Raw genomic sequence first — 144,179 nt, forward strand, 5'->3', positions numbered from 1 at the left:
TTCTAATTAGAATTCTATGAGAACTTTAAGCTAGAGATTAAAACTGATATATATATTTTTGATTATATTGAATCTTTCCAAGAATATGGTATATGGATCTATTTATTTAGGTATTTAAAAATACCTTTCAATAATATTTTATAATTTATCTACAAAGTGTACATTTTATGATTCTTCAGTTGCTACTATAAATAGTAAAACTGCATTTTCTGTTGCTGTTATAAAGAAATGAAATTGATTTACTTACATTGGTTTTGTTTCAAACAACTCTGTTAATCTCTTATTAATCCTAATGAAGGTTTTATAGATTATTTGGGTTTTCTCTCTAGATCGTCTATATCATCTATGTCATCTAAGCAATTATGGTATTAATTCTTAATTTTCAATACTCTATCCTCTTATTTATTTTTTTCTTGACTTATTTCCCTAACTATGATCTCCAAAAAAATGTTAAATAGATATTGTGGTAGTGGAGTCATTGTGTTTTTTCGAGATTCTAAAGAGAATGTTTATAGCATTTGACATCAAGAAAAGTGATAGGTAGAAGTCATTGAAGATTTTCCTTATCAGGTTATAGAATCCCCTTCTGCTCCTAGTTTTGTAAGAATTTTAATCATAAGTGGATACTAAATTCTGTCAAATGTTTTTCCTGAGTCTATAAAGATCATATGGTTTTTCACCTGTTAAATATTATTGGTGGGAAATGTGTTGATTAATCTGGTTCAACTAACCTTGAAATCTTGGAATAAACACAACTTGGCAATCACATAGTATCTTTTTTAATACCTCACTAAATTAATATTCTGCTCAGGATTTTGCACTTATGCAAATATATTCAATTCTTTCTTCAAACTATTCTCAGATGGTTTAACCACCACATAAGTCAGTATCCAAGCAGGAAAAAAACAAGACCATTCTAGATATCACAAGAAGAGGACACTTAATATAGACAATGAAATTCGTTGCAAGGTTATTGGATGAGTTAGAGGGGCACTAAAGGAACAGTTACCCAGTGAAGGTAATGAGGGCTAGAGAAACAAAAAGCTACCTGTACCTGAGACTGCCATGACTCTGAGCTGCTTGCCGATGGAAGGGAGCGGACTAAGCTGTTAACCTGATAGGGAGCTGCGGCAGCCCAGCTAGAGCTGCCATCCCTGGAGGAGCTGCCAGAAATGAGAAACAAATCACTTCACCATTAGTCTCATTTTCCAGACTCTTGTCAGGGCCTCACATTAGCAAAACTAACAGGAAGCCAGATAGCAAGAAGGCTACAAGATACAGTTTGTGAGCTTCTACCCTCAGAGATACAGAAAAATACAAAAGACAAATGTGGAGTCGAGGGAAAATGTATCCATCCCAGGTATCCAGATTTATGCTAACCTCGTGAAGTGAGCCAGCGAATGTTCTTTCTTTTTCTATTCTCTGGGAGAGTTCACAAACGTGAAACTGCTCAACTGAGTATTTGGTAGACACAGCTGATAAACCATCTGGGCCTGGTGTTTTCTAGTAAAGATTCTGAGTTACCGATTAAAGTTTTCACTGTTGGTTCACTGCAGAGCTTCTATTTCTATAGTGTGACGAAGGATGTGGATGATCGAGCTATGATTCTGACTTACTATTTAATTCCATCTACTAAATTTTTTGAATTATTTTAATCCTTTTTTCCCTTATATTTTTTCCCTTATATTTCTGCATTTCTGAACATACTTGCATGGATCCAAATAAAATATTCTGTCATATTTATTAATTCAGAAAGCTCAGCCTTTACATACAGTGGAAACCTGTGCATACCGTGGGGAAGGAAGTATTCACTCAATGCAAAAGACCTTATAGAAGCTGGATGTAGAAGCTGGATGTAGCTGTGAGCAGGGCTGCCTTTATGCACGTGAGACCATGCAGTTAGCTAGCTGCTCAGGGCTTCCACACCAAGGACTTGGTCTGGTTTTATTGCTTTGCTGTCACTGCCTAGAAATTCATCATGGTTTTTAAAAAGGGGACCCCACATTTTCTTTTTGCATCGGGCCTTGCAAATTATGTAGTTAGCTGGCTCTGCTGTGAGTATTGGATTGGCTTGGAGTTAAGCTTTCTTTTTCTTTTCTTCCTTTTTTTTTCTTTTTTTTTTGGTTAATTGCTAAAAGTATTCATTAACTGTGAAAATAAGTATTTTTCTAAAGCCTTATTAAAACAATAATTCAAATATTCTTTACGAAAGGAATTACAGCATTGATTTAAGAAACCCAGGTTTACAATGTAACGAAGGAGAAATGGGTTTAATATTGAGTTGGATTGTTCCACAAACTGTGGGAGAAACAAAGAATTTGATGTTGAAAATTGAATAACTGTGATCCACACTGCTCTTCTATAGGATTTTACTACAGAATTAACTTAGGTCAATTGGCTGTTAGTGATCATGTCCACAAGTCAGAGTAAGTTTCTAAATAGCTTTGCTTACAAAGAATAGCATGCCAATCACCGCTTTATTGAATTTGATCATTCTGATCATTTCTTTATATGACTTGATAGATGCTGGCCTGAGAAAGCTTAGCATCTGTCAAATATGAGATAGTTGTTTTAAAACTACATATTTATGCAGCGTCAGTTTCTACATTGCAGTTGAGACCTGTACTTTTATGTCTTTTGACATTGATTTAAGTGGCTGAGCGTGAAGCAGAAGAAGAGTTCCATCTCAGATGGAGCTCGAGGGCATCCCATCCAATATCTAAATTTAAGTCCTTAGAGAACATATACAATTTGATGGGATTATATATGATACATTCTTGGGAGTCTTTTCCTATAGTCTGTTCTCTATTTGGCCTCTCTGATCAAACAGGGTTTTGTTTTGTTTTTACTTTCTTTGTTTGGTTATGCTTGGTTTAGCTCGATGCTAATCTTGATCAAACCTGGAACTGGAGTCCACGACCAAAAAATTCCTGAAGGACTCTCTCAGAATGTTAAAGTCCCAGGAGATTTTTAGATGTTTACAAATCCTGGAGAGGTCAAAAGGCCCTCATTCCATCTCAGTCTCCTTAATTTGGCAAGTTCAAATATCCATGCTGCTTTGTACTATTTGTTTGTAGGAATGGTTCGGGAAAAAAACCTCAAACCAACCCCAGGGGCTTTGACCAACCTGGAGAGAGCCCCAAATCCTAATTTTTTAAAAAAGATTTTATTTATTTATCTGACAGACAAGCAGGAAGAGTGGGAGAAGGAGAAGCAGGCTCCTTGCTGAGCAGGGAGCCCATTGTGGGGCTCGACCAGGACCCTGGGATCATGACCTGAGCCGAAGGCAGACCTTAATGACTGAGGCACCCAGGCACCTCATCCTCCAAATCCTAGTCTTGATGGTGTTTCATCAGACCTTATGAAAGATATCAGTGGAATAAATTCTGGGGCTGGAGGGTAGGTCCTAGATTACAAGATTAAGCCTCTGGAACAAGGGAATGATCAAATCTACCTCAAATGAAGGCAAAAATTCCTTTTCTGAGAAATGAAGTTACTATGATATAGAAGCAAATCAAGGTGCTAAAAATGCATCCTAGATGCTGATTCACAATGGCCTTTTGACCTAGCTCCAAGTAAAGGTGTCCCGATACTCAGGAGATTTATGAGGTCACCCTTCAGGTGGAAAATAACCAATATTAATATTAGGATAGCTAACATTTACTGAAAGAATAATATGAGTACACACTGTTCTTTATGTAATTCTTAATTCTCTCAATAAGTCACGAAACACACAATTATTATCTTTATTTTAGTGGTAAAGAATACTAGAGTCAGAATGTTCAAACAACCTTATAAAGTTAGTGAGTAGCAAAATCAAGACTCATACTCTAATCTCTGGCATTAACACTTGGCTTCCTCAGCAGTCTTATCATGTAATTTTGACCTCTGTAGGAAGAGACCCTTCTCCAAAGTCACTGAAGGAAAGCCAGGGTATTTCAAGCATTGTGTTCCAAATGGGAAAATGCATGTCACATACTTGATTTCATGTTGTAAAGTGTCAGAAAATATTATTTCTCATGATGCTGGAAACTAGACACTAAGGGACAGGAGCCTAGGTGTTAGATTCTAAGTTCCATTTGATGACCCAGCTGTAGCTGCTTATGCGATTATCAGAAAGTTTCCTTTTCCCTGCTTGAAAAATCGGATACTATTCTTTCCCACTTTGTAGAGGAGTTGCGGTAATCAGGTAAGTTGATACTGTACTTATCACTATGCTGGGCACTCAGAAAGTGCTCAAGAAATGCTAGCGATTGTTTGCGAACATATTCCTGTCATAGTCTTCGTCACTTGTCCTGTGGAGCCACGGATTAGATGTTGGTGTTTTGAAAATCCTTGATGTCAGAAGCCACAAAGGAAGTGAGTCAGATGGAGAGGCACAAGGGTGGTCTTCTGACCAAGCAGAGCCCGAGTTCGCACAGCCACCAAGCAGGGGAAATGAAAAAGAACAGCAAGAAGCAGAAAAGTCACCAAGAAGTGTGAGCCTCCTGGCCTCCTGCCGGCAGAAGGAAGGCGACCTGAGGGACTCCGGGCACCATTATTGTGCTGAGTGTGGGGGTCTGAATCCAGATCACTTCACTGCCATCAGCTGCGTTAACTGAACTCCTTGACTGTCCTCCTGTAAGCTCCTGTGCCTCTGGGAAGTCAAAGCTTACTCCTTTTAATTATAAGTCATCCTTGACTCCCCTTAATTGTATTTCTCAGCTTTCCCAGTGTTTTCCTTTCAGCTCAGAAAGCAATCACTTAATAATATCATACGAAGGGAAAAAAATCTTTCTCCAATGTACTAAATGGCAGGTAATTCTGTTATTCAATTAAGATAATACCCTTTCCTGAGCATAACCTCCTGTCCTAAATTGAAACCCTAAACGAGCTGTAGGCACTTAAAAAAATGACTGAAGGCTAAGGTACCCATGGTTTCTCTATTAAGAATATTAGAGAACGATATTCTCCCAGAATTTTCTGGCATGCCTACCCATGTGAGTCCCAGAATCCATTGCGGTGTATTTCAATTGCTTCAAAGAATGTAAAACATCATTACCAGAATTGCCTCCATATCTTTATAAATATTGCAATATTGGTAGGGCAAATGTAATCTTAGTAAAACCTAGATTATCTTTTTTTTTTTTTTGTAGTAGTCAGGAGCAAATTGTATTTTTAGTGTTTACAAATGTTGAACTATTTTAATTTTATTTTTTATAAACATATATTTTTTTCCCCAGGGGTACAGGTCTGTGAATCGCCAGGTTTACACACTTCACAGCACTCACCATAGCACATACCCTCCCCAATGTCCATAATAACCCCACCCCCCCTCCCAAACCCCTCCCCCCAGCAACCCTCAGTTTGTTTTGTGAGATTAAGAGTCACTTATGGTTTATCTCCCTCCCAATCCCATCTTGCTTCATTTACTCTTCTCCTTCCCCTTAACCCCCATGTTGCATCTCCTCTCCCTCATATCAGGGAGATCATATGATAGTTGGCTTTCTCCGATTGACTTATTTCGCTAAGCATGATACCCTCTAGTTCCATCCACGTCGTCGCAAATGGCAAGATTTCATTTCTTTTGATGGCTGCATAGTATTCCATTGTGTCTATATACCACATCTTCTTTATCCATTCGTCTGTTGATGGACATCTAGGTTCTTTCCATAGTTTGGCTATTGTAGACATTGCTGCTATAAACATTCAGGTGCACGTGCCCCTTCGGATCACTACGTTTGTATCTTTAGGGTAAATACCCAGCAGTGCAATTGCTGGGTCATAGGGTAGTTCTATTTTCAACATTTTGAGGAACCTCCATGCTGTTTTCCAGAGTGGTTGCACCAGCTTGCATTCCCACCAACAGTGTAGGAGGGTTGCCCTTTCTCCGCATCCTCGCCAGCATCTGTCATTTCCTGACTTGTTAATTTTAGCCATTCTGACTGGTGTGAGGTGGTATCCCTAGATTATCTTTTGAGAAGATTTCATTTAATATCTAGAGCTTTAGAACCCTTTGTGGGTAGAATTTGTATTAATAGAAATAACTTCATATATTTTATTTCTTCACTGACCAAAGAAATGAGTTGTTTTCCAAAGTTAATTATCTCTGTCTTCTAAAAATACTTTTTATGTGGGGCGCCTGGATGGCTCAGTCCATTAAGTGTCTGACTCTTAATTTTGCCTCAGGTTAGGTCTCAGGGTTCTGGGATCAAGTCCCACAACAGGCTGGGGAGTCTGCTTGTCTCTCTCTCTCCCCCTTCTGCCCCTCCCCATGTGCTCTCTCTCAGATAAATGAATAAATAAATCTTTTAAGGAAATAGAAATAAAAATAAAATACTTTTTGGTTAATAAAAATATTTAAATTCTTTTTCTTTAAAAAGCAAGGCAAACATACCATGTTCTAACAAAATTTCAATACACTATGCATATAAATAGTTCTGGTTATGAGCTAGGGAGCACAGTTTCCTTGAATGTTATAGTTTTCCTATCTCTTTTAGTGCTATAATTTTTCCTGGCAATAAATAATGTACTTCTATTGAATCCAAAATTAGAGTAAATGTGCTCCGTGCAGATAATTTAACACCTGTCAATTCCCAAACCCTACAGTTATAGATCTTAAGGATCTGAATTATATTGCAAAAATAATGAGTTGAAGACTGATTGCCAATGTGTATCTATTAACATAGCTGTGAATTTTTTCTACTGCACTGAATAGATAGATCAGAGCATGAGGCATTCAGTAACCCATAGTAATATGCTGGATTTAACAGGTTTAGATCTTTAAAAAATTAACTACAATCATAGCTAATAATCTTCCCCTGGGGATTAAGAAAGGCAAGACCTTTGGTGGTATACCCAATGCTCTGTATTAACCAAGTGTACCTTGGAAAGATGACCCCAGGCTGGGCAGCTCTGGAAGAGTGAATATGACTGAAATCAATTGAGGGGACCCTGAGAAAGAGCCACAGTGCTGCTCACCATCTCACTCTCCCCACCAAATCATGGAGCTACAGAGAGGAGGAACTATCTTTAAAAAGGAAAACTGTTGAAGTGCACAAACAGCATCGACCTCCTATCCACTCTCGTATTTTCCATGCTTTCAGAAATGATGTTAGAATTATTTGAATTGAACCTTATATTCTTATTTTTTTCTGCTGTGAATATCAATTTTATTCATCCAGCTACCAAGATAGTGTTTTATTTATGTGGCCAGAATTACAACATGGTAGAGCTGGAAGGTTATTTAGAAATCACTGAAATTCTATTAAAGATGCAGTTTATGTGAGGTGAGGGCACTGGGGCCTACTGAAGCTATGTGCCCATCCAAAGACCAAGGCAAGAGCAGACCCCTCGGCCCCCTCTCCTGCCCTGGATATTGCTGTAGACACTAGCCTGGGATTACGTGCCCACAGAGAAGTATCTGAGCCTTCCTTAAAAAACCCCCCAAAAAAAACTGAAGAGGAGAGTTTTCCAGGGACTGCTTATGCTACACTTTTTAAAATTGGCTGAGATTTGGAGCAAGGGGGCAGCTCAAGTATTGAAAATAAAATTTGTAAGGATGTCCATGGGTCTACTGCTTTCTCTTAGTCTCTTTTTTTCTGATTCATCTCTTAGGTTCTGACCTGGAAACATCCCATCAAAAGAGATCAAATCTTCATCAAAGGAAATGCTTTGCTGAAGACAACTTTCTTATCCTAAATTCTGGGTTTGGTCACAGATTGGCTGGGCTAACTCAGTTTTATGGGGCATCCAACCTTAGGTCCCCCCCCCACCCCGCCAAATCATGACTGAGTTTTTATAAGAGGAAACCACTCAGTCTTTAGTCAAGGAAAATGGAATGAGTTGGAGGTGGGATTATTTCATTTATTTGGGGAGGGCCTAGCTTACCATATAGAACATTGCTTGAGCTTCCCACTTTCCTCTGTATGTATCATGGTTCAAGAAGGATTTATCCCACACTCATTTTCAACTGAGGCATCAAACAATTGATGTCAGACCTCAGAATGACTGAGGCAAATCCTTACGTGTAGAACTAGCCAAGGTAGTTCTGATTCCACATTTTTAAACTTCCTTGCCAACTTCAAAGGTAAAGGGTTGAGAGCAAGAAGAAAGGGGGGCATCTATGAGAAGTTTTTAAAGAGAGAGAGCTGTTATACTGTGAGTTCCCCATCCCTACCCAAATACACAGGGATGAGGGGGAGCTGACCTCCAATCCTATGGTTAGTGAGCCAGGAGACTGCTCAAAGAGCTTGCTTTGAGTCCAAGTCAACCTGGGAGAGTTTAAGAGGTCTGTGAGCAGAATGGAGCTGAATGCTTTGGGATAGTCCAGCACACTTGAGTTCATCAGGACAAAGGATGCGTTAGGGTTTTCTGTGGCCAGATGACAGCCATGTTGGAGAGGGACAGGGAAGAAGAGCCAAAGTGAGCTGGAGAAGTTTGAAGTCCTGTTTCAGAAGAACTTCCAAAGGATAAGACCTCTCTTTGGACAACAGGAAAACTAGGAACCAAGAGTAGTGTGGTAACTGCAAAAACAGATTCCAAGCCCATCAGGAGAGTGGCCTTTGATGGACACGGGAGAGTACCCAAGGAGGAAGGAGCCCACTTAAAACCTCCATTGAGCCCAGGGAGTGTTCCTTCCCCTCATTTCTCCTTAATTCCTACACCTAAAGGGCTAAAACCACAGTTAGCAAGGGTGGCAGAAGCAGAGCCAGAAAGAGAGAAGCTAAAGCTAGCCAACACCTCCTCCTAATGAGTGACTAGGGCTGACCCATTGTCTTCTGTAGAAGGTAGTACAAAGCAAGTTTACTTTGTATGCTCTGGGTTTCAGTGGCAAGTTATTCTTAATGTAATTTGGGTCCTAATTTTGGGTGATTTGTTTGGATCCTGTGCCTTGTTTTTAAAGCTCACTTTATTTTGTCAGATATATTAATGATAGTACTTCAGTATGTTCATAGGACCTCATATATATCATTTGTTTGTTTTGATCCCTAATTTTTTTAATAGTCTGGTGATTTATCTGGCTGTTGGGTTTTTTTTTTTTCTTTTTAAGATTTATTTGTTTATTTTTGAGAGAGAGAGAGAGAGAGAAAGTGCATGCAAGAGCAAGCAAGTGGGGGAGGGGCAGAGAGCGGGAGAGGGCGTGTCAGGCAGACTCCGTGCTGAGCACAGAGCCCAACGGGGGACTCGATCCCATTACCCTGAGATCACGACCTAAGTGAAAACAAAGAGTCAAATGCCCAACCTACTGTGCCACCTTGGGGGCCCGGTTGGTTCTTTTTTAAGAGTAAGACACTAACAAGCTGATGGTCATCCCACGGGGCAGGAGCTGGGTCTGCACGGGATGAGAACACCGAGGCTGTGGCAAACTTTTCGCCTTGGAGGATCACCAGCCCTCAGCGTCTCTAGGACTTCTCCCTCTGGTCGCAGTTTTCTTAGAATGGTTCAGCAGTAGTTCTCACATTACAGCTGCATCAGAATCATCTGTAAGGCCTGTTCCAATGGAGGATTGAGTCTTGTGCCTCCAGCCCCCAAGTCTGTGATTCAGTAGGTCTGGAGAGAGACTCAGGAGAATGCACGTTTTTATCAAGTTCTGAGGTGATGGAGATGTTGTTGGTCTGGGGACCACACCAAAAATCATCTCCTGAAGCACAGAGTTTCTCAGCCCCCGTACTCTTGACATTTTGTGCTGGAGAATTCTCCGTGGTGCAGGGCTGCTCTGTGTATTTGTAGGATCCCTGGCTTCTCCCCACAAGATGCAAGCATCAGACATGTCTCAAAGCATTGCCAAACCACTAATGACCCTAAGGAGTCCTCGTGTCTCCCGCCTGGAAAATCAAAAGCTCGCTGTAAGCAAGCTGGGAGGCAGTGGGGCCCTCGAGAGTCTGACCCTTCCTTTGGCAGTCTATTTCACGACCTTTTTTTGGCATTCCCTCTCACCAGTCTGATCTCACGCTACATTTGCACCTGTACATCTGTCTCAAGATAAGTCTCTTCAACAGGGGAGGATCGGGCCAGGGTCCAGGGGAGGGAACCCGGGGGTCTGACCGACCTTCGCATGAACTTTCGGCCAACGCTCCATGACACAGCTCTGCTCTGAAGTTCTGCTTTCAGAACTGTCCCCTCTCTCTAGGGTTGGAGCCTTTCTGAGGGTTGGCAGAGCTAAGCAGCTCCCTCTCCTGCAAGCCCACAGGTCTGTTTTCCCGGGTCTGTGGAATCGGGTGCCGTTCACCCAACTGCTTTCCCGAGTCCAAGGTTCTGTTGTTATCTTTCATCTGCTCTTATCTCTTCTCCCACTCTCTTTGTTCTTGTGGCTCTGTGCTCTTTTACACATTTATTTTCAATCTGGAGTATTGCAAAGGAGCAACGAACAGCATGTGTGTTTAATCTGCCATTTCTTTCCTTTATTTTTTTATTAACATATAATGTATTATTTGCCCCTGGGATACCAGTCTGTGAATCATCAGTCTTACACAATTCACAGCACTCACCACAGCACATGCCCTCCCCAATGCTGTTGCTAACCAGAATTCCCAGCTGCTTTTTGGACATAAGGTCTCCGTACAAGGGAGAGGAGAAAGGGCATACAAAGTATGTGAGTTGGGGAGGTGTTATTAATGATTTTGGCTAAACATGAAGAAAAGAAATTTGAAGGTATGAGATGCATTCTATTCCTATTTCAATTATTTTTTTTGCCTAAAGGCCTAATTGTTACACTTTGTTATCGCCTGTTCAATAAAAACATTTTTGGTAGAAGATGGAGCCCTTAAGAGACTCTGAAATATTGAGCAAGACAATATTTCTTAAAACCTTTTGTAAATGTCAGATATACACCCATGTTAGGTTATGATTCCTCACTTAAAAATATAAAGATTATAGGCCTTCATTTTACCCTTAAAATCAAAGCAGTATATTCTTACAGTAGACTTGCTTTCCACTTTGAAAATAACACTGGCACTAAGCCAAATAGCTTAGAAGTGAGAATTAAACCCCTTGAAGCATTTGGAGGTGGGTTGTTTGGTTTGTTTGTTTACTGTTGTTATTAATATTCTAGTCAGTGGAACCACTGGGCTGCTTCTCCGAATACGAACAATCTGAAATCCGAACGCAATCCGAAAGTGAGATTTAGGTTTTAGTCAGACTTGCTCATGTGTAACTTTTCTTATTGTTGAAAGAGAACCCAGCTCATGACTTTTGGGGATCAGGTGGGATTTAGCTGTACGTAACCAAAGAGGATATTGAATTCAAATTCAGTAATTAGCAAAATGACAAGTGAAAATTCTTCACAAATAAATATCTAGCTCTGGGAAAATTATCAGATCCCTCAGGAGTCAATCTCTCCTGGTAGAGGAATTGTAAAAATATCACAGCTGAAAGGGACTACATGTCCTACAAATCCAACTTTGACTTGACATGTGACTTCCTTCTGAGCTTTCTACAGGTTCAGCCATATGTGACAAAATGCCCTCCGGCTGCTTTAAGAGCTTTTTGGATGTTTGAATGTTTGTTTGTTTGTTTTGTTCAGTGTTTTTTGAATATAAGCACTTTGAAAAATTTGGGTTAGCACATGTTTATTAAATATAAATTCGTATGTCCATTGCATTATGACTTACTTGAATCCCAGGATATAGACAGACCACAGGATTTCTGCTAGAATTGTGTAGTATCTGGTGCTTTCAAGCTAACAGGCTCTAAGAAATAATGCGGTGTTCTTGCCCTTGATTTTCAAAACACCTGTTGACTTACCATCGTATATGGTGCAACTGGAATGTGCTAAGATGGAAAGTCCATGGAAAATGTGGGAGGAGGAAGAGGTCAAAGACATACTATAGTATGTCAAAAATATACATCCACATCTAGATCTAGATAGACTATATAGAATCTATATTTCCTATAAATATATTATACAATACATATAAGAATAACACACATATATAAAAAGCAAGCCAAATGCAAATATGGTTTAGAGTGTCAGTGAAAACTTGGAAATGAAGAAAGTATCCATGAGAAGAATTTGTCATAAGAGCCAGCGGAGTATGGTGGCAGAATCACTAGATTAGGCATTTGGAGATCCCGCTTTGTGACCTCCAATATAAATCATCTGGCTCCTCTAAAATTACATGTTTTTTCACTTGTAAAATGAAGGTAATATCTGTCTTAGCTCTCAGGAGTCTCTGAGGATTTATTGAGATATGTATGTGACATCACTTTTTAAGTTATATATATTACATGAATGTAATTTGTTAAAAAAGCAGAATCATAGGAAAATAGAACTGGTGATGCCCATAGGAGGTTGTTTGGTTCATTTACGTGCCTAAGCCACTCAGGAGAGTGACTTACCTGTATATGCCTTTGACGTATTTTATGGTATTTCAATTTTCTCCAAACGTTTAAAATTATATTTATTAACATAAGGCATAGCACTTTTTTAGTATGAAATAGTTCTGAAAATAGTTTTAAATTATTTCCAAGTAACCATCTATCACATAAATGGGATTCTTCTTACACAGATGATATTACTAAATTCCGTAGAGATGAACTTCCCAGAGTAGGGTTCCTTGATAGACTTTGGGGGAACTTGGTGGCTTCGCTGAAAGTACACGTGAAAGTGTGTATATGTGCTAGGGGAGATTTTCTGGGAAGAATATACATGCGTGGGAAGAATGTGTTCCAGGTAGTCTGTGCCCCTCCAGAAGCACAGAGAAAATGCCTTTTTCTGGGAGGGGGAAATGAAATTAAAATTTAAATTATAACTTACGTTCACTGAGGGCTCGGTATACCCAGGCACTGTGATAACTAACAGCTTTTGTTCTTTGACTACATTTACGACAAAATCCTGAGAGAGGAAAAGATCCATAGCACCTTTTAGGAAATACCTGAGTCCAAGTGTGTGTCATTTTAAGATGCATACACTGGGCCAGAATTTTTACGTTTTTAGGAAGGTAAGTTGATGCCTTTACCATACATTAAACAATAAATATATCCAAGTGGTTCTGAGAGATTGCCTCATAATTGTAGATGCATAAATAAAAGTTTTTAAAAGATTCCCATTAGTTTATTCCATACAAGTCAGATTATGATGCCAAAAAAGCTATGAAAAAGCATTTTCTTTTCCTAGCTTTTAGGATTTTGGAATTGCAGGCAAGGGATTGTAAACTTGTAGTCTTACCATCTTCATTTAGTAAATGAGAAAATGGCTTCAGGAAGTTAGGAATAGCCCTAGTTTGCACAGCCAACAGGTAACCAAGCAGACTTACATTCCAGTCTTCTGAGTCCTGGTCTATGATATTTTAAGAATTCGATGCAGATGGATGATGAGAAATCCTAAGAGACACAATTCGGTCTTAATTCACAGCTACTACCAGCCATCCACCTTATTGTTCTTACTGTCTCTATGGATTTTCATTTTCCCTAGCAACCATAACCAACTAGGGGACAAGAGTGTGGGAGAAGGAAGACAGAGGCAGAGTCCAACCCATTCCTAGAATCCTGAAATGCTAATGGGAAAGCTTACCATCCAGATTTAGGTGAGTTGGTGGCCAGTCCATGAGATCTTCCCAAGAAGAATTCAAGAGTTCACGAAACATTCATAAAAGTATTTCTTGAAGACCTACTATGTGTTACATACTCTTCCAGGCACTGGTCACACAATGAAGTGTATGAAATTCTCTACTGTGGTAATATACAAGTAACCACGTACCCAGAGTACACTTGACACCTTAACATAGAATTTGGAAAAAAGTCCAGACCACAAGATGGGCTCTCCTTAGCTAATAATAGTCTCATAGACATATGTGAGTCTCAATTCCAGGAGAGGGGGCTTTCACAGGAAACCAGAAGAAAAAGAGAAATCCCTTGAGCTGCTGCGTTCCATCTTTCCTATTATCAGGCAACAGTATTAATTCGCCATGCTCTCAAAATATTTGGAAAGTAGAAATAAGTCAGGGAATCCATGAAGACAAGATGAGTTTCACTGACAGGAAATGATCAGCTAGGATGCCACTGAGTCATCAGCGAGGGAGAGCCAGAGAGGGGTCCACGTGGGCCAGGTAAGGGTAGAAGTGGAGGAGATATACAGCTGGGAGCACAGGACAGAGGCCCGGCCCTTCAGAAACTCGAGTCACGGCATCAGCAATCAAGAGTGGACTGAGAGAAAGAGACGGACCCCCCAGTGGGGTTCTTTTTCTGCCCAAGGCCATACTACAGGTTGAGACAGCATGGCTGAAGTGGAAGGCTGGGAACCAGGCATTTGCTCATGGACCATCAGAACAGTAAAAGCAGAAAGAACATATATCATGATCCAAGAAGATTCCATGAAACCATGGGGACGGACGGGTCAGCTGAACTGGAAAGTGTTCAGAATACATGATGGGATGAATGATTGTGTGAACAAGCTGGAAACGTACCAGCTACTCATAATATCATTTCTATATTAACATGAGCTGTGTATTCTAAGCCACCAATGTCAAAACAGAAATTTGAAGGGATTCTGGGCTGGAGATACTTGAATTATAATTTGTCAGTTGCGGAGGCTGCCTCCCAGACCCACTAGGTGGCAGTGTAGTCGTGATTTGCGGGTAAACACAGACCAGACTAGAGCTGAATCTCAAGCTATTAGTTTTTTCTGACATTTAGAAGTTCACAATAGAAAATGTTCCTGGAATAATGGATGGAAAGTCAAACAATGACTACCATGTGAGCATCCATTGACATATAAAATAGAACTGTTTTACAAGTATTTAACAATGGAGCATTTATAAAAAGTCAAAACAGCTGTGTCGTCTGCTAGGTTTTTAAATGATTCTTCTGATAGGTGAACATTAGATATATCTAAAATAGAGATAGGTGATGGAAGACGACAATGGATACCTCTCTCCCAGCCCTTACAAAAGCCAGGTGCCCTAGCTGCACCTAGCAAGCTTCAAGGGTTTTCTGGACCAGGTTTCACTTCCTTCATACCAATCCAAGTTCCCTGTTGCTTTTGGAGATGCCCTTGGAGACCAGTCCCTGACAAGTGACCTCCTATGACCATCTTACTTCATTTTTTGCATTCGTATTTCCCCCCAATTATGTACAAAGCCCACTAACATTTTGCATTGTAAAATTTCCCTGTTCTTTCTTGTTTTTTTGGATTGCCGCTTATTAGCTGTGTGATATATGACCCATTACTTAACCTCTTTGTGCTTCTTTTTCTTTATCTGTAAAAGGGAATGATGATAGTATTAACTTCTTCCGGTTATTGCAGGACTGGCATGAGTTAATATAAGAAGAGATTAGATTAATTGGTCACATGGTAAACATCATGTAATAGTTTGCTCTCAACCAGAAAGTAAGGAGAGAAGGAAGAAACTGCATTCTGGTTCCCTTTTATTAGTGCCTTTTAAGTGCTGGATGTATAGCATATATGCTCAATAAATATTTAAATCAATGAATAAGTAAATGAATGACTAAAATGTGATGGTGCTCTGAGATGCACAGGGATGACCTGGTAAATACAATCCAGCCCTGTACATTTGAAACATATTTTTTTTCTTAAAGATTTTATTTTTAAGTAATCTCTACATCTAATCTGGGGCTCAAACTCACAACCAGGAGCTCAAGAGTCGTCACATGCCCCACCAACTGAGCCGGCCGGGTGCCCCAGGAGCATTTAAAGAACATATTAATGCATGATTAAAGTTAGAACACTTCACAAATAAGCCTTTAAAATATTTCTTTACATTTTAGATTGATTAAATGTTATTAAATATCAGGATAAGAGTTTAAAAAGATTAGCTGAATCCCCAAATATTGATTTTTTAAAAAGATTTTATTTGAGAGAGAGAGAGAGAGAGCACAAGCAGGGGGAAAGACAGGGGGGTGAGAGAAGCAGACTCCCCACTGAGCAGCGAGCCTATGTGGGGCTTGATTCTAGGAGCCCGGGATCATGACCTGAGTTGAAGGAAGATGCTTAACTGACTAAGCAATCCAGGCGTCCCCTCCCAAAATAGTGATTTTAAAATAGTAGACATTTTTGGTTAGAAGTTACCTTGAGATAAATAGGTTAACCTTTTTATTTTTGGACTAGAAACCACGTTTTTAAATTCAGTATGGTTTTTTGTTTGTTTGTTCGTTTGTTTGTTTTTCAGTATTTTGCTTCCCCAGTTTGGCAAAAGCCATTACTATGAGTATATTAAGTGTGGTTGATTTTGCTGTTAAAAACATATGTGAGGAATACTTTTGATATTTATATTTTGGTATGGTTGCATCCATTTATATAATATTGAAGCATAATTTTTGGAACTGCCTTCTTTACCATCAAAATATAAAAATGTATTTTTAGATCTGTACTTAGCTTTTTTCAAATTGTGAAGCACTTACTTCTCTGTTTGCACCAATTTATTGTGTGCTTCCTTCCCCTTTGACACTATTTCTCTTGCCTTGAAGAAACAAAGTTAAAACTCTATGTATCAGAAAAAATTAGTCATGGGGTAGAACAAGTGATCTTTTAAAAATATCAAGTCAAATTTTAAATTCAAAAGATCTGAACATTATTCTTGAAAATAGCTGCAACTAAAATAACATGTATTACATTTTGGAGAAAATTTTTTGGAACTGGAAAATGTTAATCCATGCAAAAACTCGCCCAGATGCAGTGACCTAGTGTGATTTAGGTACAGCATGTACACAAGAACTAATCCATTCTTTTTGCCACCTTGGGACCTTCCCATGCAAGCTTGACAAGGAGTCAGGGCGTTTGTCCTTGTTTTAAATTATAATCTTGTCATTTTTAAATTAAATATATTTTTATTGCCCTATGTGTCAGTGTAACCTTAAGTGAAATCGCAGGTACCATTCGGCCACAGAGAACTGTATGCATTCACAAACAAGAGTTGTGCAAGGCTTTTATTTGGCAGAAATCTCATTGCAGTTCAAGCTAGGATCTATGTATTTCTTTGCACTTCTGGTGCAGTCCAGTACTGAGATTTTTCTTTAAATACCATGGCTTGAGTGGGTTTGACAACATGAGGGACATTTGTGATCTTGGCATGAGTAAACTGAGTGGAGATTTGGAGCCAAGTGTGCTGCAAAGAAACTGGGGGATAAGAAAATGTAGGCTGGGAGGATGGACTGGTTTTTATAAAGATGTGGTGCTAGGAAAGGGGAGAACTAGCTGAGGGGCATCTGAGGTCATGGCAGGCTGTCCAGTGGTTGTTGTAGGTGGAGAGAGGTTCTACAGCAAGGTTGCAAACTGATGCAAGGGAAATATCTTAGTGTGCCGGAGGAGACTGGCTTCAGACACAGAGGGGCTGCTACAATTTTCCCATTGTAGCAAAAGAGAGGGAAGAAAGTCAAGGTCAGATACAAACAGCTGGTGGATTAAGTGATTGGAATATAATCCTCGTATGTATTTCCTCAATAAAGTCCAAGACAGCCACAGTTGATGTATTAGGTTTATAACCTCAAACTTGCTACAGGTTTTCAGCACTTAAACATATTTTAATGCATCTTTGATGCATGCAAAAGCATGTTTGCCATGCATGTGTAAGTTATGAAGTATACATAGTACAGGAAAGTCCTGGGCTCCTTCCACTCACTTAAAAGCTGCACTTTAGAACTTGACCACAACCACTCACACGCCTGGGTGCTCCTTCCTGATCCTGTTGCTCCTACTTCTCTCCAGAAGTAGCCAAGATTTTGAAATGTGGGTCAGAACATTAGTATAAACTGGTGGCCCATTGCATCCTGATGCTTTCCTGCATGATTGTCTCATGAGGGACAACAAGCAGTTATAGTGTTAAATAGACTTGGATCAATTAACAATTCTAATAGATGCGGCATAGGATTTAATACAGAATTTTGAATAGCTCGTATTCAATTCCTTTAAAATTATACCATGAAAAAGGGGCCTTACGAGAGTTGATAAACAAAAGGAAGATGGGTTTGAATAAAACTTCCACATGCACTTGACTCATGTTTGAGTCACATCCAAAGCCGTAGCACAGGTGTGACTCAGTCTATAAACCCTGCTGGTAGGAAATATCACATTTATTTATTATTTTAAATCCATATAAAATCTTCTCCAAGCTCCTGTGCTGCCAGACAGGTGAGAAATTCAGTCTTAGTCATTAAGGTTACAGAAGAATTGAGAGAGTGTATGTGGTGCTGACAAAATGGGGGAAGACTGTTTCCTCTGTAGTCCATCATGGTCTTCTCCCCATGCTTTACACCCATGCCCTCCGCCGCCATGCCACATGGAAGCCAGCCAGCCCATGCTTGAGACCCAGCCTCGGTGGAGCTAGCGGACGGGCAGACCCCGGTGCAGAACAGCCATGTCTCTGGGGCTCTGGCCTGAAGCTCTGCTCAGAATCCTGCACATGGAACTCCACTCTTTTCCTTCTCTGTTGAAATCTTTCCACCTGCCTCTGTTGACCTCAAAGGCACTACTTCCTCTCGCCTCTACCCCTGCTGCACTTACCCGAATAACACCAAGGAGGTGAGGCTTTCACAAAAACCAGGAAAATTCTCCGTTTTGGTTTTTTTTTCCCCAAGTGGCTTATGCTTTTCATTCTAAGTTGAAGGAGCACAGTCCTGAGCCCCATTTGAAATTGTCAGTGGGAAGAGAGGGGAGGAGGGAAACACATTTAAACAAATTACTAACCTCAGCAAATAATCCTGCAACATTTCTATATAAGGCACGGGCTTCTTATTAAAGAAAATGTTTTTGGTTTTGTTTTCAAGAAGGAAAAAAGAGGAAAGCTGTGTTCTATGGATACTGGATTTTGACCTTGTGTGACTATTGAGAAAATGGAGATGCCCCCACCTAGCTCATCTCCCTCATTTTAGGGCTAAGACAACTGAGTTCCAGAGACAACATGGTGTAGTAGAGACAACAAAGGTTTTGCAGTTAGCAGAATGAAGTTAGCTCCCCAATTTGGTGCCTTATTATTAGTTCAGTGATCTTGGGCAAGTTATACAGTCTCTCCGAAATTCAGCATCCTCATCTGTAAAGGGGGATCATGACACCTATCTTACAGGGCTGTCAGGAGGTTTAAGCCCTGACATGCATATGTGGCCTCTTACACAGAACTGGTCCATAGAAGGCATTTGGGAATGCTAGTCTTGTTGCCCTGGTTCACAGCCAAATACGCAGGCTGTGGCAGATCCAGAGGACGTCTCCGATTCTCCTACTTCCTGCACACTTCCTTTCATGTTGCATCATCAGCGCAGTCCTCTGAGAAAGGCCGTGAAATACGGAGGACTAGGCCCAATCAACAGGAAACAAACCTGTTACTGGCAGAAAGGTGGTATGCACGCTCGGTGCAAAAAGGACATGGCATTTATCAATCAATCCTTTTCATTGAAAAGATTCATAATCTTTGCAAAAACACTTGGCTGTAGCAATCGCCTTTGTCTCTGAGCTCCAGGGGAGGGGCCAAGGCCTGACAGTGGCATAGGGTCAGGCTCCCAGCTGCTATTTTTCTCAAGCTCACTTTCCCATCCCCAAAGATAAGCCAAGTGGTCAGCAGGCAGTTGACCAGAAACATTTGTCATGCTCCAGGGTGAATGGAAATGAGACCAAGCTTGTGAATTCTCTCCCCTAGTGAGTGGGTATGCTCCAGAAAGGGAAAACAATGTGCCAAGACTGATGAGCCCAACCCTGATGCTGGCCAAGCAACTGTCCAACATGTATGACCTGTCCCCAGGACAGGCACAGCCCTGCCCAGTCACCACCGAGGAGATAATCCCATTAGTGAATCTTCCTGCCAGTACCACCAGTATCCTGCTGAGTGAAGAACAATGTACTTATTCTTACTATGTGTTTTAGACTTAAGCAAATCAGATCCATAATTATTAATTCATTTATTCACTCAACCAAAATTGTCAAGCAGGAGATTTTCTTTTTTTTCCCTAAGATTTTACTTATTTATTTATTTTTTAAAATTTAAATCTCTTTTTTTTTTTTTAAGATTTTATTTTTTATTTGACATGCAGAGATCACAAGTAGGCAGAGAGGCAGACAGAGAGAGAGGAAAGGAAGCAGGCTCCCTGCCAAGCAGAGAGCCAGATGCGGGGCTCGATACCAGAACCCTGGGATCATGACCTGAGCCGAAGGCAGAGGCTTTAACCCACTGAGCCACCCAGGTGCCCTGAAATTTTACTTATTTATTTGAGAAAGAGAGAGTGTGAGTGGGGGGAAGGGTAGAGGGAAGAATCTCAAGCAGACTTCACCCTGAGCACAGACTCTGATGCAGGACTTGATCCCACGAGCCTGAGATCAAAACCAAGATTTGGACTCAAATAACTGAACCACTCAGGTGCCCCAAACCTAAGGTTTTCCAAGTCAACCTTATCAAACACATACTCTGTGTCAGGGGATTTCTATGCACTACCTATTAAAATGAAAGCTAACATTTATTAAAACAATGCATTAAGCACTTTACATGAGTTACCACTTTAATTATCAGAAAACACTTATGAGCTATTTTCTCATATTCTGCTTTACAGATGAGGAAAATGAGGTTCGGATTGCTAGGCACATACCATGATAGGCCTGGGGTTTGAATCCTGATTTGCCTGTGTTCAATCGATGTATGATACCACATTCTATGGTACAACCCAGTGCATGCCACTGTCTCTGGGAGATTTTCATTCTAAAAAAGGAAGAAGGAATCGTAATGACAACTATAGAAGACAGACCTGGTAATGACAGTTATAGAGGTTAGACCTGGAAAGTGGAAGTAACATCTCTGATAATTGATCCTGTTTGTATATTTGCCACAGGTAAAATCGGCATGTCATAGTGATTTCTCTTCAGAAATATCCAGAGGAAAAATTCACCATATTTTCACATGCTACAGACTAGTAGTCTTAAGCGAGCACTTAGTAGAATATAGTCATTTCCTGCCTGAAAATGAAGTAATCAATCTTGCTATAGTAGGTAGTGTTCTATACTTGCTCTAAAATGCAAGTGTATTGATTCCTAAGCTGGAAAAGTCATTATCTAAAATGCTGGTCATAGCTCCTAAAAATTCAGCTATTCACATTAATATTGGGGGAGGGCCTGCTCACTCTTCTTCACATCAGTATATGCTGCCCAAACATCTGACAACGTCTTTGGTGATTCTTTGGTTCTCTGTGCCAAAAGGGCAAATTAACTGCTATACATTGTGACCCTTTGAGGGGGAGGTAGTGGTTCCTTGTGGTTGTTAGAATCTGGATATGTAACATACCCTTTTCCAAATTTCCACTCCTCAATTCATGATGTGGAATTTGCACCTTGCTACCCCATCCTGAGATGAACTGGGTACAGGCCTGGTTTCCAGGCACTCTGTAAGTGCCCCTCAGGCAGTGTTTGTACTCCCAAGGGTTTATATAAAATTTTATGACTCAGCTATAAAGCACTGAATGTAAGTTATAGTCAAACCTTCACTAGACCATCAGACACTTACCACTACCAGCAAAGAGGGTAAGAGCAGCTGGGAGCAAAACACAAGTTGGAGAGCGTTAGTTTTCAATGCTACCAGCATTCACCATCTGCCGCTTGCACTGAGTGGGCTCCTACATCCACAATCACACTGTCTTCTTTCCAAACTCCTCTTTCAGAAAATAGGATTTCTAAGGGCTAATTTCCACTGTTACCTTCTGTAATAGGTGCTTGGGTGTAGAAGAAAGAACATCAATAGCCCAGACATGAGTTCCGATTCAACGTAAGATATTGGTCTTTCTGATTCAAATATTCTATATAAATTTCTAAGTCAGTTTCTCTCAGTTTATATGATCAAGTTTATCCTCCTAATGTAGCTCCTCAAAAATGAGAGGATTCTTAAGATTGTGAAGATTTTCCCATATCACTACATGATACGCTGTGGAGATATTTGGTACACATAATCTTATCCTCCACTAAACTTGTTAGGGATCGAGACTTCTCCTTCAATATGTACCCAGTCTATAATGCAGAGGTGGCCACATGATATGTGTTTGGTAATACTGTATTTGTTTTCTATTACTGTCTGACTCTTGATTTCCACTCAAGTCTTGACCTCATGGTTGTGAGTTTGAGCCCTGCATTGGGCTTCATGCTGAGCTGCGTGTGGAGGTCACTTGAAAAAAAAAAAAGGAGGTCAGAAGTCCAAAGTGAGTCTCCCTGGGCGGAAGTCAAGTTGTTGTCAGGGCTGGTTCCTTCTGGAGGCTCTAGAGGAAAAACTTTCCTTGCTTTTTCCAACATATCTTGGCTTTCCTCCATCTTCAAAGTCCGCAGCATAGCAACTTTAAATTTCTCCCAGACTCTGACTCTCTTGCTTTTCTCTTTCACTTAAAAGGACTCTGGTAATCAGATTATGCCCACCTGGATTATCCAGGATAATCTCCCCAAGTCAAGGTCAGCTGATGAACAACCTTAATTCCATCTACAGCCTAATTCTTCATTGTTAAGTAATATAATATATTCACCTTTTCTGGATGTTTGTGGCATGGACATCTTTGGGGAGCTGCTACTCTGCCTTCCACAAACATTAATCAATTAAGTAAACACAAAAATAATTAAAGTAAAATCAGAAGGGATTCTCAAAAATCTTATTTTTTAATTCCACAAAATTTTCTGGAAATTCTAAAGGAAGAAAATACTAGATCTGATGCAATTTGATATTTTGATCATATTTATATATATTTACCATTTTGAGACTTTTTTTTTCTTCAGCTATTGTAGTCAGCCATCTGGCATCCTTTATGATGAAGTTCTAGGTTACACTGCTCCAAATTGTGTCTCTTCTTGAACCTTTTTTTCCCCCTAAGGATGTCTAATTTCCCTGATGCTGACAGACCCCCAGACCAGGTGTGTCATCTTTGAGTGAAATCTGTCTGGAAGCAAAATAAGATGTCGGGAGCATTAAACTGTTTCCAATACATTTGGGCCATATGAGGTTTTTGGTTTCCTGTAATAATTGAGCCTTATTGACATTAGATTCCACAAACTCTCCACATTAATGTTTGTTTATTACTTAACAATTTGCTGTCAAGCAACCAAGCAAGAAAGGAAGCTACACAGTAATAATCAATATGGTTGATCACTTTATCTTGCTTTAACACAACACATGACATCAGAATTGTTCAGCTAACTGATAAGCTAGACTATTTGATGGACAATGCAAAATGGTCAAACATTAATGACTTTTAAGTAAGTAAAGACACAGTAGGAAGACCTAGTTTTCCTTTTTTTTTTTTTTTTACAAGAGACTGGGAGAGGGACAGAGGGAGAGAGAGAGAATCTCAAGCAGACACCCCACTAAGGGTGGAGTCTGACACAGGGCTCGATGGCCCAGCCCTGAGATCATCACCTGAGCCAAAACCCAGAGTCCGACGCTCAACTGACTGAGCCACCCAGGTGCCCCTACTTTTTGTTTTTAATTCAGGTTTTAGTAGTTAGTTGGTTTGTTGTTTCCTGTCACTTGAAAACTTACAGAGATTTGTTGGATGAGAAATGGAAGCTTAAGTTGCCTCCAAATTAAATGAAGCCCACTCTGGTGGTTGAAGCCCACTCTGACTGAACATTCCAGTAACATTTCCGTTATACACAGTGGGGTAAGGATATTCCAGGAGACCACATTCCATGGCACACGGGTAGAGGTGTATCTGTAGTGAGAACCCGGTGTCTGTGCAGACTAACTTCCATTTGTTTGTGAGCAAAGCCCTGGAAGGTGTTTGGTGCACTACAAGTGGTGTCTGCAGTAGCCCTTGTGAGTGGGATGTTTGTTACCATAGCAGGTTGTTAGACGCATGGAAACATGCTCTTTGAAAGCCTTCCAGAAAATAAATGGCCAAAGGATGACATTTCACTCTACCTTCTCTACTTTCTTTAACCCTGGTAACTGGATAACATATTAAAATGTATAGTTGTGTGCTTTCCACACCCAAACACATTTTCAAATTCAGTTCAGTAAATTCCAGATATTCACAAACTATTCCTGTTATCCTATCAATAGAGTAAACTTGACAGGGAAATAGAGTTCCTACAAACCCAAACCACAGACATGTCTCTTGACTTCATATGAAACACTGACCTGGTATTTGGACAGGGATTCTTAACCTCAGGCTTATGATAATTGGATGATCCAAAACGATATTGGGGATATTGGGCCAACAGTGAATTCTCTACAGACGTAGGGAAATTTTGTGGCTTTGATGGCATTAAGCTTTTTCCAGGATGAGGAGTCATAACTTTCACCAGATTCTCGTATGACCTTATATGTAAAATATAATAACAAATAAAATAGCTCAGAACCAGAAGTTTAGAATCTTTTTTCCTCCACCAAGATGTTGCTTACAAACCTCAGAAAAAAATGTTTCAGGTTCATGATGAGATGTTTTTTGGCTCCCATGAATAAACTGAGCTTCAGCTTTGGAAAATTAATGTAAAATCATAAAAATGTAATTGCTAAGCAACCTGTGCATTAAGCATCATTTTCAATTAATTTTAGCTAAGAATTGGGCTATTAATTTTAATATCTTATAATCACATTTATAATTAAAGATAATCACTTTAAAACTCACTTTAGAGGCTCTCCAAACCATGGCATGTTTTTGTTTATTCAAGGATTTCTCTCTTTTTAAAACTTTGAAACACCGTATTGTCTTGATAGACTTCCAGAGTACTGGAAATGTACAGTCTTTTCTTTAATGATAGCTTAAAAAGTGAGACTCTATTGTTAAATAAAAAAAGGGAAATTATTTACCCAATATTCAATATATAGTAAGTTTCATATGAAACATGATATTTTAATTTACTTTAACTCTTTTGGAGTTAAAGTAAATTAAAATATCATGTCTTACCATAGGGTAAGAAGCTAAATTGCTTCTTTGAAAGGCACCAGTAACAAATATTCTTAAAATTTTATAAAATTATCAAAGGCTTTATCTATAGTGTATAAAAGAAAATGTTGACCATGTTTTGGTAAGTAAGCACATAGTCTGTGAACCTAGAAAATTCAGACCACACCGTGGGGCCTTGATTCAAAACTATTAGGAACAAAACTTTGACTTTTCTAGAATGGAGTTAAGTCAGTAATTTTAGGAAACTTCTGGGAAATAAAAGTTAACTTTTTGGAGTTGATGATGGAATTTGATTACTTTTGTGATTATCGTTATTGATTTTTTAATGTACTTTTGGTTTTTTGGGGTAATGTTATATTGAATCTGGTATAGAATGCAATTTCAGGGATGCTTTATCAATAGCTCTCAGAATCTTTTTTCAAATAACCTTTTTAACTTAGAAAAGATTTCATTTCACTGAAAGTTCAGGGCTTGTCCCTGAGGTCCCTTAGGTCAGCCTGAAATCTCCACAATTCAGTATCTGAAGTGAACTATCCGTACCGTAAGTCATCACCAAGAGAATGGAAAGGATGTTTTCTCGTCACACAGGACTTTGTCTGAAACTTCTGGTCAGCACAAAAATAAGAAACCAATGGATGGGTAAAGAAATGATTAAGTAATAAAAAGCATATCTCTGTGGTACTGTGGCGAAGCTTAATGTATCCTACGGCCCCAGTTCTTACACCGATCACATTTTCCTCTCCTGGGGTCAGAAAATAAGCACTTAGTCCCGAGGGCAAAGGAGAGGGGTGCGGTGCTAGCTGGGCAGGTTAGAGTCTAGGAGTCCTGCGAAGTGGTTGTGAACTGAAATGACAGTACAGAAAGAGCTAGTGGAGGACAAATCACCAACACAGAGAAAAGGGCATCTTTTCTACCCTGAGAGAGGAGTCTGCTGGACCCCCCAAGGCAGCAGATCACCCTCAGGGAGGAAAATATTTCTGGGTTTGTTTTCTTCCTCTTATTAACAATTTATTTTTCTTATTGTAGAGTACCAAATATTTATTGTAGAAAATGTGTTAATACCTAAAAAAGAAAATTCACCCCTAACCACCCCAACCAGTAAGGATAATAGCTAACATGTGGTTATTTTCTCCCTAGTATTTTCCTGACATGGACATCTCTAGCCACCTGTTTGTTGGCACACCACCAAATTCCTGAAATCATACTGTAATCAAATTCCTGATACATACTGTAATCCAACTTCATTCTCTTAATGTTTTATACGCTAACATTTTTTCCAGAGACACTGACTGGCTTCTCACTTTCCTGGGCCTTGATGGGTAACCCCTCCATTGATGCCACCCCCCCTTCCCATTATACATAGTCTCCAAAGACAGAAAGAGGAAAGGAAAGAAGGAAGGAAAAAAGGAAAAAAGGAAGAAGGAAGGAAAGAAAGATTTGCTTTGGCTTAGAACATTTTCCTCTGCTATTTCAGGACACTGACCCCCCCTACACCTAACTTACACCCTCCATCTTCCCTATCAAAATTCCTGCACAATTTGTTTATACCCAGAACACAGAATAGTATACAAATGGAGGAAGAAAACATGCTTCATTGATCTAAACCTGGGCTGTGAATAATTTTCCACCAAATTAATCAGTCAGTTTGCTTTAAAATTCCTTGGTTGGGGGGAGGCTGATGATCAAGTGGCCTGATAGTTAATAAGCACTTAATAAATAAATTCCTAATTGAGTTGAATTTTATGAGTTTTTTTGTTGGGGGGCGGAGGGAGGAGAAAGAAGCCTGAAGAGAACAGGAAGGCATCAGATGCCTGTATTGAGGTGGAGGCCATGGGCCATGGGGTCCCACTCAAGGGAGAGAAATGTTAAGACAAGGGGCCTAGGCATGAAAAAAGCTATCAAAAAACTTGCCAATCTCTTTTTTCTTCAGTCAGACAGAACCAAGCAGACACCCCCCATCCAGTGAGACATTTCCTGTGAGACAGCCATGGTAACAACTTGTCACCTTGTCCTGCCCGGGAGGGTGTTCCTCATGATGAAAGGGATGGGTTGGATGAAAAGGGATGGGTTAGACTAGACAGAACCGTATTTGGGTGGGTGAATAAGAATTCTCAAGGCAGGACAGCCGACTACAAAACTATGAATGAGATTGGTTTGGGAGAGTCGGGGATAGGGAGAGTATCCATGTGTCCTGAAACTGCCCCCCCCCACAGAGATAGGGGCATAGGGATGCTGTGAGTCCTCTGTGCCTGGCCCATGGCAGGCACTTGACATGTGTTCACTGAATGAGTAAACAGAAACAGACCTTCTAAGCCCCTCCTTACAGGGAGGAAGTAAGAATTTGCCAGCTGTCTTCGAGTGGTATCAAGGACGTCAGGCTGCCTGATTTCACAAATGTACATAGGGAGCACAAGAAGGAAAGACCGAGAACAGATTCTCCTAACTGGAACTCAAAAATTCTCAGTATCTGTCATGAGTCATGGATTTTGTCTTATCCCAAGTTGAATGTTAGGACACTCAGATAAAACCGTTCTATTAGTGCCATGAGAGGGGCTATAGATAAGTCTAGAGGGGTCAAAAACAAACTAGGTTGTTAAGAGAAGCTAAATATTTTCCATTTATCTTATTGTGATAGGCAGCCATTGAAGTTTTTAGGCAAGAAAATGACTTCATTAAAAATTAATATGGTGATTTTATGAAAGAAAGGAGGGGTCAGTTCCTGTCAAGGAGCAATTTTTTTAAGAAGCTATATTAATGAATAAAGATATTAAGGCTTTATGAGTAAAAGCCTATTAAAATTACTTCAGCAGATGGTTTTACTTATCGCATCTTAAAACTCAAGTGTGACTCACAGCTTAAGGGGTTTTGAATTGAAACCTCTTCACTTTGTGACTTTTCTTACTATAAATAAAACTTCACCTCTGCCATTAGTAACCACCAATTCTCAAATTTAGAATTGCAAATACACTCCAATCAAAAGGGTCCTAAATACTCATCCTATCAACACGAATGCTAATGCCAAGTGAATAGGACAATGTAGCTACAGTTGAGTGAAGGTCCTTGAAGACTATGAAATTTTCTCTTTCTCAAAACTTATCATTCCAGTGGGATCCTCATGCGCACTGAGCTAGAAATTAAACATTTTGAAGAGTTCATTCTTATTTTGAATGAAATTCACGGTTTCTGTAAGCAACAAAGAAAGCTTATGCTACTGGAGGGAGATTTACCTGTAACAGACATGTCTTCGTTCTGAGAGTTTTAGGGCTTTTTTCATCAAGGAGCCTCAGCAAAAAGGATTAGCATGATATATAGCTTACCTATTTTTGATTTATAATCCTTTAAAAATTATAAAGTGGGAGGAAGTTGAAACATTTTCATTTTCTTGTGTTTCTTTTTTGTTTGCTTTTATCAAGGTGTATTGACATAGGATATTACATCAGTTTCAGGTGGACAATGTAAAGATTTGGTATTTGTATATATCACAGAATGATCACCAGAGTGTCTGGTTAATACCTACCATCACACATCCTTACAAGTTTTTCTTGTGATGAGAACTTTTAAGATCTACTCTTTCAGTAACTTTCAAGTATGTGATACAAGAATGCAAACTACTGTCGCCATGCTGTACATCATATCCCATGACTTATTTACTCTACAATTGGAAGTTTTTACATTTTGACCCATTGTACCCATTTCTTCCAAACACCATACCCCACCTCTGCTACCACCAGTCTGTTCTCTGTATCCATTCACTTGTTACTTTGTTTTTCCTAGCTTCAACCTATAAGTGAGATGATGTGTATTCTCACTTCCTATTGTTTCTGTGGGCAAAGAGCAAATAGGGAATTGTTGGAGTACATACTTCTTGCTCCTCTATTGACTCCCTTGGAGACCTCTGTATTAAAGGATCCTCTGGTCTACATCCCTTTACCTTTGAAATTTTCAACTTTTCAGTTAAAAAGGCTGATGCTGTGCTCTAGCTTAACAGCTAATACAGAGGGCCCAGGGATGCAGACAGCAAGAGTAGACTGATTTGAACCATAACAATATTTCCAATTCAGCTTTAATTTGATAGCTCTTCATTTTGGAGTTTGTTTAATGTATTTGCATAGCCATTGTAAAGCTGATATGCTGCTCCCTTCTTGGCTCTCAGGTTTTTCTGTGTAGGTACAATTGCTCAAAGTCAGAGTGGAGGGCAAGAGCCTTTTAAAATCTAAGCACCTACATATATACGTTTTTGTTTTATTTATTCAGGTTATGAATTTTGGCATTTTAATAGTTTGAAGTGAGCATCCAGAAATAAAATCTCATTTTTAAAATTTTTCTTTTCTTTTCTTTTTCTTTTTACGTATTTTTCAGTAGGCTCCATACCCAGTGTGAGGCTTGAACTCACAACCCAGAGATCAAGAATCACATGCTCCACCGACTGATCCAGCCAAGTGTCCCTAAAAACCTCAAATTTTGTCATTGTTCTTGTTATAGGAAATAAGGGTATAATTTTAAATGATGTGATTTTAAACTGAAGCTTGAGTCCTACAAGGCCCTGGATGCTTGGCCCCAGTCTCCTCCCTCTCTCATCTCTCACCATTCACCCTCTCCCTGAGCTGTCTGGCCATCCTGGCATTCTGATTGGTCCCAAACATGCCCAGAACATTCCACCTCAGAGGTTTTGTTTTGTTTTGTTTTGCTTTGCATTTTCTGTTCCCTCAACCTGGTCTGTCCCTGCTGCAGAATTTTTTTTTTTTTTTTTTTTTTTTGACAGAGAGAGATCACAAGTAGACAGAGAGGCAGGCAGGGAGAGAGAGAAGAGAAGCAGGCTTCCCACTGAGCAGACAGCCTGATGCAGGGCTCAATCCCAGGACACTGAGATCATGACCTGAGCCAAAGGCAGAGGCTTTAACCCACTTAGCCACTCAGGCGCCCCGGTAGATTTTTTTTTTTTTTTTAATTGTGTTATGTTAGTCACCATACAGTACATCATTAGTTTTTGCTATAGTGTTCCATGATTCATTGTTTGTGAATAACAACTAGCGAGGCTATGGCTTATTCCACTTAGATATTCTCCTCAAGCATCTGCCCCTAGAGAAGACTTTGCTGATGCCTCTACATAAAACTACAGTCCTGCTCCAAGATCACTCTCTAGACTCTTCCCCTGTTTACGTCTTCATAGCACTTATCACTTCCTTTTGCTATACTTTGTATGTAATGATTTGCTGCCCCTCTGAGATCTGAATCATTAATGGTAGAGATGGCTGGGCCAGAACAAGGCCTGGTACACAGTAGTAGGAGCTCATGAGGAATGTGTTGAATAAAAGAACAGTTTTTATCATAAGATTATACTTATTGACCTTCCCATAGATGGTACCAGAGGCCCTAATAGCCTATTGGTTTTCCTTTTTTTCCCCCCCGTAACGGTGAAGTTCATCAAAATGAACTTCAGTCCAAAATATCAGTCCTTTGCCTGGTATGTTCCCTTGCCTGTGGAACTGTAGGGAAGAAATAAGAGGGTAATCAAATACTTACTGGTTTGCAGTAATTAATTCATATTTCAGATACTTTCAAACCCGAGTGACTCATCTCTATGTTGCTTAGCTTCTAATTTTGAAGGGATTCACAAATAATTTCATCAAAAATTCCTTTTGCTGAGGAAAGTGGATTTTTACCTTTACATCTACTGTGTGCCATGAACTAGAGCATATGTCAAAACATTAGATGGGAATTCAGAACTTCTTTGCTATTTTGTGTTTTGTCTTTAAAAGTCCATGTAATTTTATAATTTTTCTCATAGGTCATCTTTACATTTCAATAAAAAAATCTTTCCTCCATTGTCCAGGAAAATTGTGGATCCAGTAAGCAGGCCCTCATTAATCTCTTGATTTGCAAAAGCCTCTGGCAAGCCACCTGTGTTCTCACTACAACCATTCACCGGAAAGACAGTATTTTTGCATTGAAGGGTATTGAACAACAAGACAGGAGACCTAAAATTAGTTGTCAGACTCTTGGCCAGGTAAACTCTTTGAGCTCCAACATTTCAATGTGTACCTTCTCTTTCAAGGTTAAAAAAGTAATTTCAAATCCTCTGTTGGGTAACTGACCAGTCTGTGAGGGAAAATCTACTGGTACACTATACTTTATAAGACACTGTAAGAGAGCATCGTTCTTGAGTATATTTGGGTAAACATTGTAAAAGCATAGTTCTTGGATTTTTTGGTTGGCACACATTAACTTTTGTTTAAATAATCAATGAGGAAGCAGACAGGAAAATAAAAGAGCTGCTTTGACATGCATTTGAGGAATGAGGTTTTATTTTGTCAGTAGGAAAAGGAATGCTATGTGAGGCATCAGGCCGGTTAATAGGGTTAATTTCTCTCATAGCAATAACATGTCACTTTCTGTTTTTTAAGTCATTTAAAAGTTACTAATCAAATAGTCTATGGCAAAAATTTGCGTTCTCTCATGGAGGCAGAAGAGTATAATTAGATAATGCTCATGCTAGCAAGATGTCAAATAATCAAGCAACCATTACCTTGTCTTTTGAAGTAAATTATTCTTTCATACATTGAGAAGATGGAAATATAATGAAGCTGCAGATTGATTGCATTTGCCAGAAAGTCCTGAAGAACTTTCTTTCAGGAAGCTTTTAATTCAGATTGCACATCTCCAGTAAGGATTCCAAAAGTTCTCTATTTTAGTTGATGAATTATAAGGTGAAATCTGGTATTTAAATTTGTTATTGTGTGTGTGTATGCCAGGTTTGAAGAAAAGTCTGAAAATATGAACACAAACTTCCTACATATGTCATTTATCAGTTAGATCCATCTGTTGCTAGGTCCACAGTTACAGAGAAAAGTCTTAATGATTGTTATTGTTATTTTAAGAATATTATTATAAAATTGATGCAAGTCATTATAAAAAAATTAAAGGAGCAAAATTGTATAAAATAAAAATTAGAATGAGTTTAGTTTCATTCCCCACTGATAGTCTCTGTTAATATTCTGGTATGTATCCTTCCACGCCTAACACCTTTAGACAGACAGACAGACAGACACACACACACACACACACACACACACACACACATTTTAACAAAGATGGGATCCCACTATCCAAGGTATTCCACAACTTCTTTTCTCGCTTAGCACTATCTCTTTGACATTCACCCCTATAAGTGGATATGGATCTTTTCTGTTTAGGGCTACATGGTATTCCAACGTGTCAACATATCATAACTTGACAATCTCCTACTGATGAGCTTTCCCATTTTCACTGAAAGACAACTAAAAGTCCTTGAGAACTCCAAATCTGGCATCAACCTGCATGGCTCATAAACCCAGTTCCTCTACTTACTAACTTGTGTAAGTCACTTAACCTCTGTAGTTCTCATTATTTCAGCTGTAAAATGGGGAGAAAATTCATACTTAATCTAGAAGATTTTTGTGAAGAGTTAATAGATATAAAATGATTAAGAATTGTGCCTACCTCAAAGTAAGTACTATATGAAGGTTTGCTATGATATTTTTGTTACTATGGACAATACTGCAATCTACTGCTTTAATATATATCTGAATTTTTAACTCTTGGATAAATCAGATGTTTTTGAGGACACAGAATTTAAACTATGGTGAAAATAGCAAATGAACTCTTAGTCTTCATTTCTTATTTAGCAGAAGAATGAATAGAAAAGGCAGCACAGAGCTCTGCTCATTGAATACCGGTCCTAAACAGTGTAAATAAAAATACGTACTTTCTGAAGCTCTCCAACTCATCATTATTCCCAATGTCCTGGTTAATTCCATCATCTTCCCTTACCTAGGCTATTACAAAAATCTCTAACATTTTTGTCTGCCTGCTTCTGAGTTTCTCACCCCTTCCACAAAACCTCTACCACTTCTGTCAAAAAGACATTCTAATGTTCCCTAATGTCTCCAGGTTAAAACCTAAATTTCTTAACCTGGAGTTCAAAGCCCTTTGTGAGCTGGTCCCAGTTAAACTCTCCAGATTTCCTTTTGATAACTCTGGCTTCCTTCCACACTCCTGCCATACTGGGTTTACCTACGCTCTTCTGAATGTCCCACAATGTTTTCTTCTCTGGAAATTGCACACACAGTTCTGCTTCTTTGAATTCTGCTCACCCTCACCCCCCTAGTCCATCCTTTGAAGACTCTTGGTCTTTGAAGACAAATATCCTGTATCCCCATGTCTTTGAAACCTCCTTTGAACTCTAGCTTCCCAAAGGATTTCTTAGAACCCCTATTTTATATCATCATTTTTTACCCCTATTAGGGCACTTTTCACATTGTGATTGTATGCTTATAAAAGTGCCAAAACACACCAGACCACAATACATATAAGGAAAAGGACTCCTCTCACTCTTTTTTATATGGCCCTAATTGAATATAATGTCCAGTACATTATGTGAATGCTTTTTAAATTAATGAATGAACAATCCAAAAGAGAATTTCTATTCATAAATTATTATAAGCCTGTTCCTTTAGGTGGGGAGGTGTGGTAAGGCTGGAGAAATTCATCTACTTCCAGGGATAGGCTAAAAGCTCTCCAATAACCACCTGAGGACATTAAAGCAGCCTAACATGAGTCATGTGAGTGAATGCTGAATAAACCTTCGACTAGGAATAAAAAGACCCAGGTTCTAGTCATGCCCTTACCACTCTCTAGTTACATTATCCTGAGATAGACAATTAACTTTGTGTTCATTAACTAAAACAATGAGGGAGCTGAAAGAAATGATATCTAAAGTATTTCAAAGATTATTTTTTCCAATAATTAAAAAAAAATGGATATAGTGCCTAAAAGAAGACTTGGCCTGCTCAAGTTCATTACAGCTTATTCCCTTGTGGAAACAGGTGTTTCCAGATCAACAGTGGCACAGTGAGCAATGATCCCAAGTGTCAAAACTCATTAAATGACTATTGTAATAGAACAGCTGATCAGGTTTGACATTTCTTTTGAAAAATGAATTTGTCAACATTTCCTCATGTTTCAAAATAAGTGTGTGAAAGGGTATTCCCAGGGATCCTAAATAGCACAATTTTAAACTGCATTCTATTTTACCAACATCGTGGTTTCATTAGAGACTATACATAAGTGTAAACGGTTACTGTTTACAAAGTCATCTGTACATGTGTACAGATTTTTGTTGGTAATAGAATTAAGGCATCTAGATATTTATAAACATTTTAGAATTCAAAATACCAAGTCATCTTGCTCCAATTTAATAAAAACAGATCTCATATAATTGTCAAGAAAGAACATACCCTTCTTTGCTCTAGATCATAATTATGGGTGGAGACAGAGAATATGGTGGATATTAAAATCTCATTTTATTAATTAATTCAATCTGTATGTACTATGATTTGATTGAGCAGAAATTATTAGTATGTATGCATGTGTGTATGTATGTATTTATTTATTTACTTATTAGAAAGAAATAGGGGGAAGGGACAAAAGGAGAGGAAGAGAGGGAATCTTAAGCAGACTCCATGCCCAGTGAGAAGCCCAACGTGGGGCTCAATCTCATGACCCTGAGATCGTGACCTGAGCTGATATCAAAAGTTGGTTGCTTAAATGACTGAGCCATGCAGGCACCCTCATTGAGCAGAAATTAAATACTAACTTGTTATACAATAAATTTTTACCATGCTCAAGAGTGTGATGCCAAGATGGCAGCCCTCAGGGTGACTGAGACACTTGTTGAACATCTGCTATATGCCAGGCTAAGTGCTTTACAAATACTATTTTATTATCATTTAATCCTTAAAATGACATTATAAGAACATATTATAATTATTGACACTTTACAGATGAGGACAACAGAGCTCAGAGTGGTCAGTACAAGTTGAGATTTTAGCCCTGTTCTTTGATTCAAAAGCTATGCTCTTTGCATAACACCACACTACCATCACCAAATAAAACATAGCTAAAAATTCAGGATTTCAGCTGTGCCTCAGGAAGGGATTGAAATGAAGAGTAATATAAACAAAGCCCCAGGATCGTTACAAGGTAATGTAAATGGCGTCCTAGTGCAGCACTGCTCAAATTTTAACAAGCTGAGGAATCATTTGAGGTTGTTGTTAATTGTGGAGTATGATCTCCAGTAGGTTTGGGTTGAAGCCAGTAATCTGCTATTCTAACAATTTTCCGTGATGCCAATGTTTCTTATCCTCAGACCACACTTTGAGTAGCCCAGCACTGATGCATGATTGGTTCAGTACCATGGACAGTGGAACAGGTGGGTTACTAGTTCAGTCAAATCTCTAACATCTTCTGTGAGTAGATTCTTGCGATAAAATATACAATCAGAAACTTCCTGAGAAAATACTTCCTGGATTGCCAGCCATAAGATGATCTTTCCTCACATATAGGTACAAATCTGTTCACAGAAAGAATTGGGGTTTTCGGAGAAAGAAAGGCTGTCTCCCAGTTTTATTTTTGAAAGGTATACTGCTAGTGCTCCTCAGGTAAACATAAGCTAAAGAGGTTTATCATCAAATAAGGGGGTTAATACAGAATTTATAAAATATTTAAGTATTAGTATCAGCTGCAAAGTTATAAAACCTCTATTTGACAGGGGTTAGTACTCTCACTTGCATGTTTAATGAAGAGAAATTAACAACATCTTTCTGCAGCTAAATATACTGAACTATTAATCAATTATACAAAATGAGAAAGAACGATTAAAAATATGGCAGAGTGCTATTCAAAATCACAGGGAAATAAAATGACTTTAAAAATTTCTTTGTAAATGTATTTCTATTACCTTTTTCTTTTCCCTGTATTTCTTCTACCTCGTTCCAAATTTTAAAGATAAAATCAGATAGATCATTTTCTTTAATTGACTTTGTCCTTTTTTACCCCTTATTTTGAAGCTGCAACTATGGCTTCCAGCCAGATACCTTGGGGGCCTTAAGACTATCAATTTATTTCACAGCTGGAGCAAAACAATTCAGATAAGAATCTAGGAAACAATTGCATTTATTTTCCATTGAAGATATTTTTTATTTTTTGTTTAGGACCTCTTCTCATGTCTGGAGATGCTATGGGCTACATTTATGACAAAAGAAGATGGTATAATTGCACATAAACTTTCTGACAAGCCTTCCCTTGGCTTGTTATGTGTTCTACTTAATGATATTCTTGTTATTCCAATGTGCATTTTCGAAATGAATTTATGAAAAATGTGTTGCTATCCATTGAGCTTACATTTCTAGTATACCAAGAGTGAAGATTGAAATCTCCGTATTTCAAAATTTTTCTCAAGTTAATTTTTGATTCCACAGGAAGAGTCTCTATGTTTGTGTATGTGTGTGTGTGTTTCAATATGTATTGACAATCTAAGTCACAGGTGAGAAAAGTCTTATATATGTTGTTTCATTCAATTTGCACAGAAACAGTTTGAAATAGGTACTTTGTTCCTACTTAAGGAATGGGAGAAATGAGGTTTGAAGTCCCTCTGTCACTTGTGTTTGTAGGTAGTTGAGCTTCAATTACAGAGATGAGTGCTCTCTTCCCACATGCACGCTTATAAGATGGGCTTGTTCTAGTGGAAATTTACAAACCTCATAAGGACGGAGCAAAAATTTTAAGTGTGAAGTGCAGTGCAGCCTGATGGTGAGAGGTCCCCATCCATTACTTCAAAAGCAGATAGAGAGCTAAATTCAAAATCCATTACCAGTGGTGTTATCCTCACCGGGCTTTTTTCAGATGGACAGACACTGGCCATTAGCAAAGATTAAATAATTTACCTGGGCTTGCCTTGAGCACTCAACGCCAGAAAAGAATTTGTAACTAATATCTAGGGAGTTGCTTGGTCTACTGAATTGTAGATAATCCCCTATTTATAAAACATCTTATCTCTCTCTTTTCTGAGACAAGTAGTAATTATTTTTAAAAGAAATATAAATAATTCCCTTTTGGTGGTCTCATGCAGTCCGTCTCTGCTGCCGCTTCTTCTTTGGTTGAATCACTGAAATCTAACTTCAGAAATGAGAGATCATCAGCATCCGTGGCCATAAGAATGGAATTATTTTTTTTTCTTTCATAAACCTTATCACTTCCTCTTTGAGGAAGGCTCAGCTATTCAAGGTGTAGGATGGTTAGATGGGCATTTGAAATGTTTTACCACTTGTATTAGATGCAATGTCATGTTTGATGATCTCTATGGACACTGTGAACTTGTTATTCATTCCCTGGGAACCCAGTGAACACAACCAGGTGATGTCTACTCTCAGAAGCTTTATAGAAAAATGTGGCTTTATAAATACACAGAGCTACAACTAGAAGAAAGGGCCAGTGGAATCACATTCCTTTGGTGAGGTGCCTTGACAAATGTGTAAGAAAACGAAGAGAATTAAGCAAGTGGCTGTGGGCTAAAGAGTTCTTGCTTCAGGTGGGGTAAAAATAAAACTACAGATGGTTTACTGGAGTGACTTATTTGTTCAGCTCCCTCCCTACTCCTTTAGTTTTTTTCTTTTAACATTTTTCGAAATTTTTAGTAAAAATGCCAAGTCTTCAAATTCTTCTAGTCAAGACAGGAAGACGGGACCACAAGAAACCCATTTCCACAGTCTCTTCTCATTGCCACACCTGAACTGCAAAATGTGGGGTTTTGCATGGAATCCCTCCCCTGTCTTAAATACACAAACACACTTCACCGGAATGCCATACTTGCTCTCTGGTCCATTACCTAAAATACATTCAGGAGACGCACAGGTGTACCCCACTGCAAGTGCTGGCACTGATGTGCTCCGCACATGCCGGTGTCATGGCTGGAAGAGTAATCCAGAGTTTTACATGAAACCTTATTTACTGAATTGACCTGCATAGAATAAAATCACCACTCTGTCTCTGCTAAATTGGAGGTAATTATCATATCATTTTACTCTATGACTAGGGCAGTCTCCACTCACTGGATGTTAGGGAGCAAGGAGGAGTAACCTGTACCCCTCATTAACTTTGATGTTTGAAGTTCAACATCAGCACCGTTCATCGAAGCACTCAGCGGTCCGGTTCGCCCTCATCCCTCCTGCCCATAACTCTCACCCCCAAGCCATCTCTCATAGCTCCTTCCAGGGCCGACCCGCGGCTAATCCGTTGGGCGCTCTAGGGCGGTGTACACAGAGGGGGCGTTTGCAGAGTCGGCTGGGAGCCAAGTGTGGCTCCGCTCGCGCAGCGCCGGCGCAGCCCGCCAGGGGGACCCCGACCCGCCCAGGCGGCGTCTGATAAAGAGTCTGAGGGGCGTGGGGCCGCGGCGCCTGCTCCAGGAAACCCGGGTATCCGCAGGGGCTCCCCTATTGCTCCAGTGGACTGGCGGGGCTGGGACCTCGGCTCTGGGACCTGCGGTTGCACCGCAGACAGAGGCGTGCCCCACGGGTGGGTGTGTCCGTTTCCACCCGCTGGCCTTCCAGCCCGGAGAAGAGCTCCTGAAAGCGGGTTTTTGTCCCCCAAGACAGGTTTTGTCTTCGGTAAACCCGGATCCAGAAGTGCAACTTTGCGGCCGAGTCACGCGTAGGGCCTTTGGGGGCCTGGGAAGGGGAGGAGCGGATCTTGTCGGCATCCTCCAGGAGGAGGCGGGCTGCGAGAGCGAGGGCAGCGGGGCTGGGGGAGTTCCCACGGGCGGTGGGAGGCGGCGAGATTGGCTCCGACCCGGGTCCCGACCATGCGGTGACGCTCTTGGAAGCCCGCCCCGCCCCCCACCCCAGCCCCTAGCCCCCAGTCCCCAGTCCCCAGCCCGCCTCTTCCGTGCTTAGGGCGTGAGGGGTGGTTGGGATCTGTCTGGACCAGAGCAGAAAACTTTTACCCTCCAGGCCCCCGGGTCCCTTTTGTCTTTCTTGGAGGCGGCGACGACTCCTGAGCGGCGAGTCCCTGCCTCCCGGCCGGCGCGCTGCGCCCGCTGACCTCCGAGGGCAGGAGCGCTCCGGCTCCTTGCGCTCGATGGCTGTGGCCGGCGGCCCCGCGACCCGCGGTGGACACAGGCATCAGCGCAGCCCCCGCCCCGAGACCGCCGCCGCCCCCACGGCGCGTGGGTAAGGGGCGCCCCCCACCCTCCGCCGCCGGTCCCCCGCCCTCGCCGCCCGCCCCCCCGCCTGACTCATCCGCCCGCCGTGGCCGCGCCGCGTCCGCCGCCCGAGCCCAGTCGGGATGGGGAGGGAGCCCGCGGCTGCCGGCGGCTACCGAGACTCCCGCTGACGCCCCCGAGCCCGCAGCCTCCTCCGCTCGTCTGAAGAGGCGCCCGACGTCCCAACTGCTCCAGCAGTGAGAGTCCGGAGAGACCCCTGGACCCCTGAGGCCGCGAGCTCAGGACAGGTGAGGGGGGGGAAGGGAAGGTGCTGTCGGGGGGCGGGGAGGTGGGTGGGCAGCCACGGCAGCCGCAGAGGGGCGCTTCTTCACCCCCACTCCCCCCGGCTTCAGCCGCCGGAGTTCGGGTAAACGCTGTTTCCCGAAGTTTGGGAAATAAACCAAGTCCGCCATCAGTTTCGGGCTCCCCAGCCCTCGGAGCGCAGGGGAAGCTTTGCGGGGCAGCCTCCGGGAGCCCAGAGCCTCGGAGCGCCGGGCTAGGCTTCCCGAGCTACACCCTCCTTTGTCTCGGTTCCAGAGAGTCAGCATTCTCGGCGAAGACGTCCGCGGCGTCAGTTTATAGTAGTTCCTGGCAGGAGCGAAGTGTAGTCAGGGTTTCCCTAAAGCAATACCTGGGAGTATCTACATGGGTAAAATGGAGAGGCAGAGCGATTAATTGCCGATTTCAGCACTACTTTTCTCCCTATATAGTCACATAGTCCGTCCTGCAGAAAAAGAACTGAGGCTTTGCAAGATTTGCTTCATTAATCATTCTTCTGCTATAATTAATTATCCACGCCAGCATTTCACACTGTGGAGGTGTAAGCTCTCTTTGTCTACTTACTACCTTTCGATTTAGGTGGAGAAGTGTATGTGTGTGACACATGTAATAAAAAATAATTCATTATTCAGTACCAGGCACCGGTGATGACAGAAAATCAGATGCTTCACATATATGTAATTTACTAATTGGAGTCTATCCCAGTACACCTGGGTCTGGTGTATTTCAGAACTACATATGTTGCATTAAAGTGTCTCTTAACCTTGTGTGGTTTTTTTTTGTTTGTTTGTTTTTTGTTTTTTGTTTTTTGTTTTTCTTCTGAAGACCCTCAGAAGTAGTCGTAGACAACTGTATGCATAGAAAATATTTAAGGAATCAACATCTGTTCTTATTTGTCAGTAAGAATATTGAACTCTTTTGGTTTTGCCGTCAAACCAAGTTCCGAGCTACACTTTCTGGAGTGCTTTATGCATAGGTATTACCAGTTCTCTGTAAAAGCTATTTACTTTGATGGTTTATCACGTCTTGCATTGTAGAAATACTTATTATCAATTGACCTTCAGTTTGTTATTTGGTTGCTGATATGGGAATATATTACCAATTTGTGAAAAATAGGCTAGATTTTGAAACTTTTTAAACCCTTGTTTTTCCACTATTGTTTATCTGGGCAGAAGCATCTGCTTGTAGTTTCATGGTTTTCAAACAGCTTAAGTGAAGGAAAGGAGTCCCTCTAAACAGAAAATAATGTTTTCATTAAGTGGAAACTATAGTTAAAGGTCTCAGCAATTTAATGATACAGGATTTTTTTTTTTTAACTCTTAAAAATATATACTGAGGGTTAGAAATGATTTAGGCTAACCAAGTCCTACTAGTGAGCTCATAATTATGGGATAATTTAGCTATAATTTGTAACCCTGGTTATAATTACCTTTGTATCCTAGGCTGGGAAAGCCTTCAGTGAAAGAGGGAGTTGTTGCGTGGGAAGTCTCTGTGTGTGATTTCCAGGCGGTCAGCACAGAAAGGCTTTACCTGTTGCTTCTGAGTCGGGTCCAGGTAAAAGCCATGTGGTATCCCAAAGGCACCCATAATCAAAAGGGATTCTTCAAGAAGGCTCATTGTAAGGAGGGATGGCTGCACTTGTTATTTTAAGTTGGAAGAATTGTCAGTGAAGCTTTTGAATGCCCCCAGAGCTAGATTGCTATAGTTGGACTTGTGTGGTTTCAGAATTTTGACAACAGCTCACTGGGAGAAGATAACCCACCACTGACACGTAGTGGGGGGGAGTGAATCTGAACCGATTGTGTAAATTCATTCATTGCCCTGAAGATTATCAGCATGAAGGGAAAGAAATTCATATTGACCTCAGGAAAATAGATAAAAACAAGGATAGAAGCAGATGTCACCTTTTGCATTTCTTAAGCAAAATTAGTAGAAGATAAATTCGTAAGTCCTCATAATAATGCACTTATTAAATAGAATAAAATCTAAAGGGAAGGCACTTTCAAAATAAATTTCATTTATTAATACTCTCCATAAATAGGAGACGGCATGGGAAGTCTTCCTCAAACAAAATGCTTTTGGAAAACAAAAACGAAACTTGTATAAGGACCAAAAAACACATCTGCAGTGAGATGGACCCTTCATTTTATTAAGGGATAGATGATGTGCAGTTTTGGTAAGTGTGTCTGGTTCAGAACTTAAGATAGGATTTGTCTGCTCGTGTCTGATTTGTACCCAAGCACTCGGAGAACACAGGTGAACACATGTCGGATGTATTCCTATGGACTGGCTGATGGACTGTAAAGTAACCTCTCCCATGGGAACTTAAAATCTGGTGTGGACAGGGCTGGAAAGTGTGCACAGATCGCTGAGCATCTGGGCTGGTTCTTGAGCATCAGGGCACTGGTGCACACAGGGGAATAGTGTGGTGGGTTGCAAAGGACTCTGGATGGGGGCTTGGAAAAACCCAAGTTCTCCTGACTAAGCCGCTGAATGAGTGGCCCTGGATATGTTACTTGGCCTTCACGGGCTTCTGCACCCTCATCCCCTTATCGACAGATTGAGGGTTTTGGACCTGTGATCTTCCTGTCTTTTTTAAAGTGCTGTGTGATGAGTTTTGGTGGAATTGAGAGGGAGAAGCCAAAGTGTAATTTGGGAAGGGTGCAGTTAATAGAGTTGCATCAAAGGAAGACGGGCAAGACATGTCCATGCTGGACACAGGGAAAAGGTAATAATGATGCTAATACGAGGTAAAGGAGATCTGACCGATCATTGATTATCTGAGCTTATAATACATAATAAAATAATAAATGCCAACTTTTGCTGATTATTGGACAGATTTTGATGAATTTTCACAAATAATGGCAATTGATTTTTCACAACATCCCCAAGAGGTAATGAGAGCAGAAAGGTGAGGAAGCGGGAAAATACTACAAAGCGCATGTGTTCCCGTATGCCCCGTTGCCTTTCTGCAGACTTAGAGAGATAGGAGAAGCTGGAAAGTGCTTTGGAAACCTTTGTTCATGGGATAGAGAGATAAGGTGGGTGTCTGATTTTAGTGGAGGTTCAAGTTTCTGAGTAAAAATTTAGTTTACATTCTGGAAGTTAAGTCTCTAAGAGAGCGAAACCTCCTGAAAATGTCTTGATTTCTGTTGTTGATGTTTATTTAGTCTGATTATTTCTGTGTGCTTCCTCCCCACTTCGCCTCCCTCCCTTTCCCCAGCAAGAATTCTGGGGATTTGACTATTTACAGAGTCATTGGTAAGACTCTTCGAAAGAAAAGAGTTTTGAGTGCAGCTGGGAAAAGGAAACTATCCTGTAAAGGCGGGGATTGGCGAGGCCTTGGGGGTGGGGTGGGGGGGGACGACTATTGTATTGCGAATGGGATATATGCTAGGAGCAAGTTGTGATTTTTTTTGTCCCTGGGGGTGAAATTACACAGGAGTCAAAAGATTATGAACAAGGCATGAAGATATGGATTTCTCCATTCCCTCCTGTGGTGCCCTCATCTCTGCCTGAAAAGATAGAACATCAAGGATAGGCAGGTGCCCCCACCCCGTGTCCCTGGCCAAGGGAGTTGGTCAGGATTCGTTATATGTGTGAGGAACCTCTATTTAACTATGTTATACAAAAAAGGATTTACTGGCTCATGTGACTGGAAAATCCAGCAAGATGGGCCTTGTTTCAGTCGTGGCTAGAGCCCACAGGCTCACGTGGGCTTTGTAAGGGCTCTTTCTCTTTCTCCCGATTTCTCGGCTCCTTTCTCTCTGGGTCAGCTTCATTCTGAGGCCCCTTCCTATGTGCTGGGAAAGCTGACTATCAAGTAGTTCCCATTTTGCCTTCTTGGGCTTTTGAGCCATAGAAAAGAGAGGTTTTGTCTCCTCCAGGTCCTGTTCATAGACATTTCCTTCAAGGGCTCTGACTGGCCCTATATCAGTCCACATCCATCAGAGTTGCAGTCTTGAGCTAGATCATGTGCCCCATGCTGTGTACATGGTGGTGGTGGTAGGGTGAGGATGCAGAGGCTGGCGGGGACGCCACGATGGACAATCGTGTCACGATCCCATAGAGGTGTGGTTCTCTGAATCTACCGATGTGGTCAATCAGAAACAACATGTCTGTCATCGAGGAGCATTGTCCCCTCCTTTTTCAGGACAGACCCCCTAAACAGTGGTGTGGAGTTTGCACGTGGAGGCAGCTCAGGTGCCCAAGACCATACACATTACAAAAGTGGGACCCTCCTCCCAACCAAGGCAAAGCCCAGTGATGAAGTAATGCCCTTCGTGTCTAGACTTTGCTGAAAGAGGTGTGGTTGCAGGATATTTCTGACTGAGGAGGCCACCATTTGTCTGTATCCATGTACTTTTAGTAAATATCCCTGTGCTTTATTTCCAGCCTAGCCATTTCATGATCAGAAGCCCTGGTCATCTAAAGATCATGAAATTGGAGACCCCTCCTTTAGGGACTACCCATCTAGCAAATGTTTGAACAGGAAAGTGAAGTGATGGCATAGTACCGTTATTCATGGAGGTTCCCTGAGTTCATGGGAGTTGGGCAAGGGGGAGGCAGCAGGCATAAGTTAGAGTTACCACTTAGGACCTAAGTCCTAAGATGATAGGTACCAAATTAGAATATTGGGAGGTGTGCATGACATTATGAGTCTGGTAAGGGCATATGACTTGATAAAGGAGATTCTGTGTTGACATGCGAGGAATGAATGGATCTGGAAGATCAGTGGGAGGTAGTAGGTGACATGGCTGTGTGCTGTGAGTAGGTACGTGGTAACTGGCTATGTAGAAAGGAGGCCAATGGTGACGGTGAGTCCAATGGGCACGATGTTTATGCATGTAGCACTGACATTTATTGGGGACCTACCTAGTATGCCAGGTCCTGTGTTACATGTTTTGAATTCACCATATTCTTTAAATCTCATAAAAACCGTCTCTGGTGAGAACACTGGAAGTTAGGGAGGTAATAACTTGCTCAAGGTTACATGGTCATGAAGCACTGGGATTCAAACCCTGACCGTCCAAAAACAAATACCCCTACTTTAATAAACTGCCGTACTACCCCTCAAGGCCACCGTCAGAATCCTCTAGGTGAGGTGAAACTGAAGATCGGGGCTTCAACTAAGCAACTAAAGTGAAAGAAGTTCCAGAGGGGATGGAATAGAGGTCATCAGGGCACAGGTGCAGAGCACCCATGCTCCAGGGAAAAATGAACAGGATTGCCAAACCGAGAAGAGGACAGACCTAGATTCTTGGTTTGGGGTTTGGAGTGTAGCAAGGGAAGTGGGAGTGGTATCAGGAAGTTGAACAGGTGAGCCGATCAGTACAACAACTGGGGCTTGATTGTTGGTCTGAGAACAGGAACTCTGCCATCTGCCCCGCTTTAAATGCCTTCCTGGTGTAAGGCAGGAAGAACACACATTGGGCACCTCCTCAGAGGGAAACAGGATACTATTAGTTGTCAGGCACCGCTAGGAAAAAAGGAGCTAACATTTGTGGAGCACCTGCCACGTGCCTTAGATACATAATCTCCACCAAATCTTTATTACAGTCCTGGGAGGGTAAATATTAGCTTTCTTTTCCTTTTCTTTGTCTTTCTTTATTTCTTTTTTTTTTTCCCCCTTTGTGCCAGGAACTAGAGGCTTAGAAAGGTTAGATGATCTTCCTGAGCTCCTGGAGCCAGACTGGAGAGGAAGGCGCTGTCATGGAAACCCAGTTCTGTCTGAATCTAGACCTCACTCTGGATCTTCAGGGAGTCATCCCGGCCTTGGCAGGCAAGGTCAATGTTAAGTCTGGGGACTAGAAATGGGAAAGTCAGCAGGGCATATGGTTGTGAAGGGAGAGTGAGAGCTGACTTGGAGTCATCAGCACTGAGAGGGAAGCAGGTCATCCGGAGGGGGCTGTCCAGCAGGATTATATCTGGCTTTGGCCAAGAACTTCATAATCCGCTAGGTTTTTCCCCTCCGAGCAGGATCTCTGTCATTCTGCAGGACAGATACGTCAGCAAGTCAGATGTTCAGAAGACTTAATTTTAGTCACTGATTTCTGTTGAAGAGAAGGGACCTCTGCCAGCTGCCTTGCCCTGAATTTACCTTGATATGGACAGGTACTTTGTCCTGAAATATGATAAGTAGATACATAGAGAGAGAGGGAGGGGGAGGGGGTCAGGAAGGGAGAGCACGAGCGGACACGGAATGTAGTAGGTATATGAAACACATTCCAACTACAAAGGTCTATCCTTGAAGATACTCTGAATGAAACTGTTTACTGACAGAACAGCAGTGACATTATGTTATTCCCCAGTAAATGCAAGATCAAACTTTTATCTGCTCAGACGTGTGACTGTGGATTTCATTATGTGCAGTGGGCTGTGTGTATACACACACACACACACACACACACACACACGATAAGTAGAAAGGAATGTGAAGGTATATAAAAATATGTATTTTAGGCATATTTGTGAGAACTCAGACCTGTTTGAGGAGGTAAATATAGTCATCCATAAAATTTTTAAAGCAACACAATAAGACAAGGTGATTTTAGAGTTAGAAAGATTTTTCAGAGTGAAATCAAGATCACAGTGCTGGCTAGTATTATGAAATACAAACTTAATCGTAACAGTTGAACTAAATGTTATGAAGACTAAAAAGAATGGAACCATCTAAAACCTGAAAGGCCAATCCAGGGAGGCTTCCAGGAGGAAGTGAGTTCTGATGATGATATATGAGCAGAGAGTGAGAGGAGAACAGTGCAGGTAGGATTAAGAACTTACTAATGCTCTCTGACCAAAGCACCAGAAATAACCCATGGCCGAACAGGTTGGGGCTGCTACTTGTTTAAGCAAGGGAGAAGGCACACGCCATAGGGAAACACAGGGGGTCTCAGTAAGAGGGTGTTATAAATTACTTATAAGATTTTAAGATTTGAGTTTATGTTATATGATTTGGGGAAGGTTTAAAGAAGCAGGGCTTCTGCTCTGGATTGAAGCAGGAATAATCCTATGATGTTCTATCTCAGTAAGTCTTATCTGACGTAGCCAAAACTAGAGAGGCTAATGCAATCACTGGCAAAGAAGCAGCAGTCCCTGATGAGCCCGATTAGGGGGACATCGGTCACACTAGGGGTTAGACAGTGTCCATATTTCTGTTTGTCAGAACAGAAATATGTTCAGGTGTGATTACAGAGTGGCCTTGTTTCTGTCCTGAGGCATTGGGACCACAGAGGGGCCTTGTCTGGTGTTGATGTTCCATGAAATCGTTTCCCTCTGACAGGAGAACCTCAAGGCCTGGTTGGGAGGGCCAGGCTGTGCTCCTTCGTAAGCTGGAAATGATATCTCAAATTATTTCTAATTCCAGATACCAAGATTTCCAGCACAAGAGGGTCCTATTCGTGAATGTTTCTCTTGGGGGTTATGGAGGTGGCTTTCTTCCTAGACCAAAAATGTATTTAACAGAATTTATCAAATGCCACTGCTTACTAGTTACTCAGCTAGATCCTGCGGATGTCAGGATGCCAAGAATCTCAAGAATTTCATAAGCTGAAGGGAGAGCCAGAGGTAAACCGATGATTGCAGTACCCTGAAATTAAGCTGGTAGAGATACTGGAATAGGTAAAGTATATTGGAGGCTCCTCGGGTAAAAGGAACGAGGACAAGGAGCCAGCTTTTTGGCAAACAGCGAGCGAGTCACAGAGGTGCAGATAGGTTGGCAGCCACTGAGGAATATTTTCGTTTTTGAGAATCAGCATCTTGGCGCTGACACGCAGGGCGAAGCCAGGGAATTTCAGTATTCTCTGAGCTGATGTAGGGGTAGGAGATGCACAGATCTGGGCTCACTTGGCAAACCACGGATCAGATCAGCTCCGTGAACCTTTGTGTGCACGTTTTAGTAATAAAGTAGAGTTAGCGTTTCTGAAGAGATGTTCTTCTCATCATCAAAGCAATGCATGCTCCCAATAGAAACTTTGGAAAATACATTAAGTTTAACAAATCAGACTGTAATCCCCTGGCCCCAAAGTACCCATCAGATTTTGACATTTTCTTCCTCATTTTTAATGAATTTTTTTTCCATAGTTAATAACATGTTGCAGCCTGCTCTGTTGGCTTAACCTTATGTCCTAAATATTTTCCGATGCCTCGGCAAGCTTTATTAATGTCTGTATAATATTTGATTATGTGGATATAGCACAATTTATTAAGGGTTCTCTTAAAATTGGACCTTTAGATGGTTTCCAAATATCTGGCATTTTAAGTGGCATTTTGATGAAATCTTTGTTCAAATTTCAGATTATTTCTCTAAGCAAGATCCATGGAAGAGGCTAATTCCTGGGTCAAAGGGTATGGCTGTCTTAAGTCTCTTGATACTTAATGCAAAACTGATTTTCAGAATAGGTAAATTTGTGATTGTGCATGGAAATACCCGCTTCATCAACTAGGGTTCTGTGTATTTTTTTAAAATAAGAAAAGCTGCCGTTTCAAAATGAGTAGCAATTTTTGTTAACCACGTACTTTGTTTCCTTGTTATAAAAAAACCTCTCTTTTAGAATCTAGACCGTTAAAATATTGTGATAAACCATTCAAGTTTTAAATATGTATTTACACGCATTCCTGATTATATATCTAGATAGAGGCACGAGGCAGAGAGCAGATTAGCATGTGAGTAATTTTTTTTTTAAATCATAAAATGCACATCTTGTAAGGGTGCTCTTCAGACCATGTTGTGGAGAACTTCCCGAGACAGAGCCCCACTTTGCTTAGTACGCCCTGGCCTCCTCTGTGTCTGTAGCTCGGTGGGATGTTGTAACTCTTGTGCTCATGGTCCCTACACCTTTCAGAGGGGCCCTAAGCTAAGGGGGGCAAACCTGTGCCTGTTCTGTTGATGGCTGTGTTCCCAGCAGGGGACTATGGACCAGGTTGACCAGTAGGCAGAATGTGAGGTCCCAGATAAAATGTGAAAACGCTTGAGGTTTTCCAGAACATCTGCTCTCTAAAACTGCTGATTCCCCTCCAATAAGCTGAAGATTCTGAATTTTGAACCTTCTGATTTTGCTCCCTTTTCCAGAAAAAAAAGCCAGTCACATCCTAGTATCTAGCTTTCATAGTGAGAAACTTTGACTCATTCCATAAGAAGGCAGAATTTGCATCTTAGTTAAACCTCTGCAGGGTTTTTTTCTTGTCCAGAAATATTTCCTGCAACTGTATAAGAACTATTAAACCCTTCCTATAGCAGTCCATTTGACGTGGGTTTTGAGTGCCATTTCCAATATTTTCACAGCTGCCATTTTTCTACAAAAATAATACACAACTAAAATCAAAAGACTTCTGATTTTCTTCTGAAAGTTGAGGAAGAACATTACAGCATTATAACTCCGTTTTCTTTTACGGATCTCTGTCAGTAACTTTGAACATAATTATTTTCTTTCATTTAGTCAACAAATTGTGACTTAGTGAGCTTCATTCAGAAGTTGCCGCCAAGTTACACTGACGACCCATTTGGTCAAATGCGAGGCATATCATGTACGATGATGTAGAAAACCATGTGGGAAAGCAGGACCCCTAAGTTATGATCACTTACGGATGGGACATGCATGGGATAGTCAATTCAAGCTCTGTAGGAAGTTCATTAATTAATAACTGATGCAATACCTAGGTGTTGGCAGCCGGGAATAGAGTAGGGCTCAAAGCCAAGGTTGTGGTGAAGGTACATTCTAGATGGGGGAGACAAACAAGGTGGGTTTGGACGTGGACGGGGCTATGAGGAGGTGAAGCGGTCTTTTGGAGATCAGATGGTCAGGGCATACCTCTCTGTGTTTAAGGAATCTTGGCTCATACATGCAAGATAATAAGACCCAGCTTTGCATATTGGGGGTCCGGGGAGAGGAGGGAAGCCTTCATTCTCAATGTGCTTGGAAGTTACGAGAAGGTTTTTCTTTTGGAGCATGATGTTTGAGACCATTATTAAAAGTAGGGGGTTGGGAGCAAAAGCACCCATCACTTTAGAAACCCAAGGTGTGCCATACATCGTTCCATGGCTGAAGACATTCCATATTTAGTATGTCCCTCTTCAAAGACTATTTCATATAAATAAAACATTAAATACTAATATAAATATAGTCCTCTCTGTAGAATATAAACAGCTCAGTCTACTGCGCTTTTTTTTGTTTTTGTTGTTGTTATGTGAAAACTAAATTTTTAACTGTGGCTCGTATAGTATGCATTTAGTAAATGTTCACTGAATTAATTATATTTGATCTTCTATGATGTCAGGGGAAGAAAGTCACTGTAAGATATAAAACACAGACTCTTTAGTAAGAGACTAAATCATTTCTCTGAAAATATTTAGATAAAGTGTTAACTTTATTCTGAATATTAATAATATATATTTTTAAGGATTTATTTGTTTGGGGAAGATAGAAGCAGAGGGAGAGGAAGAGAGAATCTCAAGCTGACTCAGAGCTCGATCCCACCACCCTCAGATCATGACCCAAGCCGAAATCAAGAATTGGATGCTTAACTGACTGAACCACACAGGAGTTTCTGAATAGTAATAACATTTAAAAATGATATTCAGGGTGTTAAAAAATGAAATATTGGAAATAAAAATAAAGTTCACAAATATAATTATCTTCTGTACATCGTCCCCCACCCCCGCACCTGTGCCATATAGGTAGAAATCTCTGGGAAGTCCTCATGGTGGTCTTATCACAACTTCTTTGACACATATGGAAATCCCTTATGTATTTTGTGAGTCTTCCAATCCTTGAACTAATCTCTATCCAGAACTAACTCTATCCAACACCTGCGTAATTGAGCAGAAGAAAATAACAGCATGTAATTAGTGATGTTTGCTAGTGAATGTTTAGCTCTGTGTCTTCGGGGAGATCTCGTTCAAAATATACTCACTGAGTCCTCTGATGTTTATCAAGTGTGTGCTCAGTGCTGGCCACTGCGGTCAGTGCTGGGAGCATACCAGCTTCTCCTCTGGAGGAACTCACAGTCTAGAAGGCTCTAGTAGGGCTCAGGACTTTGAGGATAACAGCTTTGAAGGATGATATACTGGTCTCCCTGTGTCCGAGCTCAGGGAAAGGGAGTGGCGGTGGGTCAAACTGTGGCCTAATTCACAGAAGCCTTAAATTCAGAATTTGGTTAAGTGATTTTTAAAAGTCAAATTACAAAGAGAAGACAAAGATGAAAAGACGGCACGCGCCGTCCGTTTCCAGGAAACAAGGCCACCTGCATCCTTTCGCTCATTCTACTGGTACTACTGCGGGAGTTTCTCCTCTCCCACCCCAACTATCAGAAGCTCATTGCTCATTTGGCAGGAGACCTGCTGACTGGCAGGCCCCTGGGACTCAAGCCCACATCCCACCCCATGAACTGAGCTCTCTCTTCTTCAGCTTGCAGCGTGGTGCAGTAGGGGGAGGGTAGGGAAGGTGGGTGTTCAAATAGGGGGTGTCTCTTGGCTCTCCTGCCTTGGTGCCCGGCAACCTAAGCTCCTCCTCCTAACCCTCATCAGCACCACTCCTCTCTGAACTTCAACGACTCCTGAAGCTTTAGATTGGAAGATCCTTGGCCCTGCTGCCTTCTTGGTTTCTAGTAGAGCATCACTCATTCATTCCTCTGTTCATTCATGTGAAGCATGTTTTCTGAGTGCCTGCGATGTACTGTTTCGGGCCCTGGATATTGAGCAGGAAACAAAGCTCCTCTCTTTATGACTCCTACATTCCGGTTGGAGGAGACAGATGATAGCCTATAATTTATTGTGACAGATCATAAGCAAAATAAAGCAGTTCCCACGGACAGAGAGTAGTTGGGATGGGGAGTGGTGTAGCATAGTCACGAAATAGCCCTCTGACATTTGAGCAGGCACCTGAAGGAAGGGAGGGAAGGAATCATTAGAATATCCAGGAGAGGGGAGTGCCTGGCCTGGGAACAGGAAGCACAAGGGCTATGGAGAGGCAGCCTCTGAGAAGTGGGGGCTTGGCGTAGAGGTTTTGCACAGCAGAGAGGCCAATGTGAGTAGAACAAAGCACAGGCCCCTGCAGGATCTTACAGCCATGAAGGAATCGTCTGAGTAACATGGGAAGAAGCTGCCCATCCAGACCTGCAGTGGGGGCTTTGCTGGGCCTGGGCCTTACCATCATTACTAGTCTCAGAAGGAAATAGCCAGGAAGCAGAGACCTAGATTCTGCACTCCCCATCTGTAGGCTCTGACTGATGGGTCTGAACTGTAATTCAGGGTTCTCTGACATCACGGGATCAAAAGAAAGTGACATTGAGAAAGACGTTGGAGCAAGAAGAACCCAGAGAATTCTAGCCAATAGGAGATTGGGGGGCGGGATATACACAATTTTGTTCTGGATTGAAAACCTTGTGTATTCACAGATTCAGAGTAGGAGAGCCATGAGGAGTCTTTTCCATACAACAGTGAGAAAGATGAGGTCTGAAAAAGCAGTTCACTGTTTTTTTGTTTGTTTGTTTGTTTGTTTTTGGGTTTTTTTGTTTTTGTTTTTGTTTTTTTTTTTTTTTTTTTTTTAAATTTTATTTTTTATAAACATATATATTTTTTTTCCCCCAGGGGTACAAGTCTGTGAATCTCCAGGTTTACACACTTCAGTTCACTGTTTTTAAAGCCTTCTTACTAAGTACAAGTACAGATACGGGATTAAAATCTGGTCCCTTTTCCTCCTAATCTTGGCCCCCCGGGTGATACACACATGTTAAGGAAAAGAAAAGCTATGAAATTTATACTTAAATTAGCCACCTAATATGAACTAAGGCTGTCATGGTCAAAGACTTGGGGCATACCCCAAAAAACCTTCTCTTGTATATTAGCATTGTTTGGTTGACAGATACTTGTGTTCTAGGCACTGATTGTGTCTCGTGCTAGAGAAAATCTGAGTGGGGTGGACAAGGAGCTTATCATCTGGTAATGGGGTACAAAAAATTACATCGTCAGTAATGATGTGATGATAAGTGTCGTCAGTGCCACGAAAACATAGATGTTGCTAGGAGAGAGGGTCGTGAGTCAGAAGGTTAATGGAATGTTTCCCAGAACTGTCTTGTAAGTTGGGGGCAGAAACAAGAGAAACTTGTCTGGAGAAGCTGTGCTAAAGAGAAAAACCATACAGGCAGGTTGAGAAAGAAGCTCTTCGGTGTTTTCGAGAACAGAGAGAAAGCCCTGTCACTGGATCATAGCAGGGGAGAGAAGGTAGAAGGAAAGGTTATACTCTGGGCAAAAGCCATTGTGAAATGCCCTGTAGGAGGTGATAAGGGTTGGATACTTGTTCCAAAGAGCAAGCTTTGAAAGAGAAAATACATGAGCTGATTTACCACCACTGGGCAGTTTTGCGATAAAGGGGTCAGAGGAGGCAAGAATGCATGAAGGGAGAAACAACAGAGCTTAGACGGGATGGCGGAAGTGATGTTGGAGATTTGTGGACAGAGCGAACACAGGTTTTGAAGGCAGCATCAGCCAACACCGTTAACAGCACATAGGAAATTGTGGTCCAGGATATGCCCAGATTTTAGCATGACCGAATAGATGGAAGGTGGTATCGTCTGATTAGATAAGGAAGACTTTATTCCTAAGTTTGGTTCCTGAGTTCAGTTTTGGACTCATTACAGTTGAGATGACCATGAAGCATCCCAGGTGGACATTTGGACAGATGGGTCTGGAGTTCAGATGTGAAATTTGGAGTGGAGACATAAATTTGAAGAGTTATGAGCATGTAGTTGGTACTAAGTCATGGGGGGTGGGCAGAGACTGGGGAAGACTTAGGACCATGCTTTGGGGATTTCCATGTTTAGGGCTGGTTAGAGAACATACCAAGAAGTAGCAGCCTTGAAGGTAGAAGAAAAGCTAGAGGTGTGTTGTCAGTGACAAAAGGTACATGATATTAGTAGTAAAGCTTTGTTGGCATGTGTCACTTACTGAACAATTTCTGAAGATCCAGGTTCAGTTTCTTTCTCTGATTTAATCTCTCAGCACAACACTGACGTAGTATTGCCTTCAAACTTTTGGGTGAAATGGGATTAGAAATTACTGGAAGTTTTTTTTTTTTCCCTTAAATTTCATGTCGTAGTTGTTGGTACCAAATTAGAACAGAATAGATGCGCAAGTTATTTCTTCACAAAAAATAGTGAATGAGTCGCACATCTGAAGGTCAGTCTCATTATCATGCTGATTACCAGTCTGGTCTCTTATCAATTCCCCTGCTTCCTTCTTTTTGACAGAGTCTTTATACTTTTAAAACAATTTTGCATATACTTCTTAAAGCATCACTAGGTCATGTATTATCTTCGTGACAGAATTTTTAAAACCATAAATAGAGGTTTAAGCTATTTTATGTTCCAGGACATTATAAGAAAAGCATATAATTTAAGAGAGTTGCTTGAACATCTAGCGGAAAACTCAGAGGATTATGCTGGCTCTTATTACTAGTGCATTTTTAGCTCATTAAAATGGAAGAGAAAAGACACCTGTTATTAGAGGTTACTTCTAGCCTCTCCGTTTGGGAGCTTAGTTTATCCTATTCAGTATTCGATGTTGGACCCTGAGAGAGCATCACATCCTCTTCCTGTTTTCCAACAGGGAAAAACACAGTGGAGAGTCATGGTAGTACATGAAACGAATGTGCAAAAAATCGAAAATCATCTTTGTCAAATGGGAAGTGATTTTACTGCTTCTCAGATCTTCTAATACAGTCTTTCCATTTTTTAAATATTTTTCACCATATTCGAATAGTATTTAAATTCAGGAATAAACCTTATTTATAAAATGAAGTTATTAGAGCACTCAGTAAAGCTTATTATGTCCACAGTACTTTCTCAAGTTATGATCTAAAGGTCTATAGCAACACCTCTCCTGGCCTTGGAGCTCTTTGGAAGTTAGCACCATGCTGCTGGGCCTCTCCCATGACAGCAAGAGCCTCCTCCTTTAATACCTTTCTCTTATTTGAATGCTTAGAAGGCAAATCTGCCTATGGTTTTCTCTGTCCTGGCCTGAGCGTCCATCAGTTATGTAAGACCTTCATGAACAGTGTGTCCTGAGGAGCAACGCCAGATACTGCTTGCTGGTTCCATGACCCAGCTTCTTGCTTGTCCCCAACCAAAGGGGGCGGGGGTGGGGGAGGATGGAAAAAAATTGTTGTGCTTCTTGGTGAACCATCTCTGAAGCCGACCCTTGAGGAAAGGAGCTGGACTATTTTCCATTTTCAGAGGGGGCTTTTTTTATAAGTATCAGTGGAGGTCGACATGACCTTGGATCGGTATGGTTGGTTACAGAGGTGGTATGCAGCTACAGGCCCTGGGTTACCACGCTGGAGACTCCATTAACTTTGCTCCAAGTCCATTGCTCTCAGAATGTCAGTCATCTTCCTGTGGCAGACGCCGCTCAGTGAGCGTCGGTTACTCAGCATCCAGATCGGCATCATCGTGTGACATTCCACCCATAAAGGGAGGCAGCCTTTCTTACTGTTGAGGGGCACATGTGAAAAGCAAAAAGCAGCTCGTGGAAAGAGTCAAGAGTGTCATTTTAAAATGTAAGTGTCGGGACCATGAAGGTTTATCCTTTAGTTTTCTACGGCTGATCTAGTGGGATTGGGGGAATTGCCAACCAAAGGTTAACGTTTGAAAGGCTATCTCACCGAGCTGCCCGGGGCTTCTCTGAGGGAGATCCCATCTCTGGTCCGTGCTCTTTCTTACTTTCATTCTGGAAATCATTGCCATCTGGCTGCCTGGCCCCAGTGGCTCTCCTTCAGAGATATTTTTAAAATACAGAGTCAACTTTTGATTCTCCGAGCTCTTCATGATTGAAGCGAGATCCTTTTTGGAAAAAGAGTCCCCTTGCCAGGGATTATTTGAAAATCGCTGGAGAGTTTCAGTTTTACCACTTCAGAGCTGGGTGACCTTGGTCAAATTATGTAACCTTGCGGGATCCCCGGTTGTTCATCTGTAGCATGGGACGTGACCTCCTTAGAAGGGTTACTCGGGTGGTAAAAACTCATGTAAATAAAAGACCCTGCAGAATGTGTAACACCGAGAGACACTGCCCAGTGTGGTTCTTTCTGTCCTTTCACTGCCACCAGGGCGATCTTGCTTTTGCACATGTGCTGCGAATGCAGCAGCTATGAGCTCTGCCCGGATGTGAAATCCTTCCCAGGGGCGGGGGGCGAAGGGGGTGAGGACTCTTCTGTGGACTCTTCCCCTGACTCTCTTGGGAAAGCTGGATGCATCTTCCAGCAATTTCAAGGTGCCCCGCTCATGCCAGCAGTCCAGCCTGACGCCCTGAGCATGGGTAGTCCCCCTTCTGTCTCTCCCAAACCCAGGGTTGTCAATAGTAAAAATGGACCTAACGTCTCTCTCAGGACAGCGGAAAGAATTGACTGGAGAATGGAAGGGGAAAGTTCTTTTCTGTTGGTGGTGGCGCCACTAGCAGTGTCCCCAGAAAACAGAGCCCACTTCAGCTCTACTGATGGGGAGCTGCGCCCTCACCTCTTGGAGACCAGTGGATGGAAGGAAGGCTGCAGCCCCACAGGAAGCCCCTCCTCCCTGTGCCCAGGCAACATCCCCCTCCACTTGGCTTGGGCCCGGGGCCACGAGGGCACACTTAGAAGCAGGGACACGTCTGCTGTTCGGTCTGCTGAGTTTGTACTCTTTAGTTTCTTCTGTTAAGTTGGCTGTGCTCCTCAAGGCACCTGCCCTGGCTCCCTCATGACCTCAGACAGGAAGCAAACCCTCTCACCTGATGAACTGTATGAGCTCCTCAAGGCCACGTGCGATGTCCTGTTGTGTTCAGGATTCCTCCCAGAGGTCATGGAATGGTCTACCTAAGCTGAATGTGGACAGTAGCCCTGAGGGGTTAATGAGCTGCCCGTGGCATCAAGAGGGCTAGTTTCACTTTGATGAAGGGGTGGGGCTTATCACGCTAGAGGTATTAACTCATTTAGAGGAGGAGCCACTCTCTCCTTAGACATTTTCTTCCTCATGATGGTGAAGAAGTCAGCAGTGCCATCCCAAAGAGAGAGAGACAGACACTGAGACAGCAAGTCTGGGCAGGCGGGCATGCTAAAACCTGGCCAGATGGGACGATTGCCTGACAATAGATAATCTGGGCTTTTCTTGGGTTTATTCATTTGGATGTTTTGAAACTCCCATGAAGCCATCTTAATAAAATTGAAAGTTGAACACTTGAGCTCCTGGCAGTGGGAACTCTTCTGGCCCCGTAGCCATCACGACTCCCGCCGTCAGGACTCCTCGTAACTGGACGGCAGTTCCCAGTCTCTCTGAGGATACTGATCAATAAATTAGGAGCTGTTGTATTCGAAACCCAGGAAGTTTCCTCAGTTCTCATTTTTAATGATATATTAAATCACATTTGGTTGGCACAGAGAGATGAAAATGAACATCAAAAAGTGGTGAATACTGTCTTTATTATGAGTACAAATTTTAAAATTTTCTGAATAATTCTGATAAATATTAATACTTTGAGGGCCAATTGACCCAAGGAGTGTAGAGGAAGAATTTATTCACATCATCTGAAAAAGGAGAAATCACTTTGTATGTACTTTCTGAACATAATGAGTTGGTTTTATCAGTGTTTTATATAAAATAAACTTATCCTTTCAGAACGTACTTCTTTTTTTTTTTAAGATTTTATTTATTTAATTGACAGACAGAGATCACAATTAGGCAGAGAGGCAGGCAGAGAGAGAAGGGAAGCAGGCTCCCTGCTGAGCAGAGAACCCGATGTGGGGCTCAATCCCAGGACCCCGGGATTATGACCTGAGCTGAAAGCAGAGGCTTAACCCACTGAGCCACCCAGGCGCTCCTCAGAATGTACTTCTTTTAGTTTATTAAGAGTGGTCATGTTACTGAAGTTTTGGTAAGCATACTTTTCTAAAGCCTGCATGATGTTCTGTTAATGTATGTTTTTACACACACACACACACACACACACACACACATTTTTAAAGATTTTATTTTTTAAAGTAATCTCTATGCCCAGTGTGGTGCTTGAACTCACAACCCCGAGATCAAGATCACCTGCTCCTCTGACTGAGCCAGCCAGGTACCTCTGTTACCTCTGTTTTTAAATTATAGTTTTTAATTAATAAAAAAAGGAATATTAATTCTGTGACATTTAGAGCTTTCCTTTGCAATTTCCTTGATTCAGGAAAGAAAAGCATGTTTCCCAGATGCATCATTGGATCTTTTGGCATTTTATATCAAGCTTCACAGTTGAAGTGATAACCAAATCACACATAAGTGAACTTGTCAGGGAGCAGATGACTCTCCCCTGAAGTTTTCTGATGGGATCTTTTCCTCTTGTTAGAAGCTTTAGCATGTCAGACAGTTTAGGATGATTTTTGCTTTTTTTCTCATATCACAAATGTTTGTATTTGGAGTACATTTACTTACTGTCTTTTTGCAAAAGGATTTCTTTTTAGTACAGCCTCTCGTCTCACTAGAAACATGAGAAACCCAGTCATTTTTAATAAATTCTTTTGATTATAAATACAGAAGCAAGCAGTCAGAAGAAAACCAGTCTTTATCTGGGAAGGGGATTTGCATTGCGAACATGGAGCTCCATGCATGTGCTTTTGGGGCGTTACAAGTTACAGAGATCACAATAATGAATCTTTAAAGTCACCGTCACTGCAAGGAAGGAGGAGGTCCAGGGCTCCCTGCCAGGTGCCTGTGCTGGAGGGGAGTGGAGAAACCTGCCTGGGGCCCTAGGAGGGCTCATCAGCTATTTATGGCCATTTTTATAATCTGTTTGTTCTTCCTGTGATCTAACAGAGTTTGTTTACATTCTAAACAGAGTTTATTGTTGGGGATTTGTCAGACCATTTCTCCGGTTAACCTTATTTCATCAAGCAGTTGTCTTACTTTGCCAAATCAAAGCTCCTCCAGTAAATAGTTTGAGTGGGAAGGAAAGATAGGTCGCTCTGGCTGAACAGGCACCGTAAGAATAGGTTGATGGATGGTTTGTAGAGGAAGCTGTTGAAGGGGATTGCTTCTGGTTCCTCCAGTTCTTTTGTCTCCACCAAAATCCCCCAAAGAAGACGCCAATTAGGAGCTCCTTTGTCTAAAGAGAAAATTAGCTTCTTTGCACTTCTTTAACTTGAAAGTTCTGTGATGCTTCAGCTGGAGCAGAAGGCTTATCACCTTGCAACCTGTGATCTTGCATGACATTTGCCCTTTTGAAAACACTTCTCTAAGCAGCAACCAACTCATAAGCAATCTCCCATGACTATCAACTACAAGAAGGATTTTCAGGTAAGTTTTTAGGGAACTACCTTTGGCCCTCTGACCGTGTTTTGAAGTGAAAAATGCATGGTTGAGAAAATTATCTTTCCATTGAGAAAGAAACTCTGTCCCCTCCCCCTTTTTCCTGAAATCTTACTGATATTCTGGGCAAAGACTGGATATTTGTGAGGGGAGAGCTCTTAAACTTGAATTATATAGAGTTGTTTTTTTTAAGTTGTGTTATGTTAGTCACCATAAAATGCATCATTAGTTTTTTGATGTCATGTTCCATGATTCATTGTTTGTTTATAACACCCTGTGCTTCCTGCAATACGTGCCCTCCTTAAACCCATCACTAGGCCAACCCATCCTTCTACTCCCCTCCCTTTTAAAACTCTCAGTTTGTCTCTCAGAGTCCACAGTCTCTCATGGGTTGTTTCTTCTTCTGATTTTCCCCTCTTTACTTTTCCTTTCCTTCTCCTAATGTCCTCCACGTTATTCCTTAAGCTGCACAAGTAGGTGAAACCATATGATAATTGACTCTCTCTGCTTGACTTATTTTACTCAACATAATCTCTTCCAGTCCTGTCCATGTGGATGCAAAAGTTGGGTATCCATCCTTTCTGATGGCTGAGTAATATTCCATTGTATATATAGACCACATCTTTATCCATTCGTCTGTTGAAGGACATCTCAGCTCTTTCCACAGTTTGGCTATTGTGGACTTTGCTGCTATGAACATTGGGGTGCTTGTGGCCCTTCTTTTCACTACATCTGTATCTTTGGGGTAAACTCCCAGTAGTGCAATTGGTGGGTCATAGGATAGCTCTATTTTTAATGTTTTGAGGAACCTCTACACTGTTTTCCAAAGTGACTGCACCAGCTTGCATTCCCACCAATAGTGTAAGAGGGTTCCCATTTCTCCACAGCCCCTCCAACATTTGTTGTTTCTTATCTAGAGTTTACCTGTATTCTTCGTTTCACTTAGGTATCTGTGTCTGGGTTTATACAACTGATGTGTGGTCATTGGGAAAACTGCCTGAAGTCCTGGAAGAACTTTCTGATTTCCATTCTCTTGGTTCCTCCCAAGCCCCATCCCGGAAAGGGAAATTTTACTCTCTAACAGAGTAAAACTGGGACCCCAGCAGGGACCGGTCCCGTGCGCTGAAGCTCTGGGGAAGGCTGGGAGGGACAGGGGAGAGACCTCTGTGCAATGGCACGTGTGGACTGTCAAGTCTGTGAGCATGATTAGCCCCTCCGTTTGCTCGCAACGGAGCTGAACACTGAGCTTGGGTTTGTCAGAGTGACTGGAATTGCGCCTTCTGTGGTTTCCATTCAGAGCTCCTAAAGGCATCAGTGTTATTGTCAGCCATAAAGACAGGCACACGGGAACTGACCGGCTTTTCAGAGCACTAGAACCGCAGCGCCTGGTCTCTGTCCCTTCCCTACACCAGCCTTCCGGGACAGAAAGCAGAGCTTGGGTCTTCAGAATCTCCTCTAGGTGATTAGCATTGAAATTTTTTTTTTCACCAAAAAGAAAGAAAGAAAAAGAAAGAAAGAAAGAAAGAAAGAAGAGAAAGAAAGAAGAGAAAGAAAGAAAGAAAAGAAAGAAAAGAAAAGAAACTAGTAAAAAGTGAAAAAATGTAATCTCAACAGATAATGAATGACTTTAGAATATCTTCTGATAAAACAGATTTGCCTTGCATGACAATGCTGTTATTTTAACACTGTGTCAGAAGGCAGTGTTCCTGTTTCTTCACCCCAGCCTTGGAAGGCCAGGTCCTTTTACAGATTACCCGCAGTAGTCCCAGAGTCTCGCCCTGGGAGAACCTATTTCTAAACCTGATCCCTTTCCGTGTGGAGAGACAGTCACGCAGCCCAGCTCATTGTCAGTAATCCCTTAATGCTATTAAAGCGAGTGGGAGGAAGAGGGTCCCTCTTAATTATCAATTCTAAGAGGATTTGGCCCCTAAGATGCTGCGGAGTGCTATCATTTGGTGACAGGATGCCTTTCTCATTCGGAGGTGGCAGGGACAAGTGGCTAAGATGCTTGGAAAGAAAGCATGAGGGATCACCTGTCTGTGACGGTCGTCCTGGCCTCTTGTGTTTGTAATAAATGTGATACAGTAATACGAAAGGCGTTTGCGGAAGTGCCCATCATTTCTGCATAGCAGAACAAGTGTTTCTGTTTGGATAGAGTTTTTGGAAGGGTGGGAAAGCTGTATCTTTCAAGCTGAGTGCAGTCACGTGAACTTGGCCACATGGCTTCTCAAGTTTGTTGCAGCTGGTTGAGTCAAAGGGACTCACATCTGTAGAGGAGACTGTAGACCAGCATCCCGACTCCGTTTCCTTACCCGTTAGCATCTTTCCCTGGAATTGTCATACATGTCATACATGTATACATGCACATGTCATACATGTGCAACTGTACTTGAGGTTTAAACTGACTAGGCTGGTTTAGAGCCCTGTCCCATTTCTGGTTTTTGTTTTTGTTTTTGCTTGTTTGTTTTTTCTTTTTTCTCTGTGGGAAGGCCATTTTTAAGTCCTTTTGTGAAGATGGGAAAGAACACAGAAGTGAGAGGCGACCCGGGGTCTTTGAGCATCGAGTTTACACTTAGTTTCTGCTTCACTGATCAAAGTGTTCCTAATGAATAGTGTGGGAGTGGGAGGGAGAATGGCAAGGACCACTCAGGAAGGAGAATAAAATTTTAAAATTCAATAACTTTATTTTTATTTTTTTTTCAAAGATTTTATTTATTTATTTGACAGATCACAAGTAGGCAGAGAGAGAGGGGGGAAGCAGGCTTCCTGCTGAGCAGAGAGCCTAAGGCGGGGCTCAATCCCAGGACCCTGAGATCATGACCTGAGCTGAAGGCAGAGGCTCAACCCACTGAGCCACCCAGGTGCCCCCAAATTCAATAACTTTATTATGGTACACTAGTGGAGGTCCTTTGGAGATTATGTCCCCTTCAGCCATCTACATATCAAGAAGGCAGTGAAGGAGGTGAATTTTTAGATGAGAACTAAGGCTTGATTGAGAAGTTGGAAAGTGTGAAAGGATTCTGGAGAACAGACAGTTTATAGTAATGGTTTTCGAATGTGTAAGAATCCAATATCTTCCTCTTTAGGAAGAAAACAATTTAAAAGGAAATGTGCTTAAACCTGCAACATTAGGAAATTATCTAAATATAGATTCTCCCAAAGTAAGTTGATTATGCTCAGAATGAATTCTCAAGAGAGATGATATGTCTGTCCTTGGAGAAAATGGGATCTGTCCTCAGAGTGGAATAACTCATTGTTTAGGTAAATTCTGTTTCTGTCAATGTGATTGATCTGTATTCTTGCTGATGTACATTTGCATTCATGTATAGTACTTTATAGTCAAAATTCATGTATCTTTGTTGCTTTTATTTCTGAGAAGATGATTGATTCTTCTAGTGAGTGTCATAATTCAGTAATCATGCTTTCTCAATCTTGTCACCAGAAACAATGACTATTTATTTTTATGTCTGTAAGTAGATACCTGATTTTTTAAAAAGATTTTATTTATTTATTTAACAGAGAGATCACAAGTAGGCAGTGAGGCAGGTAGAGAGAGAGGGGGAAGCAGGCTCCCCACCAAGCAGAGAGCCCTATTCGGGGCTCAATCCCAGGACCCTGAGATCATGACCTGAGCCGAAGGCAGAGGCTTTAACCCACTGAGCCACCCAGGCGCCCCGATACCTGATTTTTAAAATAATTCTAAGACTTAACATATACATGCATCGCTCCATTATAAACACTTAAATTACCGAGTCTGAAAAAAAAAAAAAAAAGCATTTGAATGCCCTTACTGAAAATTCATTAATTCTGGTTTATATGAACTATGTTAACCACTGTGTTGAACTTAAAAATTTATAAAACCACTTAGCTCATGGCATTCAGCATATCACTACATGGCAATATTTTTTCTAAAGATTTTATTTTAAGTAATCTCCACACCCACAGTGGGGCTCAGACCCACAACTCTGAGATCAAGAGTCTCATGTTCCAAGAAATGAGCCAGCCAGTCTCCCCTAAATGGCAGTAATTTTAACACTAATCGTTATTGTTTAAGGAAAAGTCAAGCAAACTTTTTTGAAAAAAGATCCATTTATCTGATAAAGATGCATTAATATAAATATAAAATAAAACATGTTTTATATAAAAATAAAAGTGATATAATATGAAAATACTGCTATAGTCCAGCTGCATAAGTAGGTAAATCAATGATATTTTCATTGCCTCTCAACAAATTAGGACCTTAGAATAAATTGTAGGTTACATTATAGATTGTTGTATTTGAATAGTCCTCTGATTTTACAAATGAGGAAACAAAGATTCACAATGACGACTCAGTCATGTAGCAAGGCTTAGAGAAGCAGGAACCAGACTGGGGTGGGAGCCATCTCCTGGGTCTCAGCCCAGGGCATGTTCCGCTGTCCAGAATGGCCAAGTGTAGATTTTGAGAAGGGCAGTGGAGGTACGTGCTGGGAATACTGATGTGGAGAATAGATATTTGGTGTTTGTACCATTAGGGGAAGAGAGGTATGAGCCTGACAAAAAAGCATTTAAAGAGAGCTAGGACCGGGAACTGTACATCACCAAGCCAACTCCCCTGTTCGGGACTCCTGTGAAAGGTAGCCATTTCCAATGTGAAGGACTGTGTAACATGACAACTACTTTAGAACCTGAATTTCATCTTTCTATGAAGGAAACGTCTAACATTTGTTAGTGTGTACTCTGTGTACTTTGCTAGGTACGTTGTTCATGCCTTCTCATTTGATTCTCACTGTACCCTGTGAGATAACAATTCTCCATCTAAGAGTATTCTAGAAAAATGAAGGAACTTACTCTTGGTTGCTTACCAGGTTGTCCCTAGAGCTTTTTGCTCTTTGACACTATGTCGTCTCTCTCAACCCACAACTCTATTATTATATCAGAAAAAAATGAGAGAAAAAAAGGTGTTATAGACTTGAAAGTGATACACAGTATTCCTATGGATCCCAGCCAAAGATGTTTAACATGAAAAGGGAAGGCAGTGATATAGCTCTTGAGAGTTTTAAGAAGCTAGTAATTTTAGATACAGAAGCTCACAAACCAGATTTTAATACCATCAGTTGATTCTGATGATTTGCTCATTTTCAGATCTCAAAAATTTAAACATTTCTGAGTAAGATTTCCAGGTCAGTTGTACTTTGTAAGGGATGTAAGTTCAATATTCCATGGGCTAATTTCATTACATGGGCTCCCTTTGTTATAATGAAACTATAGGTCTCCCCCCACTTTGTTAATACCCATTACTTAAGAAGTATAAAAATTGCCTGGGGTGCCTGGGTGGCTCAGTGGGCTAAAGCCTCTGGCTTCGGCTCAGATCATGATCCCAGGCTCCTGGGATCGAGCCCCACATCGGGCTCTCTGCTCAGCAGGGAGCCTGCTTCTCCCCCCACCCCCGCTTGTCTCTCTGCCTACTTGTGATCTCTCTCTGTCAAATAAATAAATAAAATCTTTTTAAAAAATTGTTTTAAAAAAGGAAGTATAAAAATGGCCTTATAAAAATGGTTCATCCTGACACTTAAGGGTTACTAATAAACGTTATTCTGCTTCCAAGGACATTAAGCACTTGTCAGGAATGGTCAGAAGTAAGTGTTTTGGTTTTTTAGATGTTCTAGTCAGCTCAGAGTTGCTCTAAATGCTTCATCACGTTTCAAAAAGTAAAACAAATGAGATGTTCAGCAAGTCCCCGAACTATTTTTGACTGTAATCTTTCTTTGATTAAAAAAATCTCATGGCTTGTTGGACATGATTATAAATCATAACGGTTTTATTTATTTTATCTCCGTTGTTTGGATCCTGGAGAAGTGATCTATTATTAAACCCCCAGTCATCTAATTTTAACCAAGAAGCATTCTGAAGTTCTTGACTGTAGCTTTAGAGAGAATCTGAATGTATCACATTTTCGTGGAGTGACCAGCCCTGATGACCATGTCATGTAAAGGTGACACACGTATGTCGGGTGCTGTCACGCAGAGGGCAGGGGGGAGTGTGCATGAGGCATTCAGAGTCACTCTGCCACTTTCTCTGTGGTCTGAAGTACGTCTTCAATCTCAGTAAGCTGTGTCTGAATTTACAGAGCAAGACTAGTACCAACTACTTCATAGGATTGCTGTGAGGTTTAAATAGTGAGGTATATGAGAAAGCTTGACAAGAATTAGTATTCTTCAAATGCTTAAAGGGGCAGAATCTTTCTTACTCATATCTCTCCCACATAGCTGGGAGAATACATTGCATACAGTAGGTGCTTAGTGAATGCTGATAGTCGATTGGGACTGTGGGGGAAAAAAATGCCCAGTAAGGAGCAGAGGTCCACTAACATCAGATGTTGCCTCCTCCTGGCAGATTCCTTCTTCTGGAGTCAGCTGCAGTGTTCTGGGGTTGCTCTGGTCTTCCAAGGCAGCCTTAAGGGTTTGGTCTCCTCTGCCCTCTCCTTCATTACAGCAGGATTTCTCAACCTCCGCACTAGTAACAATGAGGAACAGATAATTCTTTGTTGTGGGAGATCATCTTGTGTGTGCTTGTGTGTGTTTTAAAGATTTTATTTATTTATTTGAGAAAGAGAGAAAGCGAGAGACAGAGCTCGAGGGTCAAAGAGACAAGGGAGAGATGACAAGCAGACTCCTGCTTAGAGAGAGGGAGAGAGACAAGCAGACTCCTCGCTGATCAGGAAGCCCAGATGTGGGGCTCAATCCCAGGACCCTGGGATCATGACCTGAGCAGAAGACAGATGCTTAACTGACTGAGGCACCCAGGCGCCCCCATCCTGTGTATTTTAAGATGTTTAGCCTCTATTTACGAGATTTTGGTAAAGCCCTCTTCCAATTTTTGTTACAGATTTATTGTAGCAATGAAAATGTCTCCAGACATTGTCTCTTGTCCCAGGCACAGAGCTGTCCCAGAGTGAACACTGTGGTCCACAGCAGACATAGGGCATTCCACACTTTGCCATGTGATCGTTGTTTTGTCTGTGCCCCTCCCAACAGATGGCCAGCCCCTACAGGCAGCACTGTCTCTCTCTGAGCCACCATCCCCACACTAGTAGAAGAGGAACCAATAGAGAGGGAGGAAAAGATACCTAAAGAGGGAAAAACATAATAATTGTATTGGTCCATTCTGTGTCGTGGGTTTTGTTTTGGGGAAGACCCAAAAGGGCAAGGATTCATCATCCCCTGAGCTCTCTTTTCCTGAAACCATTAATGTCACCATCTTTTTTTCAGATGCTCCTCTCCCCTATGCCCTGATGATGGATAGAATGGTACAGTTTGTCTACTCAAAGTAGTTGTTAATCTGGGATTGAGACTCTGGGCTTCAAAGTCCAGGCAGAGATCAAAGGGACCTCTCTCTCTCTCCCTTAAACCCTGGAACACCTTCCACAGCTGGGCTTCAACCATCTATTCCCTGAAAATCCCCAAATATGTGTCTCTAGCTTAGACCCTCTCTATTAATCCCAGAATCACATTTTCTAGCCCCTGGAGAGCTCCTCTTGTATATTTCACAAGCTCCAAAACCAGAAACCTGGTGTGAAAAGGTCTGAGTACATCATGTTCCTTCCTTGCTCCTGTTCAGCTTCCTTCAGGATTCTTTATCCCAGGGAGCAAAGCCATCCCAGCCCTAGTGCTGGGATCTGGAATCACAGTCTTCCTTTGCCACTGATGACTCATGACCTTCTGCAGATGAGTTCTTTGTCGCCTCATTTTCTTCATCTGTCAGATGGATACTGATCTCTCACGGCTGTTGTGAAGATTACATTAGATAAATTGTGTAAATTGCTTAAATGAAATAATGCATGTAAATCAGGGAGGGGAAAAATGCCTTTCTGCTTAATAAATGGTAGATGCTGTTATCTTTGAAAAACATGCTTGAACAAACTGGTCTTTCTGCCTCCAGTTTTACCCAGTCTATCTGTCTGTCTATTGCCTGGTCCCTGGACACACAGATTCCTTAGTGTTGGCCATTGCCTTCATGACCAAGGTTAGCCTCCAGCATGATGTAGATAGCCCTTCGTGACCTGCATCCTGCTTACCTTTCCGTCTCACCATAGATAACTTCCTGACCTCACCATGCCAGCCCCTCAGGCTTCCATGCCTGTGCCGGCTGTTCCCTCTTCCTTGTTTTCTTTTCTCTTTTTCATTGAACAAACATCTGCTCTTTAAGACAGAGCACGGTCATCTCTTCATCTTAGAAGCAATGGTCACCCTCCACTTGGTCACCATCCTCTGAGATCATTGTTGCACCATGTGCCTGTTACCACGCCAACACTCCTTGCTTGTGTGTCTTCTGGCACTTACCAAGGTTAACTCATGTTTCTTGATTGTGTCCCCCACTAAGCTGTGACTTCTTGACATCACGCTTATTTTGGTTTCCTATTCGTTTTGGTTTTCTACGATGCATAGCCCATTTCTTGGCATTTAGCAAATGTTTAATAACTATTCAAATAAAGCTAGGGTTCTGTAGGAGTGAATCAGGCAGTATAGACTTAGCAAAATGCAGAACAGTTGAGTCAGAATGAATTGGTGGAATTAACCAGCAGAAATTAGGAATGAAGAAACCATGCAGGTATCTTTATTGGACAGAAACAGGAGATCCATAGATACAGAATCTAAAACAGAATCTTAATGCTGGGATCAAGAAGAAAGTCCTAGCTGAGTAAGATAATCTGTAATAGGTAGCAGAAGAAATACCAGGGGGTCTGGGTGTTAAGGTGTGCTGCCTCCCTTTATTGCCTCCGACTTCAAGGAACTGGATCTTAAGAGGGAGAAACAACAAAAGAAAAAATAAATCAATTCTTATAAGAGAGTGCTATTTAAAAAGGTATGTACCTAGCGTTAGGGCAATAGAGACGAAATAATTTTTCAACAGATGGAGTCATGTCATTGCCTGGGGACCAGAAATGACCAGCTGAAACATCAGAGGCAGATGTATAGTGGGTAGATATTTTACACCAGCTTCAAAGCCTCCAGTGTCAATAACAGCTTCATGGAAAGAGCCTGATCAAAGATCATGTTCAAGAGGCCAGGCTGCTTCACGATCACGTAACATCAGCCTGCAAAACGTGCTAGTATTTTGTCATTTTCTGCCTGAGCATTTTAAAACTAGTTTCCCGCTAAAAGCAACAGTCTCAAGAACCCCCCCCCTTTTTTTAATCATGAAGACTATTTTCTACATCTGTGATGTAAAGCAGGGAAACGTGGCGCCCAGTTTTCTTGGCACTAAGGAGGTGACCAAAACACCACTGTGTAACAGTACTAACCCTTTAAACAATGATTTCTTTGAAGGAACCCATATTCTAATTGGACAAGGAACATATTGGTACGTTGCCAAAATGTCTGCTTTCATAAATCACATTTGAAAAACCTCTGACCATGTTCCATCTTTTGAAATATCTCACCTTCTGAAAAGGGATTTTGCTCACTTTTCTGATCTTACCGATTCAGCACCACACAGTTCTCTTCCATTCGGCTAATGAATAAATTTCCGTTCCCATGATTTGCACAGTGCTTTGTTTTTGAGGCGAAATAACAATGAAGTCACAGTGCTGGTTGTATGTAATGATTCAACAAACTGTACTTGTGAGTCAGTTGTCAGGGTTTGAAGTCAATATTTGTTCACGTCTCAAAACCTTATACCAACCCCCGGAAGATGTGGCTCTTGCCTATTCTGTGTCGAAGGAGCCAGCATCCTGCTAAACCCAGCTTCAAGTCTGTAAGATCTGGGACCACCTCAAGGGAGACATTGAACCGACAGGCGAGAAGGAACCTCTCTCAAGGCTTGAGATGATTTTGCCATTTCACAACTATCCTATTGAAATTCCCTTCCGTTCCTGCAGAAGCACATCGTTGTTTCTGCCAGCAGGTTCCTGCCAGGAACTGGAAATAATCCCTTCAAATACTCAGAGTAGCAGGGGTGGAAGAGCTCTCTTCTCCCCCCACCCCACGCTGCTTCTGCTTCTGGCAAAGGTTGGGGTGTTGGCAGGGACGCCCCGCCTCTGCACAGTCTGCTCCGGGAGGCGGGGGATTCCTCTTACTTCCAATTACCAGTTTCTTTACATGTGGGAGGACATTTTTTGGCACATGATCCTCATTTCTTCATGTTTGACTGACAATGCCCCTCCTAATTTATTTTTTTGGCATGCTTTATGCATGTATTAAGATGTCAAAAGGTATGTACAAAGTATTGGAGTGCAGACTGAATTTACACTCTGCAGCTTCCAGGGGGTATGGGATGTTAGAAATTGTCTCTTGGGAATAGAGGGTACAGTGCTGGGTAATAGAGGACAGTGAGCATGATTCACTTGCCTGCTTGCAAAAGTCGGAGGACCCTTTAGCGAACACTGAATCGTGAAATCCTTAACTTGTAAGCATGTTTAAGATTTGGAAGTTAGTGTGATCTATTCCCAGCTGAGGAAGTTGGGCGAGGCATACTTAAGTGATTTGCCCGAAATCACCCCTTTGGCTCGTGCTAAATACTATACTAGGATTCTGGTCTCCTCTCTTTGTTCTGTGTTACTTTCATTGTATTGTAATGTTTTGCAGGTTGTAGGCTCTCAGTGATGTATTAGATACAACAAGTTATCCGCCTTCAAAGTTCATTCTGCATAGAGGAGGGAACAAAATAAGATCTTCTCCCCATTTCCCCTCCAAAACCAATTCTGGCTAGCTATGTCACCATCCTGGAGGGACTGGTTATAATTCCTGTAGCTGGACTGAGGTTCCTGGAAAAGGGGTCACTTCAGTTGATTTCCCCTCTCCCAAGTGGCTGGAACCTTAGTTGAAATGCCAGCCAGCTGAAACACATCAAAATCAATCTGTAATTTTGGAGGCTTGGAAAATCAGTTCCAATGGCCAGCCCTGGACAGTCTGTTCTATTCTACTATTTGAAACATTAGTAGCAGATTTGTGAAAGGCACACTCAGGAAGAACAGAGCTCCCAAATTGTTTCTTCAGAGGGAATGAGTATATAAACAACTAATTTGAGTAAAAGTAGCTCAGAGAATATTTTAGGTTCTGTTTGAGAATCTTAAATGCTCAATTAAGTAATTTTTAAAAAGCTCTTGTTAAACCTGTATCAGGAAGTGGTATTTTTTATTTAATATAAGGTGAATGAAACTACATTTCAGTTCATAACCATTGCTTCTAAATTCATTGGTTGGATGGAGAAGGTTTTGCTGGTAATGATGGTAGAACAGGTTCGCCACACACCTTGACTGGATTGTGTTACGTATTCAAGAAGGTAACTCACACTGAATCCAACTTTGGATTTAAAGCAAATGCTACACGTAATGGCAGTTAAAATACAGAGGGTATAATAGCATGGTTATCTAAGACAATTCTTTTTTCTAAATTTTATTTAATTTTATTTTTTTTCAGTGTTCCAAAATTCATTGTGCATCACACCCAGTGCTCCATGCGATATGTGCCCTCTATAATACCCACTACCAGGCTCACCCCTTCCCAACCCCACAAAACCTTCAGTTTGTCTCTCAGAGTCCACAGTCTCTCATGGTTCATCTCCCCCTCCAATATCATTTTTCCCTTCCTTCTCCTAATGTCCTCCATGTTATTCCTTATGTTCCACAAGTAAGCGAAACCATATGATAATTGACCCTCTCTGCTTGACTTACTTCATTCAGCATAATCTCTTCCAGTCCCGTCCATGTTGATACAAAAGTTGGGTATTCATCCTTTCTGATGGAGGCGTAATATTCCATTGTATATATGAACCATATCTTTTTTTTTTTAAGTTTTTAATTATTTATTTGACAGAGAGAGATCACAAGTAGGCAGAGAGGCAGGCAGAGAGAGAGAGAGGAGGAAGCAGGCTCCCTGCCGAGCAGAGAGCCGGATGCGGGACTCAATCCCAGGACTCTGAGATCATGACCTGAGCTGAAGGCAGAGGCTTAATCCACTGAGCCACCCAGGCACCCTGAACCATATATTCTTTATTCATTCATCTGTTGAAGGGCATCTTGGCTCTTTCCACAGTTTGGCTACTGTGGCCATTGCTGCTATGAACATTGGGGTACAGATGGCCCTTCTTTTCACTACATCTGTATCTTTGGGGTAAATACCCAGTAGTGCAATTGCAGGGTCATAGGGTAACCCTATTTTTAATTTCTTCAGGGATCTCCACACTGTTTTCCAAAGTGGCTGCACCACCTTGCATTCCCACCAACAGTGTAAGAGTGTTCCCTTTCTCCACATCCTCTCCAACACAGGTTGTTTACTGGCTTGTTAATTTTGGCCATTCTAACTGGTGTAAGGTGGTATCTCAATGTGGTTTTGATTTGAATCGCCCTGATGACTAATGATGATGAACATTTTTTCATGTGTCTGTTAGCCATTTGTATGTCTTTTTTGGAGAAGTGCCTGTTCATGTCTTCTGCCCATTTTTTGACGTGATTATCTGTTTTGTTTGTTGAGTTTGAGGAGTTCTTTATAGATCTTAGATATCAGCCCTTTGTCTGTACTGTCATTTGTGAATATCTTCTCCCATTCCGTGGGTTGCCTCTTTGTTTTGTTGACTGTTTCCTTTGCTGTGCAGAAGCTTTTGATCTTGAAGTCCCAAAAGTTCATTTTCACTTTTGTTTCCTTTGCCTTTGGAGACATATCTTGAAAGAAGTTGCTGTGGCCGATGTCGAAGAGGTTACTGCCTATGTTCTCCTCTAAGATTTTGATAGATTCCCTCCTCACGTTGAGGTCTTTTATCCATTTTGAGTTTATCGCTGTGTATGGTATAAAAGAATAGTTGAATTTCATTATTCTACACATAGCTGTCCAATTTTCCCAGCACCATTTATTGAAGAGACTGTCGTTTTTGATGGCATTTCTGAAAAGGGCAGGGATACCAAGCTTATAATGTTCCGTTTTCCTCCCTGGAATACATATGAAAACAGTGAGAAGGGATATTTATGTCAGAATAATTTGCAAAAGAAAGTATCAGACAGACTTTAGTTATGAACTTGCTTGCACTCTTGATTTCAGTTTGGGTCATGATCTCAGGGTCCTGGGATCCAGCCCCATGTTGGGCTTTGTGCTCAGCAGGGAGTCTGCTTGGGATTCTCTCCCCTCCCCCTGTCCCTCTCACTAGCACCCTCTCTCTCTCTCTCTCTCTAATGAATAAATAAATAAATAAATAAATAATTTTTTAAGGTTATATAAAAAAAGGAAAAATGTTTGGGTACCATTGGAAACCCCCTCCTATCACATCCCATGCTCTACTCTCCCTCCTTGGAAGTAACTGGTACTTCATAAAGCCTTCACCTCCCTGTTTTTGTACTTTTGCTGTTTATGTTTGTATCTGATTATTTAGAGCATATGATTCTATATTTTAAAACTTACATCAGTGTTTTCTTGTCCCACGTACCTGACTTTGTGGAATAAATGCCTGGAAAGGAAATCAGTGGGTCTAAGGGTGTACACATTTTTAAAGTTGGATACATATTATGACATTGTTATCCTCCCAGTTATCTTCCCAGGCCCATGCTTACTCCACACTTCTCCATCACTGCATATTTTCAATTGTTTTAACTGTGTAAATTTGATAGGTATAAAATGATATGTCACGGGCGCCTGGGTGGCTCAATGGGTTAAGCCTCTGCCTTCGGCTCAGGTCATGGTCTCAGGGTCCTGGTATTGAGCCCCACATCGGGCTTTCTGCTCAGCAGGGAGCCTACTTCCCTTCCCTCTCTCTCTCTGCCTGTCTCTCTGCCTACTCGTGATCTCTCTCTCTCTCTCTCTCTCTGTCAAATAAATAAAATCTTTAAAAAAAATGATATGTCACGACTTTACTTGGCATAAGGTTGGACATTTTCTCTGTGTGTTAATAACTTTTTTCAAATTTTTGTAAATCTGCCTGTTTATGTTCTATTATATTCTGTTTTTCCAATGGGGTATTGTTGTTGCCATCATTGTTTTTAGCCATTGATTTCCTTCTTTTTTTTTGCCTTCCTTCCATCCTTCCTTCAGGTAGGCTCCATGCCCAGCCTAGGGCTTGAACTCATGACCCTCAGATTGGGAGTTGCATGCTGTACTGACTGAATCAGCCAGGAACCCCTAACCATTGATATCTAAGAACTCTTTATATATAGAAGGGACAGTATTCCTTTGCCTGTTCTATATGTTGCAACTTTTCTTTGTTTGCAGTTTCTCCTCTAAACTTGACTACAGTGGCTTTGCCATGTAAGAATTTTAAATTTTATATATTCATAGCTTCTCTTAACAAAAAAAACTTAATGGCTTTTGGCTTTCTTACTACGACTAAAATACTTAAGGAATTTGTGAAGTGCTTTTAACAGAAAAAATTTTAACTTGCCATGAGTAATTCATATAATAAGCAAATGGAACATTATGTAAAAATAACATTTCCCAGAATAAATAGGGGGGAAAGTTATACACTTAAAACAATAAAAATAATGAAACTTTGAAGTGAAACACAAGCAATTCTCAAGGAATGAAAATTCAGACACTGTGCATCCCGTGGAGAGACTACAACACTGTTCATGGAAAATAGGACACAGTTGAGTAAAAAATGGAAAAAATATTAAGATACTAAAATAAATCTGAATGAAAGAAATACAAAACTCACAGCCAGTTGTTCTATTTACATATTACTTGAGATTTATGATTAATTGGGTAAGATTTACAAAGGACTTTTTATTACACTTAATGAGGGTTATTTGGGCATCTGTTCAACTTTAACGAAACTTAATTTTTTTGTTTGTTATTCAGTCGACATGTATTGATTACCTGTTGTGTTCCAGAAAATAATTAGGGGGTGATAATTTTGGCTTCTGAGATCGATCCCTACAAAATTGCGTATGCCTGACCTGTTTTTTCCCTGCGGCATCAGCACTGACCTCTGATTCACCCTAATACCAGCTTGGCTCATCCTTCTCTCCTCCTGCCTCCTTTCCACTCCACCTCCAGCTGCTGGGTGGAGCCAGGGCTTACTTAACCATCTCAAGATTTCATATTCCCTTTTTCTCTTTCAGAATGTGACTACATTAATTATGCCTCTCTTTCTCTATATTAAATATTTTCCCTTTCCCTTTGGAACTTGTCGTTTAGCATATCACATAACCAAGATTTTTCAAAATGTATAGCTTTTATTGTGAAATATGCTGCAGGAGCAAAAGGGAAACCTATGCTGTGTGCAGTTTAAACAACTCATCACCACCTTGAGGAATTTCTATAAATCCCAGGTTTACAATTTGCTTGATTTTACAAGGATTTGATACACAAGATTTATTAAGAATACATGTGTTAGGGGGCACCTGGATGGCTTAGTTGGTTAAGCGTCTGCCTTTGATTCAGGTCATGATCCTGTGGCCCTGGGATCTAGCCCGACATCAGGCTCTTTAATTGGTGGGGAGCCTGCTTCTCTCTCTCCCTCTGCCTGCTGCTCCCCTTGCTTGTGCTTCCTCTCTCTCTCAGTCAAATAAATAAAATATTTTTTTAAAAAAGAAAACACACGTTAGATGAAGTGAAGCACTCTCTCATCTATTAGAAATTTTATTTTTATAATCACTTTTTAAGTGATTATGAAATATTGCCTAATCAACCTCCTTAGTTGTATACAAGAGTGTTTCTTCACGTCATTTCTCTATCCTCTCATGGCTCTTCTTCCTTAACTTTTGCATCTTAGTCCTATTTATCATCTACCATCCTTCAAATCTGCAGTGGCTTCCCTTCATATTATTTCAGTCATGGGCCACACTACTTCTTCTTTATCTTGGTGCAGCCCCACCAGGTGAAAACACTTGGGAAAAAAGCACGTTAGTGGAAAGTTCTGTCTTGGGCACCTCACATTAGCAGTCCTGTCTGTTCTGAGGGATATCTGAAATATGGCTGCATTAGGGATCACTACTTATTAACTCAAACCCTGTTGTTAATGTGACAAAAATTCACAAGAATGTTAAAGAATTACTTTAAAAACAACAGCAGCTCACAGATTTATTTGCCAGTTGTTCAGATAGAATAAATGGCCAACACAGATACCACTTTCATACCAAGGAAATTCTAGATACTGTGCTGATGAATTCTTCCTGATTATTAAGATTACTTTACAACTTATAACTTATAACTTGTGTCCAGAAATAGCCCTCTTTAACACCAAGGGAATGTTTCCTGCTAATTTACATTGATGATCATTTAGATAGTCAGAAGGTTATGGGAAGAAACAAATTATATGTTTAAAATTGCAGAATTAAAAAAAAAAAGATTTTGTTTATTTGAGAAAGTGAGTATGTGTAAGCAAGGGGTAGAGCAGAGAGACAGGGACAAGCAGACTCCACGCAGAGTGTGGAGCCCGATGTGGGGCTCAACCTCATGACCCTGAGATCATGACCAGAGCAGAAATCTAGAGGCGGATGCTGAACTGACGGGGCCACCCAGGCACCCCCAAAATTACATAATTTTGAAAGAAATATATCATCTTTGCTAACTTGTATTTTTAAGTAAGACAATATGGGTCATTCATCCTGTGGCTTTTGTGTGAAATTCTTCTTATTTCAGAAACTTTTCAGAGCTGCTTTTACTGCTGAAATGCACTACCGCCACATGTGTTTTTTGTTTTTTTTTTACTTCTTCTTAAAACTCATTTCCCATTAGTTGACTTTGTGTCTTGATAGGAGTGTCATTCTAACTAAGAGTGAGAAGCTACGTGCATTCATGTCCGTGTGCTCAGCCCTCCACCTCTGACAACTGGGTCGCTCACCGCTGCTGGGGAAGACGTCACAGTTTTGTGGGCTGGTGCCATTAACATGTCGTGGTTTCCAGCCCAGGTGCACTTTCTGGGCTATTCAACTTCCCTCCTGGACACCGCTTGCTCTATCCCTGTCTGTGCCTGCTCCCACCGCCCAACACAGGTCCCCTCACCCACCACTTCCCCGTCTAGCTCAGCTCTGTGATGGTTAAGACCTCAGTGGACCATCGCCTCTCCGCTGCTGGGATGGACCCTTGTGAAACTGCCAATGTTCGAAGGGTTTTGACTCACAAAACCATCAGTTGGATCTGCTCCAAGCTAAGACATGCTTGTCTTCATCTTTTTATCATTCTCCGGCTTCTGGGAAGAGATGACCTTCCTCTCCAGGGTGAACTGACCCACCTCAGGAACCCATAAATTCTTTCTCTCCTGGGATTTGCCTCCATCAGTTACACTTGTATTTTCACAGCTTTCACTTCTTACTTTTTACCGTGGCTCCTTTTTTTTTACATATAATGTAGCCCACGAGTCTTTTCTGTCTTTATATTTGATTTTTAAAACTATATACAACATGCCACACATATATAGGAGAAATATAAAATATATGCGGAGTTTAAAGGATAATAGTACAACAACCATGATCTTAAAACTAGACCCTTTCCAATATATTTGAAGTGCTTGTGTGCTCTTTCTTCTTCTCTGAAGCAATATCCTGAATTTCGTATTATTTTATTCTTTGCTCTTCTTTATAGTTGAATCACGTGTATATATTTCAAAAGAATCTTTTGTTTAGGGGCGCCTGGGTGGCTCAGTCGTTAAGCATCTGGCTCCTGGTTTCAGCTCTGGTCATGATCACTAGGTCATGAGATCGATCCCTGCCTTGGGCTCCACACTCAGTGCAGAATCTTCTCCCTCTCCCTCAGCTCCTCCCCCCACCCTTGCTCTTTCTTGCTCTCAAAGAAATGCATAAATAAAATATTGTTCAATTAAATTCAATAAGCAAACTTATAGTACCATAAGTAAGACCTTTTTTTTTCGTTTTATTTTATTTTATTTTTTTTCAGTGCTTCAAAATTCATTGTTTATGCAGCACACCCAGTGCTCCATGCAATACGTGCCCTCCATGATACCCACCACCAGGCTCACCCAACCCCCCACCCCCTCCCTTCCAAAACCCTCAGTTTGTTTCTCAGAGCCCATAGTCTCTCGTGGTTTGTCTCCCCCTCTGATTTCCCAATCTTTTGTTTAGTCTCACGTATTTTTAAACATAAACAGGGTAAAAATGCATGAAGTCTTCTGAAGCCAGCTGTTTCATCCTGTTACGTTTGTACGAAGAGTCTGCATTAAAATGTAGTTTTCTCTCATCCAGTTCCCAGTTTCCATGTTGCGCTGGTATAGACACTGCACCAATGTCCTGAATTCCAAACAAAATAACTTCACTTCCCAGTTTTAATTCCCAAGAAATACCTTATTTTGTTTCATGTTGTGCCAGAAACAAAACTCTTCTGTCTTAAACAGAAAACCAGCACCCTCTCCTTAATCATGTGTCCATCTCGAACTATTTCCCTGGCTTTCTCCTCTCCTTCAAGACTGAAAATCTTACAGTGAGTAGTTTATACCGTACATCTTAGCCTCCCATCCAGGCTGCATTTGACCTCTTGATGGTTGACTTTCCATGTTTTTTAAACTTTCTCCTTTGGTTTTCTTGATAAAGCTCATGAGTCTATATATCAGACATGATCTCTGAATTCTCTATCCTCTATCCTTCTAATTTTTACATATCGACAGTATCGATACATTATTAACATGCTATCTGTGTTCTAACATTTGTGACAAATACAGTTCTTTCCTCCTTCTTGTTCTGGGTATAGAGTAGTCTCTACTACCAAGTGTGGACATACAGAGATCCGTCAGATGTGGTCGGGAAGTTCAGAGCCCTGAGGCGGTGGGCACCGGCACTGTATTCCCAGTACAGCCCCAGGGCCCCATTGTATGCGATGTTGCTGTGGCTCCAAGGAGGGGATATGAACGTGGTCTGATTAATGAGAGCAGATCGCACAGGTTTCAGGACCCAGTGGGGCTCTTTGAAAGGTGAATAGAAAATTACCAGAGGGACACAAGAGGAGCGCAATTCCAGGTTTCTACCAAGGGCAGGGGGAGGGACACTTTTCAAGGGTTATTCTTCAACTACACCCGGGGCTGAAGAAGGTCTATGACAAACCTCTTCCCAGACACTGGGATTGGTTCCGTCACTGCTTCTACCTCCATTCTGTCTCCCCCAAGTCTTCTCTTTCTTGCCTACTTCCCATGATTCCTCTCTCTAGGCTCTGGTTGGCCTCAGAACCCAGACTAGATTTGGCAGGTGCTGCAGCTGAGATGGGCCTGGGCAATCAGACACAGAAGGAAAGAAGGGGGTGTGAGAAAAGTCAGGGATGCAAAAATGGCATGAGGCACGTGGGGGGCATGAGCACAGGTGGGGCACTAAGGGGAAGAGGTGGGAAATAGAATTGACCAGAAAAGCAGTGTCTGGATCATGAAAGAACATCCCATGCTTTGCTGAAGAGTTTGGACGTTATTATGTGGGCACAGGGGAAACTTGAAAAGGCTTTCAAGGAGCAGAGTACGGGAAAAGATGTGTGTTGTATTCTCTGCATAACATCTAGCTGGGGGTCCTGTTTCTCCATGGAAGCTGTGGATGAGGCCCGCCACCCCCATCTCCCTTTCAAGAGAAGCTGCGGCAGGAGTGGCTGGCTAGCAGGTGTCACAGCATTCCTGCAGGGCCTCCCCGCCCTGGGCACTCTCCAGGGATGACGGAGCATGGCAGGGTGTTGTGCCCAATGCAGGATTCTTCTCGTGGGCGCCCTCTCCTTGAGATCGTGCTGGCAGAGACCTTCTCTGAGCTACATTTGATTCTTTGTCCTTTCCTCTTTAGTTTCGTGGGGTCCAAGGGTTTATGGTGGTCTGAAGCTCCCTCCACCCGTTCTGAACCCTCCCCACTTCTCTGCCCAGGTTTCCCCCCAGGAAGCTCTCAGATTTCTAATTACGTCTTGACATCTTCCCATAGGACATGAACTGACACATGATGCTTTGAATCTATTTTTAAGTTTCAGTGTATGTCTTCAGGTGGTTTATTTATGTTTTTCCCTCTGAGCTAGCATGCTTTCATTTATATGAAATGAACTGTGGTATGGAGTGAGAAGTAACCTTTACGTTATCTCAGGAGAGACTGGACTCCTGGGAGAGCTCAGCTTCTCTGGGTGAGTTTATCATTCCAACTACCTGGGCCCTGACCGACTCCTGGACGACCTGCACAAAGCCGCCAGCCTTGCCCCGTTCTATTTGGTCAGGCTTTCCCACATCCCATCATGTCAGGATTGGCTCAGGTTCAAAGAGCTGATGGACAGGAAATACTTCAGACAGATAGGATTTTATTCCTGCCTGTCATTCTTATCATATAAAGTGTTTTGATATCTCATGACTAGCAGGGGGTTAGGTCAAAGAGGAAGATAATTCAGCATCTTAAAAAGCCTGTGACCTAGCATTTGGGGGGACAGGAGTAATTAGAGCAAACTACCAGGTGAGTTTTGAGGAAGTGTTTCCTCTGTGGCATATTGTGCCTTGTGTATGAAGGAACTTCCTCACTCTCTCTTTTTAATACACGTTTAAATGAATCCTGTTTAAATGAATCCTGTTTTTGAAGTAAGCTATCAGAAAATATGGAAGTTCATTTTTAGTTTTTAGAAGGTCTATCATATTTATTGCAGTTCATGTAATATGCTAACAGCAAAATTCTAGACTACATTTATTTAAAATAAAGTGCTAGGTTGACTAGAATGTTTTTTGAAACTAAAATGAATGTGTTTGAGTTAAGTTGTGAGGTGAGCCTTATCTAATCTCTTGGGCCAGCTCTCAGGTGTTCTGTGATCCTAACTCTTTTGTAAATTCTCTATGAATGGGAGTTCTCTGTGTGGTGCAGGATTTAGGGAGGGACCCAGGTCCAACTTTATGGTTTTGGCTGCACTGCTTTGTTCTCATCTTACAACGAGAATCTCTTCAGTAGGAGACAGCTAAAAGGCCAGCAGAAATTCAAATGGATTCAAAATCTGTGGAGTGATAAAATGCTAAATGTCTTTCATGTGAACTTTTCCATTAAAAAAAAAAGAACCAGATTTTTTTAAGTCCAAATGATCTAATTACAGTTGTGGCCATTTTCTCTTTAAATTTGCATTTAAAGAGAATACATAGTATGTTGCCGAAATGTGCAAAGAACCATGTAAAGAAAAATTTTGTATTTCTGTGATATTGTTTAATAATGCTAGGAAGTCTGTTCGGTGAAGGGATTTCATGTGACATCATAATTTTGCAGTACTAGAACCCGCACATGAATGAGACATTGCTCCTATTCAGGGTGGCAGCTGGTTATCCACGAACATGACAAGGATGATTACTTCAAAAGCCCCAGTGAAATGTTAGTGAACTTATGTCTTCATTCTGATGAGATTGAATCTGGGGGGGTGCCCAACCTTCTTGTTTAATTAATACTAAGTTCTCCTGTTGTTGGAGTTGTAGGGAAAGCACAGTGGCATGTACAGTGGTTACTACGGAGAGGCTGTCTCCGTCAAATGGAAGTTTGGGGAAATCAATATGGCATCTCACATTGGAATTTGAGATTCTTTTCAAACCAGTAACGGATCATGTTTGATGGGAATGAGTAGGTGAGGTACTAAGGCAAATCAATGACATTTTTTAAAGTGTTGATTTTTCTTAAACCTCATGCCTATGGAAATTTTGCAAATATAGTATAAAAAACTTTTTTCCCTAAACCACTTGAAAATAACTCATTGACATGAGTTAGTGTGCAGGTACATTAGTGTGCGTTTCTTACAAAGACATTCTTACCTAACTACAATATAACATCAAATCCAAAACTTTAATACTGATACATTATTACCATCCAATCCTCAGACCCCATTCAAGTTTTGCCAGGCATCCCAATAATGTCTTTTATAATGAAAGGATCTAGTCCAGAATCATGTGTCAGATTCAGTGGTCATATCATTTTCCCCCTTCAACATGGAATGTTTCTTTAGCCTGTCCTAGACTTTCATGATCTTGAAAGGCCAGTTTTGTAGGATGTTTTTCAGTAGGGGTTTGTCTGGTGACACTTCCTTGTTCTTAGATTCATGTTGGGCGGGAGTATCCCAGAAGTGGTTGTTGAGGAGGAAAATAACTTTTCCTCTAACCTTTTCAGTTTAATGAATGGAGGCCTACAAATTAAACTGATAAAGAGAAGTTAGTAAGAGGAAAGAAAAACAGATTTAATTAACTACATATGCATGGTAGTTTACAAACATAACTCAAAGCAGTAGTAAAGATTTGAGACTTATATACCATCTTAATAAGAAAAGGGGAGGGCCAGATGCTTACTTCTGGGAGAACAAATGACTATTTAGAAAGGAAGTGCAGAGAGAGGACACTTATGGAAGAACAAATGACTCTTTGGAAGGATAATATGCCCTGGGGAAAATAGATGAGAGATACGGTGGTTTTGCGACAATATCAGTCCAGGTGTGATGTCGGCTTCTCTCTCTGAAAGAGAAGATTGGAGTTGTTCCCAGAGATGGGATTTATGACAATTGAATTTTTTTTTTTAAGTTCTTTTAGGAGCCTCTGATTTAAGCAGATAAGGGATTTCAGGAACTCAAAATGCCTCTATCGTGAAATAATTTTGATGCCACAGTGGTTTATTCTGGATCCTTTTATGGTGCTTTTTTCTTATTGTGCCATTTAGTGCATGATTTCAGTTCATCTCATGATAATGATGTTCACTTTGATCTGGTTTCTGCCACTCCTTAATCAATCCAAGTTCCACAGTGTTTTCCGTTTATAATGAATAAATATTTTGCAAAGGGATACTTTGAATTTATGCAAATATCTTTTCCTTCTTAAACTTTCAATTTATACATTTACTAGTTTATATTATTATGATCTCATGGTTTAATGGGTTATAACCTATGACTACCATTATTTATTTTGATGCTCACTTGTTCCATGTTTGGCCAGTGAGAGTGCATTCAAGCTGGCTTCTGTGTCTTTTTGACATATTGCCATTATTGTTTGAGCATTTCCTTGCTTTGGGGGGCACATGTTATTCTGAGATCATCTTACACTTTCCCTACCCTAGTTCTCAAATTTGTCATTTCTCCCAGAAGCTCTTGTTCCTTTTAATGGAGAATGGTATTTAGAAACCAAAATATGGGTGATATGTGTGTTCAATATGATCAGGCTGTTACTGCTGCTCACAGACCCTCTCCTTAGATAGTCATCACACTGTCCCACCCCACCGTAGGGGGACTCCCTCCTCATTGTTCATACTCTGATTCCCTGTGCTGGGCTACTGTGCAATAGTGTTACTCCTTTGTGTTATTCTGGTCTTGATGCCCACATCAGGCCACCTTGCCCACTCCCACAGGGAGTACTGTCTCACCTTGCTCACACTGGGCTGGCCCCATGTGGAAGTGCTTCTTGCTCTGCTTGGACCCTGAAAATCTGTGCTTGTGTACCCTCCACTCCTTCCCTATGGGGATGTCTTCTTTACTTTGCTCAGAGTTTGACACCCAGGTTCGGTGAACATCTTCCTCATTCTAGCCAGTCTCTGACATCCCCCTCTCCATCACCATGGCTCCCCTTCTCCCATGTGGATTTTTGCCTTACTCAGCCCCACCAAATGGCTTTAGGAATGAATTGCTCATGAAGGGAACAGGGCTTAATGCCATTTTTAAATGTTGATGTGGAAGTAACCTAATGATTTGCTGAACTCAGAAGATCTGTAGTCATATTTTTTAACCAAGATTCTGAAACATACCATTAAAGAGAAGTGATTTCTTAAGTATCCTTATGTCAATTCATTTTTTTAAAGATTTATCTTTTAATGTGAAGATACATATTTTAATACAGCAGACCTTGATGTTTAACTTATTCCACGTTCAATGAGAAATGAACACACATTTATAGCGTATCTTTTCCAAAATAGACATGTGCATTAATTACTTAAGAGTAAGCTGTCTTCAGGGGATTTTGTGTCCAAAGTAACCCGTGATGTAAACTTCAGAATCAAGTACCAGTACCTTATTGAGTACCAGTACCAGTACCAGTACCAGTACCAGGACCTTATTCATCAGATCTGTACTCTTTGAAATCAGACAAAAAGTCTAATGCACTGTCCACTCTGCACGTGGGACGTATACTAGTGACCCCAAATTTCTATTTCCAACCCAGATCTTGGCCCTGGATCTGCTTTCAGATCTTTCAACTTTAGACTGTTCTTCTGTCTCAATTGTGCTAAAACTTTGTCATCGACATGCCTATGGGGTACCAAAATGGAGATGTTAAGTAGGCATTCATTGGGTTCTGTGTTCCTTTGGTATCTCACAGGCATCTCAAACTCAGCATGTTCCCTGAACTCTTGACAACTAACAGCAGCCTCCTCAGTACCAGTCTTCTTCCTAGTCTTCCCTCTCCCAGCAAATGGCACAACCATGCCACCAGTGAGAGATCTGGAAATGTTCTTGATTCTTCGTTATCCGTATGTGCAATAGGTCAGTGCATATGGACTTTTCTGCTCTTGTCAGTACCTCCTGTCTCAACTCTAGTTGGGATGGGAATGGGATAGAGCTGGAAATGAGATGTCCAACTTCATTTTACCTGGGCCTTAAAGTGAGGACAGTTCTCTCCAAAAACCTTTGACCCTGCCTGCACACAAACACATCCCACCTGGCACCATCAAATACCTCAGGCCTTTCCTTGTCAACATAGTTCCCAAAGGCAAATTATGAGAGGCCCTGTCGCCCGACTTATGACAGAGACACAAGATTTCTGCCAGACTCCCCAATTTAAAGCATAGGATATTGCTCTGAGACACTGGCTCTGAATGGCTCCCAGGGAGGGCCTACCTTAGAAAAAAAGAGCAAAAAGACAGAAATGGATACTTGGAGGGCCAAAGTTCTTCATTACAAATGAAAATGGGATAGAAATGAGAACAAAGAGAACAAAGAGCAAGCTGTCTGTCTTGGGGGTGAGAAACACCTGTAGGCTGGAGAAAAGGAAATCCCCCTGGGCTATATATGGGAGCCCTGTGGGCAAGAGGCCTGCATTCTTCCCTCAAAAAGAGAGGGAAAGGAAAAAAACAAACAAGCAGGGTCTCACCTCACCTACTTCTCATCCTCATTCATTATCCTCACAGCTGCCAAAGCGATGCCTGCATATCAGATCATGTCCCTAGCCTGCTTAAAAGCACTTAACAAACCCTATGATTCTTACATACAGCTGCATGACCAGCCCCGGTCCCTCTCTCCACTCTTATCTTGTGCTGTTCACCACTCTACTCTCTAAGCCCTGAGCACCTGGCTTTCTTTCTTTCTTGGAACATATCAAAGTTTTTGCTACCGTAAAGCTTTGGAACATCCTTTGCCTAGAAGATCATTAAATTCCTCTTCCAAGTAGAACTTTTGAATCTTTACACCAAAGCCAAATGCTTACTGATAAGTGTGATTTGGGGACTAGTTTCTGTTCTCCTTCAGTATTATTCATTTTGTACTTGAAGGGGCATCTCAGTGGCAATTAGTATGAAATAATAATTAAACTTAATTTACTATTAAGGAAACAACAAGAAAAAGTCTGCTTCCAACTGCTCCCAAAATAAAAGTCTTAATAAAAATCAAGGTAATTATGACATGGAAAATATAAAAAGGAAAATAGCTACAGCGTCTATGAAATATTCAGCATATGAAACACTTTGAAATCCTGGGGAAAAAAGGGAATTCAAAGTATTATTGTTACCAAATTATGTCCAGTTCAATTTTCACACGACTTGCTTCTGTAAAGATGATGAATTTTTATTAATGGTGTTTGTAAATGCTGTAATAATTTCTTAAATGTACATGGCACAGCCCAGAGTACAAGAATGAGTGCATTCATTGTCTCTTGAATTTCCTGGCTCATGAGATCAGAGAATTCTCTTCTGTAGCATCACCCAGCCAAGTCCAGTGCCCTGGACTCCTACCTTCATTCAGGAAATATTGTGCACCAAGCACTATGCTAAGAACTTAAGAACAAAGTGTGCTCATGATCTAGTAGAGGAGAAACATAATAAACAAGTAAACTAGCAAATTCATTTATGTGCTTGGAGGGATACTTTTCCTTGCTCATACACACTGAGTTTCTGGAGTCACAACCATACTGAACTTCCAAACCAACCTTTAGAGATGAAATACAGAGGAAAGGAGGAGCCAGAGACTCTTTTTTCATGTTAACTCATAGGAGATAAATTATTTGAGGCAGTATAAAATTACATTGTTTCATAGATAATGTATTCATGAGCACTGAATGCTCATCCCTACCACTCCTTGCAGAAGAGAATTCAGTGGAATGCAAGGATTTGCACATCTAGCCTCTGAGGCAGCAGGAAGAAAGGGAAGAGAACCAGGGTGTTAGAGACCATAGAGGATGGAGAGAACAGAGGTTTGGCCCAAACAGAAGGGTTTTCTTCCACTGAGTGCCTGATAAGGTGCAAGTCACGGAGATGCGCAAAAGGGTAAGGAAACCTCTTTCATCCCCAAATCCCCATGCATCCTGGAGAGACTAACAGATAAAAATGGAATGTGGAGAGATGAACGATTTAATGCATTCTCAATTCTGTGTGGTTGGCTTGCTAACAGCAAGCTTCATTATAAATGAATTATATCGTTCTTTCGTGAAAAAATCAGCTCTTTATAATTTCAAGAGGACTACATGTCAGACAAAAGAGAACCGAAAAGACTCCATAAGATGATAGATCCTTAAGTTTTGAAAAGCCATTGGGATTCCCTCAAGCCCCACTTTCATAGTTTACTAAATGGATGCTAGGGATGCGTGGGTGGCTCACTTGGTTGGGTGTCTGCCTTTGGCTAGGGTCATATCCCGGGGTTCTGGGATGGAGCCCGGCATCTGACTCTCTGCTCAGCAGGGAACCTGCTTTTCTCTCGGCTGCTCCCCTGGCTTGTCTTCTCTCTCTCGCTCTTTCTCTAACAAATAAATAAATAAAATTTTTTAAAAAAATAAATAACTGGTAGATCTGCCCAGCCCTCCTTGCTGTAGAGGTCCCTTTCCTCCACTTTAATGCCTTCAGGGCTTCCCACAAGATCATTCTTGGAGGGTGTCTGAGGTTGTACCTTTATCTAAAAGAAAACTGTAATCTGATATGCAAATGAGTTACTGTGCTATGTGTGTGTAAGGAATTATTACAGAATTTGTAAACATCATTAGTGAAGATTCATCACCTTCACTGAAACAAGTCATTTGGAAATTAAACTAGAGATAATTGGGTAACAATAATACTTTGAATTCCCAACTCTTCCAAGGTTTCAAAATGTTTCACACATACTGAATATTTTATAGACATTCCTGGTTTTTTTTTCCTTTTTACATTTTAAATGTCATCATTACATGGATTTTTATTAAGAGTTTTATTTTGGGAGCAGGTTTTTTAGTTGTTGGTTTTTTTTTTTTTTTTTAATGGTAAATTAAGTTTGACAATTATTCCATACAAATTGCTGCTGGGATTCTCCAGGTTACAAAAAAATAATATTGTAGGAGAAAGGAAGTTGGTTCCAAAATCACATTCATTAGATAGTATTTGACTCTAGTGTAAAGATTCAGAGGATCTGTTTCACTAAGAAAAACAAAATTATGATTTGTGGACATTAAGCCTCATGCCTATTTTATCAGCGGATTAAATTTTCAACTTTTGCTTAGAGGATTGCTTTGTATGTGTGTGTACATATAGTCAATTAACAGTCTGTAGGAATATGAGAATCAATAACATATTCAAAACTAAACTTTACTGTCAACTTCTTTTCATGTGTTCCTTATTTCTCTAAAAGGTGTCTTCATCCATATAGTTGCTGAAGCCAGCAAATGGGGGCCATCATGACAAGCTCCTCTCCCTTACTCCTGCATCTGCTCTAACACCAAGATCTCTTCATTCTACCCTCTCAGCTCCATCTGCTTTCACCGTTTAGCCGCCACCCTGGTTCAAGCTACTGTTGTATTTGCCCTAGATTGCTGTAGGGCTTCTTAGCTGGTCTTCCTAGATCCATTTTTACCTCCTTTCCCTCTGGCACCAGGAATCCTATAATCATACAAATCTGATCCAGTTCTTTCTCTGCTTAAAGCCCACTCACTGTGTCTCCTAAGATAAAGTTTAAGGCCCTTAATATGTTCTATGAAATTGCATGTGATCTTGCCCCTACAACATTTTTCCTCACCCCTTGCCTGAGCCACATTGCTTTTTGCTGGTTTCTTTGAGACGTGGTACTCTACCATTTCTGCCTTGGCACACGCTGTTCTTCCCTACCTTCTCTATTTAGTTTAAAATCACTTCCTCAAACTTCTTAATACTAAAGTTAGTTACTGTGATATTCACTTCCGTGCCAACCTACATTTGTCTTTTAACCACATGTAACACTCGCAATTATTTGTTCAATGTCTATCTTCCTGCCTCACCAGTTAGATCCAAGGAGGGGAAGACTGAGTCCGAGTTGTTCATTGTTTTTATCCCCAGCTCCCAGCAGAGTGCTTGGCACATAGTGAATGCTCAGTATTTGTTGGATGAATGAAAATGAATAAAAGAAATGAGTGAATGAATGAATGAATGATAGATCCATGTAAATGTCACTCAAATACTTACTTTGGTGGTAAATTATAATGGCAATTCAAATTAGAAGAAAAAAAAACCCCAAATAATGAAAATCTGAGCACAAATGGGTGGTACTTTTAAAAAGTTTGTTTGAAAGTGTTATCAACAGTCTCGTATTCTCAGGTTCAAATTGACTTGGCATCATGTAGGAACAGAGAGAATCTTCCAGGTGAAGAAATTTAACTATATTGGTAAGCTCTGAACAACTGGAAAGGATTCTTTATGAGAATGTATATAGAATGTAACATTTAGAAAATATTGGTCTCCTAATACTCATGCCACAACTTATTTAAATAACTCTCTAACATGTGGGCCTGATCTTACATAAGAACTTCACATTCACTGGAAATTTGCAGACATATTAAGAACACAGCAAAACCAGGAAGTAGGTACACATCCCAAAGTCAAAAAACAAGTTAAATAGATCTCATAAAGCCCAGGCATAGGTACGCTCAAAGTCTTCACTCCAACTTTGCTTGCTTTTACTTTGCACCTAGCATCAGTAAACTTATTTTCTTGGCTTTCTCATTTCTAAGGACAAAGCCCCACGTAAGAACTAGGTAAGGAAGAGCTTGTAGTAACCATATTCCCAATGGCAGCATCAGCCAGAAGCCTCACCCTCCCCAGACTTCTGGGGAAGTTTACTAGTGTGATAGCACTAGCCACATTCACCTAGTGACACAGTTACGCTTGTCAAAAGTTTTTCCTGGGATGCCTAGGTGGCTCAGTTGGTTGGGCCTCTGCCTTTGGCTCAGGTTATAATCCCAGGCTCCTGGGATCGAGTCCCCACATTGGACTTACTGCTCAGCGGGAAGCCTGCTTCTTCCTCTGCATGCTCCTCCCCCTGCGTGTGCTTTCTGTCCCTCTCTCTGATAAATAAAATCTTTAAAAAATAAGTTATTTTCCATTCTTGATCATAAACATTTTAGGGAAAGACCTGGACTTTTTACAAAACTTTCAGAGACTCACACAAAAGTACATCATAGGTGATTATCATATTCACAACAAAGCAAAAGAACTCTGAGACATCAAGAGAAAATTAAATTATATTTAATACTGTTTGAGGAACCTGGAATGAAGTGTTACATTTTTTTTGAAGTGTTATATTTTAGAAATACTTTTATCCCTAATAATGAAAGTTTAAAAAGTGAATACAAAGTTATTACTTCTGTTTTTTGGAGCTACTCAGAAGCCAGGGAGTACCCCAAGCCTGAAGTTTGAGTATTTCCCAGTTCTGATTTTATTGATGTCTAGTTTGCAAACCCTTTAAACTCAACCTAGCTCATAGCAACCTATTAAGAATGGGAGGGTAAGTATTCTAATTTTACAAATAAAAACTTAAAGTGGTAACTTAAATTATTATTGTAAGATTATAGTTTATTGGGGTGTCTGGGTGGCTCAGTTGGTTAAGCATCTACCTTAGGCTCAGGTCAAGATCTCAGGGTCCTGGGATAAAGCCCCGCAGTGGGCTCCCTGCTCAGAGGGGGATTTGTTTCTCTCTCCCTCTCCCTCTGCCCCTCCCCCCACCCTGCTCATGCACGCTCTTTCTCTCAAATAAAGAAATAAAATCTTTAAAAAAATTAAGAAGATTATGGTTTATTAAGGACCACAACTTTTAGTCTTTTCAGGATACCCTTAGCCATAAAAGCAAGGTGACAAAATCACAGGTTTTAGTGTCAGAAAGACCTAGGTTTGGATACTTCCTTTGGTCACATACTAGGTGAGTCATGGTGGGCTTAATCTCTGTAGATGAGGGCAATCTCTGAGCAATTATTAGTCATGTGACATTATCATATATCAGTTTGGTGAAAAATGAACTGGAACCACACAAGAGGGAATCTTTGAGAAATCAGCTAATCAATTTCCTTTGGCTCCTGAAGCTAGAGATTCAGGCATTAGGGGAAAAAAAATATTTTACCTGGTGACAATACCCCTCCGCATTTAAATAGTTTTTTAACCTCTCTGGCTCTCAGTTTCTTTATAAAACGTTGGAATAATAACAGAACCTAGCTGTATGAGTCAGGTAGGTTATGTGCAATAATAAAATTCCCCAAATCTCAGGGATTTGAAATATCGAAGATGTATTTCTTATTCATGTCCGTTGTGGGTTGACCAGCAGCTCCTGCACCTCATCTGTACATGGGAACCTGAGATGACTGACTTTTTACCGTCTTGAGGGCTGTCAAATATGGTTGGGGAAGGGATCATAGCAAATTACACACTGGCTTTTAAAGGGTTTGTCAGGAGGGGGAAACACATCTCTTTGCTCACGTTCCAGTGACCCAGGACAGCCACTTCTCTTGTCTAGATTCACGGAGTAGAGAAAATGCAATCCGATCGCAGGTGTGTGGGCCTGGAAGGAGAATTGGAATGTCGGTGAACAACCCTAAAGACCACCCCCCAGCCTTATGAGCATTGTCAGGGGGATTGAGTTAGTGAACGTAAAACCAAGCACAGTGCTTGGTACCTTACAAGAACCAGATCAATGGTAGGGATTGTTGTGACTTACACTGGTTACACATTGCATTCATAAGGATGACTTGAGATTTATTTCCGCCTGTTGCCCACGGTGTCCCCTAAGAAAAGGAAACTTCAGAAGTAAGGCCTATGTCAAGAAGTACAGGGCTACGTAATGACGGAAGTGCCTCCGTGTCCCACGCGGAAGGAGCCTAACGATGACTATAGTCACCGTGCTTATTCTTTTCTGTCCAGATGGGAAACTTGTGCCGTATATAAACTGCTAAAGAACAAAGAGGGTTGGAACGACACCCTTCATGGTACGGAGCTAATAAGCACGTTGCTTTCCAGCGTGCAGCCCGGTGTCTGCACCTTTCCTCGCCCTCTCAGGCAACCCCGCGGCCACCCTGGCCCCGGGCTGAGAGGAAGCAGGTCAGGGTGTGGTCCGAGGGGTGACGACAAAGGCAAGTCCTCTCTGTTTTCAGAGGCCTCTTCGTTCTCCTTTAGTCTGGCGTCCTCAGTGCCCCAGCAGCGTCTGGAACCCAGCCGTTCTGAACGGAATGACTAACAGAACGAGTAGGCAATAGTCGTCCCGATTTGAAGGAATTTCAGGCGCAGGGAGAGCCCTGGGGGCATTTTCTCAGTGCGCGGGATCCTGAAATCCTACAGTGCTGATTGTCTTTCCCTTCCCAATCATTTCTTCCATCCTTTGTGGCCAGGCTGTGACCCCTGGGGGAGCAAGAAGTCCCTTGATTCTGCAGCACCGCTAGACACGCTACCTTGAGCCCTATTTCTCTAGTAATAGCATTCCCTTCCCTACCTCCTTCCCACCACCCGGAAAAGAATCCAGTTCTCCCCAGTGTTTTATCTGAGTAGAGGTAGGGTCTGTTAAGGAAATTCTTCCATCTCTGTGGCTCAGGCTTCAACAGGCATGGGAATCACCTGGAGAGCTTTTTCCGACAGGCTGCTGGAACCACACCTGGGATTGCTGATGGGGGCGGGCGTGGGCCCATGAACTTGCATTTCCAACCAGCTCGCAAGTCATACCAATGTGATGGTATTTGGAAAGCCCTGCTCTGAGCTCTGTCCCTGCCCCTTCCTCCTGGTGCGTCCAGAGTTCCCGAAGCTCGTTTCTTTTCAGGTATTGGGTTTGCTTAATTTTTTCATGTTGCTTTTGAACTGTTGGGATGATCCTAATTATTTCTCTTCTGCTATTATAATATTCAGGCTCTTTTATGGGTCTGCCCAAATGTTGTTTTGATTGTTACAGATTACAAATTCCTAAAGCCTTGGAACCCTCTGGTCCCAGAAGACCTTCTGGAGGCCGGGGAAGCAGAGGGGATTGCCTTCTGAAGGCTGTATTTGGTCAGAATAGCAAAGGGATGGCTTCCTTGTGGCAAAGGCATTTGGACCCTTTCATCAGCTAGTTCAGAAATTTCTAAGTGTATTTACGATACTCCTGGTATCTAGCTAGTTAGCCAGTCGGCCTTTTTGAAGTCATTAAAGATTTTATTTATTTATTTGATAGAGACACAGTGAGAGAGCGAACACAAGCAGGGGGAGTGGGAGAGAGAGAAGCAGGCTTCCGACTGAGTCCGATGTGGGGCTCGATTCCAGGACCCTGGGATCATGACCCAAGGTGAAGGCAGACGCTTAACGACTGAGCCACCCAGGTGCCCCTGCTTCTTTAAATAACGTATTTTTCCTCCATGCATTCTAAATTCATAAGCACAAATTCTTCCTTCTTCCCCTCATTTCCTTGTTTTCTCTCAACATTTGCAATCATGCCTCATCTTTCCCCTTATCCTAGTTCTGTTTATGTGCAGGACAATTGAAGGAGAAATCACATGTTCTTGGAGCTAAACAGATCTGGATTTGATACCATGTTCTTCTGTTTCCTGGCTGTATGACATGAAGCAAATTACTTACCCTCTCTGAGTCTCAGTGAAATGGTACAGTTTTTCCTCCCTCACAGAATTTTTCTGAAGATTAAATACAATAGTGTATATTAAGTTCCTAACAGACTGTCATAGCTCAATAAATACTCATTCCTTTCCCATTTCTGATTTTTCATTCTTCCTTTGCAATTTTCATACTTTCCCTCAAAGCCTCCAGATGAATAATTTGAACTTCTTGGCTGTTCTCCTAGAAGAGATGAGTAAAACGGTTTTCTTTCTTTCTGGAATTCATCGTTTTTTTAAAAAGTCACTGTTTAACTAATATTTACTTTGATCTTGGTAAGGTTGTAGAACTTAGGGTAGTTAACTTTTTTCCTTTTAAATCCAAACGAATCCTAAAATGACCTTTTAAGCAGTATACAGTCTTCAGTATTTTATGAGAGCAGGTGGGGCAGGGTTGGGGAGCTAGGATGATGATGACTGGTGTCTCCACCAAGTAAGACTCAGGGATTTTACCACTGAATTCTGTCCTCTGCTTGGGCATTGCCGATAGTGTTAGGGTCCGTGATCAAAGGAACGAGACTGATATAAAGCGAAAATCAAACAAAGCTTTATTTCACACCAAGCATCAAAAATCAAACTGACCGGTCAGGGCTGTCTCTTACGAAAAGACGATGATGATGATTCCGACAAGGTCACTCCCAAGAAGGCCACTCCGGACGAAGCTGCTCCGCACATGAGGCTGCTCCCCGGTTGGAGCCCCTCCCAAGAAGAGGCCACTCCCAAGAAGGCTGCTGCTGGTGAGGTCGCTCCCCAGGCAGGGCCGCTCCCAAGAAGAGGCGATGCGGCACTTATAGCTCTTACAAGAGCTGTTACAGCTCTTCTTCTCCCGCCGACTCTTCTCTCTGCTGCTTCCGCCGACTCTTCTGCTGCTTCTTCTTCCTTCTTCTTCTTCTGACAGCTCTCCTTCTTCTCCTCCTCGCCAGCCTCGCAGACCAACCTTTATGGGGGTGGTTGAGCCCCACCCCTACACAGGTAGCCAATTGAATCCTAATTCACCCAGTGGATATACCCACGCCACACCGATTGGACGTCTTCACCCGGCCTGCCCCGCCCCTACTTCTGGGGTCCACAAGATAGTTCCTCTGGGAGGGGCAGGCCCTTACAGATAGAAAGTTATGCCTCTTGGGTCTAAACCCCCAACCAGCCGTAATTCCTGCAAGTCATTCGTGCCATTCTAATGGCTCTCCTCCCTCTGTTTTCTCTACTGGGAATTCCTTCCTGCCTCTCTGCTTTCCTCCCTTCTTTGAAGACAGTGTGAATGTCACCTTCTTTTTGACACCTGTCCTGCTTATTCCCTCCCCTGATTCTCACCCTCTAAGTTCACTGGCTCCTTTTGGCTGTCTCTGTCTCCCATAAACACTTCCATCGCTGTGCCTCGAGTGTGTCTTAATACTTGCTCGGTGGTCTGCTTCTGGGGTGTCAGCCCGATAAAGGCACAGAGGGTGTCAGACTCACTGTGGAGCTCTGGCACGCAGTTGGTGCTCAGTAAACAACTGTCAAGTGCAGAAGTCAGTGTCCAAGGTCACAAGCATGGATCCTCAGGAGCACGGAGGGTGGAAATCCTTGTAAGTGGCCATCTGAACTAGAAGCAGCCCAGACAGCGCTAACTAGAGCTGAGTGAGATTCTCTGCTTTCCAAAGCAGACGAGAAATTTGAATAAATTATCAACATCATTCTGGAAGAATTAGGAATGCGATTTGATTTATTTAATTACTTGACTTCATCATCTTATATGGATTTAGGAAGCAAGAACAGTCCTCTGCATTATGTCAAAAGTAATAAAAAGAACCCAGATGCCTTATAAATAAACGGTTTAAAGCAAAGGATACTGAAGCCTGAAGAAACTCTGCTATTACCTCAGTCCTCTCCATACTTTTCCTTTGGGAGATGAGCCAGTTCAGAAGGAATGAAGTGGCTAGAGGAGCGGCATGGTCAGAACTTGCTCTCACAGGCCTGGGAAATAGCTACTGCTACATAACTTAGTTATCTTCTTGGACTCTTAGCTCATCTGCTACAAGGGGGATGCTAAGCACCTGTACGTCGTGGGCATGAAGCTACAGCCTGCATTTCAGAGTTGTGAGGATTGAATGAGCCAACATATGAATAAGCCAACAACTGTTGGATTGATCTCCAAAAGGCTACAGATAAAATCTGTGATTCAGCATGTAACTTTAGCAAGTCTAAAAAATACTTAGACTATTAAAGCAAGTTATGTTTGTCTGCGGGTATCACTGAGGATCAAAAATGTAAACTAACGGACCAAGTATTCCTTTAAAAAGCACACGGGTCAAAGCTTCATCATCATAACCCTCTTCGTTTTTTTTAGATTTTGATGACATACATCAAGCTCTGAGGGCGTTTTTGAAACTCAGACTGGAGGGACATCTGGGTGCCTCAGTTGGTTAAGCATCTGCCTTCAGCTCAGGTCGTGATTCCAGGGTCGTGGGATCGAGTCCCACTTCGGGCTCCTTGCTCAGCAGGGAGCCTGCTTCTCCTTCTGCCTGCTGCTCCCCCTGCTTGTGCTCTCTCTCTCTCTCTGACAAATAAATAAGCAATATCTTTAAAACAAAACAAAACCAAAAAAACCCTCAGATTGAAGTCACGTGAATTTATAGGATGGCTCAACCTTGGCATAAACTCAGATAAGCCCAGGGATGTCGACTCTTGAAGGAAAGTTCCATGTAAATAGACTTTCTCTGTGTTCAGATTAAGCAGGGGCAGGGTGGGCATGGTGTAACAATTGAGTACAAGAGATCCTCTCCTTACCACTACCCCACCCAACTTGGTCCACAAGCTCCTACCAAAACAGATCCTCAGCCTCTAGGATGACTCTTGGGTCTCTGTAGACAACAGAGGCATGCTGCACGTAAAGGATGAAACAGGATCAATGGACAGGGCAGAACAGAGATCTAATTTCAGGGCATGAAAATTAAATATGATTCAGCCTTGCTGCCTCATCTCCTGGAGGAGACGAATGCAAATGAGGTTAAACGGAAAAACCCTTTCTGGAGCCCCAGACCCAGTTTCCCTCACAATGAAGACTGAAAATCTCTGTCCAGCCTCTGTGGCCACATGCTTGGTGAGAATAATAATTCTGAAGTTGAAAGCTAATCTCCAACAGGAGCCCGTTTCCATAAATGAATCAAAGTTGGAAGGTTAGCGTAACCAAAGATCTTCAGTGAGGACTGAGCTCTGGGGAAAGAAAGAAAGCCCAGCGCCTCCAGAGGCCAGAAGGGAGCCATGTGAACAAGTCAGGATGACCCAGGCACCGACCAGCCAGGGACCCCTGAGAAAGGATTTGCTTTACAATGCACACAGCATTATCCATGAGCATCTCCCAGATTGCAGATTTCCTAAAGACAGTTGCCAGTTCGTAATTCATTCTTTATGTCACCTCGAACCCAGTAAATGCAGGTGTTGACTTTTGTTTTCTGTCCTTCACAGCTATGATGTAGCGTAAGTAAATCTTTCATTCCTGAGTTTCTGATTTAGTCCGGTTAGTGATTTTAGCCATTTTCTATTTTCTCTACATTTGCATTTTTGCCTCAAAGGCAAAATTATACCAGTTTTTATATCAGCAAGCCCACCAAATTACCCAAATGTATATCAGATGGCTCTCCCTTTTATTCTTATATTGCAAGCTTAAGTATCCTTTCTTTGGTGGGGCGGGGGGGACGGTTGGGGGGGTCTGTACTTAGAGTTCCAAAAGGGAACTGAAATAGAAGCAGCGTGTGCTCCTTGTAAAAAGATGAAGACTTTGGTTATACCTAAAGCAAGCGTTCGCCCTCTTGATGCTGGAGCACTCTTGGCTGTGCTGTGGTCTTCCACATCCCTTCAGTGCCTATCCAAACACATGTTCTGTGTGGTTGACATAAACAGGATCTTAAACTCTTTATTTCTGTTCTAAAATCTCAAAAATATGATGTAAATAGGGCGTCTGAGTGGCTCAGTCTGCTGGGCGTCAGACTCTTGGTTTTGGCCCAGGTCGTGATCTCAGGGCCATGAGCTCGAGCCCTGCATTGGGCTCCACACTCAATAGGGAGTCTGCCTGAGATTCCCTTTCTCCCTTGACCCCTCCTCCACCACTAACATAAATAAATAAATCTTTAAAAAATATGATGTAAATGTTTTACCCCATTAGTACACACTCTTTGTTTTAAATATCTGTATACTATTCTGTTATTTAGATGCAGCCTGAACGACTTAGCCAATCTTCTGATGAACACGTAAGTGGTTTCCCAGATGTCACCATTCCCATAGCACTGAACGCACACTTTGTGGAGACTCGTGGAAGTCTTTCTAAAGGATGTAGTCATGGAAGTGAAGTGGTGGAGGGGAGGCGGGGACAAAGGGAATGGACACTTAACCTTTTGAAAGTCACTCTCAAACTAACCACCGAAAAATACCAACGTGTGCTCTCACTGACAGCATTTTAGGGTTTATTTGCTTTACACCCCACCGGTAATGGACATACTCAATCTCTCTTTTTCTTCTTTGTCAATTAGTAAGTGAAGATCTGTTTTGACTTTTTGAAATTGGTTTAGTCGGCAGTTTTCTTTCCTGTTGAGTTGCTCTTTTCCTTTGCTACCTGGACATTTGTACTTTTCCTTCTGTGACTGGGCTATGAATGCCTTTTGTCCATTTTTCTCTTGGATTGTCATTTCTCACAGGAAATTACCGGTAAAGCAAACCATTATAAAGTATAACAGATATTTGAAGCTAAAAATATCTTGGGCATGACCCCCACATACCCTACCATTGTAGAAAGCGGAGATATGCACGTATGGTGTTTTTAGAAACATGGTTCCATCTTTTGCTGCCATTAGGTTAAACCTCCCTTGAAATCGTTTCCTGCCATGCATTCTTTCCAGGTTTTTTTTTCTATTCCTGATATCATATGCAGTTTATCATTCTTCTCGATTTTCTCCTCTTGGCTAGTATAATCAGTCAGGATTTATAGATGATCTGGTAATCCCAACACCCCCAGCAGGACAATTCCTGACTTTATATAATTGTATATTTTTGTTGTTGTTGTTGTTGTTTGTTTGTTTGTTTTTAAAGAAGATGTGGAAAGAAGTAAGGATTTTTAAGAAAATATATAGAACTGATTCATGGTTTTAGGTAGTTAACATTGCATTAATAAACCATAATTCCTCCCCACACCAAACATGGTTCTCCTTCTCTTCCTCCAGTGTATCCACCTTTCCTTCTTCCTTCTTTTCTGTCCTTTGCCTTTCCCCTCCTCTTTTCTTCTCCTTCCTCCGTGTCTCTATCCAGCAGCAGCTCTGACATAATTAATTTTGTCCCCTAGAATCTAAGTGAAAACTCTACATAAAACAATCACTAACTGGTACTTCAGTGGTGAAACCATAGGAGCTCCATTAAACCCAGGAGTCACGAAAGGATGGCCACGCCAGGATGGCCACGCCTCCCTATTATTTACTTGTTTACCTTTGCTCTCCATGTCCTAGGTGGTATAGTTAGAAAATAACAACTGTAGGGGCATCTGGATGGCTCAGTCAGTTAAGCATCTGCCTTTGGCTCTGGTATGATCTCCAGGTCCTGGGATGCATTGGGCTTCTTGCTGAACAGGGAGTCTTTCTCTCTCTCTCCTCTGCCCCTCCCCACTGCTCATTATCTCTCTCTTGCTCTCAAGTAAATAAATAAAGTCTTCAAAAAAAAAAAAAAGAAGAAGAAGAAGAAGAAGAAAGAAGAAAAAAGAAAATGCCAATTGTAGGCTTAAAGTTGGGAAAGAGAAGGCAAAAATATATCTGGATGATGTAATTGTCCTAGGACACCTTCAAGAGAATGAACTAAAATCATTTTCTTTTTTTTTTTTAATAATCAATAAGTTCAGTAAGGCAGCTTAATAAATTAATGCACAAAAATCAGTAGCCTTTCCATATCCAAATGACAACCACTGGAAGACAGAAATGATAGTGACAGAAAGCTTACTGCTATACAGTGAAAACCCAGCGCCAAAATACCCAAGAAACATAAAGTAACAAGAAATGAGAAAGATCTATGTTTAAAAAAAAAAAAAAAAAACTATGACATAAAAGAAAACTTTTGGATAAAATGCTATGGTGGTATAACAGTGTCAGTTCTCCTAGTACTTATGTAGAAATCTAGTGGGATCTCAAGAAAAATGCCAGATTTTTAAAAATCAAATTCTGAAGTTCATAGGCAGAGTAAAATGTAAGAATAGACAAGAAACTTTTGACACAGGAGAATGAAAATAAACTAATCTTATCCAAATATGTATTATAAAATGAATACTAATCAAGTCAGTTTGGTTCAGGCAAATTAATACACTAATGAAACAGAATGGTCAACTTAATATTGACCAAAATGCATATGACATTTGGTACATACTACAACTCTAAGAATTTAATATGCAGTGAAAGTAGCATTTTGAAGCAGGGGAGGAGAGATTTATTTCTTGTAAACAAATTAGATTCCTACCTGTATTCTTACACACACACACACACATCCAGATACATGAGAAAATTAAAATGTAGGAGAATTAGAACGTAAAATTACTGGAAGAAACATGGGAGAATTTTTTAAAGATTTATTTATCTGAGAGAGAAGAGAGCACGAGCACACATGAGCACACACGTGTGCAGGGGGAGGGGCAGAGGAGAGACTCCTAAGCAGACTCTGTGTTGAGCTGGAAGCCCACTGAAGGACCCAGTCCCATGACCCCCAAACCATGACCTGAGCTGAAACCAAGAGTCAGATGACACCCAGGTACCACAATATGGGAGATTTTTTTAACATAATCTTCCACTGAAGAAGAACTAATGAGTCTATGAAGCCATCAATCAACATACTGATAAGGCTGACCACTTACAATTAAAATTTTCTGTTTGATAAAGGATACAATTTAAAAAAATGTAAATTAAATGTGTTTGCCAGGCATAACACTGCCAGACAGCTGATTTCTTCAATATATAAAGAGTTCTCATAAATCAATTTTAAGAAACCAAATGAGAAAACATTCTTCCCACTTCTTAAAGAGCTACAAGAAATCCAACATTCTGCTGGCCTCTAGGAGGGGGAAACTAGGGAAACCAGGAGTGTAGGTAATTACTCTCCACTTTGTATTGCCTTGAGCACAAGTAGCTTCCACATAGAGGGCAAGGAAGGGGAGAAGAGGGGAGGGGAGGGGAAAGCAGGGGAGAAGGACAAACTGACTAACAAATACCGTTTTTAAATTGGAAGTCTAAAAATCTGTCTTCCACCATTCACCTTCCTGCCACAAACCTGTATAAGTGGGAGAAAAGATGAAGAAAAGGAAAATAGAAATAGTCACATGCATCCCTGCTACCTCCTTCACTGACGTTTCTCTAAAGAATATGTTCCTTAATGCTAAAGGACTTTTGTATTTCTGAGCTGAAGAGACTCATTCTTTTTGTGACTGGTGAGCAGTTTGGTCTTGCCCTCTCTCATGAGGCCGTCTGTCACACCTCTTCCTCCCTTGCCTGAAGGGCGATCTTACTCAGGTTACACTTAGGGGGGGAAAAGAAATTCTCTAGGGAAATGATAAAGTTTGAATTACTCCTAATGTGTTCCTTGGGTTTTACAAATGCTTCATGGCAGCCTTGACCGACCATGGTTTGGAAAACTATATAAGAAACTTGATGTACAGGGATGCCTGGGAGTCTCAGTTGGTTAAGCAGCTGCCTTCAGCTCAGGTCATGATCCCAGGGTCCTGGAATTGAGTCATCCGGGCTCCTTACTCAGTGGGGAGCCTGCTTCTCTCTCTGCCTCTCTCTGCCTCTGACTGCCACTCTGCCCGCTTGTGTGCACACTCTCTCTCGTTCTCGCTCTCTGACTAATAAATAAATAAAATCTTAAAAAAAAAAAGAAACGATGTACAGTATGTTATGATGGATGAAAAGATGACACAGCTGATTGCTAATTTTGATGGTGGTTTGCTTTGGTGGGAAATGGTTCCTCATTTGCACTAGAGAAGAAAGGAAGATGTTTGGCATCCTTCACAATATTGGCCCAGCTGTGTTGCAGACAGAGCTGGCGGACTTAGAGAAGACATTTGCCACAAAGTGGAGCAAGTAAAATTGAAACTCACTACCAAGCTTCAGCCTATCCCCTTGCCCTATAGGAATGTCAATACTGTGTTTGCTACTCTCCAGGCTGGAAAGGATACTAATACTGGAGTCTCCCTTACCAATGTTGTCTCCAAAAAACATTGTCACCGTACCTCCTAAGTGAAGTTACCATAGATGTTCTTCTGCGGCAGGGAAACCGTATACAAAGTCCAGCCTGGGGTTTTGAGTGTTTCAGCTCTTTACCCAGGAATATCGTAGCTAACTTCCTGCATTTTAGTAAATCTGTGACTATTGAACAATAGCTCCTGTGCATCCATTTCAAGTCGACTTCCTGCCCGGAAACACCGTGAGCAGGGTGTGTGACTGTCATTGTAAGTGTTGTTCAGATTTGAAGAATTAGGGTACAAGGCAGGAAGCATATTTCTACTTTGGGGGAAATAGCCTTCTAATTTCTTCTGTTCCCGTGGAAAATGTCTCCCACTGGGTCTCAGCAGGATTTTGTCTAACGGCTCATTATGGATCTGTTATTTGGCCTCCTCAAGTCTTTTGTGCTCTGTGAGCTTCATGGCTGTTAGTCCTGGGAGAGCAGTTGTTCCATGTCATTGTTGCAGAGTCTGTAATTGGTTTGGGCCCACATTTTACAGTTTGTCAGGCCGGCTTCAGTAACAAAGAGTGTGTATAGATTTCCAAGCACATTTTGTGTTCTAGCATTTTCTGCGTGCATAGGATGTACTCAACCATGAAGTGGTATTTTATATTTAAGGACCTGAGTATCATTCTGCTCATTATAAAAATTTTCATATCTCCCTTTGGTTCCAGCACTCATGCAGATATGGACTTACACTGAGACACCCTTCTCTCCAAGGCAGACCAGCAAAGGTCTTCACAGTGTACACAAAATCACAGCTTAAACCTCTTGTCACAAAAATAACATTTTGCGATTTTCACCCTATATCACCCTTATGGCAAATTCTCTAGTCCCCATATCCCCAAGCCCCATATTCCTCTTCATTTTCAGTCTGTTTTATGCCCGAGGGTCCCAATGGAAGCAGAACGGTGCCTGCAGAATTGATCAGAATCTCATGGGTTTGGTTTAATTGCATCATTAAGATAAGTAAAAACATCATATGAACTGGTTTGGGTTTTCCTACTTAATTTTTATTATTGCTTTTATTATTTTTTTTGTCTCAAGACAAGTCTCCAAATTTGAAGAAATACAATGTAAAAGAAAGGCATGCTTTATATAACCCCCCACCTGCCTCTCTTTTCCTATAAACACGGCTCTTCATCATAACTACCAAATTATTAATGCTTTGGGCACTAAAATATGCAGTCTCCAATGCAGATAGTTTTTGACTCTAAGTCCCAGTACAAGGTTGTCATCATAATTTCCTCTCCATGTGCCTAGCAGAGCAATGAAAAAGTTAATGGCACTAAGCAACGAAGAGTTAACCAAAATAGCTATTGTTTATTGATAACTCACTACAATTAACACTACAGTAAACATTTCATGGGTAATACTTCATTTTATCCTTAACATGACCTTACAACAGACACAGCTAACATCACTAACATAGACCATTGTTCCCACATACTGAGTTGTGTTTCATGTTCATTATTTCCTTTGCTCTACAACAACCTTACAGATACTGTTACTGTCCCCATTTTACAGATGAGGACACTGAGGCTTCAGGAAGTTGAATCAGTTACTCACTTGTGGCTATTAAGTGGTGTGGTGGAGTTCAAGCCCTTCCCACCTGGTCTTCTGCCTCCCGTGTGCTAAATGCCATGTACTAAAGAAGGTTTTTCGCCATTTTACAGATAGAGGAACTAAGAGAAGAATCTAAAAACAACTTGTCCAATGGGTGCCTGGGTGGCTCTATCGGTTGAGCATCTGACTCTTCATTTTGGCTCAGGAGATGATCTCAGGATCATGAGATTGAGCCCTGTGTCAGGCTCCACACTCAGCGTGGAGTCTGCCAGAGATTCTCTCCCTTTTCCTCTGTCTTTTCCCCTGCTTGTGCACGCACACACTCACTCTCTCTTTCTCTAAGATAAATGAATAAATTTTTTTTTAATTTTATTTATTTTTGCAAGAGAGGGAGAGAGAGAGAGTGTGTGAGCACAAATGAGTTGGGAGGAGGGGTAGAGAGAGAAGCAGACTCCCCACTGAGCAAGGAGCCCAATGTGGGGTTTGATCCCAGGATCCTGGGATCATGACCTGAGCTGAAGGCAGATGCTTAATCAACTGAGCCTCCCAGGTGCCCAATGAATAAATCTTAAAAACAAAAACAAAAACAAACAAACAACAACAAAAAACTTGTCCAAGGTTGCCTGGCTACCAGGTTTCTACAATTCCACTGTCCATGTGCAAAACCATTTCTACACATTAAAAAATGATTTCTACTCTATTCTTACTTTTTAAACTTTAATGTGATAGAACTATTAGTCACCCATTGGCATTTTCTCTTCCAACTCTGGCAAGGATATAGATTAAAAATCCCAGTCTGAAAGTTTAAAATTTCTCTACTGGGAAGAGAGTCCTAAAACTATTCTAGCTTGAACAGAAAATATTTCCATCTGTCACATTTGTGGATACCACATGGGGTTTTTATATAATGTTTTTGTTTGGTCCTGAAGGCACAGATTAATTTTTACTTTCTTTGGCAGATAGCCTCATATTCTGGTGAATTTTTAAACCTTGAGATAAGAATAAAAATTCAAACATAGAAGTAAGACAATATCAAATATATTTAGGACAATAAACATCCTTCAGCTGAGAAGATGAAGAAAAACCCTAGTAGGAGGACCATCGTGAAACAGTGAGGAACACAAATGAATTCAAATCTGTTTGCATGGCAAACTCCTACTGATACAGTGAGTCTCCACTCCTGCCGCTTCTTGGAAGCCTCCCCCTGATTCCTCCAGTTAGTGTGGAAGAGCATTCTCCAGGATAAGTCCATCATCATAGCCTCCTTTTATTTTAAATATATACTTTATCGCTCTCCAACTGGACTCCATACTCCTTGAAATCAAGGACCAGGTGTTATTAACTTGGTGTCCCTGGTCTGCAGCACATTTCAGTCATGGGTTGGCTTTCCTCAAGTCAATTTATAGTCAACAGAGAAACTTGCTGAGCATATATCACATTTCTGGCATTGAATTCTGTGAGGCATTGAGATATCATGAAAAACAATAAGAAGAGGAATATTTAACCAAGAGTGAACACTGGGCCGGGAATCTGAAAACTTGAATTCCAATCCTATTCTTTCTGTAACTTCATTGTTGGATCTCAGACAGCATTCCTGGTACTTAGTTGGTTAAAAGGAATGTCTGATTCAAAGACTTCTAACGTCTCTCAACTTTGCAAGTATACTTACTTATTATCTCAGATGGAAGTGTGTTCATGCCTCTGGAGCCACATCTGATGTGTGGGAGACTCACACTGTGGTCAGAACAGTAGGTCAGTGTGGTCAGATGAGGACATAAGAGTACAGGAAATAAGCTTCTGTGAGGATGTGAGTCCTAAGTGTGGATGAATGCTGTGAAGAGCCAATTCCACAATGCGCTTTTAAGCTTGTGACAGGGGGTGAAGGACAACTACAAGGCTTTTAAAATGATTAGCAGAGCAAGAGGAGGAGAGGTGAAGCCTGACGGTGAGACAGGATGGTGTGGGGTTAACATATGATATGCAAAGCAGAGATCTGCTCAGTCTAAGAGAAAGAGGTTTTGGCTGAGGGTGTAGAATAAGCATGGTCCCCGGGGGAAGATGAGTCTCAGGTAGGCGAGTAGATAAGAATAGGGCCCACGAGTGAGTCCAAGGGTCTACATCTATAGGGAGAAAGGTGGCCACTGCGACTGAATCCATCCTGATGATTTTTGGAGATCTATGGTGAATGGGTAAGATTGTGAAGGCCCAAAGACAGCCCAACAGGAAGCCGGTTTGCCCAGTGAGGAAGAAAATGCTCGTGTCATTTGTAAGCTGGCCATCTTGATAGCTGTGGCTAGCAACACTGTGGCTGATTTAGAAGCCCCAGGAATGGAAAAGAAGCTGATGAATATGTAGCTGAAAGTTAACCCTATCTAAATTTCTTTTTTATTTTTGGTTGTCAACAGATGATGATACCTGTCTTACCTGTCTTCTAGTTTGACTTCTGACAAAATCATGGTATCTTTTTGAAGAATATGGAAAGTGAGTGTGACTGACCCTCTAGTTAAGTTTATTTGTAATTAGTCTAAAGGCTTCTTCAAGAAGGTAGCTGCTGATCATTGCGTTCTTGAGGCCAGAAAACCGATTTTGAGTCTTCTGCTATAACTGCCATACAAGATGTCGGTGTTGACTAATTACATGAGAGAACAGCTACCCAAAGTAACAGCACCCACTTAGGAGGAGGGCTCTATTGGAACACCACATGGCTTCCTTCAGGTTCCAGAAGGTTAGGTAAAGCTTTGGATCCAGAGAGATTGGGAAGCATAAATTCTGTGCCCAAGTTAACAGAATGAAATTCAGTTAGTAAAATTCTCCACTTGGATCTTTAAGGAGATACGTCCCAGCCCTGCCCTGGGATGGCAGAGAGCACATGCACAGTCATGAAAGTGTAGAGTGGAGGGGATGTGACTTTGTAGCATAAGTTTAAAAAAAATAGATTGAGGCTGCTTTCGCATAGACTGCACCCCATAGACCAAGCTGACCTTATGCTTTGGGGGTGCAGAGGCCTGTGCATGTACTCTCTCCATGTTTACAGTTCCATGGACTTCTTACTGCAGAACTGCCATTAGCATCTTTATATTGTTCCCAGGGTCAGTCCCTCATTGCTGCTTTGGTCTACAAGTTGAGATTAATTTTCCTAAGATTATAACAATAGTATGTGTGTCTTACTCCAACCCCATCGCATATGAATGGAATATTCAGGTGCTTGGGAGTGACACTTGCTACCTTCCAAGACCTGCCCTTCCCTTTCCTCTTGAGCCTTACCTGGTTTCCTCCTCCAGAGCTGAGCTGGGTGCTAGAGGCAGACCTGGGCTCTGTGTGTCAGCCTTGCTTTCCCTTGACCCTACCTGAAATGCAATTCATTCGACTTTTCACTGTGATGGAATTTAGAAAGCTTTCACCTGCTGGAAGCTGGTTAAGCTCCTCCATCATAGAAACTTTCGTTCTCGGGATATTAATTCTGTTTTATGGAGATGGACTTAGCTCCTACACTGGGGTTCAAGTTCTTTGAAGCAGTGAGTGTGTTAAGCACCTTTGGGTCACCCCTCTTGGTCACTTTGGGCCTAATCATAACAACAGCTCACTAAAGAAGGACGTTGGCACCTACCCTGAGTTTCCTGTTCCTTGAGACTCATGGTGCCCCTGTCTGGGCCTGGCCAGGGCAGGCCCGTTGAAGAAGCCATGGGATCCTTTCATTTGCCCCTACTCTGTTCTTGATTTTTCCAAACTCTGCCCGATTCTTTTCTCCTTCCGTTTGCTGTAAGTTTTCCCACTTAGACTGCCCTTGCTTTTCCTTCCTGTCTAGTCTAACCCACCCGCTCGCTCACAAAGCCCACTCACTGTCGCTCTTTTCTGCCTTCCTCCCTCACCCATCTTTCTCGAATACGATTTTCTCTTCCAGCCCCCTCTCCTCTGTCAGCCTCATGAATGGAGAGTGGCAATGCTACCAAAAAGGTTTTGACAAATGGAGGTGAAGGTGGACTCTGAATGGAAGAGTCAACCACGGTGGGACCTTTCAAAGCAGATGAAAGCCTTTGCCTTGTTTTCATTCTGTTCAGAAGGATCTCAGACTAAATCCTCAGTCCGCCACATGGAAGTAACTGAGTGAGATGGCTTCTGTGTAATCAAATTACTGTATTCAAACATTTGAAACTGTTTTGGGATCAAGAAAACATAGGTTGACATGAAGCCCTGTGGTAGCTAAGGTTGGGAAGACATTCTGTACTGTAGTATGTATGCGTTGATAAATTTCATACACTTATGCTGTGGGTTACAGTCTAGCTTCTTCTTTCAGCTTCAAACTATTTTAATCCTACTTATAATTCCAATGAACGCTGCGTTTCCTCACCAGCTTGTTCAGCTAGCTTAAAGGGTAGATACCATCCACAACCCTGGTTACTGAAACACAATTCAGAAATCATAACTAGCAACTCAAAAGAGAGCTCAGTTTCACAAGATGAGATTTGATGCCATGAAGCAACCCTCTCCCAAATTTGCCAGAGACCTTGTGAGTCTTAAAATATCCTCTGTTTCCTACCAGCCAGTTCTGGCAGCTTGAGAACTATTCTTACAAATAATGACAAATATTTTACCAACTCACAACATGTTGCTTTTTGTTTTGGTATTAATTTTGTTTGTTCATATTTTTAACTAGGAAAGTTAGTATAATAATGCGATGGTCATCCAACAAATCTCAGGGAAAGGATTATTCTCTTATTGAACGTTTTAGCATATGTTTCTTGAACACTGGCTATGTACAAGTTATTACATTGAATGTTTTTGGTAATGAAAATATGACTTGAACTTGATGTTTGACCACAAGAATTGAAAGAACGGAGACATTATAATGCAGCAAGTGCCATGTAATACTTGCTAAAAATGCACTGAGAAATGAGGGCTCGGGTGGGATTTGCTGAGTGAGTCAAGGAAGGCTTTCTAAGGGAAGTGGGATATGAACTTTGATTACTAGCCAGATGTTAATATGCACAATGTGGTGTGGAGGGTAAGGGGCAATCTAGATAGTGAGACGTTATTAACAAAGTCTCAGAAATAGTACAGTATGAAGTACAGGGAACATTGTAAGGTTTTTGTTTTATGTAAATGAAAGGGAGCAGTTAGAGATAAAGCTAAATCCCCTGGGTCTGAAATCCCCAATTTAACTCTGCTAGGTAATGGGGAATATTTTATCCATTATTCCACTCTTTAAACAGTTTCAGAACTGTGTTTGAGGATAATTAATCAGATAATTAATCTGTCCTCAGTGTAAAAGCTTGACTGGAGGAAGAGAAATTGGAGTTTGGAAGGCTAGCTGGGAGGTTATTATAGTCTAGTAAGAGGTACTGCAAGCTGCCCTGGGCTGGGAGGGGTGGGATTGGGATGGAGGGTAGAATTGAGAGACACCAGGTAGTGAACATTCCTAGGATTTAGAACCTGATGAAAAGGGGAAAAAAAAGGGAGGATCCAAAGATAATTATGAAGAGCCAAACCTAAGAAGTGACACCCTTAAGGAAGGCAGACAAGTCAAACAGTACTGGGGGAAGGTGGGTTCAGCTTCGCTGGTGGTGCATGAATGTACATGCGCCCCCCAATGGTGAACCGGAGATGGGAAACGGGAACTCGGCTAGAGTCTGAAAGACTGGCTTGGGATTCACTAGCACAGATGTAATGGTGGCAGGTGTAGGAGTGGATATGAACGCCAAGGGAGGGTCTAAAGAGAAGATGGCCAAAGATAGGCCTCTCAGGAGAAGGTGGTCTATGTGTAGGGGAGGGAAGATGAGCCAAGATTGAAGTGGTCAGTGAGGTCAGAGAAGAGCCAGACTTAGAATCATAAAAGACTGGAGAAGAGAGTTTCAAGCAAGCAGAGGCCAGGAGTGTTCATGGACACAAAAAACTAAGGAGGTTGAGAATGGAATAGGAGAAATGAAATGTGGGAATTAAGAGTTCACTGGTGACTGTCACAAGAGTGGATTTTATAGTGTACGTTGCTAGAATCTATTCTTTTTATAAGTCTAGGTTTTGATGGTTTGGGGCCTATTGTCCCATTTCTTTAAAATAACACAAATAATAAAAGATGGCATGTGTGTGTGAGAGAGAGGGAGAAAGAGAGCACCTTGTGACCTGGGACTGTTTTACATAAGTGAAAAATTGTTTAAGTAAAATATACCTTGAGCTCACGTTTCCTTAATAATAGAGATACCAATTTAGCTGATGAAGGAAATCCCCAGGATTTTACATTAGTCAATAAGCAAAACTTCTACTCAAACTACATCAATTAAAAAGATACTGTTCTGCCCTTTTTCGATATATGAAACAACAACAGCAAGAACATATAAACAATTGTTCAACAGATGATCATGTCGCGGAACATGTTAGATTATCATCTTGTTTCCTTCTTTTCAGAGCAAAAGACTGAGCTATGATAGCAACCGGTGGTGTGATAACCGGCCTGGCTGCCTTGAAAAGGCAAGACTCTGCCAGGTCACAGCATCATGTCAGCCTCAGCCCCTCGCCTACTGCCCACGAGAAGAAACCAGTCAGGCGGCGGCCTCAGGCCGATGTCGTAGTCGTTCGAGGCAAAATCCGGCTTTATTCCCCATCCGGTTTCTTCCTCATTTTGGGAGTGCTTATCTCCATTGTAGGAATTGCAATGGCAGTCCTTGGATATTGGCCCCAAAAAGAACATCTTATTGATGCTGAGACGACACTGTCAACCAACGAGACTCAGGTCATTCGGAACCAAGGTGGTGTGGTGGTCCGCTTCTTTGAGCAACATTTGCATTCTGATAAAATGAAAATGCTTGGCCCTTTCACCATGGGGATTGGCATTTTCATATTCATTTGTGCCAATGCCATTCTCCATGAGAACCGGGACAAAGAAACCAAAATCATACACATGAGGGATATCTATTCCACAGTTATCGACATCCACACACTGAGAATCAAGGAGCAAAAGCATATGAATGGCATCTACACTGGGTTGATGGGAGACACAGAAGTAAAACAGAATGGGAGCTCCTGTGCCTCGAGACTGGCCGCAAATACCATTGCCTCTTTCTCGGGTTTTAGGAGCAGTTTTCGGATGGACAGCTCTGTCGAGGAGGATGAGTTTGCACTAAACGAAAATAAGAGTTTGGGGCATCTCATGCCCCCTTTGCTTTCAGACAGCTCCGTCTCCGTCTTTGGCCTCTATCCACCTCCCTCCAAGACGACTGATGATAAGACCAGCGGCCCTAAGAAATGTGAAACCAAATCAATTGTGTCATCGTCCATCAGTGCTTTCACATTGCCTGTGATCAAACTTAATAACTGTGTTATTGATGAGCCCAGTATAGATAACATCACTGAAGATGCTGAGAACCTCAAAAGTAGGTCAAGGAATTTGTCGATGGATTCGCTCATGGTCCCTGTGCCCAATGCCAATGAGTCCTTCCAGCCAGTCAGCACCGTTTTCGCAAGGAATAATTCCACTGGGGAGTCGTTGTCGAGCCAGTACAAGTCTTCTGTGGCCCTCGGACCCGGGGCTGGACAGCTCTTGTCTCCTGGGGCTGCTAGAAGACAGTTTGGGTCCAATACTTCTTTACATTTGCTCTCGTCACATTCAAAATCCTTAGACTTAGACAGGGGTCCCTCCACCCTAACTGTTCAGGCAGAACAACGGAAACACCCAAGTTGGCCTCGGTTGGATCGAAGCAATAGCAAAGGATACATGAAACTAGAGAATAAAGAGGACCCCATGGAGAGGCTGCTTGTACCCCAAGCTGCGATCAAAAAAGACTTTACCAATAAGGAGAAGCTTCTCATGATTTCAAGATCTCATAACAATTTGAGTTTTGAACATGATGAATTCTTGAGTAACAACCTAAAGCGGGGAACTTCTGAAACAAGGTTTTAATGTTCAAAAATATATCATTTTACAAGGATATATATTTTAAAACTATTTTCACTGATGTTTCCCTGTTAAAAGTATGGGTCATACATATTTTTTATCAAATGGTTTGTAGTGGGTTAGACCTGGTTACTTAATTCTGTGGCGGCGATGGCTATATGTTCGGGTTACTTATGATCACAGGACTTTCTCTGATCACCCGTGATTTTGTATTCTCCCTTCTTTTGAAAACGTATCTCTTCTATCAATATGAACACAGAACACTTCCACCTATACCAAAACTCCCTTTCTTTACTTTTAAATTCTCTCATTGATGGTCATCTGCATAGGATGAATTGTCCAGAGTATAAATTTTCTAAACAACTGCTTTTTTTAAAAAAATAAAAAATCAATTAAATTATTTAAAAGGAGAAAGATCTAGTTTCTGGGTGAGCTAAATAATTTGGATTGGTGAAACTGGTCTAGTTCCATGTGAGCTAATTGATAGGAATTATTTAATTTCGTTGTGGTTAGTACCCTGAGCTCTGGGGCTCTTTTTTCATTATTTGTTCTATTTTAGTGCTATTTTATCAACAAACCATGTATTCAAGAACCATGGCTGAGAGTGCCAGGTATTCTTAGGGGTAAATATCAAAATGCTATTAGCTATAACTTTAAATACTCAGAATCAAAATTTATCTGCATCTAACTTGAAAAAGGAATGAACCAATTTAGTTTGTAGGAATGCTATCTTGAAATAATTATATACATGAAGAAGATGTTGATTAGTCACAAAAATACACTATGGGTTAGTTAATGCTAATTAGTCTCCATATCTTTCCTAGTAATCTCTTTTATCATCCAGCATCCATTCATTCCCACATCCTTCTTTTCCCTCAAGATTTTTCAGATCCTGTTCTTTGGAAAATAATCAGCTAACCTTGACTTTTCTTTTTATCTTTGTGTATCACTAGCTTGGTGATTCAAGAAAATTTAGTCCTTGACAAATTGCCTTGAAATTTATCTTGTGCTGGAAAGCCTTATGAAGACTCCAAAGACTTTCTTATGGTGTAATACATTTTGAGGATTGTAACTCTCAATTATTGAAGATAACAAATATGAAAATGAATGTTTCCATCAGAAAATGTTCATGTTTCCCATTAAGGTAACATTTAATTGTAAGAACTGTTTAATGGAATACTCAGGAAATTTTACAGGTTCTTCCTAATGCCTAAATGTTACCGAGCATCAGTATTATTGCAGCTATTGTGGAAAAGGAGAAGGAAGATATATTTCTGTGCGTAGCTTCCCACAATTCCATCTTGTGATGGCATCATGACATTGAGTCAATGTTACTTGTTAGAACACCAAGCTTGTATACTGTAATAGAGTAGACTCAATATTTTACTATAAAGCATTTAATAAACTTCTGTTCTTATTAGAAATTTGTGTTCTGCCTACATTTGCTATCATTTTTTAAAGATACAATTCTGTTTAAAGTATTGTTTTTCAAACTTTCGAGATATATTCTGCTGAAGACTCTTGATACTCCAGTATATGTATTGGGTTCTGTGGCTTTCTTATTTTGCTCCTATTAAAGAGCTAGGTCTATCCACCTATTGAATTAGACTATTTCCATATTTGTTCTTGTGTGATCATTAATTTTACATGTCGACTAGACTAAGGCATGCCCAGACTTCTAGGTGTGTTTATAAGGGTATTTACAGAAGAGAGTCACATCTGAATCCATCAGCTGGTCACCAGTGCAGATGGACATCATCTAATCTGTCGAGGGATTGAATAGAACAAAAAGAAGAAGGGCAGGTCTGTTCTTCGTGCTTGAGCTGAGACATCTGTCTTCCTGCCCTCAGACATTGGTACTCCCGTTTCTTGGGCCTTTGGAATTGGACTGAGGTTTATTCCACTGGCTTCCTTGGTTCTTAGGCGTTCAGGTTGGGAGTGGAACTACACCACTACCTCTCCTGGGCCTCTCTAGTTTGCAGATGGCAGATCATGGGATTTCTTGGCCTCCACAATTATGTGAGCTAATGTTTCATAATAAATGTCTCTATATCTATCTATCCATCTCTCTCTCTCTATCTATCCTATTGGTTCACTTTTTCTGGAGAACCCTGACTAATAAACTTGGGATCACTCACTTAAAATTTCATTGGCTTTCAGGAAAATAACTAGGTATATAGCACCTAGTGAATGTCAGTGATGCTCCCAAGTTTGAAAACAGTTACTCTAAACACCCCCCATAACTGTGAATGTTATCTTATGTGGCCAAAAAACAAAAAAAAACACAAAAAACAAAAACAAAAACAACAATAACAAAACAAACACTTGTAACCCTAACTAAATGAAGGATGTTGAAATGGGGGAGATTATCCTGTATTATTCAGATGGGTCCCGTGTGATTACAAGCGTCCTCATGAGAAGGAGACTAAGAAAGAGTTGGCTACAGAGGAGATGATGTGATCACACCAGAAAGAAACAGAAGATGCCAAGATCCTTGGTTTGAAGATGGAGGGAGGAGTCACAAGCCAACAAATCGAGGAACAAAGCTCTACACACCGGAAAAAGCAGGGAAATGGATTCTCCCCTTAGAGCCTCTGCAGGAAGCAGTCCTGTTGACACCTTGACTCGAGCCCAGTGAGACTGACTGGATTTCTGGCCTCCACAACTGTAAGTGAGTAAGTATATGCTATGTTAATCCACTAACTCCATGTATTTTGTTACAGCAGCCACAGGGAACTAATACATTCCCCCAAACCAAAGGAGTTTTTTCAGAGAAGTGAGCCAGTTGTCAGCAGACTACTAAGCAGGGTAATAGGCATCCATCCCAGGTGATGGCAGGTGGCCCAAAGTTGATGCATGATCAACATAAAATTTATTTTGACATTGATAATGTAAGTATAATAATTTAGACAAAAGAAGTAGAGCTTCTTTGAAGCAGGAAATATTGACTTTGGGAGATAATAAAAAATAAATGGCCAATAGACCCATGAAAAAATGCTCAACATAACTAATTACAGAATTGCAAATCAAAGCCACAATGAAATAACACCTTCCACCTGTCAAATTGGCTAGTATCAAAAAGACAAAAACAAAACAAAACAAAACAAAACAAAAACAGATGTTGGCAAGGATGTGGAGACTGTACACTGTTGGTAGGAATGTAAATTGGTGCACCCACTGTGGAAAACAGTATGGAAGTTCCTCAAAAGGCTAAAAATGGAAGTTCCATAAAATCTAGTAATTCCACTTCTGAGTTTTTAATCTAGGAATATGAAAACACTAATTCAAAAGGATGGATGCACCCCTGTGTTTATTGTAGCATATTCACAAGAGCCAAGATATGGAAGCAACTGAGATGTCCATCGATAGATAAATGAATAAAGATGATGTGGTATGTATACACAATGGATTATTACTTGGCTATAAAAGAGAAAGAAATCTTGTCATTTGTGACAACATGGATGGACTTAGAAGGTATTATTCTATGTGAATAAGTTGGACAGAGAAAGGCAAATAATACATGATTTCATTTATATGTAGCATCTAAAAAACAAAACCAATGAAGAAATAAGCAAGAAAGCAAAAACAAAAAACACAGAAAAACCCCAGAAACAGACTCATAAATAAAGAGAACAGACTAGTGGTTGCCAGAAGGGAGGGGATGAAGAGATGGGGAAAATAGGTGGAGAGTATTAAGAGGTACAAACACATACTCTCTCTCTCTCTCTCTCTCTCTCTCTCCATATATATATATATATATTCCCATATTTGGATAAGAGAATATCCTAAACTCTTGGCTTCAAAGCAGCTACCAATTGTAAAACTTTTCAGCGTCAAATTAATGTTTCTGTTCATGTAATTTTAGAAGAAACAGTGGTAATATCAGTAAAAAGAAACTTTTTTAGCCCAGCTTTGAAGCAAAATGGATATTGTACTAGCAATGAACAATGTACTAAAGATAAGTTTTTAGTTACTTGCTTTAGCAAGTTCAAATTTAACCCTCTTTATTTTATGGAAACATACCATGAATGACTAAAAGAAGTAAAATAAATTTTTTTTAAAAAATCCATCAATTTACCAAAACTTTACCTACGGTGTTTTAAATATGAAAGTCTTGGCTTGCCCCATGATATACATCCAACCTCTGTGGTCTTCAGATTGTTCAAAGATCTTAAGCACTCTTCTCCAAGTAGCAGCCGCCATACATAGATTCTCCTGCCACTTAATTCCAAAGAATTACACTTCCCCCTTGCTATATATAATCCCATATCAGGCCTTATATCAATAGTAATAATGACCATAATATTGGATCAGATCCCCATTTAATGATTTAAGTCCTCTGTGATCTGAATTCAAACTGAAGTAGTCCAGTTGGTTTCTTTCTATACGCTGCTTCTCTCAGGATGATGGCATAAGGGGGAAAAGGCTAACTTCATTGAAGTACTGTTGACTCATTGATGCCTTCTTGAGATAGAATTTAAAAATCAGGCCTGCCCAAGAACAGGGTTCATTAAAGTGACAGAATTAGGTCCCTCAACCTTTAAATGTCTGCAGGTCAATTCCTATTCTGGAAACACATCCCTGGTAAACTGATTTACATATGTATTTCTTCTTTTGCTGACTGTAAGAAAAGAGAAAGTAAGTAATAAAGAGGATACAGGAATTTCTGTACATAGGATCTTGTCTTTCTCAGGCATCAAGTTGGTCTTCACTTTAATCTTAAACTTTGAGTATTCTCTTCTTATTGCTTCCCTTTATTACTGGTTGGTTCAGTAGTTATACAGAAATTACTGAGAAATTTATTTTCATTCCTCCCTACTAATTCCCCATCTAATATTTGGAGATTTCTAATGATTTTCTAGTTCCTTCTCATAACCAAATAGTGTGGATTGTGTCTCCAGGAGCATGTGTACTCTGTCAATTAAATTTAGAGATTTTGTTTGCAGTGCAATTATTTATAATCTAGATCATAGTGCCATGATACTTATGATACAAAGATTGAATATTTGCTGATGGAAACATAAAAGCCTAGAATTTAGAAGCTATAAGACATTAGAACTGATGCCCAGTGGGACACACAAGTTAGTGGCAAAACCAGGAATTGAATCCAAGACTGTTGATTCCCATGATCTACATCAATTAAAATCAAGTCAGTTTTTTTTAAAAGATATTATTTATGTATCTGACAGATACAGATCACAAGTAGGCAGAGAGGCAGACAGAGAGAGAAAGAGAGAGGAGGAAGCAGGCTCCCTGCTGAGCAGAGAGCCCGATGTGGGGCTCCATCCCAGGACCCTGGGATCATGACCTGACGTGAAGGCAGAGGCTTTAACCCACTGAGCCACCCAGGTGCCCCTCAAGTCAGTTTTTTTAAAAGATTTTTTAAAACACATATATTCAAACTCTCATGAATACATTTTGAGTTGATTAGGACTAGCATGGAGAAAAATATCTAAAATTTCAGGTAGGAAATAGAGTGTTGAAACTTTCATCACATCTTAGAAGTATGTGTGGGTTACACAGGGTGTGATATACTTGGGACAGATGTTAGATAAGGTACAGAGTTAGGAATGGGAATTTTTAGTATTTATCTTACACATTGACTTCCTGCATTTTAACATATTAACTATGAAGCTCTGCCATGAAAATTATGCCATTATGCCTGCCTGAACTATTATATTATCTTTGAACAAGATTTATGGAACTAAAATGAGTCATTTGCATCCATATTCAATAAACCACATGTACAAGAAGGAAGGCAGGAAGACAAGGAGGGAAGGAAGAAGTGTGGGAAATGAGGGATAGAGCAGAGACAATACCATATGTTTTTAATGCTTATTGAAAACCCATGCATAGCAAATGGCATTCCATTTACACTTTATTTTGGAATAAAACCAAGCCTATAATTTTTAATCATGGAAGCAGTGAGAAAACATTCTTAGTTCATTTAAAAATACATTTTAATAGATATTATCAGTGTTATTTTCCAGCTTATTTCCCATAGTTACCCTAAGGGTTAGCGAATTAATCACTAATTTGAGGTTGTCAACTAATGAGTCATCGATAGCTCAAAGCTGTTCAGAGATTATTATTTTTAAAAAATGAAATCATGGGGCGCCTGGGTGGCTCAGGGGGTTAAAGCCTCTGCCTTCGGCTCAGGTCATGATCCTGGAGTCCTGGGATCGAGCCCTGAATCGGGCTCTCTGCTCAGAGGGGAGCCTGCTTCCTCCTCTCTCTCTCTGACTGCTTCTCTGCCTACTTGTGATCTCGGTCTGTTAAATAAATAAATAAATAATTTTTAAAAATGAAATCACTTTTTTTCTACACTCAGATATTTTCTGTGTTCATTAGGTATATTTTTTTCTCTAAAGCACTTCCAATTGCAAATGTGTTACCATTTACAATGTTAATAGCCTGAGAAGTCAAATGATCTTTCCATCCAGTTAATTGAAGAGTTAAGGAAGTATCTTTCAAAGGCTCTTATACTTTATGTTTGTTATTACAGTCTGTTACTGTTTCAAGACCTTAAGACAGTCAAATGAAATACAGATGAGCAAAAATATGAAGGTGATGTAGAGTCAGAATCATGTTCAATATAGATTATTAATTAATTATCCTTTACAGTACAGTATGCTCATTACCAATTCACAGGGGAAAAAAGTCTCTTAGGAAGTAATCTAAGGGAAATACACTCTGTTGTGTGATCCCTGCCTTGTGTTTTATACTGACTTGCAAGATATTTAGCAACTTACAGAGTAAATTTAATAGAAGCCATTCTTTTCCTACCCTGGAGTTCTGGCAATGATATACATTAAGAAATTCTGGTGCAAAATTGTTGTATGTTTATAAACTTACACCAAAAAGTCTTCATTCTAAAAGTATAGACCGCTACCTGATATTTAATGTGTAGTATTTCATCTGTGGCTCCTTCAAGCTCTTCTCTTTCAATTCTTTTTTTTTTTTTTAAGCTTATATATTTCATTATTTACTTTGTCGACACAATTTTATGGCTCTGTTGTCCGGCTAAAGGAGAGATAAAATTGAGTATTGACCATCTATAGCATAATGGTAACACTGCCATGGGCTTGCAATGGAAGGAAAGGGAGAATATCTGAGAAGGTGTGATATTGGGTATTTCTAGGTATACTTTATGTGTATTATTTCTGATGTCTGGCTCCTGTTGCCGTAGTCAACCAAGAGTTGACTTTTGGTCAGAATGGAGATTATTGTCAATTTGGGTATGTCACTGAATGAATTGTATACTGGAAAGTCCAGGAAATTTAAGAATTGGGTTTTTTTTTTTAAGATTTTATTTATTTGACAGAGCGAGAGAGATCACAAGTAGGCAGGGGGCAGTCAGAGAGAGAGGGGGAAGTAGGCTCCCTGCTGAGCAGAGAGCCAGATGCAGGGCTTGATCCCAGGACTCTGAGATCATGACCTGAGCCGAAGGCAGAGGCTTAACCCACAGGTGCCCCAAGAAACTGATGTTAATATATTCATCGTAGACTCTCTTCTCATTATTTCTGTTCTTCTAGACCTCAGACTCCATTCATCAAGATTCCTCAGACTTTTGCACAATGTTGGAACATATTGGGCTCCTAATGGAATTGGGAGAACTTACTTTTCAGTTCATGGTGAAAAATACAGACTGTATTTCACTGTCCTATATTTATGGGTCAGTTTGCAAAAATCTCTACGATAAGAAAGGGAGAACATATGTGGCTGGTTCTAAAACTGGAAGGCATGGACTTCTATAAACCAACTTCAGGAAAGTAAAGGAAGAATTAATCCAGTGGTACTCTTGGTCATCTGACTAGAAAAAATAAGAAAGCAATTTCAAAAGCTTGTATATCTTTTTAAAAGCATAGGAAACAGAAAAGCTATTTCTGAAACGCAAAAGGAATTCAATACTTATAGTGTTGGTCAGTGGCTTTTTTTTTTTTTTATCCCCAGTGGCCTTTTTGAAACATGATCTCTGTATTATCTTTTTGTCCCATATATTTGCTTTCAGTCTTTAAGGCCTAAGCCCTATTTGAAGTTCATTTCATCAATGAAACAACTACCCAAGTGTACATAATATTTCAATTGCATGAATTTGTAAGTCAAAATGATCATTTGAAGTTAGTGTTTCTCTAGAGTTGCAGGGTACGGTTCATTACCAAGTTCTCATTAGTGGGTATGACACATCGTTCCCATGCTCACGTCTCTCAGGAATCCCAACAGCACCTGAGTGTGCAAATTACATTCATTTTCTAGATGTAAACCTGAAATAGAAACTTGCCCTTAATGAAATTTTATACCTATGTGCCAAGAGCAGATACCAGGAGAGTGGGAAAATAGAAATTTAAGATGTAAACATTCACTCTTCCAAGTTAAGTAAGAAAAAAAGAAAATCCTGCCATTGTTTAAGGTAAAGTATTAGATTTTTTAAAAGACTTTTAAGTATCTCATGCACACCTATGTGACTTCTGTTTGTGGCATTGGGAAGCCTCAAGGAGACCTGCACCGTCCTTGACACACTGAAGAATATCAAGAAGAAAGTAATGTTCTCTGAAGTGAAACAACTTGAACTAGATTTTGTAAGATTTGTATGAATCCTGGAAATATTTCAAGGACAGTGTTTTAGAGAGAAATTGCAGCTCAGGTTAGGAACTGGAATCAGGGAGAAGTAAAGCCTGCAGGACACTTGGCCTGCCTAGAGTACTGAGTCTGAACTAGAGAGGAACAGAAGATAAATTGGAAATTAGCAGGAACTTCAAAAGCCAGGCCAAGGAGCTAGGTCCTAGGGTAGTGGAGAGACTGCCTAAGCATAAGAGAAATACCCTGAGAGAGGCTGATGGTTCACCCTTTTCTCATACTCTCTCCCTCCCCCAGTTCCCCAAGGCATCGCTTGAACCTACACCTGCATCTGGTATCTTTTGGACAGTGGATGTGGCTTCTACCAAACTGTCTTTCACATAGTGAAAGTTCCTCTCTGGCTCTTCCTGCCATTCGCTGTCCCTAGTCTCTAGTCTCCCAACCATGTCTAGGTTTTTCCTTTTGCTTTGACACCCCATGCTTTTACTTCTCTTTGGCTTTCAGGACTTGCATCAACTCTTGTTCATATGTTTAGAATTATTTGCCTGATAACCACTGGTTATGGAAAGAATGTGGGGTCACTATTAAAAACAATCCATATCCCAACAAAATGGAACTGCACCGTTTAGAAAATGAAATGTCCCCCAAGATCCCACCCTTTGACGGTCGATGTGACAATCACTTTTTGAAAGCCCATTGTGTACCAGCTATTGTGTGAAGGGCAGTGAAAACAAAACCAAATTAGACATTGTCCTTCAAGGAGCTTGCAAAGTTCAAACAGCTAAAACCTCCTTCATAGCATGGGCATAGCCACTGTGCTATCATTGTTAGCTGGGGTCACCTTCCTGCCTCTCTGGCCTGCCCTAACCTGCACAGCATCCCCTGCTGAGCATAGGAGGGGGGAAAAGATGGAGCCCATGGACTGAGAATGAAGAGGCTGAATCAGGAAGATGGAGGGCAGAGGTTTTTGAAAAGATTGTTTCTCCGATGATCTAGACACTCAGAAATTACTAAGTCATTTTACCTGTCATTGAATGGATTTGCATGTATTCTAAGCTTCTTGCTTTCTCAGTGACAGATCTTCTGAGAACTAAAATTATTATTTAAAAAAGAAGAAAAAAATATTCTCCTAGGCTCAAACAAAGTCTTCTGACCATCCTGTTGCCGTAGTCAACCAAGAGAAACAGATTGGCCTATATTCTTAGCTATACTTGAAAAAGCATCCAGGCAAAAAGTGTACTGGTCGCAGGCCGGGGAGACCCTAGGAAATTTTCAATATCCGTCTATTGGCAATTCAGCCTTCACTACTGTCTCTGCCTATTCCTGTCTCTGTGCATGGCTCTTTGGGAGCAACTTCCTCCATCCCCTGAGCTCCCAAGAGGTAAAGATCTAAAATAATCATTCATGCTTATTCATTGATTAATTGAGTACACTCTGATGTTTAGCCTTTTCTCCTCTAACTGGGGAGCAAGCATCTTTGTTGTCTTTAAATCATTCCAGTCTTTGCAAGCAAGCAAGGCAGGGAGAAGTTCTACCTCTGCAGGCTTTTGGAAACTTCCTTCTCCAGAAGGGAAAACCAGAGCTGGCTTAGCTGTCAAGGAACTATCACAGGAACTGCTGGGAATGGAGGAGCCTAAGACCCATTCCTCATGCTTTTTCTAGGATCTAGAACCTCTCCACCTAGAACCTCTTCATTCCCTCCCTACAGGCCACTCCCCCAACTCCTTCTGCTCTCCTCTCTACCCGAATTTGGCTTCCATTCTCTCTGCTCATCCCTTAGCCTTATTCTTCCTCCAACTTCCCAAACATCTACTCTAAGTCTCCCGAGTATATGCTTTATGGCTTTTACGACTGTTCAAATGGATCTAAGCCTATGGGGGCACAAATCACCATTAAGTTCTTTTTGGTTGATTATAATTCTTGCCAATAGTTACAGACAGATGTAGCTGGTCTCTTGCTATTGGGTTAAAATGAAGACAAGTCTCTTAGCATGTTATGTGACAATATGGACATTTATTAGCAAATAGGAGTAGAACAGTTTGTTCAACAAGCTTGGTAAAGTCTTAATTTTCCAAAAATAAAAGTATGTGCTTCTACCACATTGCAGAGGAAGAAAAAGTTAACCTTGACCCTCTTACAGTCCTGGTTGGGTCTGAAAATGAAACCGACAAAGATTAACAGGAGAAAAGAATGCAAATTTTATTAAAATTTTACATGCACATGGGAGCCTTCATAAGAGAATAAAGACCTGAAGAAATGGCCAAAGGAAGAAACTTTTATACCTTTTAGACAAAGAAACAATAAATTTGTGAAAAATTAACAAGACAAAAGGGTTTGGGGTAGTGAATGGTGAGGAAGTAACAAGATTTTTTAATACAGCTTTCTTACCCCTAAGTCCCCTTCTCTGGTGATGAGTATCTTCCTCTTGATACAGGGAGATGTATCCCGTTTTCAGGGAAGAAAGCAGGTGTGGAGAGATCAGAGTGACCTTCCTGCTTCTGCTGTTTTCTCAGACTCCGTCAGCTTAAAGTATTCAATATGGCAAGGTACCATATTTGGGGCTCATGTATCCCGAACCCCATCAATGCCTTGAATGACAGTTTTACTCAAGACAGACATGGTAACAGTCTAAAGTAGGGGTTCCCAAACTCAAACCTCAGGCACCAGCCTTTTAGAAAGGCACGAATTTTAACAATGGAAGCTCCTTTTTAATATCATTATACTAATGAGCAAAATCTCTTCTTGTTGCCAAGAGATTAAAAAAGCAAAAAGGTGAAGGTCTCACCTCTACCACCACTTCCCACTGAATTATTTTGGAGCAGATCCCAGACATACCATTTCATCTGTAAATGTTTCAGCATTTAACCCTAAAGGAGTCTTCTTTCATCTTAATTTAATTACAATACCATTATCACAGCAAAAAAAAATTTTAATATTAATTTCTTAATATTATCAAATATTCACTTGTTATTAGAACTTCCCTAATCATGCCATATTTTTCTTCTGTTGGTTTCTTCATCTTTGGATCCAGATAAGGTCGACACATTACAATATAAAGTCTCTTAAGTCTCTTTTAATCTTTAGATTCCTCTCCCTTCCTGCCTCTGATCCTCGTGATTTCTTTATTGAAGAAACCAGACTGTTTGTCATCTATCATTCACCATATTCTAGATTTAGCCTGATCGCATGTCTCTGGTTTATTTGAGAGTTTCTCTTCCCCATATGTCCTGTGTTTGGGTCGTCTGAACAGTGAGGTTTTTTTGGCAAAAGCATTTTATAGATGGTGGTGTGTACTTTTCATTGGATCCTCTTAGAAGGTACATGAGATGTGCAATCCCTCTTTGTGATAAGTGGGCTGTTATATTTGCCTTGCGTTGGGGTTGAGAAATCACCTTTATTGAATAAAACCTCTGAGATTTCTGGGATTTTCTGCTACAGAAGCCATGTTGCTCAACCTTACTATACATAGTAATAACATCATTTTGTCCAGGAGGAAGTATTATAAACTAATTATAGGAATCAAGACAATCATTTTGACCTGATCAATTTTCAATAATATTTTTATAGGTCCTCCTTATCTGAAAAAAAAAAAAAAAAACAAAAAAAAAAACACATAACTATTTCTACTCTTATTTTTCTCTCTGATGCTATAATTTCTGAGAGCAATATGTGACTGAAACAGTCTCTTTGTTGATAACAATTTTATTGTCTTTGGAAACAAGAACAGCCTAATCACCAACCAACCATGCCAAGTAACAAAAGTTTTTTATTGTCTCTACATTCCATTACGAACTCTTTTGTTTGAACAGTAACAATTTCTTCCTGTTCAATAATAGACTTCTTGATAACATCATCATGTATTGAAGGTCTGGTAAAGCTCTCATAAGCAAAGCAATTTTTATAAAATAAAAAAAAAAATCAAAACCTCAATGATTATAATAATCTAGAGTCACCAGACTCTCAAAAGATGAGGATTCACAGCAAATGGGGGCAAATTAATAGAAAACAAGCTGGAGAGCTTTCCTTTACAAGGTGGACTTTCATCATGAAACTTTCCTCCCCACAGGGTAAGAGGAATTGTACACCCCCTATAGGTGAGCTAGTAAAAAGCTGCTCAGTAGATGAAAAATGTAACTGTTTACTAGGAAACTTCCTGACAGAGAACAAAACTTGATACTAATTCTTTTTTTTTTTTTTTTTAGATTGATTTATTTATGTTGGAGAGAGATTGGGAGTGTGAGTAGGGGGAGGGGTCCGGAGGGAGAGAAGCTTCAAGCAGGCTCCCCACCCAGCTTGGAGCCCAACACAGGGCTCAATCTCATGACCTTGAGATCACAACCTGAGCTGAAACCAAGAGTGGGACGCTCAATCAATGGAGTCACCCAGGTGCCTCCAAAACTTGATAATTCTTCTTAAATGATCGAGGAAAAAAAGAGTTGAGCTCATATGCCTTTATAAAGTATTTGCTGCTCTTTGTTTGATCACGATTAATTTGGCCAGAAATGATGAGATTGCAGCCTCTACTGTTAACCCTCCTGGTATTAATCATCTCCAAGGTGATTCAGTTTCCGTGGCAACTGTAATATTTATTTTTGTACTACAGCACTGGCTGGTCTCTAATGGTTGGAGGGCAGAGTAATCCTGAAATGTTAAGTCTCAGTCATAAATTTCTCATTGCTGATGTTAAAAACCCGGTTTATCACTTGCAGGTATTAATACTAATCTGTATTCTGGCAATTGAATTACAAGGCTGTTCTGAGCCCATCCAGTCCTTTGGTTCCAGGTTACTAGGCTTTAAGGTCCAAAGGGTTTTTGCTGACTAAAGAAGCTCCTGGTATTTGCATCCACATTTTCATAATAATTTTAAACATACATAATGTATTATTACCATATTTATATGAAAAAAGGCTGAGGAGGTCTCGCTATAATTCCTTTAAGGAAAAAGAAAATAAATATTAAGTATGACTTTATGTATTCTCCAAAACAGAGATATCAATCAAGACCAACTGACAACAAATTAGAGTTTCTGCATTTCATTAAAATTACCCGTATTCAAGGGTGAATTGCAAATGAGGAGAAATCTCAGATCTTTCCTGTCTTCATCAGACGTAATAAATATTGTATCAGATATAAGATTTTCCTAGAGTCTCCTGAACAATGGAGGCGAGCAGGCTTACACCTTAGTAGAGTCAAATGTGGAAGAAAGGCTTTTGTGAAATATGGCCTGAGGCAAAATGACAGATTCTCAGTCCTTTGAATTAATTGTGTTTGTATCCCTGTCACGGTTCTTCAAGTTCTTTCCATCCTGCGTGTCGTTTAAAATATCCAATTAACCGATTAGATTAATACATTTTAAAATGCTAGCTCTCCTAGACTTAAAAAAAAAAAAATCACGCCATGTCGGCACCTTTCCTCCCGCCTGTATGCAAAATTGACTCTTTTTCCATCACCAAGGGTTAGAAAGGTACCACGGAATAGCACATTGCCCCCTTAAAAACCTGCTGTTAACATCTCTGGGGCCAAGAGCAGGGAGAGCTGTGAGCTGGGGTGGAGCGGGGGAAGTGTGGGGACAGAGACTGAAGTCACCAACTGCAGACTGGCCGCTTAGAAGGGCCACAGCTGGGGCACCAGGGAGCTCAGCCGTTAAGCAGCCGACTCTGGATTTCGGCTCAGGTCATGATCTCAGGGTTCTGGGATAGAGCCCTAGTTGGGCTCCTTGCCCAGCCAGGTGTCTGCTTGAGGATTCTGTTTTCCCCTCCCCCCTCACTGAGTTTTCTCTCTCTTTCTCTCTCACACAAACACAAATAAATAAACAAACAAATCCCTAGAGAAGACGAAGAAGGGCCACAGAGCTGTGGGCACTGAGACTCCTATCCTGTTCTCCAAGGAGAGCTGCCCGGGGAAGTTTAGAAGTGTTCACACCTGGTGCCTGCTGGTTCCAGAGACAAAGTCAGGGAAGCTCCGGGAAGGGGGACTTCACTCACGTTGTGCTCAGAGGACACACTGCAAGAAGAGGGAAGGAGAAACCCCATTTCTCATCAAAGAACAAAGAATAATCTCGGGGCACCAGGGTAATTCAATCGTTAAATGTCTGCCTTTGGCTCAGGTCATGATCCCAGAGTCCTGGGATGGAGCCCTCAGTCAGGCTCCCTGCTCAGTGGGAAGCTTGCTTCTCCCTCTCCCACTCGCCCTGCTTGTGTTCCCTCTCTCGCTGTGTTTCTGTCAAATAAATAAATAAAGTCTTTAAAAAAAAAAAAAAAAAGAACAATCTCAGGATGCACCTTTCCAAACTTTTGAACTTTTTCTACTGTATTCCTTAATTTGGAGACAGTGGAGATCTCCAGATAGGACAATATGACCACCAGAATGAATGCCATCCTGAGTCTCTGCTACTTCTGCACAAATTTGAAAGTCAGCAATTAAGTGGTTCTATTTATTTCTTTCAGTGCTTCCAGTATAAAGCAGAGGGATGGGGGAAGGACATTAAAACACTGCCAACGCTGGGACGCAGTAATTAGTTCTGCTTCTCTGTCACATGTTTATGCTTATAATGAGGAAAATCCCCACAGAATCTCACATTGATTTCAAAGTCCACTGTCATCTTGATAAAAGGAATCATTTGAATTAAATATCGGGGTAATTAGCCTGGTTCTCTTAAACAGACCTGTAATTCTGAAGGTGGGGCTCTTCCAAGAGTGGACACTCCCCCAGGTGAAGACTTGGAAGATAAAGAAGTTGATGGGATTCTATAAAACCAAATTATATTAGGTAAGCCAGCTCCAGAGTTGGGATCCTGGTGGTGGCTGCTCTCTACTGGGTTAAATATGGAAATCTGGGTTTCTGCACAGCACTGTCGGTTTTGTCTGTCTGTCTCTCTCTCTCTTCTTGCGGGAAAGTGAGTCACTCCCTGTGCTTTCTTTATTTCCAAGTTCTGATTCACTTGTCTTCAACTTTGAGGACTTTCTCATTGTGTCACAGGCATCTAGTTCTCTGTTCCGAACACAGGGCCACGAAGACGCATATTGCTGGTTGGTGTGGAGTGCTTACAAAGTACTGGACACAGCAGTCTTGGAAGTAAAGCCTCACCCTTTCCGCTGACTTGCCCCATGCACAGGAAAAGGAGGCATAAGTGGCTCAGTAAGAGCCAGGTTTCCCCCCAGAATGCTTGTAAGTGAACCAAGCTGAAGCAGCAAGAGGCTAAAGCAAGTCCATAAAAGCCCTCCATCACAGCATCTTCGATTTGCAGGTGGCTTAGAAGACGACCTTGAGCAGAAAGAAGAGGGGGCTCTGTTCTGCACAGCTCTGTGCTGGCTTTCTGGGGGGATGCCCTATTGTAGGGGCATGGTGTGCTTTGAGGACAAATTTCGTGTTCTGATTGACATTTTCTGTGTGACTTAGGGAACTTGAACTTTGGGGGGTGGAGCGTCAATAGGATACCAGGTCATTCATCATGCTGGCAGTTGTAAAAGTCACATTGTCATTGCCTGAGCTTCTGCCTCCAGAGGCACCATGTTTTTCAGACCAGGTGAGAAAGGAGAGCAAAAAACAAAGGGAGCAAAAGACGTCAAAAGATGGCAGAAACGTGGAAGCTGGAGTAGACCAGTACAAGTAAATGCTGTGAAATATTCTTGATTGGACATTAAAATTCCATGGGCTGGCCAGAATACCATGTGTTTTCTCTCTGGTTCCTGCTTTGAATAAAGCAAGCTTGCAGCTTCTCTTAAGACACTCAGCTGTGACAGCCACCTTCCTTCCAGCCCTGAGCTTCTCTCTCCTCCATGGTGTCCAGCAGCCTCCTCTGGGGCTCTGGACAGAGCTCTAGAGCCTCGCCTTTCCTGTGGGGCTGCAGAGCTGGAAAAATCTCTTGGAATCATCCTCCTTGCCTCCCTTTTATCTTAAGTGAATGAATTCAGTTGGAAGAGAATGTCTTAGGAAAAGAGGGGAGTACACGGCAGAAGGGCAGACTGTAGGAAAAGAAATCAAAGGACTCTGGCATGCTTAAAGCACCCCAGTCTCCATTTGCCCCTGCTGGGAGACCCGCCTCCTGTCCTGCAGTTCCTGGGGTGCCAGGCCCTGCTGACCTTCCCTGGGGGTGGCCCATTGACTGCACTGTATTCCTCCCAGGCTCTCCTTCACCCTTGGGGCAGCGCTGTTCCTTTACCCCACAGCCCATGGGCAGGCAGATACAAGGCTGTTACAACAGAAGCCCACATTGTGAACCAACTCAAAGCCATTTTTTTTAAAGATTTTTTTATTTTAGAGAGCAAGACAGAGAGTTCAAGCAGTCAGAGGAGAAGACAGAGAGGGAGAATCCTTGAGCAGACTCCCTGCTGAGCGTGGAGTGCAACGGGCTCAGATGGATCCCAGGACCCTGAAAACCTGACCTGAGCTGAAATCAAGAGTTGCTCACTTAACCGACGGAGCCACCCAGGCACCCCAAAGCCATGTCATAGAGTAGGTTAACTGCTAGGTCACAGAAGCCAGTGAACATTTGTCCCTTGAGGGTGTCTCCCAAGTCGAATTCTCAGGAATCTCTGAATCCCATCGTAGGGTGGTAGGAGCATGAGTTAGAGAAGAGAGGCCCGTGGGGCTAAGTCTAAACTTGAGTGTTCTCATCTGCGAAAAGAAGGAGGAAGAGTGCCTTCGTCCTAGGGCTGTTGATAAGATTAAATTAGACACGTAGTGAGTGCATCGCACATGTTAGCTGCTGTTACGGGCGCAGTCAGCCTTAAGCAAAACGTTAAAGCAGACTCTGTTCATTTTTAGTCTTTTTAGTCTTCTTTCAGTTCTTCCGCATCGTATTGCACAGCTGCACTCCGCCGCCCCACAGAATGTCCACGAACCATGTTCCCTGTAACTACCACACTCAGGACTCTGACGACATAGGCCCCTCCCCTAAATTAACCAGGCACAGAGCACCCAGCGCCCCACCCCAACCAAAGAATGTTGAGACTGAGATTGCTTCCCAAGCAGCATCTTAAGAAGTTGTCCAGTTTAAAAAACGAAAAAGCAATTAACTTTTTATTCAACGCTCAGAAAACATCTTATCCCTCCCGTAAATGTGAATGCCTGTTGCCCATTCCTCCATGCAGGATTCGTGGACTAACCTTAAAAATAAGTGGTACCAAGTCTTGAAGAGTTTTCTCTGTCAGGTAAATATGTTTGTGTAGAAGCAGCGGCTTTCTCTGCCCAGCTCACCGGATGTCCTGTGGTGGGGCTCGCAGCTGTGCTGCCCGAGCAGAGCAGAAGGGACATCAGTTAGTGACCCAAGGAATGTCAGTGCCAGGAAGATGGCTATACTTCATTCAGGAAAATTTATGTTAATAAACTACACAAGGATTGGTTATGATATCAACAAGTCCTATCCTTCAGAACATGAACTTTTAAAAAAATTTTATTTATTTCAGAGAGAGAGTGAGAGAGAGCATGAATGGAGGGAGAGGCAGAGGAGAGGGAGAAGCAGGCTCCCCGCTGAGAAGGGAGCCGGGCTGGGACTCGATCCTGGGACTCCCGGGGATCATGACGTGAGCTGAAGGCAGACGCTTAACCGACTGAGCCACCCCATTACCCCATGCACATGCTTTCTTAAACAATGTCTTACAGTTAAAGGAAATTTATTAAAAGAGTTTTACTTATAGACCACATCTTATTGGATTATTTTAACTTAATTTAATTATTTTAAATCCTTATTTCAAGTATCAGTGAAGAACATGATTGCAAATTTCACGTATATGTGGATTTCTTAGGATACTCATCAAACATTCAAATGTTACCATCCCAGTAATTCTGGCCTCTAGGACTCTGTAGTTTAATGAACATGCCAGGTTGTTTCCGCTACAGGGTTAATGTTCTGAGAGAAACTGCAGCAGACACATTTTCTATAGCAGGAGTTCTCAACTGGAGGTGCATTTGCCCCCTGGGACAATGTCTGGAGGTATTTTTGATGGTCACAACTTTGTGGTGGGGGTGGGGGGCTCCTGGCCTCAAAATGGGCAGAGGTCCAAGATGCTCCTAGACATGCTACAACCTACAGGACTCCCCTCTTCCACCCTACCCACCCCCGCCCCGGGAGACAAAGGATCTCCTGATGCAAAATGACAGTGGTGTTGAGGGTCAGAAAACCCACCCTATAGCCACACTGACCTCTTCAGAGGTGGGTCCAAAACTCAGAACAGTCTGCCTTGAGTCTGCAGTTTCCCCACAAGTCAAGCCTGTGTGTGGAGAGGGCTCACCGCCTACCCCAACCCACAGCCCCTCCCTCTCAGGGATTTACCATAGAGCATCTCACTAACGTGGGTACAAAGATGGAGAATGGGGAATGCTGGCTCATCTCTGACCTTTCAGAGGCAATTTGAAGGCCAGTTGGCTGCCACGTGGCCACTCCTGAGTCACCACAGCGTTTGGCAGACACACGGGCGCTGGAGGGATTTCTCAGCGGATTTTGGTTCCACTTGCAGTTCAGAAACAGTGGAGTTGGAATCAAAGTAGATGATAGAAAAGCCTGGCTAAACTAGAAAGCTGTGGAGGCTCTGCTGACCAATTATGCATCTCTCGTTTCAACTCAACAATTCAACAAATGCTTCTGTGCCAGGCAAAGTGTAAGACACAGGGAAGGATTCAAAATTGGATGAGACAGTCTTTTCCTCAAGGAGCCCCAGCCCCAGCTGCCTCCACCTTCTCTCTGCTGGCTACTTCCTCCTCACCCTCCTAAAAAGCCCTTCCTTAGAAGCTACTTCTATCTATTGGCTGCGTAAGACCTTCAAAGCGAAAAGGCCCCAAAGAGACCAATCTAGAAGTCCCAAAAAAGGCAACGGAACAATATCCTTCTGTCTAGGAAGATTCTGCTAATTTATCATTTACAAAGGAACAGCCTTCCAGGGGGCTATTAGAGCCTGCATTTCTATACACAAGAACCAGCTCTGTGAGTGCCTGTGATTTGGACAAAGCATCTATTAACTGATGAGGTTACTTCGCTAGTTCAGATATAATCACCATAGGACTCAAGTGTGCCTGGGGCAAAAAAAAAAAAAGGAAAGACATTGAAGTAACATATGGGGTCCGAGGAGCCAGGCCCCCTCTGCCAAGCCAAGAAGCAGGTTACAGTCAGAACACACAGAAACTCAGTGAAGGCTTCACCCGAGAAAGAAGTGACTGCACGGACCCCCATCTACCCTCTGTTTACTCACACCATTTATTCTCCTTTGCAACCTTAAAAGCAGCTGCATGTTTCTGGGCTCTAAGTTCAGAGTAGAAATTACCTTCTCAGGGCAAGAGAATCCTTGTGGGCCTGGCACCTAGGCAGCTTCAACACTGGCCAGTGTTCTTTGTCTTTCAGCTGGGGGGTAGGTATATAAGGTATTATAAGGATCAATCTTTAAAGAAAATCTACCTACATTCCTTGGCATATGTAAAATATTTCATTGTAATGGAAACCAAAAGTTTCCAAAGTAATTTTTTTTGAGATTTATATATTGGGGGGGGGGGGCGGGGGGGGGGTGGGAGCAGAGGCAGAGGGAGAGAGAAACTCAAGCAGACTCCACTCTGAGCTCAGAGCCCCACTTGGCGCTGGCTCTCACTCCCCTGAGATCAGACCTGAGCCCAAACCGAGGGTCAGATGCTTAGCCGACTGTGCCACCCAGGCGTCCCCTAAAGTTCTCAAAGTTACTCTTATGATCAACCACATGTACATTTAGTGTTGTTGCCCCAGCTATCATGGTTCTTCCTGCTTCTTCCAACCTCCCATTCCTCCTATTACCTCCCATTCCCTTCTCCTGAACTCCTCTCTCCCACATTTTCGATCCTGTATATCCACCTGCCACTTCCTCCCACTGCCTCCCCTTCCCTTCTGGCTCTGTGTCCCATTTCTGCAGAACCTCCTACTCTGCCCGCCCACAGGCCGGCCATCTGTGAGGAGGGAGGGGCTGGTGTGAGCAGGAAGTCAGGTTAATTCTAGACCAGAGCTTCACTTTCGGATTGTCCACGTGGTCCCTAAATCCTCAGAGTTTTCAGAGCCATACTTCTTCCAAAGTGTTCCTTCCTTAACTTTCTGCACCAAGGATCTGAGACTATTTACAAAGATGCATAGAATGTAGCAAGAACGAAGAAAATAGGCCAAGAGAATCAGAACAAAGATCTCACCTCTTTGTTGGGCTGCATTTGTATGAAATTGTTCTATTATCAACTTACTTATGCTGCAACTATGCTTCCTAGAATCCCATCTTTGAGTGGTTCCAGGTTGGAACCAGAGAGAAGAGAAGCTCAGGCACGATTTGGAAGGCAGAAGGAAGCTGCTTCCCTTTCTGCAGGTCGTGTGGTTAGAGGCTTTCAGTTCCAATCTCAACTTACTGTCTGCTTCTCTTTCCTCCATTTCTCCTGACTTCGACCCCGATGATCCTGCAGTCCCAAGCCTAAAGCCAGACACATAGCTGTGGACCCATAGACTTCACCTGCGGACTTCTCCATTGGCTCCTCCCTTGTGACTATTTCTGTGTATGCATGGGTTTGTCTTCTCAAATGGCCAGGTCAGGCACCCCAGGGATCCTCCCCCTTCCCCGTGAGACCATCTGTTCCCCAGGCAGGCAGTGAACTTTGTGGTTCACTGAAGATATTAACATCTTTAGTATTTAGTCACCCCAGTCCCCAAATTGGAAAAGGTGTAATTCCTGTAATAAATCAATTGTCCCATAGTTCTTAAAGGTTCCCTAATTGGCATAGTGAGAACGATGTTCAGAACCAAAGACAAGGCAAATCAGATGTTCTCTTCGAAGCACTGACTGTGAGTGCCACAGAGGTCATCTAGACCACCAGCCTCATTCACAGATGAAGAAACAGGAAACAGGAAACAACAGATCAAGGTCATCTTCAAAGTCACACAGCTGCATCGGCAGACATGGGCAGGTCCCAGCTTATATACTTTTACAGTTTCTTACGGGTTTTTATTTAAGCGGCGACTAGAGCCCTATATTAAATTATTGACATTAAGTCAGTTTGCTTATTTAAAAAAGTGGGGGGCACCTGGGTGCCTCAGTCAATTGAGCTTCCAACTCTTGATTTCGGCTCAGGTCATGATCTCAGGGTCGTGAGATCGAACCCTGTGTAGGACTCTGCATTCAAAGGGAGTCTGCTTGTCTCTCCCCTGCTCCCTGATTGCGTGCTCTCTCTCTCTCTCTCTCAGATAAACGAATAAAATCTTTAAAAAATAATGAATTAAATAAATAAATAAAATCTTTAAAGAAAAGGGATGTGTCAAAGCAGTAATTACTACTTTGCCATTACATGGAGCATTATTTTACAAAATAGAGAGCTGGTAAGAATTATTTAGTTTAATATCTGACTGGAAACTAGGCAGTACATCATAGAGGTGCTGAATTTCACTTTCCTTAAAAAAAAAAAAACATTAGAAACAGTTATTAGAATGAAAAAAAAAAGAGTGTATGACAACCTCAAAGTTGATCCTGAATCTTACGTTACTAATGGCAGCATTACTTAGCAAAATTATATGTATTAACTTTGTGGTTCACTGAAGATATTAACATCTTTAGTATTTAAAAATAAACATCCATCTCAAGATGTTCCTTTTTATATTTTTAGCAAGGAGATATGTAGTCCGTGGAGTATATTTTAGCTGTCATTAAGCCAGACACACAAACACTGGAATTTCCTCACTTCCAGCTTAGAAATGTTCCCCCTAAACGTCAAATTCGCATTTATTGAAGTATAAATAGAATATGTGTTGATCGAAACAGCAATAGTGGCATGGCATTATTTTCTGGGGATGAAAGGAAAGCCTGAGATGGTGTAGCTCGCTGGGCAGGGCCCCCGGGTAAGACGGGGGCTCTGTCTGCCTCCCACAGCACTGCTTCGTGGGAGCTGATCTTCCGACAGTTGGTGGTGGGAGAAGGTGCCCACCTTTGTGAGACACAGACCTTTTGTGAGACTGAGAAAATCATGTCTCTGCTCTTCTAGTCTGCTACCTCATCTGTGAAATAAAAGAGCAAATCTGGATAAGATTTGAAGCATTTTTCAGTTCGTAAATCCAATTTTTTTATAGTGCAAGTGATACCATAACGGCATGAATAAAATTTAATGAGGGACATTGTACTGGTATAGAGATAACCAACTTTTGCCTAATTCACAGAATTGTAATTCTGGCAGATTTCTAGATATGTGGCGATCATTACTTAGAAAATGACTTCGGGGTGGGGGCATCCATGATGCAGGCAGGATTCACCATCGGAGTAACCTTTGGCATAAGACGAATTTAGCTCCATCTCAGATAATGAAGACTGTTTTTAGCTCAAAAACCCAAATTCCTTCTAAGGCACTTCTGGAACTTGTCAATGCAGATGCTATGGCTTATACCCACACCCGTTCACCCTCCTTCCTTCTTTCCCTCCACCACGGGAATCCAGAAAGCTACAACCCTCACCTCCCCAGGCTTTCTTATCTCTGGACTGACAATATGACCCAGTCTGGCCAGTGAAATTGAGGCAGAAGTCACTGAGAAGAGATTTGGGAACTCATTCTAGAAAAGGCAGGCAGCCTGGATTCTTGTCTGTCGTTTGTCTCACTTCCCTTCCTGCAGGACACAGACTCAACGCTGAAAGGTGCAGGAGCCTTCCTGCTCCTATGAAGCCAAATGCCAGGCAAGGGGGAGTAGCCAGTAGGACTCTGGGCCCCGATGGCATCTCTGAGCTACGGGTCAGCTTAACAAGCTAAAGACTCCTTGTTGAGGAGGACACAGTCCTGATTGGGTTAAGCTTTGGGTGTCCTATAGCTTGTAGCCAAACAGTCTAACGAATACACATGAACTCTGAACAGGGTTAAAACAGGACTCTCACTTGCATGCCTCCAAGTGGGAAAAGGGGACAAAGAAGTTTAGAACACTGTGCTTCAGTGCCATTACTCAGGCCACAGATCGTAGTACCCACAGATATATATACACAGATTTTATACACCAGATTTTATATGCTCACAGAGTGAGAGCAACAACATTCACAAAGAGAACTGTGGAATTCGTGCCTTGCCACTGTGGCAAGGACAAGGTAAAGTCACAAAACACAGAGAGCAGCGGGCCAGACAAGGATGTGGTTCCTCCCAGGAGAGGTGGGCAACTAAGTCCTTCCTCTTCCTTTCCTTCCATGCACACAGCACGTAACAAGAGCAGAACAACTGAAGGAATGTGTGCTCTTAAACTTGTTGGTTAAAAGCAAGTACAAATTTTAAAATTTTTGATAATACCAGCTCCTCTCAAAAAAAAAAAAAAATAGTCATCAGCTCCTCTCTACCCATCACTCCTTGTTAGTTGTGTAGGACAATTCTCTTCTCCGCACCTGCTCAACAGCACAGATTATTTCCGGTCTTTGTGACTTTTGCCAGGCAGACAGGAGATTGGATTTATAGCACTTTGGATTTTTACCGTCAACGGCATACTGAATAATGGTGCCCCAAAGATGTCTACAACCTAATCCTTGGAGCCTAGGAATAGGTTACCCTACTCTGTACATAGAAGTTTGCTGATGTGATTAGGGATCTTGGTGAAGGATCTTGGGATAGATGACTTCCTAGATAGGTTATCTGCATGAGCCCAGTGTAATCACTAGGGTCTTTTATAAGAAGGAGACAAGAAGGTCAAAGTCAGAAAAAGGCCACAGGATGACCGAAGTAAAGAAGAAGATGGGAAGAGGTTATACTGCAGCTTTGAAAAGGAAGCATGGGGGGGCGCCTGGGTGGCTCAGAGGGTTAAAGCCTCTGCCTTCGGCTCAGGTCATGATCCCAGGGTCCTGGGATCGAGCCCTGCATCGGGCTCTCTGCTCAGCAGGGAGCCTGCTTTCTCTCTCTCTCTCTGCCTGCCTCTCTGCCTACTTGTGATCTCTGTCAAATAAATAAATAAAATCTTAAAAAAAAAAAAAAAGAAAAAAAGAAAAGGAAGCATGGGACCACGAGCCGTGGACGGCAAGCATCCTTAAGAAGCCAGGAAAGTCAACCAAATGTATTTTGCCCCGGAACTTCCAGAAGAAACAGAAACCTGACAGCACCTTGATTTTAGGACCGCCGACCTTCAGAACTGTAAGATGATAAATCTGTGTCGTTTTAAGCCCACCTAATTGGTGGGAACTTCTTACAGTAACAGGAGGAAACAAATAGACCCTTTTTCCCTTCTGAAGAGTCTATCCAGATGATGGCAAGCTGACAAAACGAAGCCAAGCCCAGGGCCAATCTCACAAAGTTTTATTATTTATTTATTTATTTATTTTTAGACTGGGAAATATTTGTTTGTTTGTTTATTTATTTATTAAGATTTTATTTATTTGCCAGAGAGAGAGAGAGAGAACAAGCAGGGGTAGCGGCAGGCAGAAGAAGCAGCGGGCTCCCTACTGAGCAAGGAGCTGGTGCAGAACTCCATCCCAGGACCCTGGGATCACAACCCAGAGTGAAGGCAGAGGCTTAACCAACGTCTTAACCAACACCCGGCATCCCAGATGGGAAATAGTTAATGCAAAGCTTTTTGGAGTTTTGTTCTATTTCCCAGATTTGCTGAAATAGTATTTACCTATAACACAGGTCAGTTTACTGCACACATTGTGAAGATTAGATGCAAGTATACAGCGAAATATGATTAGTACAATGAGATTAGTTAACACCTCTAACCCCCCACATAATTATGCCATGTGCGCGCATGCGCGTGTGTGTGGGGTGATAACCTTTACGACCAATTCTCTTAATCTTCAAGTATATAGTGCCGTATTGATTATAATCACCACATTGGATGCTAGATACCTAGATTTCGTTTATCTTTTACCTGGAAGTATGCACCCTTTGACCCCTGTGGGCATCTCCACATTTCTCCACACCCTCCCCACCCGTTGCCCTGGCAACCAACATTCTATTCTCGATTTTTATGAGTTCGACTTTTTTTAAGATTCAACATATAAGTGAAAACATATAGTATTTGTTTTTTTCTGCTTGACTTGTTTCATTTAGCATAATACTCTCAATGTTGCAAAAGGCAGAATTTCCTTCTTTCTTATAGCTGAATAATATTCTGCTGTATATGTATACACCACATTTTCCATCTCCAGTCACCCATCAATGGACATTTGGGTTGTTTCCATTTATTGTCTACTGAGAATAATCAGACCGTTTTAAAGTAAGAATGAGTTGGGCTTGTTTCAGGCCCGCCTTCTCCCTGTACCTTTCTCTCCATAGATGTCCCAAGCCACCCTGTTCTCTCACTCTCCATGTCCTGGGCCTCTCCTCCTCCTTTCCTGACAAATATTCTCTGTCCTAGTGCCTCAGGAACATGGGCTACTTTTTCTGTACCCTACTTCGTAAATAAGCTTGACAATACAGAGTAAGGTTTAGGAGGCCCGGCCCCATAGATGGACTATAGGATTTGGCTACTTACCATTCACATGGTCTGATACAACTCACCTGAGCAAAGTAATACTTTCCCCAGGTATGAAATAGGAGTATGCCCAAATGTTCTGTAGGGATAAGGTCAAGATGTAAATATTTGTGGTTTGGTTAGCATGGGCACATAGTAACAGCTCATAAACATTAATAATGAACACTGATGACTTGAGGCTATTTCATTCCAGTCATTTGGAGGGTAAAGGGTTTCTTCAGAATACCCTCTTACTACAAAACATTTCATCTCTTGTTACAGAATTTCCCTAATATGACAAATTAGGTTATGTGATATCGGGGGTTAAGAAGACTTTCCCTGGCCCAGCATACGGGTCAGTTGATATCTAACAATTCATTAGGCATGTTCAATGTGCTGGGTGATGTGGTAAGCCCTGGGGCAGGGTGTGTGTGTGTGTGCATGCTATGTGGTATGGGGGGGTAGTGTGTGTGTGTGTGGTGTGTGGTATGGTGTGTGTGTGTGTGTGCACGCTACATGGTATGGGGGAGTAGTGTGTGTGTGTGTATGGTGTATGGTGTGGTGTGTGTGTGTGTGTGTGTGCTGTGGGGAATGGGGGGTAGTGTGTGTTGTGTGTGTGTATGGTGTGTGGTATGTGGGTTAGTGTGTGTGGTGAAGGGGCACAGATGACAAAGGGGGGTTTCATCCACCTAGGACTTTATTATGTTACAGGCCCTCTGGGCTTCTCTCTCTAGGCATCTATTACCCGCACAGATCTCCTAGCGCAGGGGGTGGATTCGAGCCTGAGGCCAGAGTGGTGGGGGTGGGTATATTGATAGCTTGAGCTCCATGGAGGCTCTGGGGGAAGGAATCTGCTGCCTTTGGGGACTAGGGGACAGGAAAGGATCTGCTTTATTTTGTGCAAGTCACTTTCATCATCCACCTGCTGTGAGGCCAGAAAAGGACACCTGGGATGCCCCTGCGTAGCACTTCCCAGAAAAAGAGATGGTTTTATGAAGTCCATGGAGTAATTACTTATGTTCTTACCCTGTAATGGTCTCTTTCCACTATGAAGGTGATTTTCCAAAACTAAATGTTCTAGGTTTTAGTCCAACCAATTTAACTGGCCATAGGGGGTAGATTGGAGGTGGAACTAGAGACTGTGAATCAAAAGTAAGACCATTTCCACTGACATCAAACAAAAGTGACAAACAGGTAATTAAGGCTAGCATGTTTCTAATTAAAACTCTGATCGCGTCAAGCTTTCCTGACCCAAATAGCAAGCCACAAGTCCTACTGCTTAATGAAAGCAAAATTCTTACCAATCGATGCTCCAATCTAATGCTCATTCATTTATATAAAGGTCAATTGCCATGTAATATCCACTGCTGATTGCCACCCACAGAAAAAGTGGTGGGAGAGAAAAAATTCATGTGATGTGTTTCCTCTTGTGCACTTTCCCAGCTTTTAAAAATCCCTGTGTCTCTGTGATGACTGCACCAGGAGGCCTTGATTGCAACCCATTTTTATATAACAGGTTAGAAGCAACTGTGCTTTTTAGCTATTATAATAGAATATTGGCTTGTACCTACAGGATGGCCAAGTTCTTTTGTTTATTGTCATTATCACAGTTAGTCAAACAGAGATAGTACATAAGTACGTTCGGCTCGATTTCTTAAAAGGCCTCCATTGCTCATTGGGAGAGCACTGGCAGACAGGATTCACATTCCCAACCGTCAAATCGCAATCTTATTTTCCAACACTTATGCAGCAGGATAACCTACCATAACCAGACCCTATAAAGATCAGACCTTAGAAGAGCTGACAGCCGATCGTGAATGCTCCCCTCCAGAGGCTTGCTTAATTTTCAGGCTAGAAACTTCACCTTCTCTGCTAATGAGCTGACCGTGAATGGAAAAGCAGCATCCCACAGTTCAGGAGAGGATGGGGAAATCCTACAGAGCGAAATGTAGGAAGCTACATTTTTTATTTTTAATCAGAGAAAAACAAAGCTCTTGGTGAGTCTAATTTAGTAATAAGGTGACCTACCTGTGTTTGAGGCAAACTGCAACCAAGAAAATTTACTTGAGAGTACTGTTCTGAAAGGCAGAAGGGAAGCCGTGCTTCCCAGTGAGTCCATTTGTCCCAGCAAACAAAGATGAAGTCACATTGTAGAATGGAGTAAAATAAGCAGAGGTTTCTCTACGACACTTACAGTCCCCGACCAGTCAGTCACATGGGGGCAGGCCATCTCCTAGATACAGGTGATAGATTGCATATCACACTTCCCACCTTGTTCTTTGGAACTCTGTTTCCTTTGTTGCTAGAGACCACTGTCAAGGCTACTCTGCTCTCACTTTGGATACCTGCCCTTGTCTCATCTACCCGTTCACAGCCCCACAGTACCGAATATATTAGACCTTTCTTTGACCTGAAACTTACCTCTTCTGTTCAGTCTTTTCCAAATACTGCTCTTATTCTGCCAACCTCCCTGAATCTCTTTTGCCTGAAGGTTTTAACGGCCCACAATGGTTTCCCTGTGTTGTTCTACCTCGTCCTCTTATCTCTGTGATGCCAGGTACCCAACTGACAGTTCCAAAAGAGCTTTCTGAACATAGAATCTTAATGTCATCATATCTAAAATAGAACCCCGGGGTACAGACTGTGCTGTCAGGGGCGCCTGGGTGGCAGAGTCAGTTGAGCACGTGACTCTTGGTTTCAGCTCAGGTCGTGACCTCAGGGTCCCAGGATGGAGCCCAGAGTTGGGGCTCCACACTCAGTAAGGAATCTGCTTGAAGATTCTCTCACTCTCTGCCCCTTTCCCGCTCATGCATGCTCTCTTTTTCTCTCTCAAATAAATAAACAAATAAATCTTTAAAAAAATAAACTGTGCTGCGAGCAAGCCCTGTCCCCCAGAACGCCATGCCAAGCTCAGGGGAGGTTGCTGGAGTGACAGCAAATCCGCCCTCAGCAAGCACCCCTAGCGCAATGGTCATGGCCAATTGGGGCTACCATTTCTGAGCAGCAGATGGACTGCGGTAGGGGAACATGAGGTGGGGGAACGTGGACCAACCTGTGGGATGACCAAGATTTCAAATGCCTGCCACAGTGTGGCCTCTGGTGGTACCATTTTGTACGGGTACAAATGAGCTCACTTTTCTCTCATGTCCCTTTACATATTGTAAAGAAAGTTTTAAACTGGTATTGTTGTTCTTTGTTAAAGGCCAAAATGACATTTAAAAAAATGTAAATTTGATCATGTCCCTGTGTATCTTTAAACTTTTCAATGCTTTTATGTTCTTGTGTAATAAAAACCAAAAACTTTATTGTGACCTGGGAGCCCCTGCCTAGTCTGTTCTCTCCGCTCCCTCAACTCCTTTACCGTCTGTTTCTTCCAATGGCTAAAAATGATTAAAGAAAGCAATTTAGGTGATATGAACACCTCATGGAGTGGGTGATCTCCGTTCCTAATGGTCCAGAGAACTGTGGAATGAGGTGGAGGGCAACAAGCGTTGATAGGCTAAAGAGTAAGGAACAAGAAAAAGAGAAAAATAGAAAGTGAATCAGAAACACGGAAATAAGTATAGATCCCAGAGCTTGGCATTTGGGCACTAACGACCTGTTATGCTGTGTTTCTTGTCAAGCGGATAGATGCAAAAGGACAGGCAGGGACACAGAAGTTATCTAAGTTTCGAGCGTGCTGACGTGGCACCCTCGGCAGTAGTGGCTCCATCTGGGGCCTGGAAATTTATTTCAACACGCCCTCATTCTCGTCTCCCCCGACACCTTGCTCTCTACTCCTATTAAAGAAAACAATGATCTAAGACTTGTTAAAATGGTAAGGAAGGCTTTGTTCAGGACTCTTGCAATAGGAGAGAAGGATCTGGCTCAACTCCCAATACAACAAGGACAGCGGGAATTTATAGGCCACGAGCAGCACGAAGAGGTCAGTGATGGAAAATTTCTAAGAGGGGATATCAAGGTGGGGTGGTTCTTGCTGAACCGACTTAGCAGGATCTTGCTGAAGGCAAGATATCAAATGCGAAAGATTCTTTCTAAACTGACTGAGCAGGATTTTTTGCAAAAACTGGGTTAGGCAGGCCAAAATGATGGGACGCGGGTGGGAGGCAGGGGACAAGGTCAAGACCTACACAAGAAGAAGGTTCAGAGGAGCCTGGCTAAAGTTTGGTCAAGGAGAGGGTCTTTGTCACTCCCCGGGCCTCCCGACCAGCTTCCTTTCAGGTTCTTCTGCTCTGTGTTCCTGCTTCCTGGGTGGAACATTCTTCACTGCCTCCCCTCCCCCAGTCCTTACTCATCACTGAGATCTTAGCTCATGGGGCTCCTCCCCCTGGAAGCCTTCCTGATCCACTCCAGATTAGGTCTTCCTATTTGAAATTCACTCAGAGACCTTCTGACTATTTCCTCTACCAGCAGAGAATAGGATGAAGGCTTTGGTTACAAGCTCAGTAAGGTCACAAAGGCATCAACCCCAGAAGAAGGCTGTGTGGACGGATCATAAACACAGACAACACTGCAAACTTCCTGGCGGTGTACTTAGGTGTTTGCTGAAGGTCTCCATTAAGTTGATGAAAATGATTTGTTGTCCTCTTTCTTAATTTCAAGATAATGGAGTAAAAAATGATGCAGAGGACTCGATTTTTTTAATAAGATTCAAACCCAAGTCAATGCATTCCTTTGAACTCCTAATCCTTTACCCAGCTCCCTAACCCTGCCAGTGTCTGCAGCAAGGTAAAAACCGTGTGTGGATTGTTTGCTTAATTTCTTGTAGAATACAGTTTGTGTGTTTAATGACAAATAATAAAGTTAACTCTAAGGGACAATGAAATGTTTTCTGGAATGTTCGATGGTGCTTTCATCAGCATTTAATGATGCACTGAGATGCGACCATGCTTTTCTGGATTACATCCTTCTAAGTCATCTGACAAGAAGATGCTTATAGTTTTTAGTTGTTGTTGTTTGTTTACTTGCTTTTTAACAGAGGTGATTGAATTTAATCTTCAACTTTATCTTTTGATGTTGGCTCAGTTTCTAAGCTTTCTTTTCTAAAAATTATAACTGAAAACTTCAGAAAAGTCCTATTTTGGGTAATTTTAAGCTCATAAATATTTAACCATCGATGATTTTTTTACTAAGTTAAAATGGGTTTTGATATCATTAACTTGTCCTTTTGTTACATAAGCCCCATTAAGATCACTGATTCCAGAAACATTGAAATGTCCTCTCTTGTGTGGATTCAAGAAGTTATTGGAATCATATGATGTATTTCCTATCCAAGCCCTGAGACAACACATTGGTAGTTATGATGGAACAATTTCAAGTTCTGGAATGGATATTTGCTTGACTTGCCACACTAGCAATCCAAGTATCTTGTATATTTCTTTCAGCGTGAAAACAATCTGATTCTGAACTCACAGTGGTGATCAGAAATGCCCAGAGTCAACTTACTAGTACTTTGTTATCCACACTGTGTGCACTTACATCGGCCCCTTTTGTATATGTTTCATCCATTCCTTTTTTGTTTTTTTAGAGATCTTATTTATTTATTTATTTCACACACACACACACACACACACACAGATCACAAGTAGGCAGAGAGGCAGGCAGAGAGAGAAGAAGAAGCAGACTCACTGCTGAGCAGAGAGCCTGATGCAGGGCTCGATCCCTGAGACTATGACCTGAGCTGAAGGCAGAGGCTTAACCCACTGAGCCATCTAGGCACCCCTCATCCATTCTTTAAGCTCATTAGCAATGTCATAACCAGTATGGAGTGGATTGTAACTACTGACTATCATTATTGAGAAGATATGATCTTAAATTTGCCATGAAGTAAAAATCATATCATTTAAGGGATCAGCCAGTTGTGAAGATTGCAACCAACAGTTGACAATTCTGCTCTCAAGGAGCTCATTGTAATAATAAAAATAGCTAACATTCATTGTGCACTTAGTAGGATGGGGTATTGCGCTTAGCTTTTATATATTTTCGGTATAATCCACTGATTGAGTTATAATTAACAACTGATGAATAGATTCTATTGGGGCCATTATACTTTTGAAAAGCATAGTAAATACTATATTATTTTTATTTCTTTATTAGTCATGATAATTCATTTCTTCTGAAATCCCCAAAATATTAAAATGAGGGTATAAGACTTTTTTCCCAAAAAGGATGCCAGATTAATGAAATTGAGACATTATTTTGAAGGGGCAAAGAACCACAATATAAAGCAGTATAAGATAAATGCCATGTAAGATGCAGGAACAGGTGTCCTCTAGCTCAAGAAGGGGAAGTAAGTGGTTAGAAAAATGTCTTAATGAAAGAGGTCATAGTTGAGAGATGCTTTGCGTGACTTGGTGTGACAACTTTTTGACAAAAATGGCATAAACGCTGGTCTATGTCAAGAAGGGAGGGCAGCTGTTGTGGAAGAAACAGCACAGTTGTAGAAGTGGCAAAGGGATGGGGGATTGATGAAAAGAAAGAAGATAGAGTCTAGTTGATATTTACAGGAAAGGTGAAGGAAAGGTGAGGGAAGATTGGAAGAAGAAGAAAGAAAGTGCTCTATGGGATCTCTAGGAGCCAGTGAGGAGCTTGAGTATAACCTGATCTGCAGGGAGGACACCTTAAAGCTTCTGAGCAAAGATGTGACATCCTCAACGCAGCGCTACAGAAAGTGAATCTTGCAAGGATATTCAGAAAGCAGAGGTTCAGGAGGGTACTGATGTGGGGGAAGCCAGGAGAAGGTTATTACAACAGCCCAGGTGAGAGATAATGAGGCTGAAGCCAGTGGCAGTGATGATGCGGAGCCAATGGAGAAGGAGCCCACATATGGCCAAGGGCTCTCATACCTGCAGGTTGCCAGCCCTTCAATTACTGGGCAAATGACAGGAACTATTGTCACAAGCTGTAAAAACACCTTGTGATTTTATGTTTAATTCAGCAGATCACTCCCCACTTTGGGTCCCAGGCAAAGCTCTTCCTTGTTGTTTACTTCTAATGGAAGTCACTGAAACTTTTCCGAGAGTCACACATACAATAAAGGATTCAGATTAGAAAAAGTACAAAGAAATGATTAGTTCATTTCTCCAAGGATTAAAAGAATGAGCCATGTGTGAAGTCCAAGGTTAAGTTGATACTGTGGACACAAAAGCCTTTGAAATGGTTCATGTGTGTGGCCATGTGTGCCATATATAACAAAAAGTTGTGCCAAAGTGAACTTTCTGAAAAAAATGCACTTAAGAGGAGATAGTTCTTATATGATTGGTTCTTTGTTGAAATAGCACAATTGATTTTGAGTGATCAAAATGCACAAAATCACATTTTGCAGGATGCCAATGCAAGAAAATGGAAGTTTCTGACCATGCTGGGAACAGCAGGAAAGTCCTGCAACACAATTAATTCATATTACAGTTATATTTTTAATCAAGTTTGCTTTCTATTCTAATTCCTAAAAATATATTAAATATGTCACGCTTTATAGACTCAACTATCAACATGGATAGCTGCTGGTTTGGAAAAGGTTGAATTTGACCATTGCCATTAACTTTTTACTTGGGAGGAAGCCTCTGATGGTCATGGCAGCAAGGTTTTACAGCCGCTTTTTAATTTTCTAGTTCTCCTACCAGGAACTCAAGCTGTGTCACTTGTCTCTAAATTTCCTTGCCAAGTTTCTGTGTTTCTGTAACACCCTTGAAGGCAGAAGAGTAAAAACTGAGGATCCAGAAGCTGGGGCGGTGTGGCACATGGAGAGGGGAATGGCCTCATTTCTGTATTTACTGAGTACCTTTTCTTCTCCCCTTTGACTTGCGTAGCCTATACATTTAAGTAGCGAGCAGCTAAACATTCTCCAAGAATGTCAGAAAGCTGAACACACCCGAACGGTGTTGGATATTATCATCAGATGAAATCTGCATCCCCAAGTCTCTGATACTCACTGACTGATTAAGCATTAATAGTCACAAAGGATCAGTCAATAATAACCTGTATGGGATTTGTACAGACTAATTTGAGGGGATATTGGCTTTCTGTTTGTGTGTTTATTTCCAGGTAGCCATAGCTTTAAGTGCTGCAATGCATCTGCTCCCTTGCTCTTTGCTGTTACCCCATGACCATGTTAAAAAAGAAAGTCATGTACCTGGGTGGCTCCGTTTGTTAAGTGTGTTGAGCGTCTGCCTTCAGCTTAGCTCATGATCCCGGGGTCCTGGGACCCAGCCCCATCAGGATCCTTGCTCAGCAGGGAGCCTGCTTCTCCCTCTGCCTGCCCTTCCCCTTGATTGTGCTCTCTCTGTCTCTGTCCCTCAAATAAAGAAATAAAATCTTAAAAAAAAAGTCTTCACACACACACACACGTGCACGCACACATGCTCACATGCACGCACACAGATTTGTATTTCTCCCATAAATCTCAAGTACAGGGGATCCAAAGTGGAGGCTCTCATTCCCTTCCTGTCACCCCTAAGACCTGCTCGCCTCCCCGTATTTCATGTCTCATCACCATGCTCTTTGTTACCTTCCTCCAGTCAGAAGCTCAGAAATTATCTGAGAGCATTCCCTTTCCATGTTCTTTACCCTCAGCACCCAACTCCTAGCTATTTTACTTTCTAGAAACTTCTGGAATGCATTACTTTTTGTTAGTGTCTACTATCACCGTCATAGTTCACGCCCACCTTCATCCTTGGTAATTCTCTCCAGCCTTGTCTTTTGTAGCCTGAAATCCAACTAAAACACAAACATGAGCTCCTTCAATTGTTTGCAAATTGAGGGCTCTACACTGCAGCACAGCATGTGAATCTGGTTGTGACTTGTCCTGGTCTTCCTCTCTGGTCTCCATGTTGTGCTTCAAACTCAAGGATTAGGATAAAATGCAACTGAGCATTATGTGGGTGAATTACAAATAAATCCCCTCCAAGATTCCCATCACCTAGTTGCTCAGTCAAGCACAGATCTAGGTGATGCTGTGAAGGGACTCTGCAGAGGTAATTAAGGTTACTAATCAGCTGACCTTAAGACAGGGAGAGTGGCCTGACTTATCCAGATGGGCCCAGTACAATCACATGAGCCGTTTAAAGTACAAAACTTTCTCTGGTTGGAGGCAGGGAAGACAATGTATAAGATTGAAAGCATGAGAAGGACTCAATGTACGGATGCTGGCTTTGAGATGGGGCGGCCATGAGCCAGGGAAGGTAGGCCAAGAATAGCCCCCAGCCTATAGCTGGCAAAGA

The 144,179-nt window shown here is 41.5% G+C and overlaps 1 protein-coding gene across 2 annotated transcripts; it reads left to right on the forward strand.

The window, feature by feature from the left end:
* Positions 1 to 38,903: 38,903 nt before the first annotated feature.
* On the forward strand, positions 38,904 to 109,067 carry TMEM200A (transmembrane protein 200A). 2 transcript variants are annotated; one of them, XM_032843505.1, is made up of 2 exons: positions 38,904 to 39,108; positions 107,513 to 109,067. In XM_032843505.1, exon 2 carries the CDS (start codon positions 107,529 to 107,531, stop codon positions 109,002 to 109,004), a length of 1,476 nt encoding a protein of 491 aa, XP_032699396.1. In that variant the 5' UTR covers positions 38,904 to 39,108; positions 107,513 to 107,528; the 3' UTR covers positions 109,005 to 109,067. The 2 variants fall into 2 exon arrangements, with proteins under 2 accessions (XP_032699396.1, XP_032699397.1); XM_032843506.1 differs by lacking the exon at positions 38,904 to 39,108 and adding an exon at positions 58,384 to 58,429.
* Positions 109,068 to 144,179: the final 35,112 nt, after the last annotated feature.

Source organism: Lontra canadensis, unplaced genomic scaffold (assembly GCF_010015895.1).
Source record: "Lontra canadensis isolate GAN:19392208 unplaced genomic scaffold, GSC_riverotter_1.0 scaffold141, whole genome shotgun sequence".
Classification (NCBI taxonomy): domain Eukaryota; kingdom Metazoa; phylum Chordata; class Mammalia; order Carnivora; family Mustelidae; genus Lontra; species Lontra canadensis.

What these genes read in the sequence shown, in the direction of transcription:
- TMEM200A (XM_032843505.1), top strand. Translation starts at nt 107,529, where the DNA reads ATGATAGCAACCGGTGGTGTGATAACCGGCCTGGCTGCCTTGAAAAGG.